This window comes from Pollicipes pollicipes, unplaced genomic scaffold (genome assembly GCF_011947565.3).
Source record: "Pollicipes pollicipes isolate AB1234 unplaced genomic scaffold, Ppol_2.1 Scaffold_2555;HRSCAF=2994_pilon_pilon_pilon, whole genome shotgun sequence".
Taxonomy (NCBI): domain Eukaryota; kingdom Metazoa; phylum Arthropoda; class Thecostraca; order Pollicipedomorpha; family Pollicipedidae; genus Pollicipes; species Pollicipes pollicipes.
The window spans coordinates 21397667-21538222 of NW_023596136.1; the positions used below are offsets into that span (position 1 = coordinate 21397667).

The following is a 140556-nucleotide window of genomic DNA, read 5'->3' on the forward strand; positions in this document are numbered from 1 at the left end:
AAAAACCACCGCCGCCCCGAAGAAGTCAATGCTGGTGACATGTTGTTGCTGCCAAAGCACGCAATCGATGTTCAATAGGCCACTGAAAATTTATGCGCGATGACATGCCGGAGAGGCATCCTCAGAAAACCTTATGGGGTGGGTTGCTCGGCCCCCCTTCATCGAGACGGGGATTAAAACAGTTGTCTCCTTTTTACTTCACATAAAGTCACAGGTTGAGCACTGATCTTAGGCATCATTCGTCTTTTGTCTGCTATTGTTCTTTTTAAATTTTTTTTGAATAGCTTGCACGGGGGTGTTTGGGCTTAGAGTATCCGTTAAGATTAGCTTGTGGCGTGTATCCTAAACCCATCACCTAAGTTATGCGATCCAGTTCAACGGATAACTTTGCCTTCGCCCTTTGGCCAGAGAAGACTGCAGAGGGTTTTACGTGCCACACAATGCCGCAGCGCCGCCGCCGCGGGCCTGGGCTGACACTTGTTGGCCAGTTGCCAGCTAATGTTTGCCTTTGGGTCGGACCAAACAATCTGCCCGCTCTGAGATTCATACCCAGTGCCGCTGAGTGACGAATCCAGCGCGCTTTTCCGAGATCACGGAAAATATGATCATTACACTACTGTTCAAACACAAGCGCGTAAAATCTTCCGACCCTGATTATGCCAAGGGTTACTGGTTAAACGACGTTATCAAGCAAACGGGTCATGCTGCAAAAAACTCGACGTTTCGAGAGAGGCCATTGTCACCCGTGATAGCTGGGGACGCCGATTTTTACAGCATAACCTACGTTACTTGAAAAAGGCCGTTTGTCCAGTACAGGGGCGCAGTTTCGCAAAATGAGCTGGGGATGAGGCTGAACAGCGAAAATATGACTCAACCTACCGCAAAATACCACAAGAAACCGGTTTCACCACGGATTTGGCCCATTTCCTTCTCAAAGTTGAGCCGGGCTGAAGTACCAGTTGACGGCTTGAAGGGCTTCAGCTCCTCTCCTCCCAGCTGGGGGAGGGGTGCTGTACGGTACCCCTTAACTGCACCCCTGAACCGGTACTCCTGGTATACTGGAGGGTGATTATTGTTAGTACAAAAATTTCATACCCATAATGCAGAAAACCAGGAGCTCCCTCTTGCCTTTATAAAGCAAATACTTGGGTGTACCTAAATTAATGTTTGCAGTTAAGAAAACCAGAGGTGGTTTTGCGTACCAGTTGTCCACCATTCTAGATGAATCAAAAGATAAAGTTGTGGTCTTAGAGCCTCAACCACCGTGTCAGAAAAATGCGGAGAACACCCTAATAACCAAACGTCTCCTTCGTTTTGAAGAGGACGTTGTAACGAGTCAAGTCATGCAACGTGCTTAATCTCTGGGCGTCACAGCTTTTGCACGGTTTGCTTATTCATGCACACAGCGTCGAAAGGGGTGGGACTCGGGACACTACCAGCAGTGCGCCATCGGGTGTGTACGCCGCCGAACACGACAAGCCCCGCCGCGTGGCTTCTCGGTGAGTGACTGCGCACCCCCACATAGGCGGGTCGTTTCGCTTCGTGTTCCAGCATGCTCATGGTTCTGACGCATCGTGAGGAGGCAGGCGTTACCATTGCCACAGCAGCAGAAGCGTGTTCGAAGCGACTAGCTTATTAAATGCAGTATTCAATTGGTTTATGATAGCATTTATGACCTTATATTAGCCATGGGTTAATAGATGCCACGGCCGCGGCCTCAGCGTTTTCGGACCATATCGGTCTTAGAGCGTGAATGTAGCCGTAGCCAATAACACACTTATCAAGGTGCCATTACATTCCAGTAACTTTCCGCCCACGCTGGCCGCGCAGCCCTCTGACCGTCCCAGCTCGTCCGCCACTCGCTCGCTCGGTGCCTCGATCTGACGGTGCCCGCGGGCAGGAGCCGACCGCGTGCCCCCGACACATAGGCAGCCCGCAAAGCATCGGGCTGTGGCCGCCCGCCCACGCTGCACAAATATTAGGCTAATCAATAAGACCATAGGCTGCGGTGTTAGGGAGTCGGGTTCAGAACAGTCCCCTGACTAATCCTGACTTATACTGACCGCCTGAAATCAGCTGTCTAGCCCCAACGCTCCCTTGGGCTATGACGTCAATGGGCCTGAAATGACGCAAACCCCACTCCAACCGGCGGACAATGTCCGCGATCCTTCAACGGATAGCATGGCCACCGATAACAGGGCTTCTGACCTCACGTTAAGTGTTGGCTTTCAATACGCGCGTTACCTCAACCGATCCTGGCGATCAGGCTGTGTACATCAGCGAGCGACTATCCGCAGGCCACCCGTACGAATTTTTGCGGATTTTTCTGTCATCTGTCAGCCAGTTTTCAGATTACACCGTGTGATCGCAGCTTGCCGCAGCAGAACTCTTGGCTGCGGACGCCACCACCCTGGTCAATATCATGCATTTGTTACGAATCGTTAAATGTCTGCGGCTTAATGTTGATTCAAGTTAGTGGGCCACATGTTGTACGATAAAATGAAGATGAGACAGTGATGAGAACACCGATGGCATAAGAAGAGCGCATATAATAAACACTATTATATTCCGTGTCACATTGGTCTAGTCCTGACATAACTAGTCATGAACACAACACAGCTTCCGTCGGTAAGTGGGTCTGGACGGAGATCACACAGTGCGACATTGTCCTGCGCGCTAATCCAACAGTCCTTCACACAGTCCTCCCCGGCTGCCTGTGTTGGAACGCGGACAGCCCCAAAGTGGCGGTCACCGTGGACCTTGTGACGCGCTTAGAGCGGTGTGAGAGGTGGGCAGCGACCGGACCGCCCCCGGGGTGGGGGTCATTTAGGGTCCTGGAGGCGCCAATGTGATCATGGTGTGTAGCATGGCCACTCAAGCCGCGCCAGCCCAACGACGCCCGATGAGATATGATGCCGGCCCTGTGCTCAAAACACGACCCAGGGCCGCGACCTTCACCTTTAGCACGCGGCTCAGATAGCGGGCATTCCCCCTCTCTCTGTTTGGGCAAGATGAAAAGGTAACATGGATTCCCATAAGAGGTTTGCGGGCGTGGAATGGTGCCAAATCTGACATCAATATAGACTCCCGGATGGAATTGCACTTTTCGACTCATTTACACGTGTTTCTCCCAGGGCAGAATAAGGTTAAAGGTAACTCGGAACATCTTCTCAGATGGGGAGGAGATGGAAAGCCTGAGTGGATGATTTTGTTTCTTTTTGGGGCAGGGGTGCCCGATCGACGGTTACCGGCTCGTTAGACCCGTTTCTCTTTCTAACTGTACACGTCGTGCAGAGCTTTTGCGCATCGTAAGGCCTCGTCCTGGAACTGTCCACCGCCAGCCATTATGGCTTCCCAAAGCTGTGCAATATTTATGTCGAGATTTTACCAGTGCTGCATCGATGGTAGTGTTTTGCCCCTGTGTGTTTTTCTTATATTCTTGTTGTTTTTTCCATCACGTCTGCATCGTTTTTTTTATCGCTTAACACGTACCCCGGATGGCCGGCTAAAAAGCTGGAGACACACAACTTACAGGATGTTGTTGACCTCTACGTGAACTCACTTAGGTCAAGGTTTGAGGTTCCTGGGTCATGACTCCGAATCAAATAAGGTCAAACGAGGCCAAAGCCCAGGCTGGTCTCCAAAGCGTCCCCAGAACCTAGATAACTGTTTCTGAGCAAAAAGTCATGCGCTCATTTAAGGTCAGTGACCTTGTTTGACCTTTTGAAAGTGATGGTGACCAAAACTATACAAGACTGCTCCGAGTTTTGCATTTGAAATAAGCGACATAGGTTACGCTAGGCGGTATGTTCAAAAAAACAACTGTTGACCGTGGGTCATTTTAGGTCAGTGACCTATTCTGACCTCTCATAGGATAATGAAAGACGCATAATGTGGTTCCTGCTATCAATGAATTGGAAGTGGGTACCAGAAACTATCCCACACAGCAAACCCTAGAGTAATAAAACAGGTCGGTTTTGACCTTTGTCTGACCTCCATACCTGACCTTAGGTTAATTTCATTTGCTCATTCAACATTTGTGCTGTCTAAGAGAGCATGTATGGCCTCGTCTAGTACTCTCCGTTGTTGCATCAGATTGAACGACTCCCTAGAAATTGACTTTATTGAAACCATGGCCTGACTTTGACCTGCCATAGATCAGCAACCTTACAAAGTACATCTAAAGGTTTTATAGCAAACGATCCGCTATTCGATTGTCCACAGCTACGCAAGATTTGGCGCGGCGTAGCTGCACCATTCGGAAACCACTCCGGAAAAAACCTTCTGGGGGTCAATTTGAACGCCACCCCGAGGGCGTGGTAACACGCGGTCCATTCTCATCCATTGCTCAAAATGGGTAACCCCGTTTTGAGAAACATCAAAAGCGTTTATTACTTCCCAAACAGAAAGTTCCACCAGAAGTGCTGACGATGCCAGGCGCTGCGTGCCATAACAACACCGCTCACAACGCGACGCAGGTCCACGTTGCTTTTCTCTGTGCATTGCCTGACTAAAATGGTGAAACAGTCCCTCCGTGTTCATCAAAGCCCACCCACGCGGAAGCGTATCATAAGCATACATGGTGTGAAATCCCTGTCGGGACACGTGCTCGAAAAGGATTTCCGCCATGTGACGCACACGCTGTCAGCCGCATCTGAATCCAAATAATCATCACTACACATTTTTATAATTGCTGGTATGAGTTGCATAAACTTGCAGTAGATGCAGTTGGCCTTTGAACCTTTGATTTTTCATAATCAGGTCAACTTGGGACTAGCAACAAAACGCGGGATGTCATTAGGACCAATCCACTGGTGTTTTTCGCGAGACTCTATCGTTCTTTGTTTGGAATCGGCAGGGTGTGGGGTTGTCACATCAACCTCCATAACAGTCCGCGTTGTCGAAAAAAGGTAATCAGAGGAAAGATTAGCACAGCTCACCTAGCAGCAATGGCTTTCCTTGGTGTTTGTACCAGAGAAAGTCATTGTTTTCCATGGATCAAAAGCATGTAGCCCATGCAAGCCTTCTTATGTAATCATGCTTTCTCTAGTTTCCCTTGAGGCATTCATGACATCTTACAGTGACTTTGCTCTTCAATCGAGATGGCTGCTGACAAGGCTGGTGCAGCCAGACAAAGAAGCAGCGATAAGAGTTGTTTAGAACGTTGTCAAAATACAATTTTGCACCAGCGTGCACCTTGACCATTTAAAAATGAACGAACTGAAAACTTTTCTGAGCATTTCATAGACGTGCATCGCTTGCTCGCCTCCGTATCGGTGTATGCAATATTGAAACAGGTAACGTTTTGGTAATCAGTGCAAATGTCAGTCCTGCGCCATTCTTGAACAAGACCAAAGACACGATTAATCTGGACTGCATCTCCATTTAAGGCGCTTTAGTCGTTTTATAGTCTAAAATTAAGCTCTAATATAAGGGGAAGATGTATTTCAAATCAATAAACGACTGAAGTGAATACTTTTGCGGCACTTTGGCTGTTACCGTTGATGACTAGACGGCTCAGAAACTGCGACAAATGATCTTAGTAAGTAATGCAATTTGGCAATATAAGCCAGGATTCCGCTACCGCCATCTAGCGAAAGATGAAATTCCAAAGGTATCTTTTGAGGTAGCTTCGTACTGTTTTTCAAGTCGCTAGTTCGCCAAAAAATGCACCATAGTTTTGATGTTACGTACGTTTCTGAGGTTCAGGCGATGTTCGTGTTGGCTGAATATCGCAGTAAGATATGCTGTTATAAACCACTTTGCTCTGGATTTTGTGAACTTTGGGTTATTAGCCTCCTGAGTTGTTTCTCAGTTTTTAATGCTGAATTGTAGACGGGGTTCTGGGAGCTTGGATGCCTTGTCTTTTTTAATTTTTTAGTGGTAATATCTACATAGAATGGGGACATTTTCTGGATCCATTAGTCATATATTTCAAGAGTTATGTTTTGCTGAGCCTCCCTGAATCCTTGCCCCTCTTCATGATGGGCGTTGTTCAAATATTCAGTGCTGTCAATGTAGTCGTTATTTAGCGCTTCAGCGCTGTTCAACCAGTACTTCCTGGCATATTCCAGGTCGTTTGCCCACAAAGGAAACGAAAGGAACCAAGAGGAACAGCCCAAGAGTAACAGACACCTCTGGGTCTGTTACTGCATCAACAGGCCAGGTCGGAGAGGTGCTCTGTTGCTGCAGCAACGAAGCCGGGACATTTCCAGCGACCAGCCACGTTCGATCGCCACTCGGTGCATGCAGGCGGGGGCTTCCCAGGGAAGTCCGGGCGGGAGCTCGGGTGCGCTGGCGCTCAATTTATATTCAGTATATATTTTTGTGTTTTATATGTATTTATATATTCTACATTTCCGGGTAAAGTTATGTGCGGCAATATCTCGAGAGTCGCAGGCTACGGTATTTTATTTGCGACATGATGGCGTGCACAAACCTGTCGCCGGCGCCTCCGCTCGAGTCTCATCACATCACGCCCGCCCACACCGTCTGCACCTGCGCCGTAATGCAGGCACACGTCGATTTCTTTTCATTTGTTTCTCGTAGATACGGAAGGTGAACCGGCGGAAAGAAAAACTCCACGTGAGGCTCACCTCCATTTAGCCAGTGAAACCTAGTCAACTGGCGGTCTCCTGAATGTGCAGAAGGTGCAGAGGGGTTTCCAGTTTAGGCTCGGAAGGCTCTTCACGCGATGTTAGCCGCTTTGACGGGCAATGTTGCGTCACATGATGTCTTTAGCGTGTCTGTTTTGAGCCCCTTCATACTCATTACATCATGGTCATAAAAAGAGTCGGTCTGTCATTTGTGCACGTATTTTTCAAGTAGCTTGAGTTGAGGGAATAATTTTCCAGGGGTCTTCTATGTAAAATGGGCCTCCTCGCATATGGAGAGGGGGGATCCTGACCGTGACTTTTAAAAGTGCCTCCTCAGTTTTGGCGGGAAGAAGGCAAAAGAGTCTCAACAGCAAGTCATCCATACTTCTCGTGACACTATCTAGCGTACTCCCCTAATCTGGCGAAATTAAAGCTAGAGCTAGGGACACAAATTTGCTGAGTGGATTGACCCGTATGTGAAATCACTCAGGTGAAATTTGAGCTTCCCAAGCCATAACCTTCGAGTCAAATAGGGTCAAACAAGGCCAAACTCTAAATTAGTGTTTGAAGTACTCCTGACTTCGTCAAGCGGCCGCCTTGACCCTAGATTCCTGCTCTAAGCAAAAGGTCACTGGTGTTTATTTCAGTTCAGGTATCTTGTTTGACCTTGAGAATGCTATGGTGGCCAAAGACCTAAGCGATTGCTCTGGCTTTTTACATTCGAATAAGCGTCAATGACTACGCTAGCAGTATGTTGCTAAAAAAATGGTTGACCTTGATCATTTGAGGTCAGTGACCCGCTCTGGCCCCTGAGAAGCCTATGGAAGATGCATGTTGCGGTCTCTGTTAGAGATAAATTCGAAATGAGCACCAGAAACTACCACACAGGAAACTCTGGAGTAAAAACGCAGATTAGTTTTGACCTCGGTCCGACCTTTATACACGACCCTAGGTGAATGGAATCTGTGTGAACCCTAAATTTCATTGTTTTATTGCTTAAGAAGCTATCTCAGATATGTGAGGCTTCGTCTAACACCCTGTTGGCGCATCAGATTAAACAATTCCCTTGAAATTGCCTTCGCTGACAGCCCCGGCCTTGCTTTGCCCGGCCATAGGACAACAGCCTTACAAGTTGCATCTGATTTTTAAGAAAAATATTCTCTACTCAATTGCTTACAGCTATGAAAAGTTTGGCGTATATGTGCCGCGCCGTTTGGAAATCATTATTTACAAACCTTCGGATGAGGCTTAACTTGGTTCTCCACTCGGGCGCATGTTAATGCAGTGAAGAGCATCATGAACATCATGAACATCATGAACATCATGAACATCATGAACATGAATTAAGGTCCTGCTACCTGAGCTATGGACTCTCATCGATCTGGTTTGTTTGATAACATGTATGTGTAACTACAAAACTTTTAGCTTTGGTAAAACGGGGCTCCAAGAAAGGACGCGGGAAAAACATATTCTTACTCCCTGTCTGCTGGCAGGGCTAGGGCCAGAAGCCAGGTCCATCCATGTCCTGGAAGCCCTGCGTCTATGGTTCACATCGCTTTGATTTGATAACAGAGGGCAGCATATTAAACATTCTTTCATAATGTTCAAACAGTTATCTGTACAATCAGCACGATGCAAGCTTTACGTTTCATTTATGCGATATCACATTTGGTTGTCATGACTCATAAGCGGTTCGGGTCGGGCAGCACCATAGCCCATAAGATGCTGTGAAATGCAACCAATACCGAGGCTTGCGTGCCTAGGAGCAGACAGAACATAGCTGTCATTACAGATAACATCTCCCCACGTACCAAGGGAGGAAAACAGCTCGACGACGGAGCACCTAACGGGCGCGATTTTGCAGCTTGGCCTTCGCAGCTCAGACTGTATGTAATAAATAGCCGCGCCTCCTGTCGAGCAGAAGCTTAGTCAGAAGCCCACGTAAGCTCTCGTCCCTTGCATGTTTTTACCTCGATGAAAGAAAATAGGCTATGATGTTGCTGCAGCTGCCAGAACGATTGGACGGCAAACGGTTCCCAGCCGGTCGCCGCTCACGGCCAACTGGCTGTTCTCAGGCGGGCGGTTTTCAAACCGTTATGTCGGCCAGCGATCGTGACTTGAGAGCCACTGGACTTCCCCGACACTTACCGGCCCTTGCCGCAGCTGAATGCGGCTCCTCAAATCAATGCAATCGTGCCCACTTTCATGTTCTTGACCGCTCACAGGGTCATGCAAAGAGCGGTGCTTGTGGTGCTTTGTGCTTGGTGATGCTCGTGGTCTTCACCACAAGTGCCGTGTACCCACTAACGAGAGAGAGAGAGAGAGGGGGGGGGGAGATATATTTATATATAAATATATACTTTAAGATTTATGCCATTTTCCGCAGGCGTGGCCGAGTGATCAAGGTGTCAGATTTCAATACGTGGCAGGATCGCCCCAAAAATATTAAATACCGAGTCATCTCGGAAATTCCGCAATTCATTTCCTCAACGTGAGCATTGGCGGCGCTCGATTTAAAAGCCACGCGCATAAGGCTTTGTGGACGATACCTTGATTATCATGGCAGTTGAAAACTCCCAAAATAACATAGCACAGCACTTTTCCTGATCACATCATGTATGACACGTTGAGGCAACAATCACGTCACTGCGTCATGTGAAAGAGGAACTCAAAGGTCTAGACGTAGTGTTTGGAAAACCATTCTTTTCAAATTAAGAATCTGCACGTCACCCATGAATGCCACCAGGAGTGCTGGCGTGTACGTGTTCAAACCTGCTGCGATTCAGTGAACTCTACAGTAATATGCATTTGATTCCTGTCAAAATGAGAAAATAGGTCGTAACACTCCCTGCTGGAACATGAGTAAAAGCTTAAAGATTACGTAATCCAGGCACGCAGGAAGGAACTATAAAGGAATTCTCTCCAATGCTAACCAGTGTGGAACTAGTGTCAACATGCATCAAAACTCGACCGCATTCAATGTTACATGTAAGGTGGGATGTCCGTCACACCCTCCTTTTCCCTTTTTCTGTTGGTCGTACGCGGTTCATTGGCAGTTTTCCACTCGTTCAAGTACAAGTATTCGACCCGTGGTGCCACCGGGGCGGTTAACACAGCTTGTGACCGGTACCGAGAGAAGCAACTAATGCTGGGTGCTTGTGCTAATGGGTAACTAAAGAGTTATCTCAGCTACTATTGAGATGACTGCATTCATAAGATGCGTGCATATCATGTCTGATGATGTATAAGATAGGAAGCCAGTTACTTATAGTTCTAGTGAGACTGAGTGGGTGATGACATGCGAGGATGATTCGGTATGATCCTAAGACCGCTGATTACCGTGCTCATGTACCTTGTTCAGTCCGGGCAGCATGTCTGGATGAAGTCTTTCGTGCAATGGCTGTAACCGCGAGGTAAATCCTCGCATTCTGCCGGTTTCTGACGCTGATGACCAGTGCCATGCATTTTGTTGAAAAGCCGCGGTTAGCCCCAGTGTGGAATACGGTGATCGCACCCTGACGTGTTTTGTGACATTTAAGGTCAAGTGCAGATAAATGTGAATGCAGCGACTCGCTCACCAGCCGGGTATTCCGGACGCGTGACACTCGAGGACTTATAACGAAGCACATCCCCAACAACAAAAAAAAACGCTGCAGTCGTGCATGCGGCCGGTGTTGCTTTCAAACTGTGTTGTCACCACCGAACTGTCCCACGACAGGGATGTTTCCTCCTCTGGTGCATGTTGCTTGCTTGCTTGCACATGATATCTGCTGAGCTGCAAGAGAAAGTCCCGTCAGCTTCAGAACGTGCGTCACTCGGCCCTTTCCGTCCGATATGTTGTGGCGCTCCTGTTGTTTACTGACCCGGAGGACTTCCTCGGCCATCTTCCGCCTGTCTCGTTAGAGGCGGCCTGGGGAACACAATCCTGCTGGTGCCGCCTAAATTGCTGACGAGGGACACGAAGGCAATGGTACTCAATTGGAAGTCGGAATCGGATATCATCGAACAGAACTCACCCCATTCTCCGTCCTTTGCGGGAGTCCCCACCCGTCCCCTGGCTCGCCATGGGTGCTGAGTCCACCCGGGTTCCGTGCAAACCCACACAATGCTCGAACCCCCCGACAGCCCGATGGGACCTCCCTCCACGCGACGAGCGACGCTGTGTGTAATCCGGCCATCCCCGGCCATCCCAGGCGCGCGCAGATTGCCGGCCGGCCGTCGCGCGGCGCCACCGTCGCCGGCCGGGATTCCCGGCACGGCGAGCCGGCTGGCGCGTCGTCGCGCCACAGTGCGGGCTCAGTAGAGCGGCGGGGAGGTCGGTGCAGCCGCGCGATCGACGCCGAACATGTCACACAACGGAGTGAACGGCGGCTGGAAACGGCGAGGGCACGACAGTCAGCGACTGCGCGGCGGCGCTGCCGACACGCGGCGCGGCCCCTCACCGGCTGCGGCTCGGCAAGCAGCGCGACCTGGCGCCACTCGACAGCGGCTTCGTGTCGGGCCTGCTGTCGCCGGCCGATGGCCTGTCGCCGGCGCCGGGCGCGCCGCCGCTGCGCTACCCGAAGGAAGCGGTCGCAGCGGCCGGGGCGAGGGCGCGGACGAGCGGCTCAGCGCCGGCCTGAGCGGCCCTCCAGCTGGACGAGTATGAGCTGAGCGGCGCCGAGCGCGGCGTCTGGGAACGCCGCTACCCTGCAGGTGCTGGGACGAGGCCTTCCGCGGCGACGAGGACGGAGACACGTGAGTGCAGCGGGTGGCGCGCTCTTCGGCTCTGCGTGGCGGAGCGCCGACGGATATCTACCAGCCGTGTTAGCCAGCATCGGGCTGGCGTGCTTTGCGTCAGGGTTTAAGGGGAAGCCACGTCACCATTCGAAACATGGCCGAAGGTGGGAACGCGTGATGTGTTGCAGCCACGGCAAGAAAGGCTTTATTCCAGTCATGTATTTCCGTGGATCCTTTGCGTTTAAATCCAGCGGCTAGGCACAAATCGCAATTGGAGTGTCACAACTCGAAGTTTTGCCTGAAATTCAAATTGAGTGCGTTGCGAACGTGCAAATTCTTTTCACGTCATAGAACAATATTGCGTGCTATTGATCTAATCATTTTTACGTGGCGGCCCCGAAGTTGGTGTTGACATTTAAATGCGCATCCAATCCAAATCCAAATTCACGCAAAAAATTTAAAAGAGTTGGCATGTGCTAACAGGGGTTAGTTACAATGCGCGTAAGTCCTGTTCGCATTGTAGGCGTTAACATAACTGGGGAACCAATGAATAATGGATACATAGCTCGAGTTTCATCACTACCACCCCTCCCCCTGCTGTTAGTGTTGGTGATGTGTTTGGCCTCGTTCCGATTTGACCCACATTCGCCTAGTTGTTGTCTTCGCATGCCTTTGTTCCTCCTCGCATGCCCTCCAGTGGACAAGGCTTGTCGAAATCCCCGCCGCGCGCCTCCACAAGCTCGAATGTCACAACCACAAAAACAACGCGGCGGACTTGCGAAACCGCTGGAAAGCTCCCACCAGCGCCCGCCTGACACCCATTGACGTCGCCTGCGTGCGCGCCGGGCGGGCGGCACTGCGCAGCGGTGCCACCACCGCCGGCCGCGCGCCCTCGCGCTCCGGCGACGGGCCTGCCGCCTGGGAATTCCGGGGGCGCTTGCCCGGCGCGAGCCAGCGACCCGCGCTGCCGGGCTTGTACGGCGGCACCGAGGCAGCGCAGGGCCTCGGCCGCCGAATGAGCGCGGAAATCCCAGTCGGCACAGGGCCGGGTCAAGGTCGGCGGCGGAGGCCGTCTGGAGCTGCCGTGATGGCCGGTCATCCCCAGAACGTTACGGTCCGTCCGGCCGGCTGTGCTAGGCTGGCGTCACCGGGATTACGACGGTGGCGCGCGGAGCGGCGTGGGAACCGCGTCATTCACAAAAAAGACGAGCACGGACCACGGACCGCAGGTCCGTGTTTATGGTGGCCAAAGTCCTGGGGAGAAAGACCACGAGCTGTAGACGGGTTCTTCCGGATGGATGATTAATGGCTGCAGCACACAGCACCTGCCGGCAGCGATGAACGGTCTTGCAGTGACCATTGTGGTGCGGCGTGCCCTGCGTGATGATCGTGACATGCTGCGGTTGCGGCCGTGTGACTCGTCGGGTCCCAGGGAAAGACTCCAGTGCCATTTTAACGTTCTCCTTTGCTAAATCATGGGCAGTTGGCGCCAGGGTATATTGCCGGGCCTCTTGATTTGAATTATGATCAGCCAGCCTTTGTCAGGAGAACGGGGACTTAACATGTCTTCAAATACAAAATCCGAGACTTAAAATCCATTTATCTCGGAGTGAGATCTGGCCGTGAATATTTGGCTACTCTCGTCCTCGCGAGCCGTTCCATCTGCATTCCACCGGGCAGGACCTCGCGCGTCCTCTTCCTGCCGCCCTGCTACTCGTATGTACTGCTGCGGGCCGGCTCGGCGCCCGTCTCTCTGGCCGTCCTCGCCCGAGGTCACGTCGGGGTCGCGGTGACGCCGGGTTGATGCGGTCTGTCGGCAGGCCGGCCGGCCCCACCGATAGCCAGCGGACTTTCCGCCCCCTGTGAAAACAGCGGTCGGACAGACGGCTGCCGGTGGAAATCCCGCGGTAGGCTCCGTTCTCACCGGCGACGTTCTCACCGGCGCCCACCGTTGCAGGCACCTTCACCTGGCCATCATCTACGAGTACGCCGGCGTCGCCGAGTGCCTCGTGCGGCTTGTGCCGCACCCGGACTTTCTCAACCTCCGCAACAGCTACATGCAGGTGAGCGGGGCGCCGCGGCTGCGGTGGCACCGAACCGGCAGAGGCCAGGGGACCGCCGGTCCCGATCTGCCGGCGCGGGGCCAGCTGCAGTTTCCTGTGTTCTCGCGGAGCGCCTTGTTGCTGTGGCTGGGTGCAGTTTTGTTGCCTCGTAGTTCAGAACAGGATTGGAAGCTTCCAACAAATTATGGATGTTAAGTAGATTTTTGGGTCCATAACTCCATCCATCCATGCAAATTCAAAGATCTCATGTTAAGTTTCTGAGATGTTGAGAATGCAGTTGCATCGCTGATAAGAGTAATGTCACGTTCCCAGTGTGCAGGAAGGTTACACACATGGTTCAGCGGCGTCTTATTTTTCGTTGACTTTTGGAGAACTCAGCTCGATTTGTCAGTCGGTTGAATTCCTTACAGTGAAAGTAATTTTTCAGAACTATATTTCGGAGAATTATTGAGCCGGCTTGTGGCCTAAGAAATAGTGGCTTGTGGCCTGGGAAACAGGATATGTCGTTCACCGCTCACACACCCACACCTGCCTTAATACCTGCCGTACTGTGGGCCTGCCTGCCGCTCTCAGTATCGGCCGGGCGGACAGCCTGCCATCTGGTGTCGTCCTACACTCACCGTGATCATCCTCGTATATTGTGTCGATATTCCAATGTGCCTGCATGAACGAGAAAAATCCCCGGTAAATAATATTGCCGAGTTGACTACTGACACACAGCTATGATTGTATAGACGGATCGAATGGTTGTAACAGAGAATGTGCCGACAATACCTGGGTGTTTCGCAGTTAATGACGCCACCGATACCTGGCATGCTCTTTCCGCCAGGGGATTCTTGGGCCGTGATGTGATTAGATTGTGTCAGTTCTAAAACTGTGTCCGTCACGGCGGCCCAGCCTGTCGACCACAATCTTAAACTGATTGTCAGATCGCTATCCCCAACCCGGCGCTGTGCTCGGCTCGCAGACCGGTCGTACGGACAGAAATCCCATCGCCGCTTCTTGCCTCATCGGCGGCGGTTTCAGTTGCCATTTACGGTCAGACGCCCAGCGGCGTGTCCGTTGCCCCAGCTGTCTCCTTACGCCGCCCCCGTCGGCAGACGCCGCTGCACCTTGCGGCGCTGACCGGCCAGGCGGCGCTGTGCCGCCACCTCGTGGTGGCCGGCGCCGACACGAACCACCGCGACAGGCACGGCAACACGCCGCTGCACCTGGCCTGTGAGCGGGCCGATCGGCGCTGCGTGCAGGCGCTGACGGCGCCCGTCAGCGCCTGCGAGACGCGGCTGGCGGCCCCACGCTACGCGCTGCCACCGGCCGCGCCGCCGCCGCCGCTCGACGAGTGGAACTACCAGGGTGAGTGAGCAGCGCCAGGTCCGATGTGCCACGCCTGTAGAGGGGGAGGAGCGAGGGGAGGCGAGTGAGCCATGGGTGTCCCTGACAGTCCAATAGGCCGATCAGGAGAAAAGTCCGGTGTCTTTTAATTGGACTGCACAGATTGCGATATCAATGGACGCAAAGGACCGTGGCGGGAAATGTGTCGAGAAATCGTGCGATAGGATTTCGGAGATTGATGAAAGCAAAACCAGCATTTCTTGAAATACACGGTTGGTCTTTTTGCACCTCAGCGCATAAACGACAGATCAGATTCAGATGTAGCTTCTGTCCTGTCTGATTATTATTATTACGAGAGAAAAAATCGTGCGAGAAAACAAACAACCGTACCATTCTGAGACCCAAGATCATTGCATTCAGGACGGCGACCTTGCCCCCCCCCCCCCCCTTCCGCCGCCGCCGCAGTTGACGCGTCTGTCGCCCGCGCTTTTGGTCGCGCTGAATGAACTTCCGGCGGCGCCTTCGCCCATTGTCGGGCGCTTTGTGGACTGCAAACCGCCGCTTTCCCGCCTGCGCCGGGGGGCGTCAGGTCGCGACGCTGAGTAACGCGGCTTTGCGTCACGCCCCCGGTCGCCACGAGCCTGGCTTCCCGGCGCGCGGCGGTACGCCGTACCCGGCACCCCTCCAGATCTACCCGGCCGGGATTACCAGCGCGTGTAAAAACCTCGGACGTGTCGCACGGCCGTCGGTCGGGCGGCGGAGCGTGACTTCGCAGCTTCGGGCCGTCTGCCGGCAGCGGCGTGTTTGTGTTTGCCATGACGGCATGGCTCCCGCCGGATGTCAGATTCGCTCGGCGCCGTCATCGGCGACGGCGGGTAGCATCAGGGCCCGGCGCGGGCAGCGCGACGGTGTTTATCAGCCGTAGTTAGAGCTCGGCGACCTTCATGTGTTACGGCTGGCTGCAGTGACCTCATTCGCCTTGTTCGAGCTGATATGACATGCGTCGGCATGAGCGGGCTCAAGCGCGAGTGTGCTGCGGCCAGTCATCGCATATATCGCCGCCCCACGCCTCGCCGAGTGCAGCTCGAGACAGCGGGGGCGGCCGCGTGGCTTCCCCGCGTTTCACTGGCGTGATTCAGGCCGAGGTGTTGTGTTGTCCGGATCACACACACACTTCAAATGAAGGACCCAGCTGGGAAGGCCTCGACGGAAACCACTCCACTGAAACTGCAGTCACTCCCCCCCCCCCCCGCCCCTCTCCTCGCGGTAATCCTGCCGCGGCAGTTCCAACAAGTAAACGCTGCTGTTTGAATGCATGCTGTCATCGGAGAGAGCATGGGTCAGCGCTTCAGGGCGCCGCATTCAGCGGTGTACAGTTCACGTAGCATTGGAAGCTTTCGCCTCCCCCCCCCCCCCTGCGGCGGCATCCGGGGGGACGCGAAGGACACAGCACAAGGGGTAGCCGGACCCCACAGACAGTTCACACTCTGCAGCGCCACAAAATCCCCTACAAACCATTCATATCCGTGTGACACACACATGATCTTTCATGCATTTCGCGGTTAGTGACTCATCCCTGCGCGCACTTTCAAGCAAAATAACGCAAACGATAGCCAACAGCCAGAGGCCGGTGGTGACATGTCGCGGGCCGGTGAAAAACCGCCCAGCGCTCTGACTGCCGACACTGCGTGCTCATCGAATGGCCGTCTCGTCTGGCCGCCGTCGGCGCCGTCATTGATCGTGACTCGGAGCCGTCTCTGTCCGTGTTTACCGGAACCCGAGGAATCCCCGCTCGCGCACCAACGCCGCCGAAGCGGCGGGATCCCACCGCGGCCTGACAGGAGTGTGACCGCCGCCGGCCGCCGCCAGCCGCCGCCGGCTTCCGCGGCGGGCGCGACTCACGGCGGCGGGATCCCACCGCGGCCTGACAGGAGTGTGACCGCCGCCGGCCGCCGGCTTCCGCGGCGGGATCCCACCGCGGCCTGACAGGAGTGTGACCGCCACCCGCCGCCGCCGGCTTCCGCGGCGGGCGCGACTCACGGCGGCGGGGTCCCATGCGGTCAGCGGGCGATGGGCGGCTGTCTCCGCTGACGCTGAGGACCGCTGGCCAGGGCCCTCGTTCAAAACGGCGACGACAGGGGTCAGCCGGTGGGCGGGGCGCCCCGCGGCGCGGTCGGCTGCCGCTCGGGGCCGTCAGCCGCCGGAAACCTCTCGGTAGGCTCGCGTCCCGTGCCTTATCTGTTCCGGCTCCTCGCCGGCTTGGTGCCAGCCGATCAATGATCAGCGATCAGTGGCGCCGTGCGACTGCGGCGGCACTGGACGGTCCTCGTGATGCCGCACGCGCCACGGCAGTTTTCGGCGTCGACGCGCCTCGCCAGCCGCTGGCATCCCCGGCATTTCCGTCGAACGCTTCCGGCGGGCGGTCCAGCGCGTCAGGGTGTGCGCGAATTGTGCGAACGGCCGCGGACTGGGCAGCGCGCGGCGCGGACGTGCGTCCGGTGCCGCCTGCGTCATTGGCAGGCCGCCCCCGGGCCGCCTCGCTGGCCGTTGATGCCACGAGCAACGTCACACATACGGGGGCGTGGAGCGTTGCCGTGATTCTTTCATCTGATCGTTCGTGGCGTGTCTGGCTATCGCACTGCATGCATCCCCAGGCAGTCGTGGTTGGCTCCAAATAACAGCAGTTTCCATACAATTCCTCAGCGGACACAAATCGGTGGCCCACGCAGTGGCGTCCAGTGACGTGCGCTGCGAATCTGGGATAGTATTGCCGCGCGTTCTTTTGGTGGTCGCTGCAACGCAGTTGGATTACACTCACTGCACATGTAAGAACGATATCAACGCGCGTCTCCCGTCGCGCCACTCGTCGTTGCCGTCCTGTTTGCACTACACTACCCAGGGCTGCGAACTGCATTACTCTCAGGTGCATTGGGAAATGTCGGGGGTCATGCAGGCCACGACGACCCCGTACCACATCAGTGGACCCTCGCGCCGAGGTACGGGAAGGCACAGCAGTCGCCACGACGCAGTGCAGCGGCCGTCGCCGGCGGAATTCCCCATAAGTCGTGGAGCCATGCGGCAGCGGTTTCAGCCTCTGTCTCTGCAGCCGTGGAGAGTGTTCTGCGGGTTTTCACGGCGCTTTCTCCGCGACCATGTCTCGGCTTGACCCGGCACCCGTTCCATGGCGGCGGCGCCGGTGTGGTAACGGTGACCTCTCTGGCCAGACCGCACTAGTCACCGGCGGCGGACAGTCCGGCCACCCGGCGACCGGTCCGCCGGTCCTGAGTCGGCCGCTGGACTCTCCGACCTCTTCGGACCGGTGCGGTGTCAGAGGTCTCAGTCCCCCCCCCCTCCCCTCCCTCGGCCGGGCCGGCGCCGCACGCTGATCCGTTCGTCGGAGCGTGCAGCGGCCGGCGCCACATCAGCTGATTTCCCGCCACTGCCGCCGTCGTCACCGAGCGTAGCGCAGTAGGCTTTTGGCCGCCCGCCACCACGCCGAACTTCCCGTTTTGGTCCGCGGCGGCGGTCGGCGGGCGCCGTATTTCGGGCACGGTTTTCCCGATCGTCTCCCGCCAGCGTGGCTAAACTGGGCCGGACGGCCCCAAAATACGACAGCACGCTGTCGCTGAATCAGAGATGGGGGCATCCGACGCTTTGTGACCGGCGTGGAAGCTCCGCGTCGTTTCCGACGACGGTGGGAGTGCGCTGAGTCATGAAACACCCCAGCGGGATAACCTCTGCTGGTGCTCCTCACGCATGGTCCCCCCCCCCCCCCCCTCCCTCCCCCTCCACACCCCTCGCCGCCTGTAGGGGTGAGATTTGCCCGTGATGCCGTCAGCGAAGACCACCACGACACTGACGGGATAGTGAATACGACTGACGTTCGGCAGAACTCCAGCGCAGCCTGCTACTGCAGGCCGCTGATCTGCCTTGCTCGTTCCGCTAGCCGTCTGCAATTTGCTGTCTCTTTCTTTACGCTGGGGTGATTCTTAACGAAAGGAATGAATCGTCAAACGACGACGAAATGGAGGCTTCGACGTTCGCTAGGGTCATATGATTTTGGCGAGGCGTGGGCTGCCATAAGTTGGAAGGGCGGTAACGCGCTCCAGATCCCGTTTCCAACGTTCCAGATCACCCTGTGATTATCCGGTCTGTTTATGTGCGGAGCCGGTCGGAGTTTCCGGGGAAGTTAGTCTGTGACTTCACGCTCCGTCAACGTCGACAGGGCCGCCAGCATTTCCTGCAGCTCCTCTCCGCGAACTGAGGCGGCGCGTGAAGGCGGCGTAACCGCTATCCGGCCACACCTCTCCGTGTTCCTGGAGCTCGCCTCTCTCGCTCTTACTGGCTCTTCTCACGGGCACCCAATTCGGGGCATCTGGTGCGCCTCGTCGGTCGCGGCGCGGCGGGCCTCGACTGCGGCGGGCGGGGAAACACGGCCGGATGGCTGGGGTGGCCCGTCGGCCTGGCTGGCGCGACCTGGGCCAGCCCGGGCATGATCACCGGCATGATCGGGACCGTCTCGGCGCGGCGGCTCGAGGGCGCTTCGTCACGGCCAGACGGGGCGCCGGGTGGGAGCCGATCTTTGCATGAGGTGGCGGCTCGCCTCATCGTCACGTCGCGGCAGTGCATCGGTGTAACGCCCCCTCCCTCCCCCCGCCCGCTCTCCTCGAAAAACGCGTGTTTGCGAACCGTGTGATTGGGGAGACACCGTCGCAGCATTTGGAGGCGCATTCTCCTGCTGAAGCCTTATTCTCTCACGTCGGTGGCTGCGACACGACGCCACTGCTGAGCCTGTGCTATAGCAGATAATCAAGATCCGCGCCAAGAATAGAGGGTGATCTACAGCAGGCCGCGGTCGCCCCCTCCTAAGGGGAATTCATGGGACAGTCTGACATTGCTACTATTGGACAGCGGCATGATGGCGGATCCGGCTTAACGAGCCGTCCTGCAGCAGCCAATGACAAATGCCCAGCACACGTCACGCTCCGTGTTGTCATGGCCACCGATCTGGGCCCAAACCTCTTGACATCTGCACATTGACATGTCGACTGTAGTCGTCGTGATGCCAGTGGGAGTTGGCAGGGCCGTGCCTGTTTAAAGCATCTTTTAAATAAACAAAGTTTGCGCACTTCTGCCCGGACGTAGTCATCAGGAGCGCGTTTTTCTGCTCGACGGAACCTCCCTGCCACTCCCATTCAGTTCAGCTGCCAGCGGTCTGGACACCACAGGTGGTCTGAGTGGCATTCTGTCCAGAGTGTCTCCGGACGCGCCTCCCGGCCGCCGGCTGCGGGAAGCCCACCACTCGCATCCTTCCGACGAGGGTTTCCCGGCCCGGGCAGCGGTCTCGGGCCGCCGCCGGGCCTGGCACCGCCCTGCCCTCGTCCGGGACGGCCCGGCTGAAACGGCCAGGAGGATCCTGGACGGACCGGTGCAACGAGATCCGAACAGGATCGGTACTCCCGGACCGGGTGGGGCACGTGACCTCGGCCTCGGCGTGCCCTGGCCCCGTTCGGCTCCTGTCACCTGTTCGACTCGATATCTTAATGAGGATGAGCACGGGCAGAAACGTTGCGTAATGTGACGTAGGCTGCTTGCGAGCCCACGGCTGGAAAGCCAGTCCCAAGCGTGCTTACTGTCGATCTCCGATGCCCATCTTCACACGTCATCAGTTTTTTTTTTTGCGAGCGGCCAAGTCTGCGTTGACGTCAGTTTACGGCCACGCTGGAAGCTGCACGCGCAGCTGCCTGCCCTGATCGACTGTCCATCCGACAACATGCGTGACTGGCTGACCGTTGACCCGACAGCGTACGTGACAGACCTCTGCGCCTCCGGCAGGTCTGAGCTGCCTTCATCTGGCCACGCTGGCCGGCGACCTGGAGCTGGTGGCGCACCTCGTCTCGCACGGCGCCGACGTGGCCGTGTTGGAGGGCAAGAGCGGCCGCACGCCGCTGCACCTGGCGGTGGAGACCGGCAACATCCCGATGCTGCGCCTGCTGACCGAGGCGTGCGGCGCTGACGTCACGGCCGCCACGTACGGCGGCCTCTCCTGCTACCAGCTGGCGCTGCTGAACGCGCGGCTGGACGTGGCCGAGCTGCTGGAGTCGCTGGGCGCCGCGCGCGAGCAGCTGCCCGACTCGGACCCCGAGCTCAGCGACTCGGAGACGGAGGTGAGTCTTGAGGGGCTGGTGGTGCGCGTTGCGCGGATGGAAGGATAAAGGAGCTGGGAAAGGACGCCACTTTTTTTCCAACTTATCGTTCCTAGACACGGTGGCGGTTATGAGCGGGCGCTTGCGTCACACTGGTGATGTGTGTGTGTGTTTGACTCTTGTCGATTAGTGCAAACACGGTGCGTACAAGTGGTGGGTAGTGTAGATCCGCCTATGCTGACTGGCCATGGAGGCGTTGTCTTTGTCGTGGAAGTTGTCGATTCGCTGCCCGATTCGTTACGACCTTTTGCAAGTGAAGCTGCTCTACATTGCACAGCAGACTGTGTGTTATGTAAGCTAAGCATCATGCGCGGCGCTCATTCATGCCTGACCTAACCGGTTTCTTTCCTTCCGGCTCAGCTGTTTCTGAAACCGGAGGATTTCTTCTCGGACATCCGGATAGGCGGCCAGCCGCTGCTCGCAAGGCCGTGAGCCGACCTCAGAGACAGACAGAACATAGCAGCGCCGGACAGCCCTGCCAGCGCAGAGGCTGCACGGCCCCACAGTTCAGGGCGTCAAGAACGCGCGCCAGGCGGAAGAAATCAGGTCGCCACTGGTGCTGAGCGGACGGAACTGTGATGCGGACCGCGCGGACGGAATCAGGTCGCCACTGGTGCTGAGCGGACGGACCTGTGATGCGGACCGCGCGGACGGAATCAGATGGGCTGGTATGCCCACCATGCGGACTGGTTCGGCCGGCCGTCAGCGGTAGCGGGAGCCGCGTGGGCGGACCGGGCAGGCGGCGCCGCCAGAGGTACTGGCGTGAAGAGGAGCGCTGTCTCTTGTGTGGCGTGGCGACCCAGCCGTTGTTGAGGAGTGAGATGGTGCCCCAGTATGCACCTACGGTGACCGGCCGTGCGGGAAGACGCAGGCCCCTTCACTGCTCAGAGAAGACACCTGCCTGGCCGTAGGGTCTGTGTCGAAAGACGCACGGGGCGGGGCAGTGTCGTTTGGCTGCTGGCTGTGTGGCCCAGCCTGCCGCATGCCCGACAGGTCATACAACACAGGCATGTGAGGGTCAGATCCCTTAAAGAAAGACGAGGCCAGTTGAGGACGGCGTGGCTCCGATAAGCCATAGTGAGATGTGTCTGTGTGCGTGTGGAAGAGGGTGAGGATGAGGCTGTTGGACGTTTCCTGCGATGTTGCGTGGTGGCCGATGTTCTGGGGTCACTGAGTCAGTTTGGAGGAGGTCACTGGTCTGTCACTGCAAGCCTGCCTCGACGAAGGGCCGCCCGGCCAGAGCCGATCTCACGGGAAGAACATTCTCGCTCGTCATCCTCTCACGTAGCATGCGTCATCTCTCACCGTGAATACTGTAGATATTCACTCGTGTTACCTGTATGTTGATTTTCTTAATCGTGGTGTAAAAATGGGGTCGTTGGGTATTTCGACGAATGGCAGTGCTATTTCATGATGACCTGTGATGTAATACATGTTCACGGCCACGCCGTGGGGCAACTGATGGTTCATATACGGAGGATCGTAGAGCATAATGAGCTGATGACGAGGCCGTCATGAAAAAATAGCAGGCAGGCTTCTTACTGGGATTTAAAGTGGGTGAGCCGCCGGAACGCACTATTTCGGCATCAGGCCTACATGAATCGTAGCACGAATTCGCAACACAGGCAAAAGCGGGCACATCGCTGACCTGTAGACTCATTAGAAACGGTGTATGTTCTCTCTTCGGAGGGTTTCTTCAACAACAAATCGACCATTTGCCCTCACACTGAAAGTCCAGATGAACCTGTCTCTTTACCAAGATCTTTGTGCTGTCGGCAATTGAAGGCCTACACATATAAGGTGACTTTCCCCGATGTGATCCCGATGTACCGACAACCGGCAGATAACCGTCATGGTAGTCACCTCATTCACGGTAGCTTCTCGCGGCAGTCTTTTTGCACGACAAAAATGCAGAGAAAAGAGAAAAGAACACTGCAAGCATGCTGAAATTGATGGTGCATGATCAACGAGTGTCCTCTCCACTGGCACTATTAAAGCCAGTAAGCTTTGAAACACTTTATTTTGGGCTCCTTTTTTCTTTTTTTTCAACAGCTAGAAAGCATATTTTAAAAGTTAAAAGTTAAAAGAAACACCACATCAGCTAAAGATTTGGAGCGGACAGGCACCGGCCCCCTGCCACAACTACGCCGTAATATCCCGTTAGTTTGGACCTTAGGTGCAGGAGCTATGACCCCCCTGCCACGCAGTTACGGACTATGCCATACTTACACATACATAATCGGGGAAAGGAGGGCAATGTGCTAAAAAAAACTTGCAGTGCCCAGATTGGGGCAGGTTTTTCCCAAGACTTCAGAATAGACTTGGATCATGGTGCAGAATGGCACACTTCAGGCTTCACAGCCCGAGCGGAACTGCGTACCGTCGCGTGATTTCTAAAAGCACTCAGAGCAACCTCCATGTAGCCATAATGGTCATTTATGGACGTTTTTGATTTTTATTCGAAACAGATCAAACTGTTGAGAATGGTGGGGACAGCTGACAGTCTACGTTGGAACGAAGAGGCACACACACATAAAGGCGACCAACCAACCAAGCAGCAACAGATCGGCAACCCAATTTGGCAGCTCAGTAACTACGACCAACCGGCTCATACCTACTACCCTCTGACCAACCAGCGCAGCGCCTCAAAGACAGCAGCGAACCGTCCGGCGCCAGCACGCCCGATCAAGCTGTCGCCAAGAAAGAGTCAAGCCCAGTAGCCGCGAAGCTCCTCGATGAAACTCTACTGAACAGGTGCATACTGACCGCCTACAGAATCCTTGGCATTACAGCGCCCATTGGCAGAGAAGGGCTCCTATGGAGCTAAAAGAGGCTGGCACCATCATCATAAAACGTCTGATTAGTCCAAGCCACTCCGAACAAGGCGAACGACACCACCAAAGCAAGCAACATCACGGACAGGTGCAAAACAAGTATTCTAACTTCGAAGGTTACAGCCATGGCGAACACATTATCGAGTTCATTCTTCCCAATGAAGTGGACGCAACTTTATCAAGCCCAGGGGCCTGACTAGCCAGCCATCACGTGCAGCCGAGCTGTACAGAACTGTTCAACCCAACGACGATAAGCCAGGGGTTCCCCTACAGTCACAGTGGGTCAAGTGGCCCTGCTTGTGGACCCTCCCCCCCCCCCCCCACGGCAGCCCACCGGAGGACATTATCAGACAGCTGTCACAGTTTGTGCTAGCCCATGTGAAGACCGCCGAAGAGGACTTGAACCGCTTCCACGACGAGGCAACCTCCTCCAAGAGTGACCAACGCCGGCGGCGTCGTCCCATTCAGCGTGAGCCCCGTTAATGTTCCCGGGAGCGTCCAGACCGTAGGTAACAGCAAGTCAGCGACCAACCTCCGCGGCCCAAATGCCGACAAAATCCGTGCACATGGTGTGAACAGCAGCAACGCTGAATGATATATCCGTCACTGACCGACCAATAAAAGCACGCGGTAGAGCTAGGAACACTTCTGACGGATATCCGGCATTGCCATACACAGGGATGTGTCTCGCCGTCCCTGGCTACCATATCCAAGGGGCTCTTCAAACGGGCTTCTCGCATTCTGCTTATGGCATGCTCTCCTTTTGGACTTGTCACAAAAACCTATTAAGCACATCTCTTCAGCGTTTCAACGATGGATATTCCGACATATGCTATACCGTAGAGGCCATGTTACATCCCGTTAGTGCACACCGAGGTTACCGTTCAGTCCGAAGGAAAGCACGGCACGGAGTTTTGTACTAAATCTACATCGCCAGACATAATCACATACCGCATGTCTCAAGGCAGGGAAAGCAAATGAGTGCAGTCATGCTTCCTTCCCATTCTAGCAGAGCCAGATGCAAATTTATGTGTGCCATGCGAATCTGAAGCCTTATCCCTGACTTTTTCAAAAGCAACGTTTACTCGATACATCTATTTCGCAATATGCATCCGCTGCTGCAAGACAAAGCCGTCGGCGTCGACATCGTTATCCACGGGCGATGTAAGCGCATCTGCCAGCCTGGTATTGATCAGCCTCGCCGGTTCTGGGCAGTGCAGGAGTGGCCTTAACAACCAGGCAGTCTGGATCAATCGACAGTCACGAATCCTGTCAGCCGTCAGCCAGCAGGGTGCCCGGGCGGATGCTGTGGCTGCAACGCCTGCCACTCTGGCTTGCAAGGCCGCCGTGGCAGCGCGGACGCCGTCCGCATGATGGCCGACAGCTCTGCGCTGTATGCTGCACTGCACTGCACTGCATACTGCACACTGTACATGATGACCGACGGCTCTGCACTGCAAACCGCACATGACGACCAATGACTCTGCACTGCACACTGCACGTGATGACCGACGGATCTGTACTGCACACTGCGTACTACACATGATGGCGGACAGCTCTGCACTGCACACTGCATACTGCACATGATGACAGATAGCGCTGCGCTGCACACCACAGCCGGCTCCGTAGTGGCCGCTGGGAGGATGGTCCGTCCACAGTTACTGGACACTCCTGCGACGCTGTGCACTGAATTGGCACGCCCTGGGGTGTGAGCCCTTCCAACATCAGCCGGGTCAGGCCTAGTCAGCCTGTATCAATGTCGAGCATACCAGCATACCAGGGACTTCAGGGATAGAATATCGGAGTCCATATGCAGTGGCTCACTTCGGTAATTGGTTTCCAGATAAGAAGTGTTTGGTTTCAAATGTCACGTGGTTTTCGAGGCACGTATGCATTTTTGAAAGAATTTCAAATGTCATCTAACTTTAAAATAAGTTGACTATCCAATCCATTTTATGTCCATGCTATCAATGAACAATCAACAATCCCGGATGGGACCCAGCTGGCGTAACATTGGGAAATATCTTTTTACAGCATTCAAGCCCTTCCGTACGTTTTGAAAATGCATATCGGCGCATGGTTTTATTTGGTGGGCTTTCCGAGAAATGAAGTCTGAACGGCAGTTTGTGCAACTGGTGCATCGTGACGTAATGATATCTCAATAAATGAGTCAGAAAGTTGTAATTTGCAACTAGTTCACTTAGGTGAAGTCCCCATTCCAGCTTTCGATCTTTCCATAATTTGTAAACCGAGGGACAATCATGCTGAAGGAAATGTATTTTCCTTCTCTTAAAGATCCACGTATATTTTAAGTGTAGCCTGAGAGGTCAGGTCAAACCAGGTTGTTTTGTTATACATGACCAAAACTTTGTTCTAGCAAGTAGCCAGTGTGTTGTTCATTCCATTTCTTACGTGAAGTGATAATGTAAATCGTCAACGTCACTTTTATGTCCATGCTATTGCCATAATAATTGCAACCTTGATGTTTCCATGGCACAATTGATAGCTTTATTATTTACAATGGCATGGCTATTATGGTAATCCGCATAATTTTGCCATTTCGAATATTTTAGTGCATTTATCTTTATAATTGGGCACATAAACATTGCCAACTAAGCTATTTTTGATCCGGCAAGTTCAGCTTACGTTATCACCGATACAGCTAGAGGAAACACAGCATGGCGTTGCACAAGGATACAACAGCATCGATGGTGGGTAGAAGATCATGTAATAAGCTGAGGCAGGAAGAACCATGTGAGTAATATAATGTCGAAAATATTGCATGAAAAATGGTCATGAGGCAAAGCATGACAAGATGCAATACCTTGTTATAATGTGATCTTCAAAAGATCGGAAGCAGGGCGTTGTACGCCAGGATCGTGCATAAACAACAATCCAAATAAAGGCGTAATGACAAAACTATCAAAAGACGATTTGAATGTCACACGGGTGCCGCAAATAACAACTATTGCTCCGAATTAAACACATCCGTGTTAAAGCTCCTGGGGCATAACGTCCAGCGTGTGTCGTGAAAGTCTTGTGCACGACATGAGATGAGTCTATTTCGAATACGAATAGACCGCAGGCATGCCTTCCGAGAACCTTTCGCTGATTGGCGGAGCTCTGGCATGATTCACAGGAGAGTCCGCTCCGACGACTCAGTTGGCTAGAGCGCCTGCCTTCCGATCCACCCATTCGTGCCGAGGTGGGTCCGAGTCGCTTTAGTTGCTCGCTATTCATCCTTGACAGATGCGGTCTGCGGTCGGTGGCATCGGCCACGCCAAAGGTCAAGCGACGTCAGAGAGCGGGACGGAACGTACCGACCATTGCGACACGGCACCTTCGCCTTGAAATTCTTCCGTTGACCTGGAATTGCACGATCGAATAGTAAGGGCCAGAGCTCACACAGGAAACACTGCGTAGCGCGAGCTCTAATCCAAGAAATCGAGTCATTCAAAAAGTTCGAGATAATTTAAAAAAAGAAAATATCAGAATAATCAGAGGTACGAAGCAATCTCGGTAAACCAAAGTGTCGCAAACACAGTATTTTGGTGAGCAGGCTAAGTTAACCAGAGCTTTTAAGATTCAAATATTCGTGGCAGGGCTGTAGTTTTTTATTCAGTTGGCAGGGGCAGCCCCCAATTTTGGCTTCCAGCATCCCCTCCCCCTACCGCCACCCCGCTTTGCAAAAAAATGGACCGAATTCGAGATGACGAACTCGTCTTTGGCATATTTTGAAGATAGGTTAAGTCATTTTTCACTGTTCAGGCCCTCAAACTCATTTTGCAAAACCACACTCCGGGCTTAGGCCCAGTGGCTCCAAATTCACGTACAAAAGCATGATGCAATATACAGACCCCTGAACACTTCCTGTGCCATCCAGGCATCCAAGAAACTAGAAAAATCTCCTGACGGTCCGTCTTTTGTTTGTTATTTTTGCATGGATGAATCGACGTTTTGCCTACAATTCTGCAGCCTGTATCATGTGACTCATTGGGCCCGATCTTTTAGACAAATCTTGTCTTACCTTATGCACCTTCCCTCCCTCTACCTTGTCTCATGTTTCCTTCAATGTAATTTACCAAGTTTCGCTCACCGTCAGTTTGCTCAGAGTTGCGCAATAAGATTTTTCACTGATCTACGATGATAAACTTCTATGCCCTCTGCTGTAACCAAACGTTTGCCCTCACCCTGATTAGCCGTTTTTCCTAACGAAGACTGATAGGGGGGGGGGGAATACGAACCAGGGCGTTTCCAAACTAATCAAGATGGAGCTTTACAGAAAAAGAACGGTGGATTGGTCTTGACGAAATCTCGTGAATGGTGCTAGTTTTCACATTGATATTCCAATAATTGTCCCCATCATTGCATCATGACCCCAATTTTTCAGAAAATCGCACTTATTCAGCTTTACGTCATGCCTGCGAGACCATGCCTTGTGGTGACGCGAAACTTAAACAGGCGCATTCAGTGTTCCATTTCAAGCACATTGGTGTGCATTTTCATGGATTTTAAGCATACTTTATGAGCGCCCTGGTGGCCGGTTGAATACCCTTTGCTCGTCTGCGGGGGGGGGGGGGGGCAATTCGATGCCCTAACCTAAAAATCAAGATAGCTAGATGCACCAAATTCACAGGGTGGGTTGGCCTGTATGTCAACACACTTGTGTCAAAATGTGAGGTATATAGGCCATGACCTTTGGGTCAAATGAAATTACACAAGGTCAAGCTCCAGATTGGTGTCCACAGTGCGCCCAGACCTCATGCCACCGACGTGAACCTTGAAACCTGTTCTCGGCTAAAGGCCAATTATGCATATTTAAGGTCATTGACCTTGTTTGAACTTACGAATGCAAGTGGCCGCATATTTACGAGATTGCTCCTATTTCGAGACTCAAATAAGCGCTAGGGATGACGCTTGGCGGTATGTTCCTGAAAACCAAATGTGGAACCGAACCATCTTAGATCAGCGACGTACTCTGACATTTAAAAAGTCCATAAAACATGTTTGCTGCAGTCTCTGTATTTAGTTAATTCAAAATGAGCGGCAGAAACTGCTCCATAGAGCAAACTCTCAAGTAAAAGGCCAGGTGAGTTTGAACCTGGGTCTGACCTTCAAACCTAACCCTAGGTCAATGGATTATGCTGTAATTCTTAACGAAATTGATTTATTGCCCAAGAAACCATATCAGAGATCAATGGCTCCGTCCAACACTTCGTTGTCGCATCAGATTAAAATTTGAAACGATTCCCTAGAAATGACCTTCGCCGACAGCCTTGGCCTGATTTTGGGCTGCCACAGATCAGCGACCTTACAAAGTACATCTGAAGTTTTATACCGCAGGATTTGTGATTCTATTACCTACATCTATGCAAAGTTTAGGACGGCCGCACAACGCCGCTTGGAGAAGAAAAAAAAATCCGGAAAATCTGCCGGGGGTCAGACTAGCCCCACTCACGGGCATGTCAGCCGGCCGTGCGCGTTCAGCGGCATTGTCGGTTGTCACCCGCCCGCTCTCTCAGGCCATACATTGTCGTGCAGTGTTCCTCAAGCACCGTCGCTGCTCTGAGACTAAAAAGCTAGGAACATGTTTTGTGTTATGTATATTAAAGGTCATTGACCTTGTTTGAACTTGCGAAGGTAAGTGACGGGCTGCTGAATGGCGCCATTGCACATGCCGAATATGTATCCACAAACAACCTTAGACGGGCGCAGCAAGCCTCCCCTCCCCTAGGATGATGGCTAGCATGAGCATTCACTCTAATGATCATTGCTGATTTCATTCAGTTTTCTGTTGTTTATTCAGTTTTTATTCATCGCGTTTATCGAAAGTATCTGAAATCATATCCTTCTTGATAGTCAGCTGAGCCAAAACTGCCATTTATGCGCAACAGTTTCGATAGCTGCGCTTGTTGTACGGCCTTGATGGCTGGTATTGTAGGGAAACAGTCTGTGTATTTGCAGATGCTGACTTGTTTATCTCTCATTATGTTTTCGTGGCGTGAATATTGGTGTTATGTTGCAACAAAAATGTTTGCCATGTATTGATCTGACTGAAATACCATTGCTGGTATTGCCTCGGTGAGTGATACGTTTTATCCAACGTCACGTCATCAACGTGAAGTTGAAGACCCCTTGCAGCAAACAGGAAATGTGCCCCTTCTTTGGTAGCTAAGTGCATATGCGTACCTTTATCAAAGTTTTCAGGATTCAAAGGTCACTTTCATGGGCTCTCTTTCCATGTAATGCTATAAGACTAATGCTGAATTTCTTGAGTATTTCTAGGGTCTTCATAACTTCTTGTAATAGTTCTTCATAAATTTGAGATCAAGTATTAGCTATCATTTTTTGTATGAAAATTTGGGACTTCTCAATTTACACCAAGTGTTCTGTGTTTTGCATACTAATATGTGATCAAAAGGCATTAGGTAGAGGCATAGTTTCCTATTCAACTGGCATAGGGCCTCATTCACCCCCTCCCAACTTGAACTTCACCCCCTATATTTTAAAAGCAAGTGCATATTATCTGGGGAAAAGTCTTTTGGCACATTTTAGGAGCAGGTTGAGTAACTACACTACTCAGTTCTCCCCCCAAACTCATTTTGTGAAGCTGCAACCTGCCAACAGGTGAACAGTTACAATATTATGGTCATATGGGATAACCTGGTTGATACCATCAGTGATATAGTTGCTCAAACCAGTTGAGGCCATCATGTTAGAAGCACCTTCATGACAAGGGTTTTGTGTTACAACCACTATGTAGCTTTAACCAGCTACGGTCATGATTTTTTCTGCTGGCTTTGGATTGTGGATGCCACATCGCTTCATTGTGTGTTGAATTGCTACTAATTGGGTTTTACTCATGCCCATACATTTCTTTGAATTAGTTTCTGCTTTGTGGTTAGGAAAAACTATGTATGCTGGAATGGGCACAGCATCGTTTAATCCCTCTTAGTAAATATACCCACTTTGTACATAACAAATATCTCAGATGTTGTGAAGAACTGAATGGAACAGAGGAGAAGGGCAAGAATTGACCTTTCATGGAGAAACTTTGCATTAACTCTAATATGGCACAGCACAGAACATACATTGCTTTCCCCACACTTGCTGCACACAATACCTCTATAACTATTTGTCATTATGAGCACGCATTGTTGCATGCTAGATGAAAATGTCATAATTGTTGTTCATTAGAAGTGTATGTATTTGTCATTGATGGCAGATATCCTAAGGAGATGTGAGAAACATGACTCCTGTATTATCTTTTTATTCAATGTCATAGGGCTGATTTTAAACTTTCCCTTCATGATCAACCCCAGCAGATAACATCAAGACCAGCAGTCTGGTTTGCTGGCTAGGCTTGCTGAATGACATGTGTTTTAGCCACAGCTTCCACCAACAAGGTTATTGCTCCAAAATTGTGCATGTAAAGTTATACATGTGAAACACATTTCTAAGGGTAGTGCAACAGATAAAGCGGAGACATTCATCATCTGCTGGTTATAGTTAACTGACAATTTTAAGATATTTTTATGCTGAGAGGTATTTTCAGAATACCATATAATTTAAATCTAACCCATGATGACCCAGTTGAAGGTCACTACTATTGGCAGTACACATGATAAATGTGCTCTATTAAATTGGTGCCACCAAAGGACAAAATATGGCAGACACAGAAACAAGAATGTGTTGCTGTGTATCTGTTTTGAGCATTTTCACCAACAATAATTTTGTAAAGGAGGTAATAATTCAGTGAAGTCAGTGATAGGAAGTTGGAACTTCACGTCAGGTGTAACAATGCTCAAAACTAAGGTGTATCATATGACATTACTCTATGCAATGCAATCTAAGAGATAATCCAAACACCTGGACATGGCTTTATCAACATGCTTTATCAACTTTATCAAGGTGATATCAGTCGCGGTCGCTGCGCATCTCCGGACCACTGTCCCGGCCAGAGTGGTGGGCCCGGGAGCCAAACCCCGCGTCACCGCCGACGCGTGCGTGTCGCCGGGCCAGGCCGACGCTGCGGTGACCTGACCTGACCTGACCTGATCCGGTGCTCCCGCCGCGGGCGTGGCGGCCGCCGAGGACGCGGTGCTACCGGCGCCGGAGGCCGAGATTGTGGAGGACGTGCCGGAGAAGGTTAAGGTCGGGTCACGTTATTATCAAGGCAAGCTGCTGAGACTATATAGTATCACCCGCCTCTCAAAATGGCAGAAAGGGTTGGCACTGTGAGGACTCATACCGCTGGTTTCCCAGGCGCGATAATTGCGGACAGACACGCAAACACAGACTGCTTTCCCAGACTGCATCGTCGACACGTTTAGGTAGAGTTGGGTGGTGGTCTTCAAGGTGACCTGGGTGGCGAGGGATCCGGTCTCAAACTCTAAAGTCAGCCGTGCGGACTGAGATCCAGGACTGCGACGTACGTCCCAAATTCCAAACAAAATGATGCTGTCTGGTAGGCATTCTTGCAGCATTTTAGTTGTCGCAGGGCCGCCACGGCCTGTCAGAAGCTTCCTGCGGTTAGAGAGTAGATGCTCCACGGTGTGGGTGTGCAGCCGGCGTATTTGGCGGGGGCGTTATCTCGCGATATCTCCGGCTGTCTGGACGTGCTATCAGTCGCGGTCGCTGCGCATCTCCGGACCACTGTCCCGGCCAGAGTGGTGGGCCCGGGAGCCAAACACCCCGCGTCACCGCCGACGCGTGCGTGTCGCCGGGCCAGGCCGACGCCGCGGTGACCTGACCTGACCTGACCTGATCTGATCCGGTGCTCCCGCTGCAGGCATGGCTGCCGCCGAGGACGCGGTGCTGCCGGCGCCGGAGGCCGAGGTCGTGGAGGACGAAGAGGAGGAGCCGACCGGCGACGACCAGAGGGCGCTGCTGCCGTCGTCGTCCCGCCCCGCCGCCCCGGCACGGTGAGTGACCGCTGCCGGCCAGGACACACCGCAGCTAGGGGCTTGGCTAGATGCTGGCCTGTTCTGTCCAGCCGGGTGTGCAGGGAGGTGACGCTCGCAGGCGGGGCTCCCGTGCTGCCTTGCTCAGGTGTGTACAATGAAGAGTTTTGGGTCTCTGGATGTATGCAGGCTTCGTTCAATGGGAAACCGAGTGGCTCAAGATACAGATATGGTTGTTAGGTACCTTAGGTTTCGTGGTGTCCACGTTAGTGCATGATAGCGCAGTCAAAACGCATACGAGAAAAGCAATCACGCTCATTCACACACTTTAAAAACAAAGTCGGCCCGTGGAACCAAGGCCTGGCTGGACTCAACTTGCCCCGACCCGAGCCGAACACACACGAACACGAACACGAACACAAACACGAACACGAACACGAACACGGACACGGACACGGACACGGACACGGACACGGACACGAACACGAACACAAACGAGAACAAGAACACGAACACGAACCAAAGCGATCTGACCTGACGCATTCGATTTGTGGATCTGTTTGATCCGTTCAATCAGTTCGATTCATTCGATCCGCTCGATTTGCTCGATCCCATCGCATCGCATCGCATCGCATCGCATTGCATCACATCACGTCCCATCCCATCCCATCCCATCCCATCCCATCCCATCCCACTCAATTTCACTCTGTGTCCCATCATTTACCGCCCTGTCCCGTGCCGTCCCGGCAACATCCGTTGCGACTGATCGGTATAACCTAGTTCGAGCCAATATTTTCACAACCTTGCATAAGTATTCGCATACAACGCCATATGGTACAGTCTCGTTGTGAGCAGGAACGAGGGAACCGAAGCCGGTTGTCTTGCACCAAGGTGTGAACTACGGCCGTTGGATGCTTGAGGTGCATCTGAGCTATTGTTGATTACTTTCTCGCAACGTCGCCATTGCGCCTTTGCGCAGTATGCGGTTTGGAATGGAAATTCCAACCTTTACCAGAGGTTCTGAGACCTGAAGACCCGGCCGGTTTCTTTGTGCAAGGTCGTCCTAACTTGCCGTAACCAGCCACATTCTTTTCCCCGGGTCCCACACGCGCATTCGGGTCTCACACAAACCATATTGCGGGAAAGTATAACGGCCACGCGCTCGACCACGGGCGACGGAGCGCCGCCTGTTGACGAGGTGGCGCTGCAGCCAGCCCTCCGGCGGACTGCCCCTCGCTCAGTGCATGGCGTGCGGGTGTACTGGCCGGTGGCGAGCGCACGGACCACAGCGCCGTGCCCTTGCCCGCTGGGACGGCCTCGGATACGGCCCACACCGCACTGCCGTCAGCGTGCCTCCACGAACCGTCGCACGCGGTAACCGGCGCGGTATTAGCAGGCACGCAAATAGCTGTGCGTCCTGGGAAGCAGAGCGCGACAGATTCTCAGAAAGAGGTGACGCGCGCGTGCTCCAGTGAAGCCACGCGTGCGGCTGCAGGATTCCTCTGCGATCGTTCAGTTTGCGAGCGGGTGTGCTGCGGACGAGCCATCGTCTCTATTCACACTGACAGGGGGACACGCGCTGCCCGCCGGCCAGCCGTAGTCCTGTGCTCCCGCGGCGGAGTGGGCCGCGGGGCGCCGGGCCGCAGTCTCCGGCTCCGTGGCGGCGGCGCGTCCGTGCCGGAGGCGGCCTTGACTGCTGGAGACGAACCGCACTCAGGTCCTGGACGCTGGAGGCCCGACCGCGCTCCGGTCCTAGCTGCTGAAGGCGGACCACGCCCCAGTCTTGGCCCCTGACTTGGCCGCACCCTGGCCGCCAGAGTCGCCTGGCGCTCCCCTTCTCCGCGAGGCCAAGCGTTCTTCAGCGCGGTGCGGCGCGGTGACCTGTGGCCGGAGGTTCCGGCCGGTATCGCCCGTCGGTCCAGGACGGGCGACCGCTGGCCGGACGCCCCGCCCAGCTCGTCGCTCCCAGCCAGACTATGCGGATGACCCGGCCGGTCGGCGCTGGCGTCCGCGGCATCAGGACGCCGCGCGGGGCGCCGTGGTGGACGTGTTGGCTGCGCCCAGCGGCTCCGCTGCGGGCTGACGTCGGCTGTCTCCCCGGCGGCGGCGACGGCGGCACGCGGCGCGCGGGTCGGCCGCACCGGCCACCGGGTGCCCCTCCCGCTTTCGGTTCAAGCTGCTGGAGCACGGGCTCCTGAGCGATGGTGCACCTGAGCGCGAACTCGGGTGGCTTGACACGAGGGGCGTGGCTTGGCGTCGTGCAGCTGGTGTGCTGGCCGACCGCGAGAGGAGCTGGTGGGCCCCGCGCCACCTCCGACGTTGCGTTCTGCTCTCTGCGGTTGATCTCGCTTTCGTCAGCCGCCGCCTGCTGTTGCTGATGGTGGACTTCTGGGAGGCCCGATAGCATGACGCAGCATTTCCTTGTTTGTTTGAGTATCTAGAACGAAGAGCAAGTTACCATGGCGTACGGTGAAGCGGATTCCATGCGCGTGTGGGCTTAAAACCCCGCACTTCCCATAACTGCTTAGGCCGCGTCCATGACCTCTGGAATAGATGTGTGTATGTCGGTGTGGGATAATTACCATTATAAATGTGACGGGTGATGAACAAATTATGGCACAAATATGATTATGATTAAACAAATATCTACGCCCAAAAGTTGTTGTATGAGGTAAGGAAATCACTTAGACACGGCCACGCCTTATTTGAAACAAAGTCAGAATGCCAGTGAAATTTTGATTATCGTTGCCAGCTTGAACAGGCTATTTTATGTAACTCCCCTGAGGCTTTTTCTCTGCCTCGGGTCATTTGGTGTGCTTTACGAGGATGGATTTCATTGGTTTCAGCAAGAAGATTATTTTGAGATATGACAAACTTGATAATTATTGCTCGGCTGTTTCTGAGCAGTGACTGTGACACATTGTGATAGCTAAGGAATAAATAAAGCGCTGATGTAATCGAATCTTTGCTGGTAAAGCCGGCCAGTTTGGTATGCGTTACAAGTAAGAATAATAACTATTTTTCAGGGTCGCAGAAAAATATCGTGTTGAGCCTTGCATTACGAAAGCCTGTAAAAGTCTACAGCGTTGCTAGTAAGGCTTTATATCTTTAGGAAACCCGACATACGTCATTGCGCCCCTTTTATGGATAGAGCGCCAGCGACTGCAGAGGCTGTGGCGTAACTAGGCTTCGAACCTGATGACCTCGGCTGGCCTGTCAGCCGGTGTGCAGAGCAGCTGACGGGAGCGGGCGGGGGGGGGGGGGGGGGGGGGGGTGGCGGTCGTGGCGCAGGCGCAGCACGCGCGCCGCATTCCCGAGACCGGTCCGTGTCGGCCGGCTTTGGCGGTGTGTTTTGGAGCTGGCGGGGGAGGGCTGGGGAAACCCGGTCCAGTACCGCTGCGCAGGCAACAACGGAATGGTCCGCGTCTTAGTCGCCTCGGGTAATGGCTCACCGTGACCTTCGACCCGTCCGGCATGCATGAGATCGGGGAGGTTTCTGCTTGGCCGGCGGTCGGTAATGTCATCCCACGGACGGGGCATTGACGGACATTGGACTCGTGTTCGGTATCGGGCTGAGGCCGCCAGTTCAGCAGGTCCTCTGACTGGCACATTTGCATGGCTGCTCTGGAGTGCTGGAGGGTGGGCGTGGTGCACGTTTGCGCGCCGACGATGTGAGCATGATGGCGTCGTTTTCTATAATACGAGCTGTAAACTGGCGTCACGAATTGGGCCGATCACAGCGAGCACGTCATTAGTTATCAAGTTATCATTATTGCTATCGTCACGATGTAATGCCATCATCGTTACTAGGCGAATTATGCATGTTTGCGTGGTGGAATAGGCCGTTAAGAGAGCATTGCCGTTGGTGCTGTGTGCAGGAAGTGTGGATGTACGGTTCTGCCTTTGGCCATTTCGGCAATGGTAAACCACGTACATGCATGCCCGTCAGTCAGATAAGTCCAGTTCGTCATATTAGTCCTTGCTGGCAATTTCGATTTAGACTGCTTCAGCGAACGGCTGTGGAAATGTTTACATTCAGACATAGGCACGTCTCGGTGCATGCGTCGTATTGATTCCGGCGGATGTAAAAACACCACTTCTGGCAAAAATGCGCTGCAAAGCTACCAAATTTGATAAGTTTTTTACCTTGCTCTCAGGCAACTACTTCTGTAAACATGAAATGGACAACCATGACAAATGCGTGTTTAACGCAAAAGTTGCACGTGTGAAGAAGTAGGTGCTGTCCACATGTAAGCGAAGCTGGAGGGGCCATGGGCCAGGGATCCGCAAAATAAGATAAGTTAACGGACACTCGAAACATGTTTATGATAACATACTGTGTTACATTTTCGGGCCTTCTTGGGCATGGACGTAATCAGACCATGAGATCGCGGGGACAATCGGAATTGAACGGGTGAAACTGAAATATAGAGATAACCTGAACTAACAAAGGTATTTCGAATAAGGGGATGTTAAAAATAACCATCCTACAGGCAAGATGGGGAGAATAGCACACGGACATAAAGCACACATAAAGAACGGGCAAAACCATGCTTTCCGTCCCCCAATTTCCATAGCGGTTCCACCGTCACTGGGCATGGCATGACATCCAGAAAGCAGGAGATGAAGGGTCGGTGGCAACAGGACAGAACAAGGCAGGTTAGCGTTCGGGGCAGGATGAGAGAGAACAAGGTAGAGAAGAATAGAGTAGAAAATAACAACACAAGGCTGGAGATTACCGCCTAAAACAGCAGCCGTCATTGGGACTTACGACGCACTCAGCTGCTGAGGCTATATGACGTCGTCTGCCGCTCACTCCGGCAGAAAGGGCGGGCGCCGCGGGGAATCGAACCCCATGCCTCTAGTTTCCCAGAAACGTAATGGTTAACGCAACCGCTTTAACCACTTCACTTTCGGCACCCTGGAGATGGAGCAGCAGACAAAGCAAATTGGAACAGGAATGGAGATCACAGCATGACAGTACAAGACAGAAAAGAAGAGTATAAACACGGTATAACACAGCACATAACAAGTATGGGCAAAAGGAAATTTATCAAAACAGATCGAGACGAGATGTTTATTTCATCCTTACCCCAATTAAAATATGGACCTCGGCTCTTGTCCCACCCTTGCCTCCTGTTTCCACCCGCCACTGGCCAGTGTCGCCGTCATCACTCCACATATAACGTCCCTCCGCTCCCCAGAATGTGGAACACTGCGCGGCGATCCATGGCTAGCGCGGGCGGCGAGTGACCATCGACGATTCCGCCGGCCGCACACGGCGGGTCTGCACTGCTGCATTGGCGGAACCATACGTAACGAATGTATGCTGCAGACACAAAACTAGACACCATTGTACTTAGAACTGCACAAGACGCCTGTTCGAGTTCCGTGCCGCTGCAGGGTCTAGTAGATATGAACGTGTAAAGCTGAATGAGTACGGTGGGCAGGAAAATTCGAACTTTGACCTTACATAATTGGGTCAAATATCGACCTAACGACAACCAGAAAAGATGTCGCAGTAAGAAGATGTTGTTGAGTCAAATATCGACCTAAAACAACAAGAAAAAATTAACCATCGCAAGGTATTGTTGAGACCAATCCACTGTTGTTTTCCGTTAGACTTTCTCTTTCTTAATATGAAAGTGGCAGAGGGGTGGGTGTTATCGCATCGACTCACGCTATCAGTCTGCTTTACAAAAACGGCAAATCAAGGCGAGGGTTATTGATAACTGGTGCTCTCGCTCTCTCAAGTCACTGGCCATGCTCATGTGCACTCCATACGCATGCAATAATCTAGCGACCTCAGGTTGCAGGCTGTAGTTTTCTTTTCAGTCGCAGTCCCAGCCCACACACTTAGACTCACGCGTGCCCAAGGTTGCAGGCCGTAGTTTTCTCTTCAGTCGTAGTCCCAGCCCACACACTTAGACTCACGCCTCCCCAAGGTTGCAGGCTGTAGTTTTCTTTTCAGCCGTAGTCCCAGCCCACACACTTAGACTCATGCCTCCCCAACTTTGAGAAGGAAGTGGGCAGATCCGCGAAAAGACTCGTTTGGTGACGTACTTTTGAGATGGGTCTCGTAAATTTGACTGCTCATTCCCCCATCAACTCATTTTGCGAAGAACACCCCTTTCACGTTATCTGCGTCGAGTGCCGTCACGAATATTTTGATGTCTTGTGACGGATACTAGACGCACCCAAATACAAACGCCAATGTCTCACGTATGGAGTTTACCCGCTCATCCCCCCCCCCCCACACCCGAGCTTTGAGAAGAGAACGAACTGAAAGAGAACTCTTCTCCACAGCCTAAATCCATGGTGAAACTTATTTGTCGTCATAATTTGGTAGGTAGTTGGGGTTATTTCTTGCGATTCAGCTCGCCTCCACCAACTCATTCTGTGAAACTACGACCACATAGTCCGTGTTTTTGATGAATCATTTGAGCCACCGAGCCATTTTGTCAACTCTCCTCACTGTTCCTTCCCATTGTTGACCGAAAGAGGCGAGAGCGCTTTTATGACAAACTCCAGTCACTTAGTTTGAAGGGATCGGGTGGCGGTAACCTGCCTAGAGCCGCGCACTTGAAACAACTTGAAGTATGACTATGTGCGATTCGCTCACCTCGCTCAGCATCGTTGCCTTCTGATTTTCGAGTTGACTTCAAGAATTCTTACGACCGCGCTGTGGCGCTGTGGCGACCGCCACGGGCCTTGTCTGCGCCAGGCCCGCTGCCACGGGCCTGGCGCAGACAAGGCCCGTGGCAGGGCCTTGTCTGCCACCCCGTTGCGCACCCGTAGCGGCGTATGATGTTGACGCATGGTATTTCGCGGACCTGGCAGCCCAGCAAGAAAACTTCTCTCATCTGGTAGCTTTGCTGCAGATTTCTCCACCAGTGGTGTTTGCGCATCTTCGCTCTGGTCTCCACCTCCTCGCCGGGAGGAGGTGCAGATCCAGTGCAGATCTAGGTCCAATGCAGGCCTTCCGCTCCCATGATCAAAGCACGGTTACGCGCACGACGTGCCGTCCTCAAATCATTCCACACCTACAGCTTGCAGTCCCTTGTGCAGCCAAAGAAAAGAAGCTTCTTCGTTTCTGCGGCGCGTGCCGACGCGTGTGGTTCAAGGACGGTCTGGGTTCGCCTCGTGAGCAGCCTTGGTGACGTCACGAGTGCGTCCTTACCGTGTTTAAACGGGTGGTAAACAGCACGAACGAACTCAGTCTCTCGCAGGCGCCGTCGGAGACGCCGCGATGCGCTCCGCCTCAGTGCTGGTGCTGGTGCTGCCGCTGGCGTTTGCCAGCAGCGATCGCTGTCAAGAACTAACCAGCGAGTTCTGCGCCACACAACCCTACAACAGGACGATAATGCCCAACATACTGAACCACACGACGTTGGATATGGCGGCGCTCGAGGCGCATCAGTTCGCGCCGCTGGTGAAGGTCGGTTGCAGCCCCAGCCTGGCGTCGTTCCTCTGCCTGCTGTACTTCCCTCCGTGCACAGTGCTGGACGTTGCGACGCCGCCGTGTCGCGAGCTGTGCCAAGCAGCCAGGGACGGCTGCGAGCCGCTGATGAACAAGTTTGGACTCCGTTGGCCGTTCTCCTGCGAGCAGTACCCGGCGGCCGGTGGGCTGTGTGCCGGGGCGCCGGTTAACGTCGCTACGTCGCCGCCGCCGCCGCCGCCAGCCAGGACCACCAGCGCCCCGCCGTCAATAGGGACGTCCGCCGAGCCCGTGCGGCCGACGCCGGCGGCCTGCGCGACGGCGCCGCCGCTGACCGACCTGGCCGCCATCGACCGCATGCTGACCCAGCTATTGCAGTACTCGGAGCGGCTGCAGGAGCTGCACGAACAGAACCTGCGGCTGGAGCAGCAGAAGCTCCAGCTGGAGATCGAGCTGCTGCAGCGTCAGCTCCGCTCCGGCTAGGCGCGGGCGGCGCCAGCGACCGTGGGCGGTGCAGTGTCAGATGATCGGCGGGCGGTGCGGTGTCGGGTCATGTAGGGCGGTACGACGTGGGCGGTGACCGTGGGCGGTGCAGTGTCAGACCATCGGCGGGCGGTGCAGTGTTAGGCCATCGGTGGCGGTGCGGTGTCGGGTCATCGGTGGCGGGCGGTGTCGGGTCATGTGGGGCGGTACGATGTGGGCGGTGACCGTGGGCGGTGCAGTGTCAGACCATCGGCGGGCGGTGCGGTGTCGGGTCATCGGCGGGCGGTGTGGTGTCGGGTCATGTGGGGCGGTACGATGTGGGCGGTGACCGGGACGTAGTGCCGGCGCGGGAAGACGGGTGGCGGTGGTTTGTCCCGGTGCTCTCCGGCTGAGGAAGAGAGAGAAAACAGGGGTGCGAGTAGCCTGCTTTGTGGGTTGACGTAAGCTGATCAATATTGATTTGGTCAGTCAGTTTTCAGCTGTGGCGAATCCGGGAGGCGGGGCGTGGGAGGGGACGAATCCATGACCCCAGATACCGTCAAACAAACCGTACTTTCCTCTCATTGTGCTTGGTTTATGGAGACCTGGTGACGTCCTTGGAACCTAGCCCCTCAACTATGTAGTGTTGGACGCGTCTGCTGTTGCTACTGGCCTGATGGGAGATGAATAAACTCTTCGCTTCTGCTTGGCTTATTCGCCGGGGCTGCTGTGTGCATCACGCAGATAGATGGAAATGATCGGGCAGATGGGCATCCGGCGTTCAATTTGGTCTGTAACCTGCCATAATTATCACTTGTAATGCCGTTGTAAGCTGAGCATTTCATTTCCGTCAACGCTGTCACGTGACGTCTTGCTGGACAGCTGAGGTCTGTCAGTAGCCAAGGTCTGTCACGTGACGTCGTGCCGAACAGCCGAGGTCCGTGACGTGACGCCTTGCCGGACAGCCGAGGTCTGTGACGTGACGTCGTGCGGGACAACCGAGGTGTGTCACGTGGCGTCTTGCCCGACAGCCGAGGTCTGTCACGTGGTATCTTGCCAGACAGTAGAGGTCTGTCACGTGGCGTCTTGCCGGACAGTCGAGGTCTGTCACGTGGCGTTTTGCCGGGCAGCCGAGATATATTTCATGGCGTCTTGCCGGACAGTCGAGGTCTGTCACATGACGTCTTGCCGGACAGCCGAGGTGCCCGTGCGTGATCGTGGAGTGGCTCGCTCCGCAGTGCTGCGTGACAAGAGGGTGCCTCGCCCGTCCGGCGCCGGCCGGCGCACGGCCGGCTCGTGCGTGACTCCCCTTCAGCGGAGCGACTCTGACTCTGACTCTGACTCATCGCGCATGGCTCAGAGTCCGTGACCTCGGGCAACGCAGGATTATCTGAGTTGACTCCGATTCCGACGCAAGGAGACGCGGCTCAAATCTGGAATCGTTCTCGATCGACTCGATGCCGCCGTGTCGTCTGTTGAGCTGACCCGTTTAATGACTTTATGCAAACGTTTGTGTTTAGGCATTGTGGTTATAGGGCAGCGATATGTCTGGTATGACACGGCAGAACAGTCCTGTTTGATGTGATTAGCAGCTACCTAGTCAACGCAGGGATTTGTTCTTAACAGTTGTCTCGGCGCAGACTCTAGTCGGATACAATTTCAAACTTATCGATGCCTCCTAGATCCAAGGAAAATTTGTCGGATTCCTGAGTCGACTCCGAGCCGACCCCGAGCGGGACAAAAGTCTGCTAACAGTGTTGGCAGCTGACCCGGTTCTGGTTGCCGATTTTCCTTGTTAAGTTCCGCCTGAGCTCCGCTCTGCTGCCATAACGCCGCGATACGATGAGACGACTGGCTTTTGGATCCTTGCTGTGACCAGAGAGACTTCCTGCAGCTCTCGCCTATGTCGGACGCCTTGAGCTTCGGCTGCACACGTCCAGCCGCCACATTCCATCACGGCGGTCCATGCCTGCCCAACGGTGAACACATGTCACGGCCATTGGGCACCGAAAGGGACCGTTCAAACAAGGAAAGGTCACGTGCAGTGCCGCTAAGTCCGCTTCTGGGAGGGATCAGCCGGCGCAGTGGGCGCAGGGCGCGCTGCTGGCCGGGCCGGCGGCGACCGGGCTTTCCACGCCGGCCGGCTAGCGGCCCGGCGGAATGTCGAGGACGGCCCGCAGCGTCGGCAGGACTCGGACGGGGAAGGGGGGAGGGGAGAGGGGGAGGACGTCCACCGGGCGGAGTCGGCGTAAACGTTCGCATGATGGCGGCCGCTGGAATGCGTGCGATGTGGGGCGAGCTCTTGCGTGGTATGTTGATGGGGTATGATTTAACTGGTAATAACCTCATGATTAGAGGGTCTTAATACCTTGTATGACGTCAAGTTGATTGCATCGCGATGCCCGAACTACCGGCTTGGCGGTGGCGGTGGGAAGACCAGTGGCGCAGAGGTTCGCAGACTTTGTTTAGATTTCCATTTTCCAGCAAAGCTGCACCGTAACATTTGTCCAGGACGTCGTGTCAGCGCGGAAAAAGGCAAAACGCGTTGAAAACGACACTCAACATGCGCCACGTGCGAATACGCAGCATACAATGGCACCCAGCCACGTCAATATACGCTGTAAGCCTAAAGAAACCGCCACGACCCGTTCAGAAGAAAGCAAGGTCACGTTCCCTACTTCGGGCAGATGGCTATAGAATTGTCAATGTTGTGCTGCACGTGCCGCCTGCCGACTTCGGTTCTCACTGGCGGTAGAGGCAGGTCACTGTCCTGCTGCCTTCGCGTGTCGCGAAGGCCGAGTTCGACGTTGGTCTGGGGTTGAGAGACGAGAGCTGCGGTTTGCCAAGCCCCGAGTATGGCCATTACCGTGAAAAGGTTTAGCGGATGCGGTTGGTGCAGCTGGATGGTGGTGGGCCACCCACGTGCAGGTTATGTGATGCCATGTGACCAAACCGACGCCTTCCAGAGATGACATGAAAGCCAAGATCTGTATCTTTTTAGAGGAGTTACGTAGGTCAGAGCCATAGTCAAATGCTCTGCACCTTTGCGAGACACTGGCAAGCAGTACCTGATTTGTTAGTGACCACAACACTAACAAGGACAGGGAAGAATGCAAGGGCAAAACGAAGCAGAAGATTACAGCACGGTGGGACGGCGCTCACAGAGCTGCCAGCAGCAGATGCCGCGTTCCGTTAGTGTCGGGCGGCCAGCGGGATCCGGGCTGGGTTTTCCCTGCCGCCGCTGCTGACCGCGCAGCCCTCGGCCTCCGCCGGCGGAGCGCCGTGGCCCGTGTGAGCCGCGGCCGCTCCTTGTCGGGGGATGGCACGGTGCAATACACGATGGGTCGGGGCAGGTGCCGCGGCGAAGCTCATGCATGGCATGACGATTGCTGGCGTGGCGGCCGTTGCTCTGTAGTCTGTTGCGGCTTTGTTCCGGTGCTCGGTTGGTGGGTGCCGTGGGTGAATGCGAGGGCAACTACCAACTGCTGGTTGGGGATTCGGTGGCACGTGGAAGACGATGTTTGGTGCGATTGTTGCTCGAGGTGTTGCGTTGCGGTGTTCAGGTGTGTGCACACCAGGGATGCTGTCGTGGACACACGGCGGCCCGTCGCTCCATTTGCCAGTTGTCGTCCGCGCATTTGAGTTGAGCTATGCCCCAATCAGCGGCAGTCCTTGCATTGTAAAGGCAAGGGGGCCCGCTCGTGAGCTCCGCCACATCGGAAGACGTTTCTCCTTGTTCTTGTTTTTGTGGAGTCTAACGTGTGGCGGCGCAGAACGCCTTTCCAATGTACATTCTCGGTTTCTCCTTAGCTGCTGGCCCGTGGTTCTGCCACTGCGACCGCTTATCGGATATGATCCCTTGAGATGAGGGTTACGGTGCACAGTTCACGCGCCAGGGGGGCTCTGCGTGAGGCAGGGGCCGTGGGTGCTCCTGCCCTCTGGTGCTGGTTTGGGTGAATGGTGAGGTGGGTTGCAACGACAGATGGCGGTAACGGGTACCGTGCGTGGGGACCTCTTCCCAAAACCTGCAGGCGATAGCGCAGACAGATGGGGGGGGGGGGGCACCTAACTCCGCCCCCTTGGCTTCCGAGGAGCCTCCGAGCCCCTCGGGAACTACGATGAAGTGCCCAATTTGAAGGCCAGAAGGTCCCGAGAGGCCGGCCGGAGGTCGTACTCAAGGGCCCTGGCCCGCAGGTCTCGGGGTCTTATGCCAGCCAGGTGGACCTGTGCGCTGATCAGGGCCCGCCTGAGTCGATAAGGTTATATATGCCGGTCAGACAACACCAGTAGCACGCAGTCGGCTTCGTGGTGGTATGGTCCAGAGGGCCTATTTTCAAAACCCCAAGCAGGTACAAAGCCGGAGCCAGCGACTTAATTTTTTCGCGACCCCACAACGCCTAACGGGAACCCTGTGCTGGGAAGGGCCCCGTAGTAGCCCAGAGATAGTGTTCGAGGAGGCCCAAAGAGCCTGGAGGGCCCACCGGATCCGACGATCAAGGGCTCGATTGGAGGGTCCAAAGGCGCGAAGACCTGGTCGGAGTCTTATTGAGGGGCCCCGGCCTGCGGGAACGGGCTCTTATATCACAGGCAGAGGGCTGTTTGCGCTGATCAGCGACACCCTGAGTCGGTATGGGCCCTGATATTTGTCAGGATGCCATCAATACCGCGCAGTCCACTCCCCATCGGTGTGGACCTGGGAGCGCACTTCCCAGCCAGCTGCAAAGCCGGGGCCAGTGGTTTACACTGGCTGGGGGCCCTTGCATCTGTCACAGGCCCACAGCGCCTAACAGAGGGTTTTGCGCTCGGAGGGGCCCCGAGGCGAAAAATGACAGGGTTCGATGAGGCTTAAAGAGGGGCTGAGGTGGTCCAACGGAACACGCTATCAAAGGCACGGTTGGAGGGCATAAGTGCCCACAGGATTGGCTGTAGATGACAGAAATAATTGAAATAGTTGAGAGATTTTCTTTGGAATGCATAATCATTTTCGTCCACCCATTGGACACAACGTAATTTTAAGCCCAGCACGGACTCGGCGGGGCTTATGGAGACTGCAACGCCTGGCATCGATGTTTTGTGTTGCTAAGATTTGCGAGCACACATGCTCAAAACTACGTCGCATGACTTATATCGCCTATCAATCCTGGCTAAATGTGGAACATTTTCACATAAACATGTCTTGGCTATGCCAATGCAATTTGTTGACCCATTTCGATCTATATGCGCGTGGTCCTTCATATATGCACAGCGCTGATAAAGATTCTGATGCCTGAGTTCTCTCTATTTAAAATGAGTCCACTGGACCATTGAAAATTGAACAGCGCCGGTGAGCTTTTTCATACAGTAGCTTAACGCATCATTTCTTCATTTGATTGACTACAAGATACCGTCAGTATTGATCTCGCGCTAGTTCCTGGCTTCTTTTCCGGGAACCAAAAGGAAAAATGCAAAATATAAAAGAAAAACATATCGTCATCAAGGAGCCCTTTGTCAACCCTTTGCCTCTCCCTTTCCAATGCCCTGGCTGCGTGCCTGGCTGCTGGCGTACAGCGTGTAAAATTGTTACTTGTACCAATGCGTGCAACTTGCACGCTGCACATCTTGTACGTTTTGATGCTTCCCGGCCAAGGCTACAGGCGAGGTCTACACAGAGATCTGCTTAAGATGTGACTCTCTCTCGAGACTGTCTCATGAAGTCGCTATCTGTCGAGTACAAGAGCAGCGTGCCGCTGACCGGTGGTCTGTGCCGGCTGCTGTTCGGCGGCGCCGTGCCCTTATCTGTAAGAGGTGGGCCAGCGCTGAGACGGACGCACTGCTGCGCCCCAGGTCACCGCCGCCGGGCCGCTCCTCCCTTTTCCCGGGACGGAACCGGAGCTCGGCGCTGGTACGAGCTCAGGCCGCCGTCGGCGTCTCGGGTGGTCACGGGACCCGCTGCGGCTGGTGTGGCCTTCTGGAAACGCCAGCGGCACCTGAGGGAAACGTGAGCGGGGCCAGCGGTCAGGGCGTGCGCCAACCAAGGTCGCCTGCACGCTCCCGAAGCCAGGCGGACGTGACCCGAGATCAGGCGTACACGACCGAGGTCAGGTGTACGTGACGCGAGGTCGGGCTGTGCGGGAGCTGAGGTCGGCGCCGACATGGAGGGCGCTGTCGGACTCGCCGGTGCCGGCCAGCTGGGGCCGAGCCAGCATCGTCTCGCTGCAACGTGACAAACAGAAGGAAGCGGAGACCGGCCAGCAGCAACAACCGTAAGCTGTGGGACGAGGGCTGGTCGTCCTCACTTTGTTGTCGATATGGGTCTGGCACACCACAGGTGCGAGATTATCCCGGCTCGGTGACACTTGGTAGAGAGCGGGGTTGCGAATGGCGGCACACGAGCCGCCTGGACGGGCTTGTTTGGGTTGATTCGTTTAATTGTTGTCAGAATGGAGTCGTTAAGTCGCGTAGCACTCTCCAATTCACCCCGACATACCTGGATTCCATCCTCTGTGTGAGACTTGGAGGAGCTGACTGTCAAGCATGAGGCTCTAAACGTAAGGAGGAAGACTGCATCCAAGTGGATGTAGAACGAATGATCTGATGCACCTAAAGAGCAAGACGAGGCGAGCCTTAGTTCTCCTGGTACTAACTCACTACCAAATGTTAATTATACGTTTCGCTATGTATACACACACACACATATATATATATATATATACACATATATATATATATACATATATATATATATATATACACATATATATATTCAGTCGCCAGTTATCACGACAGAAGCTTTGTACCTCACTTGTGGCTCCCGCTCCCTTTGCTGTTCCCTCCCCGCACACACTTGTAGTCCAAAGCTCTCCAAAAATTGCTCAAAACGCTTAACAGGACAAAACGACTTTTTCTGGAGAGATAGGCATCTGTCCCACCCCGCCCCTTCATTGTGAAACTCCGTTCTTGCGAGAACTTATTCAGTATGGGTGTCGTGTTCAAATGAAATTCTGTGAGCTGGATATAATTATCAGCATTTATGTTGGCTATCTCTTAGGGAAAGTCATTGTGGCATTATTTAGAATTTCCAATGAAAGTAACAACATTTTGCTATCCGGCATGTTAAATGCAAGTGATTTAGATCGCGCATGAGTATACCATACACTTTGATCATGAATGAAATCCTTACCGTCGCGTTCAGTCTCCGAGCAAGAGTCGTGTCAGAATCCTGTAAGATAAACTTTTATGCACCAGATTTGATCGGTTTATCTACAATGGCACCGAGTCCAGCCAAACTAGAAAAGTTTAGACCAGGTCAGCCTGGAGACAGAGACCGAGACTAATCTGCGTAACACCAGATGGACCAGATGGGACCAGCTTAGACGAAACGAGATCACGCAGTCTGGTCCCAATGGTGACAATTTTTTTACACGCATGGACATACAATGCTGACTAATTAATGCAAATCAGTACATAAACAGGGTAAATCGATTGCAAATATGCAAACATTCAAATATGGTAAATCGGTGATATGAACATTGGTACATACATTTACATTTTACGTGACAATGATGTCAAACGAAGCTGACCAGGCAGGGTGGTACCCGATCATATAGAATTTCGTGATAGCAGGTTAGGTCAAACCTCACTCATGACCTCGCCTTCGATGTGCATGTTCACCCCGGCTTAAGATCACATTTCAGTTCGCAACCGGTCATGTATGCGTCGTCGGAACATATTTTTACCGCCGTTTTTACTTTATGACGTGGCCTAGTCATTGGCTAAATCCATCCTATTTCAGGTCCACTATTGTCTACTGCATATTCTACCTGCTTGGAATGGGCACTCTTCTGCCATGGAACTTCTTTATCACAGCTGATTCGGTGAGTCAATACCCTGATTTTGTTTGGTACGTATCCTTAGGTCAAGGCCCTATGCCGACCTTATTTTGTATATGTGCATATATATATATATATATATATATATATATATATATATATATATATATATATATGATACTCATGCGCGGTGTAAAACACGATCTAAAGTATATATATTAAATTATATATATATATATATATATATATATATATATATATATATATATATATATATATATATATGTATGATACTCATGCGCGGTGTAAAACACGATCTAAAGTATATATATTAAATATATATATATATATATATATATATATATATATATATATACATATATATTTACTTGCGAGATGCGGTCTAAAAGTTCAGAGACTATCTTGATTCAAAGCAGGAGACGTGCCCGATTTACATTTGACCGCCATTTCCTTCGACACGCTGCGCCGTACTACGCCGTCCACAGCGCTTCTGCCAAGCCCGGGACTGTACCGGAAAGTCCCGCTCTCCCCAAGGGTGTCAAACACCGCATGCGATTCGCGCTAGATCTCCACGGTGTAAAAACGGCGGTCCTTCAGCTTGAACTTTATCTTGAGGAAAGGAGGAAGTCGCAGTGAGCCAGATCTGGGGACGGGACGCGTCGGGAGCGAAGAGGGTGTCTGCGCTGAGAGTCCGACAACTTAACGTGTGCCCCAAATGTGTGCGGGTACCAATGGATTTCGACCATTTTGTTTCGGCGACCGATAAATTTGGTTTTGAATTGGTGTGCCATTTTTCATTTAGTCCTTTATTTGAGGTCATATTAGTCATTGTCATCACACATTATCCATAGAAGGCAGGCCTGTATAAACCTAACCTCTTCCTCAAGTTTTGTAATATGCGGGCAAAGAAGTGCTGTGGCCCAAACAAACATTTGAACGACCAGAGCCCTTACGAATGAATAAAAATCAACTCACAGGCACATCATGTATCACAATGATAGCTCCCATATCCTTTGCTTCTTACCGGTTAGGATAGTCAAAATTAACTATTTTCAGCATTGCAACTCATAATGCCGGGAACCAAGAGCTTGAGAACTTGCTCGTGTTCAAGATGTTGATAGGTCAGACCTTACTCTTTTGTATGTGCCCATGTCCGTCGTTTTGGATGGGACGTAGCGCCACTGACCTGCCTGCCGGTGTCTCTGGCAGTACTGGAACTACAAGTTTCGAAACACCACCAACTCTTCGGCGGATGCGCAGACTGACCTGCAAGACAACTTCTTCGGCTACCTGAGCGTGGCGTCCATGGTACCCAACACGCTGATGCTGACGCTCAACGCCGCCTTCGGCCACAAGTACGTCTGCCTGACTGGGGTCGGGGGGAGGGGGGGGGGGTGAGGTCATCGCCGACGGGTTACCAGGTCCGTGGTCCGATGCCCGGTTCCCTACGCCCGTCGGCCTGCCGTCCCGCTCTCCCGACATCCCGCTCCCCCGACATCCCGACGTCCCGACGCCCCGAAGTCCCGACGTCCCGACGTCCTGACGCCCCGAAGTCCCGACGTCCCGACGTCTCGACGTCTCAACGTCCCGACGTCCCGACGCCCCGAAGTCCCGACGTCCCGACGTCCTGACGCCCCGAAGTCCCGACGTCCCGACGTCTCAACGTCCCGACGTCCCGACGCCCCGAAGTCCCGACGCCCGGACACCCCGACGCCCCGACACCCCGCCTGCTCGCCTGCTCGCCTGCCCATCGGCCCGCCGGCCCGCCCGGCCCTGGCCCGCCGGCCCCCCGGCCCGCCCAGCCCGTCGGCCCGCCCGGCCCCTGGCCCGCCCAGCCCGCAGGCCCTCCCGGCCCCTGGCCCGCCCAGCCCGCAGGCCCTCCCGGCCCCTGGCCCGCCCAGCCCGCAGGCCCGCCCGGCCCCTGGTCCGCCTAGCCCGCAGGCCCTCCCGGCCCCTGGCCCGCCCAGCCCGCAGGCCCGCCCGGCCCCTGGCCCGCCCAGCCCGCAGGCCCGCCCGGCCCGCCCGGCCCCTGGCCCGCCCAGCCCGCCGGCCCGCCCGGCTCGCCGGTCTACTCGTACGGTATGGTCCGTTGAAGTGCTCGTCGTGGTTGCTTGCGCTCCCTTTGCGATGTCATGCACAGCGGTAGAACGAACCTTGCGGCCCTTATGACTATCGTCTCAGGTGAGTCCACCTGTTCTTTGCCGCCCCAGCTTCTTTTGAGTGGCGTGATTTTTTTCGCACCTTATTTGTTGTGTCACCTTTTTCCAGAATACGCCAGCAGTTGAAGCTAGTCCTGTCCCTGGTCGTCGTCATCGTCTTCTTCATCTTGACCACGGTGTTGGTGCCCATCAACTCAGACGACTGGCAAATCACCTTCTTTTCTATCACTATGGTGATGGTTGTGATCTTGAACGGTGGGTCAGACATCACCTTTATTTCATATCCAGGATTTGATGTGAATTTCACTGGTGGGGATGATTCCGTATGCATTCGCGAAACATGTAAATTTGAGTAGGGCTGCGACACGAGCAGGGGCAACGCTGCTGCCTGACGATCTGCTTGTGACGTTCCGCACTGTATCCGAGAAGCTGCTCGATGATATGCGCAGAGCGATGACCATCCGACCGCGCTGGATGAGGATCCCCCCCCCTCTGTCGATGTCGTCGTCCGCGCTGTGGTGATGCCGGCCGTTGCACCTCGGACCTGCGTCTCGTGCGTGTCACTGGCGCCCGGACCTGACTTGTGCGTGCGGCCGGCGCCGGTCGTAGTGGGGTCGGCCGTGTTCCAGGGCGGCTTGTTCGGCGTGGCTGCTCAGTTCCCAGCCAGGTACCTGTCGGCCGTCATCTCCGGTCAGGCGCTCGGCGCTGTGTTCGCCTGCGTGGCCAGGTCAGTGGGAGCAGCGATCGGGCAGCAAAGGTGGTGCGGAGGCCGCTCGGCGATGTGTTCGCCTGTGTGGCCAGGTCAGTGGAGGCAGCACTCGGGCGGCAAGGGTGGTGCGGAGGCCGCTCGGGCGCTGTGTTCGCCTGCGTGGCCAGGTCAGTGGGAGCAGCGATCGGGCGGCAAGGGTGGTGCGGAGGCCGCTCGGCGATGTGTTCGCCTGCGTGGCCAGGTCAGTGGGAGCAGCGATCGGGCAGCAGAGGTGGTGCGGAGGCCGCTCGGCGATGTGTTCGCCTGCGTGGCCAGGTCAGTGGGAGCAGCACTCGGGCGGCAAGGGTGGTGCGGAGGCCGCTCGGGGCGCTGTTGTTCGCCTGCGTGGCCAGGTCAGTGGGAGCAGCACTCGGGCGGCAAGGGTGGTGGCGGAGGCCGCTCGGCGATGTGTTCGCCTGCGTGGCCAGGTCAGTGGGAGCAGCACTCGGGCGGCAAGGGTGGTGCGGAGGCCGCTCGGGCGCTGTGTTCGCCTGCGTGGCCAGGTCAGTGGGAGCAAGCACTCGGGCGGCAAGGGTGGTGCGGAGGCCGCTCGGGCGCTGTGTTCGCCTGCGTGGCCAGGTCAGTGGGAGCAGCGATCGGGCGCAAGGGTGGTGCGGAGGCCGCTCGGCGATGTGTTCGCCTGCGTGGCCAGGTCAGTGGGAGCAGCGATCGGGCAGCAGAGGTGGTGCGGAGGCCGCTCGGCGATGTGTTCGCCTGCGTGGCCAGGTCAGTGGGAGCAGCACTCGGGCGGCAAGGGTGGTGCGGAGGCCGCTCGGCGATGTGTTCGCCTGCGTGGCCAGGTCAGTGGGAGCAGCGATCGGGCGGCAAGGGTGGTGCGGAGGCCGCTCGGCGCTGGTTCGCCTGCGTGGCCAGGTCAGTGGGGAGCAGCGATCGGGCGGCAAGGGTGGTACGGAGGCCGCTCGGCGCTGTGTTCGCCTGCGTGGCCAGGTCAAGTGGGAGCAGCGATCGGGCGGCAAGGGTGGTGCGGAGGCCGCTCGGCGCTGTGTTCGCCTGCGTGGCCAGGTCAGTGGGAGCAGCACTCGGGCGGCAAGGGTGGTGCGGAGGCCGCTCGGCGCTGTGGTTCGCCTGCGTGGCCAGGTCAGTGGGAGCAGCACTCGGGCGGCAAGGGGTGGTGCGGAGGCCGCTCGGGGGGGGGGGGGGGGGGAGGTGCATCGGTCTTTCGAAGACGAAAGACGATGCCGAAGCTGGCTTCGTCCCTACGTCCACTAGCACCCAGGATAGCACTTAGGATAACCCAGTCGAGGTTGTCACCTTACATGAACTCGCCTTAACACACAATCTACAGCAACTGCTTTAGATTGTGCGTTAAGATTATTTTCATTGCTGGTCGATATGGAAGTGCTTTTTGGTTGTACGCCATGTTTGGGTTCCATACTGGGGTTACGTCTCCCTGTTTGGTTAGTCCAGATCTGCCTGGTTTTTATGGGTGCTCATCTATTCAGTCCAGTTTCCAGAGGGCCTATTTTCGCGTGTGTATCAGGACCGGTTTCAAAACGGGATGCCGCGTGTGCCGATATGTTGGGACGCCTCCCAGCACGCTCCGCTGCGAGTGGCCTGCGAGCCGAGAGCGCCGCGCCAGCCCTCTGCCCATCGCTGGCGGCTCCTTTCGCCGCCGGTCAGCCCTCTCCTCTTCCGCCTCAGGATAGTCTCTATAGCCGTGTCGGGGCAGGACCAGGACGCGGCGGCTGTCAACTCAGCGCTGGTCTACTTCATCCTGGCCGACGTCACCCTCGTCATCTCCATCGCCTCCTACATCTGGATGTCGCGCATGGTGAGCCCGTCCGACGCGGCCACGGCTGCCGCCGCCCGGACCGCCGTGCGCAGGCGCGCGGGTCGTTGGACCTGTCTGCATGGCGGACATCCTTGCTGTGATCTGATGGCGAGGACGCTTCGGTCTCGCTGTCCCCGAATTGCGCTGCTCTCCCGGCTGCACCGTCTGCCGGCTGTCGTCCCGTGCCGCGGTTTGGTATCGCGGTGAGCGCCGCCAGACGCTGCGCTGGTGAGAGGTGGCAGCGTGTCGTCCGGTCGGTGCTCGTGCTCGCTTGGCGCGTTCATGAGCTGCGATATGCGTGCCAGCGCGGGCCCCCGTAACCTTCGGCCCGTTGATCGCTCGTGGACCGGTATCAGCCTCTCGAGTCTAATGATTTGATCCGGGCAACGGCCACACTTGAGGTGCTATCAGTGGGGTGTTGCATGGGATGAGACCTGGGTGCGCGCCTCTGTGTCGTCAGGTGTGCTGATCCGCGGCTGATGCCATCGGAGTGGGGGGGGGGGGGGGGGCGGACTTGAGCTTTTTTGCGTCCTTAGGGAGGTTCCCAAATCGCCTTCGTTTGAACGGCTTCGTGGACTATTACCATGACTGTGGTGACCTCTGCGTGGAGTAGAAAATACTCATAAGAGCATCATTATGGGACATATTTGGAACGCATCGGGTACTATTTTGTCATCTTTTGCCTCTGTCTTCATTTTTATTGTAAAAGTTTGACATGTTAGTCACACTTTGTTTGTCAGATTGCAGTGTTCATGCTATGGATAATGCAGTTAGATAAGAGGCCACTTGTGAGGCAGATATGATGAGCCGCGGCGACCCAATCGACCCCTTCACCCGTCGTATCTGCACAGTTCGCCCGAGCTATCGGGACACTGAACTATACGAATGGGACATGCGCTGCCAAGCATGGAACGCGTGCATACCGACTGAATGCTTGGCAACTGTTCGATGTCCGTCGGTGCCTGTTTCCCCCTTTTAACCTGTCTAGCCGGCGGGCCTCGCCCACCTGGTTCCTTCCCCATCCGCGTGTGTCACGCTGTCGGCATCTGTCGGCGCTGGTGGGTCGTGTCACGCGCCGTGTCTGCTCTGGCGGACCGTGTCACGCACCGTGTCTGCTCTGGCCGATCGTGTCACGCACCGTGTCTGCTCTGGCGAATCGTGTCACGCACCGTGTCTGCTCTGGCGGGCCGTGTCACGCGCCGTGTGGACTCTGGCGGGCCGTGTCACGCGCCGTGTGGACTCTGGCGGGCCGTGTCATGCGCCGTGTTGGCTCTGGCGGGCCGTGTCACGTGCCTTGTGAACTCTGGCAGGCCGTGTCATGCGCCGTGTTGGCTCTGGCGGGCCGTGTCACGTGCCTTGTGGACTCTGGCAGGCCGTGTCATGCGCCGTGTGGACTCTGGCGGGCCGTGTCACGTGCCTTGTGAACTCTGGCAGGCCGTGTCATGCGCCGTGTTGGCTCTGGCGGGCCGTGTCACGTGCCTTGTGAACTCTGGCAGGCCGTGTCATGCGCCGTGTTGGCTCTGGCGGGCCGTGTCACGTGCCTTGTGGACTCTGGCGGGCCGTGTCACGCGCCGTGTGGACTCTGGCGGGCCGTGTCACGTGCCTTGTGAACTCTGGCAGGCCGTGTCATGCGCCGTGTTGGCTCTGGCGGGCCGTGTCACGCGCCGTGTGGACTCTGGCGAGCCGTGTCACGCGCCGTGTTGGCTTTGGCGGGCCGTGTCACGCGCCGTCTCCGCCGACTGACACCGTCGACGTCTCGTTGCAGTCGTTTTATGAGTACTACACACCGCCCTGTCGACGGCGCCGTCGACGACCGAGGACGCACTCGCTCCATCCCCGGTCGACAAGGCGCCGCAGATCTCCGCCTGGGCCATCCTGCTCAAGGTGAGCCGGCCGCGGCGCCGTGCGCTGCGGGGCGGGCACGTCTCCGATCGACGGGGGTGATCCGGGCAACTGGCCCCCGCTGGGGTCACTTGTCACTGCTGGGGTATGGTAAAACAGCTATACCAAACATTTGTACCACGCGCCATTTGCACCATTTGACGTTTGCACCTGGTGGTCTAAATGGCACACTCCGAGTGGCCATGGCGGTGATCACGAGCTTAGCCTGCTCCGCCGCAGCCGCTGCTTCCCTTAAGCACAAAGGTCGACGGTGGTCGACGTACAATCCATGCGCGTTGTCTGCTATGTCTTTTTGCGCTTTAAAGGCACTGCCGATGAGAGTGCCAGCTGGCTGGTGTGCGCTAGCGGGGAGTACTTGTAGGAGTGCTGGGTACGTGCTGGCCGAGGAAACGCTGGAATGTGCCGGAGAGGACTTTGAGGAATGCTAGTGACGTGCCGGAAAAGACGTGGAAGAATGCTGTGTACGTGCCGGCGGGGAGGACTTGGAGGAAGGCAGGGTATGTTCCGATAGACAGTCTACTGTCTAACATGTCCTGGTGCTTGTGGATCCTGACCCGACCCTGCGTGGTCATGGTGGCGCACCCGTGCCTGGGGCTTTGTTTGAAGCCACCATCACTACCGCCATCTAACGACCTGCGCAGACGTTTGTGTTGAGAGCATCTTCTGCGATTTCTCAGAGGCGAACGCTCCCAGAGTTGACTCACTCTCGATGGGTTTTCAGTGATCGATCGTTACCAGCTCAGCTGCCAAAGCGTAGGTGCTCGTCCAGCTGTACTTATCATGCGAGGTCGAAATGCAGCTGTCGGATTTTTTCAGGCGCTTCGAGTGTGGGTCAACGTCTGGCTCATTGCACGGGATGCGCACCCGTCGTTCGTTTCCACTCACGGCTTCCCCTGTACCCTGCCGACATTCCATCTCACCTGAGGCGGGCGGCGACCGTCCGGCATGAGTCGGCCTCTCGAGCGGCCCGGCGGGAGTGCCGTCCGAGCGCCGCCACAGCCTCGGAGACGTGTCCCAGTGCGGGGTGGATTCGGTAGCGGAGACGGCCGGCATGCTATCCCGCCAATCACCCCTCCCTCAGCCATAGCTGCGAGACGGACTTTGCTGGCCAGAGGAGCTCTCGCCAAACCAAGCCAGAGAAGTCGAACGCTCATCCCTTGTGCCGGCTGGCCATCCCCAGTCCCTAGTCTCGGGTCCCTCCGGATGTCCCTCACTTCGGAGGTGTGACTGCTGGCCCGCCTGCCGCAGATCAAGTGGTACGCGCTCTCCGTGTTCCTGGTGTACAGCGTCACGCTGGCGCTGTTCCCGGCTGTCACGGCCAAGATCAAGTGGATCGGCTCCGGCCCAGCGGACCAGCATTCGGTTTGGGCCAGTGCGTGCTGCTGCAATGTATGAACTGGACGCGCTCTGCACTGCTGTTCAAATAATTCTTAAGCGTCAAGTATACTCAGTGTAGCTGCCGCGGAGTCCAAGGAAAAGCTTTATTGGTGATGTGCGCCTACGTAAGGCTCATTTTTGTTAGACCGAATGAGGCTGGTGTGTTTTGTCACTGACGTAGTGTATGACAAAACTACAATATTATGTTATGATATTGTTTTGCTTCTTGCTCAAAGTTGTTTTTCGCTATTTACATCACGCATGCGGTTCGATTTACTCCCATACCATTTTATGCCAGTGTGATCATTTCGTTGAATTTGTGTATCGAAGAGCATCAAACATTGTGGCGCTGCTGTGTTTTTTAGCGAACTACTTTGTACCGGTGTGCTGTTTTCTCCTTTACAACGGATGCGACTACCTCGGTCGCATTGCTGGAGGATTCACTGTTTGGGTAAGGTGTTGTCCGGCGTCGCGCCATACTTCTGCGTTGGCTGCGGATGACTTTTAAATTTCATGTCGTCCTCCCTTTGAACTGGAGTTCTCCACACTTACGCCAGGTGGCTTTTGCTGCCTCGATTGCGGATAAATGTTCATGCTGTGTCACTTGCGCACCAGTTTTCTGTTTGATTCTCACACGTTCCTGTATCCGATTTCCCAGTTCCCCTGTACTGTTGTCTCGGTTTGACTGACGACTTGCCGCTGTGACCCTGACCATTGTTCTCTTCTGTTTTCTACAAGGCACGTAGCCAAGTTTTGACGTATAGGGCGAACGAATGCCGCACTTTCTCTCCCAAATTCTGCGGCTTTCGACGAAATTTCTGCTGAATCGCCCAGTCGTGCGTAAACTTCTGACACAGGGGAGGGGGTGGGGTAGAGCTCCCTCGGCGACGTCCCCCGTTATATGCGAGCAGTCTAACCTGAGTTCTGCCCATGCCATCCCGCATGCACTAAGCCTGCGTGATGTCTATCCCATCCCAAGCCTTAACCGCCGCCTATGCCGTCTCAGCCGAGGAAGCACCAGTGGTACCTGGTGCTGGCGATGGCGGTGGTGCGGCTGGCCTTCTTCCCACTGCTGATGTACTGCAACGTGGACCACAAGCACCTGGACACCGTCTTTAACAGCGACATCTATTACATCGCCTTCATGACGCTGTTCGGCCTCAGCAACGGCTACCTGTCCACACTGTGCATGATCTACGGGCCTGGGTGAGACTTCCTCCGCATGACCGAAGCACACTCTTTGTAGAAAAGGCTCGTTGGTTGGCACCGGCAATAGGCAGCAGGGAACACAGTCGTGTATGGCCGGCGGACGTCGAAGGACGTTGGCAGCGCGATTGCCCGACGGCCTACTTTTCCTGTCAGCCCACAGGGTTAACGTGTTAAATGAAGGCCGGATTTTCGCCGAGCTGTGAACCGAATTCTATTGATGAACGCGGTACCGAAAGAAAGATTATTTGATTGTATTGCGCCGGTCCTTTAATCTGTTTTGGCCCAGAGAAGAGAAGCCAAACTTTCATGGTGTGCCGGGTCAAAGTTCTAATGTACGGTGCGCCATGAATTTCCCGTGTTTCTAGGACGTGCCTCATGGTCTCAGTGACTCAGTAGGGAACTTGCCGAATCTGTAACTAAAAGTAAAAAGTGCGTTTGAGGCCAGGACGGGCGAGAACGTTTCTACCAGATCACTGTTAAATGTGCTGAATTGTTTGCTCACGGCCCATATATGCTATCAGTGTAATGCAGTGTACAATTTCTTGAGTTTCCTGCGAAAATTGTGGTCACAAAATTATTCGAATTTGTGGTACATTCGCTGTTGGAGCATTTGCACCACATTGGCTTCAGTTACAGGCCGCAAAATATTGAATACAATTAAAAGTCATAACCTGCACTGCACACCTATTAGGTTTTTCCAGTATTTTACTGCATTCATGTACTGAACTCAGCTCCACCCGGTAGTGAGTGGTGTCCCTAATGAGTGATGTCCAGGAAGTTGATCACGAGCCATGTCAAGATTCAGGTGTCCAAAATCACAACGCGCACACGTGGACTGGTTGCAGTTCTGGGCCATTGGGGGGGTGCACATCACCTTAAGCGCGTCTTTAGTGTGACCTTGTTCTAACCTCTGCCCAGTGCGGGGCCTGGGAATGCTCCTTGTTCTGAACTCGTTTTGACTTTTGTCACAGTCAACTAGGGCGAGGGGTGATCTCTTAGTCAGATGTCACCAAGCCCAGGGCGATTCGGGTTGAACCAGGGACAACTTCTAACATGACCTCGCACGGACCTCTACCCCAGTTTGGTGGAGCGGGAGGAGCAGAACACAGCCAGCTCCATGATGGCTGCCTTCCTGGGTGCCGGCCTCTGCATAGGCGCCTTCGTCAGCAACGCCTCCATCCAGATCATCTGATTGGTGGACGGACCGCCGGCTGGAGCAGAGCGCGTCACGTGACCGCATTCCAGCGAGACCGACCGGCTGGTCTCGTCCCTGCCTCCTCCCCTCGGCCGACAGTGCCACTTGGAGTGTGGAGCGCCCGTGGAATAGTTTTGTACATCGCGTCGTATATGTCGGGACGCAGGGATCGCAGTTTTAAGGCAGCCACTGCGATATGTAATTGTGTCGTTGCTGTCGTTCCTGTCCTTTGTGCATGGCAGGAGCTGCCGTTTCGCTGGCCTGGAGGTTTGATCAGGTGGACTTCAAATGATCATGTGCATATTGCGACAATGCACGTGGCATAGCCATGGAGAAGCCGTACACTGGCTCCAATGTCATAGGTTTTGACCAGGTATTTACGGGATCGTTTGATTTCCATGTGGTTGGCTTGTGCATGTATCAGTCGCCTGGCAGTCCAGACTGTATTTCACGCGCGATGCATGACTCGCAGTCCACCGAAGAGGCGAGGCAGACAGCTTTAAGAGGCGGGGCAGACAGCTGTCTGGATGTGCTGTGACCGTCTTGCCTGTCTTCAATTTCGTACTGTAGCGATTGAGAGACTAGTGTCAGCAGACAACGCGGCGAAGGCGATGATAATGTTCGCACTGACGTGGAGAATGACTTCGAGACGCCTCACAAATCACAAAATCACGTGCTTTCTGTGAATTGGTCTTTCCTTGCAGAGCGGCGTCGGTTGGTCGGGAATGAAAGCAGGCGTCAGGCCAAAGCCTGCTAAGGCCTAAGGCATAATATGAGCTTGCTTTAAAAAATGACTTGCTGACGGGGCTTCGCTGAATTGTATACAGCTGGCCGTGTATTTCCCGTCGGTGCACCGGCTACTGCATCGTTTGTCGATGACCTGTAAGGCCGTCAGGAATGCGAAACAGCTGCGACTTACTGTACCCACCATACTCAGGTACGCTCCATTCCTGTTGTGTAGTAATCTGACGAACAATCTTTCAGAATAAACGTGCGTCGTCGCAGGCGCCCGTGTTCGGGCAGGCAGACGCCCTGTTCTAGGCAGGCCTGAACTGAGGCAGGCGTCTGCTTCTGCGTCAGCTTTGCATGGTGCGGCAGCGTTTAGTGAGCTCTGCCTTGATGTGTCGGCATCATTGTCACAGGGGGCGTGCTAGGCCTCGGAGACAGCGGCTGTAAGCCCGCCGCTGCGACCAGCCGGTTCCTCCGGCGCGCCGTGTGCCTCAGTGGATGGGACGCGGTGTCACCATGGCGAAGCCGAGTGGCATGCGTCTGTCACACACTGGCTTGCAAAGGGGTCGGGCGTGCGCTTTGCGGTTTCATCGTGAGCGAAAACGCGGCGCGAGATTCGGTAGTGAGAAACGGGACTGGATAGATGCGGGAAGCACCCTTTCCCGCTACCGGTTCATACTCGTGTGCGGTGCAGTGCGTCATAAACCACTTGTACCTTATGGAGCCTGTCTCCACAGGTTTTCGATGCGTTATAATATACCAGGGGCGAGCCCGCACGCATTGCGGTGTTCCGAAATGTACATACAGGTGGCCACCGGCTGCAAGTGCTCTCCAAAACAACAATCGCTTATTGCATGCGATACGACCTCGCTGGATGCGCGGAATCTGCACGCGCGTTGTCCGACTGGCCCCGAAACCTACACGAGCACGCGGCCCCGTTGGCGGCCGGTGGCGCAGCTCTGGACAGTCGGACGGAGGTGACCAAGGCCCGGCCAGAGGCGGCGAGCGGCAGCAGCGCGCGCCGCCGGCCGGGCAGCGTAGACCAGAGCAGTCGTTGGCTGTGGTATATTGCACAGGGTACGGGCATGGTACACAACACATCTCGTTGGCTGTGGTGTATTGCACAGTACACAACGCATCTCCCATTGACGGCTTGTAAATATCGGACCTCGCAACAATCACAACTGGGTGCCTAAGGCCATTGTAAAATATGCGCCAGGAAGAGGGCCCCACGCGACACAGTCTCACCAGCGCACGTGGCGAGTCGGGACCGTAGCCATCTCTAAGCAGAGATGTCCACCGAATCGCGGTACTTCGTAAGCACCTGGCGCATAGATCCGAGACACCATATCACGTCATCACTTCAATTTGCCATGAAGTTGCTGAACACAGCACGTACCTATGTCAAGTTTAAAATGTTATAGGTGCCGCAATGTGCGGCAACAATGTTTCAAGATTGGTGGCGGCGGGGCAGACGTCCCGCGTGTATGCAGCGGCTCTACGCAAATGACGCACCCGTAGACGAAACATTACTGAACGGCTGCAACGTCAAAAACCGAATCGATGACTTCCACCGTATGCACAGTACGCCGGCGTGTAAAACACCGGCCATTCCCGCACTGGCAGTCGCTACGCTACGCATGTGACCGACTCACGGACACAACATTGTCGAAAGACCGCATATGCAAAAACTGGTTCGATGGTATTCGCCGTAACACAAGTCGATCAATAAGCACGGTAAACACCGGCTGTTCCACGTCGAGCTAATGCCATTTTTACAGAATCTACCAGCCTCTTTACGGAAGGGAATAAAACAAACATTCTCAACCCCGTCGCTGTGCAAGAATGTGCAGGACGGCAGCGCTTTTCAGTATGCAAACCTCGCGCTGGTAAATTGTCACATCATCGACAATTTTTCCATCACTACCCTTTGGACGCCGGCCGCAACAACAGTCATCGCCACGCACAAGTCTGTCACCCAAACCGCCCACCCGTAACGTAACGTCACCGGCTATCCAGCTCGCTCGCTGGCAACAGTATACCACGCTCTCAAGACAAGCTCGCCCCGCTCACAACGGCTACCGGCTAAAGCGCGCTCCGTCGCGTGATCAGCTGGGCGGGCGCCGGCCGGGCTCGGTCCAGCCGGGCCCGGCCGGCACCGCCAGCAGCCGGCGCAGCTCACGGATCTTGGCGTCCTGCTCCTCCACCGTGAAGCGCAGGTCGTCCAGCCGGCTGTCCAGCTCCAGCAGACGCTGCTGCTGGTCCGCCTCGCGCGCCTCCTCCTTGGCCGCCGACCGGTTGTACTCGTACACGAGGATGGTGGCCGCGATCCCGAACACGATGCCTGCGGGGCGCGCGACAGCCGAGCGCCGAACGTCCGGCCCGGGTCAGCAGCGGGTTCGGTGGGATCACGGAAGAAGCTGGGAAACTAAATCAATGACTGGACATGAAAATGCTGAGGCCACAAAAGCAAGAACGACACAAAATGGACGACTGTGCCCTAAAGTGGAATGTGCTCATTTGTGGCTACTTCAGGACTGGGATCAGTCTGACTCAAAGAGAGAAATGGTGCAAACAATGTCAGTGTGGGGGGGGGGGGGGGGGAAGGAAGCAAGGTATGTCCCTAATGGTGCTTGACTTTCCCCCTCATGAAAGCACAGGTTCCAGTTTCCACAATTTGGAATCACACATCTAACGCCCTCCCCCAGATCACGAGATCAGGGCCTTTGAACAGGGCAGGGAACATTTGACAGACACAAACAGAGTATTTCATGAGAACACCATGCACTGAGCATGGTGTAGTTGAGACATGCAAAAGGCAAAGTTCTGCTGAGAAAATAATCTCTGCACTACTTAACATTAGCTTTAAAAACATGCCAAAGGTGATGCATGAAGACCAGCATTAATCATTATCCATTCAGTTTATGACCATATTATGATTTATGGCACTTATGATCATACTATGACACTGCATTGTATGAGCAAGTATGCTCAGATTGATTGTTGCCACTCACTTGGCCAGCCTACAACTGTTTGCCAACATGAAATTCTACCAAAATAAAGCCTGTAGCATTCCTAAAAAATGACTCCTACCAGGGCATAAATGACTTTAAGCATTATCTGGGCATCAAGGATGAGAACAATTTTTACAATAAACACTTCACAAATAACTGATGAAGCTGGTTGCAACAACCCAAGGATAACAGTGCAGCCAGAGTGGTGGTGTGCTTAAAATGTTGCAAAGCCAAATGCTTACCTTCACCAATCATGTTGCCACCCAGTTCTATGGCCATTGTTTCATTTAACTTAGGTACTGCACCAGACCTTTCCATTCCCATGATCCACATCCTGGTTCTCACCTCACACCAATGGTACACTGAAATGCACCAACCAGAAAAGAACATGTTGGTACACACCAGGGTATAGTAAGTACAGTGCATTATCAGCATGATGCCTGACTTTGAATGCAACACACCATGACATTATACTAGTCAAGGGAATACAAATTGACATCTATGAATTCTGACTGAAATAAATTTGGAAAATTTTCATAACATTTTTGAACACATGTAGCATGACTAACACTCAATGATGTCTAAAAACACATTAGGTATATACTGTCCTCACAAGGAAGCAAGCCCAACTGCAAATACCTAGCATTCTGTGATCAAACATCTGTGCATGCTGGAATGCAGAAATTTAGACCAGCACATGTAGGTGCTGACATAAGATGAGGTCTAGAAAACTAAATGTCTATCCAACATCACTTACATTGAGCAGGTGGCATGCAAACATATGTGCGGAAAAAGTAACTCTTTTTTGCTCTTTCCTTCATTGAGTTTGCTATTGGTCTACTAATTTGCCTGATGATAAGCATTCCCAGTTTGGACAGAGGAAATGGCCCAACCATGATCGCCAATGAAATCTGAAACAAAGTACAAAAGTGGATTTTGGACAAGCATAGTAAAATACAGTATCAAATGCAATTTCAAATAACACAAACATGAACCCCAAAATTTTAACTCTACACTTTTGAGATAAAAGTAAAGGAAAATAAACAACTTCATACCACACTACATATGCAGCAAGGATGGAAAATATCGGTGCAATTGATACTGAATCAGGCAATAATTACTGACATCCACAGCAGTGTACAAAACCTTTCACTACAATGGGAAGCAGCAAAATCTGAGCAACCAACAGTCTCACACAAGTCAACGCCTAAACACAAGCTTTTTAAGACTGGTGGAGACTGCAAGAAGCTCTCAGGTTAAAAATCTGGTGGTCAATGGTTCGTCGGTCAAATAAAGCGGAAAATGATGAGCTTGCACATTTTGACATCGATGGGTTAATACTCTAAACAAATTTCATCTGATTGTGGAAATATATATAAAGAGGCTTGATATCACGTAGACACTTGCTGAATTCTGGCAGCAAAGAAACCAGGTTTAAATATAGTTGGACTTGGAGCAGGCGTGTGACAAAATACATCCGACATTACGATAAACGGCCTATTTTTATCAACGCCAGCAAAAACTCTTATTTTGTCGCTACTGCGCCATTATCTGATTTAGAATATGCTACCAAATTTAGGATTAGTAAAGGAAGTCCACTGTGCTTGGGCGGCCAAGAAAAGAACATGGGCGGACCCAATTTTTGGTGCGATCATTTTAACCCAATAAACCACCCCTTAGTTCAGTGTTCTATTCCACCTCCTAGCTGGCGTTTCCACTACCTTGGGCCACTTGAAGTTTTTTCAAAGATTTTATCTGAACCTTTTGAATGGATGGATTTCTGGGATCAGGGCTCGCACTGAGCAATGCTTGTTGTGTGAGCACTGACCACTACCATCCGATCCCGCGATCCCAGGCAATGACATAATTTTGTGTCGAAAGCTTAACGCGCCGCAATGTTTGGTGCGGTCCGTCCTACCTTCTGACGCCCACTGACCTTTAGCGCGACCGTTGCAACCGACCGCAGGCCATACATGTCAAGGGCAAATAGCGAGTGCCTGAAGCTACTTGGACGGGAAAAGTTTCGCGAGCATCGGAACCGTTCGGCGCCAGCCCATGGACAGAGCACAACTTGTTGCGAGGGACTTGGTCTTTTGGGACGGGGTCAGCGTGAGGTCAAGCTAGGATCAAATAATTATGGAACGAAGTAAACATTAATTTTTCCTGTTTTGCCCGCCATGGGTTCAGTTGCACGAAAAATCGTTGCCGATACCCAACACAGCAATAACATGACGTTTGACCCTGGCCATGATAGGCGCAGATTATGGCATGTGTTTTGATACCAAAACGTGTTCCTAGATTTTCTGACTTCGGAGCAGCGGCAGTTTGTGATGGGCACTCGACGGCGATCTATGGCTGGCTCAGCGGCGGGCGGCAAGAGAACAGAGCTACAGAACGTGCTCAGAATTGAACAAGACACACGCCAATTTAAGGTTCGTGTCACTGCAAGGCTTGCTCTCGTCAACATAAAATAAAGCTACAAAGTGCGTTGTTCTGTAAAATTCGACCTTTGACATAAATGTGATGTAAACAACATAAAAACTAGTACCAATCGTGAGATCGTGTACGGAACAATACACTGCTGTTCTCGGCAAGCTCTATCTTTATAAGCTTGGAAACGCCGGGGGAGGGTCGTATCAAGCCCCCTCTCCCCCATCGGTCCGAGTTATGCAAAACGGCGAATCATGGCGATGGCTAAGACATTCAGCGAGCATAGGTGCTCAAACATACATACAACGCACATGCAGAAGGGATATTACCATCAGCCACATATTTCCTGAGCGCAACATTACGTGAATCCACACTTTTGCTCTCCGATCTGTGGGTGCCAAAGCTCTCCCGTTATGTCACTCTGGTCATCATAATTCAGCCAGCTATTCCGGAGGCTAGACAATATTTACAAGAAACAGAAAATTGCACGATGTGGTGTCATTTTCACCGAAAGAGTCATCGAAATAACTTGACACCGTCAATCAGGAAAATACATATGATGCATGTGAGCATCTGGAGTGGCAGCGTTTTTGAGACATAAGTATATTTTAAGGTGTATTCGCAGTGCCCTGCCATGAGACTATCGCCAGTGAACAAGGACACACACTGAAGCTAATTTTCGATAACAAATCCGATCGACTTAACCTACAATGGTCCTTTGTCTTGGCCGATTCTGGATCACTACCTGGCGCGAAATCTGATGCATGACTTAACCTTATGTCCCGACTGAGCGGCCAGATGAAGTCTACAACTTAACCAGCGAGGGATTCTTGGACTGCTAGACGCTGCTACGGTATTGTCAGAATTTTTATTAGGCAATATTTTTGTTCTTCTCATTCAGTATGGTCATTTATGAGACTTCAAGGTTCCGAAAAGGGCTCTTCCCAGGGGGTTCCTGGACCCCTCGACCTTCTCCCTCCACCCCCCCCCCGCCCCCTCCCTTCAACAGCCAGACCCCAAAAGAGTTTTCAGCCAAGACTTGAGACCCCGATTAGGGCTGAAGGACCTTTCCGTCCCCTTTCAGATTGTCAATCGGTTACTGTCTACATATTGTGCACTAGTCCCCTCTCTCACGCCGCAAACCCTCTGATCGGGATGGTTGGGCCTGGACCAACGCCGGGCCACTCACCGTTTCAAAAAGGTCCCAAGAGCAGCGGGTTTAATAAATAGCACAGGGTTAACAGTCCGACGCATTTGGGCCCTAGAGAAAACGGGCAGAGGGACCCTGTCCGGTGCTGGTTCCTGACTGACATGAGGCTCTTCCATTACGGCGCCCGTCAAGAAGGAGGGGGGGGGGGGGGGAACGGCACCGGTACAGCGCGAGCGAGATCCCGAGATGTCCGACACGTCCGGATGTCCGGTCCGCCGGGATGTGTACCGCGACGAACCGAGTGAAACCGAGTCAGGGTCCTCGGGCTCTGACGCAAAGATGGCGGCTTGCCCGACTGAGCTGGCAGCGTTTCGAACGCGGACGGGCAGCCCCACGAACAGGCCTCGCGCGCGGTGTGGCAGGGTTTGGTTCTTGGGCGAAGGACGGCGCGCGCGTGAATGCGTCCTTTTTTTGGCGGCCGGGCTGCCTCGTCCGCCGGCCCGCCGCGAGCGTGGCTGCCGGCCGGACCGTCGAGCTGGGCAGCCTCTGGGCAGGCCTGTATGTCCGAGCTCCGCGTCCAACCGATTACACATTATCATTCCCACATATATACAGTGATTGAGAGGAAGCATTATCTGCAAATTTGACGGGCGGCGGCTGGTTTGTCGGGGCGGCATGCAATACTAATTGGGGCTTGACGTCTCACCGGCTGCTATGGCTATTTCGAGGTGGTACGCCTCTTTTACGCATTTATCAGGCATTGGGTACGTGGGATGCTGTAGTGGTGTGGCTAGGACTCCATCCCAGGATAGAAAAGTCAAGAGATGAGCGCCCTAACCACTAACCACCATGCCACCATCGCCCCCCTGCGGGTGAACTGCGCCCGTCTCGATAAACTCCAGACTGGTGTTGCTGAACCCGAAATTCTATACTTGGAGGTTCTGAAGCGTAAAAGGAAGAAAGCGTGTCAAAATTAATGAAGTGGATGGCGCATACAAGCTCATGATTCTCCCAATTCATTCAGCTTATCTATCGCAAACCAGCTCAGTGATATACACTCGGCTCCGCCGTACAGATGGTGAATCAACAGCGCCTTTGAGCGCGGTTGAGCCAAATTCGGAGAGAAACCAATTCATTGGTATATTATCACGGTACTCTTCGTTGTGTTTTCATCGCCCAGCCAACCACCTTATTTTCGTAAACCACGCCCGTTTAAAACGTGCTTAATCGAAGAAACGAGTAAGCTGGGCCATTGAACGTGTCTCACCAGGGAGTAGTATCCGGGTTCAGCTGAGGAGACACCCCCACCCCATCTCTTTGAGAGTAAATACATGTATAATTAGGAATAAGTCCCGTTTGCAGGAGCGTGTGAAATAATGTGTAATTGGAGGAGGGAGGGAAATCAGGCAAATAAAATCACTAACAATATATGCCAGGAGCAGGGGATCTATACGCGCGCCTACCTGGAGCACATATCAAATCAGTCAGCCTTACATATGAGTCTTCAATTCCTTCAAAAAATGAGAAACATCACCAACACATGCAGTAAATAACGGAACCAAATACCGCGGATAATCTTATCCATAGCCCATAATACCAAACAGCAGGCAATCCGACAAGTGCTTTCCACGATTACCGTGCAGCCGCTGCCGAATAGCCAGCTATTTCCGATGGCACGAGCCAGGGATCAAAGTTTTGAATTATTTAATGCGCCTGCCGCCAAGGGCGTGCTGACGCGGCAAAGTTTGTGCGTTCAAACAAAACGTTGTCCATATCCATGCACAGTGGTTTAACTGAGTAGCACTGCACCGCATGACTTCACTCGTCGGCTGAGGCGGGCGAAGTCGGTTCCGGTAGCCCTCTATCGGGCAATATCCGAACCATTAGGTGAAGGGTTGCGGGAAGGTGGGATAGCTCCCAACCCGCGGATCTCGCGCACGGTGGACTTTATGAACACTGGACTTTATTATTCTCCTCTGTCCAGGGTTTTGGACGTTACCGGACCTTATGAACGCTGGATGCTGTGATTCTGGGCTTTTTGAGCACTGGACTTTGTGAACTCCGGACATTTCAATACGCATCCAACCCACCACGCCACGGGTGGGTGGGTCGCTCTAACGTAACAAGCCACCGGTACGGACATTAGGGGGCCTCTAGGCTATCAGGGACCTGGCAGGATTTCAGAGTAAGGAAGTTGGCTCGTTACGACGCCAGGAAAACATGGAAAGTATTGAAGGTGCGGGAAACGGTACATGTTCGATTTTGGTGTAAGTAGCGATGTAGTTTCCTGTTAAGTTGGGAAAGGGGAAGGAAGCTTCCGCGCCCCTCCAAGAACATGGTCCCAGCCAAAAAAAAAATTGAGAAAACGGAGTCAAATCCCGTAGGCGAATCTTCGGGGTAGTACTTTCGCCGCTTCTAGGTCATGCAATCTAATTTCCCAGATCATTAATTCTTTCATGGCATTGTTGTATACCCTGTCAATGACGACAGAAAAGAGCATTCTTAAGAATATAAACATTTGCCGCATTCATGATTTGTATTTCGGAATCGATGTTGACATTGTGATTCAATGTCATGTCAAAGCTGGACGGTCCTTGGCTGGATGGTCCACAAAACTTACGGGAAATTGTAAGGCATCTGCGAGCCAGCTTACGGCAGTCACACATTATGTTCAGATAAAGCCATAATCCGAGCCACACAGCTTGCCATCCGGGCTACCGGTGGCAACATTATCAAGACCAAACATCTAATCTGTACTGTCCGTCCTTCTGCATTTGCTGCACCAGCTTCTTTGCCTCAGATACAGGAACCTCCTTAGCTTTCGCCACGGTCTGTACCACCTCGTCCAGCACCGCCACTGCCATGCCCTTGGCGTCGCCACACACGTACATGACGGCGCCCTCGTCAACCAGCCAGCGGGCCAGGCGCGCCTGCTCCTCCGCCAGCACGTGCTGCACGTAGCGCTGTCGGTCGCCGGTGCGCGAGAAGACAGTGTCCAGTCGCGAGAGGAAGCCATCGCGAAGCGCCGCCTCCAGCTCGTCGCGCAGCAGGAAGTCGAGCTCCGGGTGCCGGCAGCCGAACACCAGCCAGGCGGGCGCGCGCTGCCCGCGGGCGCGCCGCTCCTCCAGGAAGCCGGCCAGCGGCGCCAGCCCAGTGCCCGCGGCCACCATCACCAGCGGCGCGTCGTCGCGCTCCGGCAGGCGGAAGCCGCCCGGCTGGCGGCGGTAGAGCCGCAGCGGCGGGGGCGGCGCGTCGGCGCGCAGCAGCGCGTCCAGCCAGCCGGTGCAGAGACCACGCCGCGGCGCCGCCACCACCGAAAACACCAGGCGCAGCCGTCCGGGCCGCAGCAGCGCCGAACTGGCCGCCGAGTAGGGTCGCGGCGCCAGCGGCGGCACCTGCTCCAGCAGCAGCTCCGGCGGTGGCCGGCACGACGGGAACGCCTGCAGCAGCTGCAGGGCGCCCAGGCCGGCGCCACGTACTAGCTCTAGGTACTCACCGCCGCCCTGGCGGCTACTTAGCTCGCGCAGCCGGCGCCGCTCGCGCTGGTCGGCCGCGTGACCGACCAGCGCCTGCAGCAGAGGCTTCTTGGGCACGGCGCGCAGGTCCACGCAGTGCGTCAGCAGGTGGCGAAGCGAGGCGTGCTCCGGCAGGTGGGGCGGTACGCGCGCCGCTTTCTTCGTGGTGCCAGGCAGCAGTGAGAGGCGGCAGGGCCGGTCGGCGCGGCTCTCCGCGCCCAACAGGTCGAGCGCGGCGGCCACCTCGTCGGCCGCGTTCGGACAGAGCAGGCCGACCGTGTCGCCGGCGGCCGGCACCGCGTCGAGCCCGCTGACGTCCAGCGTCACCGACCAGACGTCCTTGAGCGCGCCGGCGGCAGTGAGGAGTCGCGCCTCCAGCACCGGCGCGCGGCACACGGGCCCGGCGGCCAGCGGCAGCGCGCCGCCGCCCGAATTCGGGCCGCCAGTCGCGTCCCCGGCAGCGGCGGCCGCCTCCTCAGGCGCGTCCTCGAGGAACTCGAGGCGCAGGAAGCGGGCAGGGGCGGCCGGCACGGTCAGCTCAACATTGGCCAGTGCCTCAGACAGCTCCGCCAGCGCCGAGGTCATGTCGACAGCGTCTGCGAAGCCTCAGCTGAACGCGGTGACCATCTGCCGGGGCAGCGGATGCTCAGCCATCTGGCGACGAGACAACCCCGGAAGCGGGAGACATACTGGGAGACCATCCGGCTACAGACCGTTCACTGTCCCCGCGTCTATCTCACGAACAGAGGAAAGAGGGTGGGAGTGTTATCAGACATCGTCCGCGTGTCATTTCAGCACCATCCGTGTTTGTCTCAGTGAACCAACGCGCCACACTGAACGAGGGAGGTGGGTTGGTTCGTGCCACGCGACCTGTCTTGCCATCCAAAGTGGTGGCACAATATCCCTTTTGTTTCATTTTTGTTTTTGTTTTTAATGCCTTCCCGCGACCGTCCGGTCTGCATCATGATTTCCTTCACGGTGGCATAAACATAATTCGGGCAGCCCACCCGAAAGAAACATGCCACCCAAACTGTTGCTGATATCCACGATACCGGACAGGATACTAGCATGAGCATATCTTGAGAGGAACCTATATGGGTAGGTGGTCCAGTATGACCGAAAAACAGCGCCACCGGGCGACAAGCACACCACATTTGCACCAATGGTCTGTTTATGCAAGTACCTCAGACACACACGCAGAAGACATATCGTCAACATCGGCAATCCAGCGGCCTCGGGCGCATCGCCACAGCCGCTTTCACATCGGGCCTGATTTCCGACTAGTACTCGTGCCTCGTGGCCAGGCTCAAGCCAGGCTAACCGCTACGACACACAAATATATTTTCGGCGTTCCGAACTGAGACTTGGCGTCGCAAAATGCGGTCCTATTGCTGCTCAACCATGCCAAAATAAACATTTATAGACGGTTTTAAGCACGTTGACCAAACGCAGTTCACAAAACGTTCGTTATCTGCGACTGCCATCGTTTCGACGCACGAAGCACTAAACTAAACTGGATATGCATGATACATTTGATCACACTCATAAACACCAGCTTCAGCCCAACTCAAGGCGTTCCATATCCTTTCCGCGGACCCCTGTCACTCTTCCAGCTCGCTCCTGACGTCACGAACAAAGCTGTCAGCTGATCACGGTCTCGCGCGCGCGGCCGTGTCACACGGGCGGCAAGCGCCGACACACACGTGAGCCGCACTGTCCGAGAAAGTGCGACCCGCGCATCCGACCCCAAACAACACACGAGACTACCTACAGATTTCCGTGGCAACCCCTGCCCGCCACGGCTCGCGGTGGAACAGGACTCGTCCCCGTCCACACAGCGCCGCCGCCGGGCGGGCTCAAGTCATCACGCGCTCCGCCCGGCCGTGCCCCCCCCCCCCCCCTCACGTGGGGTTGAACTTGACCGAGTACCCGCCCGCCTCGTTCTCCTCCATTTGGAAGTTATTCGTGGAGAGGTTGAACGGCCGAAGCAGCATGTTGCCCAGATCCTTGAGCTTGCCGAGCATCTCGTCCTTGAGCCGTTCGTTGCGCTCTGCGATTTGCGCCGGCAGGCGAGCGGTGGCACGACGCGCCTCGGCATGGCCAGGCTGCAGCGTCAGCAGCCGCTTCCAGTCCTCCAGCGCCTCATCCAGCTTCTCGGAGCGCTCGCGCAGCTCGGCGCGGCGCTGCAGCGGCCGCGCGTACTCGGCGTCCAACTCCAGCGCGCGGCTGCAGTCGGCGATCGCGCCGGCCTCGTCGGCGGCGCGCGCCCTGCACGCGGCGCGGTTGGAGAAGAGCACGGCCCGCTCGCGGCAGGCCGCCAGCGGGCACAGCCGCAGCGCTGCCGTGTACCGCTCACGTGCCGCGTCGTACCCCTCAGCCGCGTACAGCCGGTTGCCCTCGGCCTTGAGGTCGGCGGCTCGCGCGCGGCGCGCCTCGCGCTCGGCCGCCGGCTGCGACTCGTCCAGCAGTCGTAGCGCCTCCTCGTCTACAGCGTCCGGATCCGGTAGAAGCTCGGCCTCGTCGTCGCCGTCGCTCTCTCGCGTGACGTCACCGTCCGCCGCCCGCTTTTGTGCACTGCCGCTGCACACGCTCAGGTCCGCCGCGCTGTCCGCGGTCCGTGGCGACCGCGCGTCACCGGCCGGCGGCGAAGCGGCGCCCGCGCCGGGCGCCAGCACGTGCCAGTCCCCGGCCGCCAGACGGCTGGCCGAGTCGGACTCTGAGGCGTCGCCTTCGTCGGACGAGGCGGCGTCACCAGGAGGCGTGGTGTTCTTCAGAACGTGCCAGTCGCCGTGCGCCGACCGGTCGCCGGCGTCGCGCTCTCCCTCCGACGCCGACGAGTCGCGCACCTCGTCGACGCTCGCACCGTCCGCGGTGACGAGCACCGCCGCCTCTTCGGCGGCCCCGCCGGGGGACGTCACTCGTTTGTCCAGAGGTGCGGACACTCCGCTGTCCACAGGCGCGGACACGCGGCTGCCCACAGGCGCAGCCGCGGGCCGGCTGGCGCAGCGCTCGGCCGCAAAGTCCGCGCCGCTCGGACAGTCTTCGTACAGCTCGTCGGCTGAGCTGCAACAGTCCTCGAACACCTCCTCCGACGCCATGACGTCACACCGTCACTGCCGGAGCAGACAGAGGTGACGTCACACCTCTGCTGCCTGAGCCCTTTCTCCGCCGGTGCCTCCCGTTTCTGGAGTCACCGAGGTTACTACATCGCATGCTAGCACACCTACGGCGAGACCACACCTCGCCAGCACATTTGTTTGTGTGTGTTCTTTTTTGCTGCGGCAGATTTTTTGCCAGACCGCCAGTCGCGCTTCTGTCATAGAGGATATCAATATCGCGCTAATGGTAAAAAGGCATCTCAACCACGTTGCTCAAAAAAAGGATCAGAACTTTTCAACTTCCTTCACCAAACAAAGCAAAGGATGCACATTATCCAGGCATATCAGGTGAGCCACATAACAAAACAAATGGCACCAACACATGCCAGGAACGGGCATTCCTTCTTTAAGTCAAAGTAGAGCCCCTTCCTGGGAGCACCACAGTGATGTCGAGTTTCCCGTCCTGGGTACACAGGTATGGTCGCACAGCCTGACCAAATGACAAGCGAGCAGATGTGATGCAGCCAACCCTGACTGCCACACAAGCAGATGCGATTTGACCCCGCCACAGCCTGGGACACATGCAGGCCATGTCATGCTTCATCTGCCAAATTGCAGAATTGTGACCAGATGAGCAGAAGCACAGGTGCCTGTAAGGCAGTGCGATGGAGTGTGGCAGTCTGATCCAAAAGAGGTTCTGGGTGAAACTGCTGTACATCTACTGCTGGGTCAAATTCAAATGATCTCATAGTGGTCCAACACTTGATCATGCATCTTGGCCATGCATCTTGTTGATAACATGACAATATACTGATATCAAACTGTGAAACTTGGTAAGAAACATGAAGTTCATTTTGTTTATGTCCAACAGCCAGCAAAAACAAGTTGATGGTGCTTCCTCCAAGAACAAGGAAACCATGTCAACTGAATTTAAAATGAGATACCTTAGTTAAAAATTGCACAAGTCATTCCACAGGTCCCCGAAAGTTAGCGGGTGCATGCCTCACCAACAATGGATGGCGATATTTGAGCTGGTTTGTTTCCATTTGCTGCCTCATAGCTAGGTAATAGTAATGACACTGGGCAGTCCCATATTTTGTAATGCAAAGGCACCAGGGTCAGCTCCTTTGGTGGTCATGTGAACTTTGACCAATTCACTTTGTGTGCAAGTTCATCATAAATGCTATGAAGATGTGTCAAAATCATCATCCCATGGAAAGCTTTGGCCTGCTTGCTTTTTGGGACCTTACAATAATCTCTAGAAATGCACTGGACCTACAATATCAAAACACATAGAGTTATAGAAACACAAGGTCACAACAGATAATTTGATTAAAAAAAGTCACACCAATATATGCAGCCAACAACATCACATTTTCAGGGGCTAGCTATTTTCACCATGATGAGCAAAAGTGATAGAATGTTGTTCCATTGGCCATTGAGGCCAACACGTTAGCCATCCCAAACGTCTCGTACAGGGACACAAATATACATAATAACATACAGATGGAAATCACGAATATGAATTACTTAAACATGCACTTGGATGGATGGGGGCTAATTATCTGTTCCAACAGCTCTCCCAGAATAACTTCTGACTGGGGCAGCAAAGCCATGGTAAGCATTGCAAAGTTGTAGGTGATTGAATGGCAGATCTTTTAGCACAAAAGTTAGGTGTACCTTATACAGGCAATGATCCATGGCAGGTCAGTCAGGCCATAATTGTTAGCAAAGGCAATTCCTTGGGAACCACTCAATCTGAGGGGACAACAGAGTGCCTGATGAGCCCATGTATCTCTGAGATAGTTTCTTAGACAATAAACTGATTAAACTAGAGGTTAAATAATTTTGTTGACCTTGGGTCAGGTATAAAGGTCAGACCTAGGTCAAAACTAAATTGCTTTGACACTGAAGAACTTGTTGCATGAGCTGGTACTGTATGCTCATTTATAATTTCTTCATCACAGGAGCATCAACACATTTTCTTTGGGCTTATTAAAGGTCAGAAAGGGTCATTGACCTAGACCAACCCTGACCCTGATGTTTTGTTTTTAGGCACATCCCACCTAACCCAACCCTTCTTGCTGATCTCAATTCAGAAATTAAAACAATCTCCCACATTCTTGGCTGCTGTGACCATATAAAGATCAAATAAGGTCACTGACCCAAAATGAACACTAGTAAATGTTGACTTAGAACAGGTATCTTGAATACAGATGGTTGCATGAGGGGTTCTGGAAGAACTTCAGATACTAATCTGGAGTCTGGTCTTATTGGAGATGAAGGACACAGCCTAGGAATCTCAAAATTTGGCAAAAAGGGTCGGCATACATGGTTGCATACATTGTGAATTTGGTGTTTCTAGTCCTTTTGGTTTTAAAATCTTGTGAACAGGGGCAAGTTAATCCCTCCAGCCAGTTGACCTTGTTGGCCAGTGGGCATGTCACCTTTCAACTGGCTACTTGTGCTTATGTTAACAAGCTGCGATTAGATAAGGGAACATAGTATTGCTAAAACTGGGTAAAGTTGGCAAACAATTAGGAGAGATGAGAAAAAAATTATGATGCAAGTATTACACTTGTTTGTAAGATACACTACCCAGACAGGTAATTAACAACTCATGATATAAAATGCACATTTCCTGAAGAGTTCCAGCAGCTTGAAACGAGGACCCAAAAAGACACAACCCAAAAACTTTTCTTAGCATTCTCCTATCTATAGCCTACATGGGGAGGTGTTCCATCAAAGAGCTTCAGTGTCCCATGAACCATCAGGTGGCAATTAATGACAGGTCTGTATGACAGTGTAGACAATGCCTGGATCTGAAGCTTTCTCTTGCTTGAGTGCCAGGTGATGATCATGTCTTCTGTTATTATCTATCTGGTGGGGATTTGATAATGGGTTGTCCTAGGTTTTGATGATGGGTTGTTGTCAAGTGCTGCAAGGTGGCTCCATCCTGTACATGCTGGTTGTCTATCTGCCAAACATTGTTGTAGCGTGGCCGATGTAGGTAGAGCTCGAATGGTACACACAATCACCAGCAGTCTAATTCAACTCATACCCTACATTAGTTGACTTGAGTAAGTAAGTTTGAGACTCAATATTGTTCTCACCAGATGACTGATGAGTGGGCACTCATGGCATATATAATATAGGCAGTCAGTGGGACCAGCAGAGTAAAATTATCTGTAATGACCTTGTGCAGAACAAATTTAGCTTTCTCAACAGCTGATGACATAGAGTTCTGGTAAACACCTGTAACCGTCCTGACTGACATTGTCCTATTGGCTGAATATGCCCCATTGATGGTGCTTGCTAATGACCTGTTTGATTTTGCCTTCCACAAGGTCTAACTTGTAGTAGTTATCACAGAGCAGCTGAAAAATTGAACTGAACTCTTGAAAGATCAAGGCCCACAATAAGTTTCAAGTTTTTTGTAAAACCAAGTTTCAATCCCTGATGAATGGTGGATGCAGACAGGCACTTAGAGCATTCTGGAACTCCTATGCTCACAAGGAGTGCAATTTATGTGTTCACCAGATTTACCAATACATTGTCCCTTATATCAGTGCTGCTAGTTAAAACAATTAACACAACATATCTATGTGACATATCAGGTCTATATAATATATAGGCATGAAATGACTTTAAAAAGTGGTTTACAGTCTGCAAAAAATACAAGTTCCACTAAAAATGTTGACAATAGATTATGTCTTGTCTGGTGCAGAGTCAGTCTGCACACATCCATTCAATGTACTAAACATCTATGCAATATCTGTGAGCTGAACTTGGAGCTCTCACATGCTGAACTTAGGTCAGGTGACCTTGTGCCTAATTTTCAAATTTGCTGCACATTCTGAAAGTGTTTTTAGGGTATTTTGCCTAAAATTATATTAGAAACATGACAATTCCTTGATACATTAGCTCCCTATGCACTGAAGCTGATGGCAACCATGTGCACAAACTCAGAGCACTCAAAAACTGGTGCATAATGGTGTGTGCACATGAGGAATGGTGTGCACACAATTTTTTTGCTGCACTGATACCTATGACAAATTCCCACTATATGTCAAGTGTGTTTGGCAAAGCAGGTATGTTTTGGAATCTGCATGTAGAGGGTGATGCTATGTCAACAATTTGAGCAACTTTGGTACATATATACCACATACCTGAGTACTCTGAAATGGCCCCATGGCCATCTGACACACATGTAATTGTCCTAGTATGCTATCTACATGCTATGTGCTGTTGTGCTAGTATGTGCTAGTATGTTAAGAGTGAAATCTGTCACCCTCTGCCTGCCCACCATAAGGTTACCAACATACTGGTCTCACACATTAGCTTTGCTGACCATGACAACAGTCTTCTTCAATTGGCAATGTCTGCATTGGAGTCATTGGTTGATATGCTGGTAACATCATCTGCTCATGCTATTTGCAATTTCATTTGTGTCGATATATGTGATCATGTTACATCATTTTCAGGCTTCTGAACTGATATGGACTTTCATGAATATGGGTTCTTGGCCTAACATATATTCTGGCCCTTGTGCCCAAAGTACCAGGATCTATCATACGTCAGCTGGAAGTACCCTTTCCATCGTCAAAAAACAATCTTAGAGCCATGGTACACATGTTCGTGGCATAAAATGCCAAGGCTTCACGGACGACTGCAAGTACAAGTCATGACATACAGCAAGGCATCTAGTAGATTGCGCGATCAGCAACCACAAATGCGATCTGACTGCCCGCAAACCCACCTACACAGTCCTCCAAGCGGCTGCAACCAGCACTCCACGTCCACAAAGGTGCTTCGTCGCCAACTGCGCCACTGTTGCGCAGGTCGGTGAGCGAGATTTGTGTGCTTTGTTGTCCACGTTATCACACCAAGGCATGGGCGCTTGCATCAAAATGCGCACATATTGTATCACATGCTCCGTTTTTGTAGATTAGATATGGTAGCGAGCTGAAGGAAAAGTATTCCTGTGCTGCCTTAAAATACTTCCCCGATAAGTCCTTATTTTATTTTGGCAAAAATTATTGTTTACGAAAATATGTATCAATCAATATTGTATTCATTGTATTTCTGCCGAAATTTTAAATTTTTATATAAAATATTTTTGAAAGATAGAAATACGCGAAGATACTTACGATCAGAATCTAGCCCTATAGCATAGAATGTTTTTTGGGGCCAGTGATTCAGAATGACATCATCGTGGTATCGACCTCCTATGACGTCATTACTCACCACCAATCAGGACCCAGAGATCTTGTTTTCACAGAAGCACATGTCGTCATAGCGCCAAAAATATCAAGGTCGAGTTTGCCCGCCGGCGCTCGCAGGCATCAGTTTCAGAGCTACGCTGTGGGGTTGTGGGCGCGCGGCGTTGCTCCGTTTTTCCTGGGAGTTGTAAACTTGCTGGGTTTTGAAGGGAAGGGTGAAGACGAGACAAAACGGTGTTCATTGGCGTCAGGGTACAGACGTCCCTCAAAAACGTAGGTCCACGTCGACTCGTTCTTAGTCCTGTGCATTGGGCACGATCATAATAATCGGAAGTGATGTCAACAAGAAGCATGCATCATCTTATTTGAAGCATTACCCATCTAAGGACCTTCGCTCGTTGTACTATTCTTCTGAAGCAGGTTTGTAGGCGAGCTGTGGCATAACTCTCAATCACTGAGGTGGAAATGATGTACCTGCTAGGTAGGATGTATATTGAAATGCAGTAAACCGTGATTGTTTTTTGATAACTCAGGTATGTGAAATGAATAAAAATACTCAGGACAACAAAGGAAAATTGTTTTGTTTGGAGATGGGTTGTCGACTCAGCCACATTGCCACATGATGGGTGTGTGGGCATGTTGGGATGTGGGCTAGTGTCTTGGAATCAGACAAATTCTGTGTCCTGTGTGGATGACTGAATGTGGGCTCTTCGTTTCTCGGGTTTTAAAATTGCATGCAGGTCCAGTGTGAGCTTTGCAATGTTACTTTCATCTGGAGTTTGGTCATTTCATTATGTAAAGCAAAGTAGTCTGTACCTATGTTTGTTGCTGGGACATTGTATGGATCTGAAATGCTGAAAATGGCTGGATTTTGATAGGATTTGGACTTTATGTATGTATTTGCCTGCTTGTGCCCTATCTGTAATAAGTATACAGATTTCTAGGTGAAGGCAGGTGTAAGATATTGTTGCTGGTTAGGATGGCTATTACTGATACAGAATATTGGGTTTATTTGTATTGGCCACCATGGATAAAAACTGGCACCCATGGAACTTCCTTAGCCTAAGCAGCTGAGTGCATCTGATGGTTTCAATCTCACACATACATGTATTCTGTATGAACCCAATCTGCATATGACTAGACCAAATTTATCAAAACAGAAATGAGTTACTCTCCTTAAAAGCAAGCACAAAATTATGGTCACAGCAACATTTTCTGACCCAGCAAACCCTGAGTGCCCAGGATTCAGCCACTTCTGTATATTGTTTTTGGTGATGGCTCAGAACTAAAATAATGCAAGGAAAGCACTTTTTAAAGATAACCCTTTCTCCTGTCAGCAGTGCTTTAGTTAAGTGAAAACTTCACAGAAATATGGCAGTCAGAAAAAAGTTGTCAGAAAATTTAAATATAAGACTCAATTTGCCATGCAAGTGGCTATTAAAATAATGTTTTCACTGTGGTGGTGTACCCAAAGGAGAGCAGCAGCTGTAGGGTTATGTTGTGTGGAGGATGACACTTCCTAAGTCATGCTTATTGTGCATGCATCCAGATGCCAGTCTATGGCTAATACTGTCATTGTCACCATATCAGTTAGAACACCAACCTGGGTGGCGACTGTACCTGAATTTCAAATATGCTATGGATTTTTAAAATCATAATATGCTCTGAATTTGAAAAATGCTAGTGTGATTTACAACCATGTCAACCCACTGACACCAGTAGCTGGTGAGATATATTGCCAATCATGAAGGGATGTGCCATACCATTCAGCCCAGTTTATTCACTGCATACACAGAACACCAAACACCAGGCACATTATTGTGACTCACTTGACAGATAGGTCTGGCATCAGGCAAATCTTAGTTGCCTTCAATCAGTGCACCAGCATGGTGCGGTTGGTAGATGGCAGCGCACACACTAAACACCTCAGACCATGCGACTGGGCGGCCATTTCGGACCGCGCTGCGCTCGGTACACGTGTCTGTCGTCAGCAGCCAACAGCGGCTGGGCTTGCCGGCTGTGGTGCTGGCCGCGGTCCAGCGCTCGCCGGGCGCCGAGGCGTGACGCGGTGCGTCGCGGGCTTTCCGTCCCGTCCTGCCGGGTCAGTAGTGGGTCCCGCCGGACTGCCGGGTGTCAGTGTGACGGCCTGCTTGTCACGTGGTGCGGTGCTGAGCCGGCGCAGGATAAACCGGGCTCGGCTCCGGCTTCAGCTTCGGCCTCGGCTTTGCAAACCTCAGTTTTGCCATTGGCTTCGGGTTCGGGCTCGGCTTTGAGTCAGCGTGCCGCACACGCTGGAGTCGCACGACGGCTCATGCATCGGGTGCGCGTCACTTTTTAAAAGGAATGTTTCACATTTGAAGATATTGAAGCGAGCATCATATTTGATGAAACAAGCTCACTTATAACTATTGGTATGTTTTAAGTGGGAAACACTGCTGTAGACAGCACAATCCTCATTGATTGTGATTGAGAGCCAATTGACGGCTGTAATATCTGTAAATCGTGCTCACGAACGCCAGATATGAACTCCCCGACAAGTATATTTTTATTGGCCTTGATCGCCGCATGGGAATGGAGTGACAATATTTCGGTGACGTTAGTATAACGTCACGAATGTCAAGGTGGCTGAAATAATCTTCCCGAAATACTCTCCTCATTTTCGCGGGCGTGTGGTGTAGAAACTAAACGGGACGGCAGGATTGTGAACAGCACCGAAAGGTCTTCAAGATGACTATTTCAGTTCAAAACCTCACATGAATGTAGAACGCTCCCTTTAACAGCTGGATTCGTTGGGCTGTTTTAATTAAAGGACCGACGATGGGTACATAATGGATCATTTTCTAATCCACCCATCCCCTGTTTGCCTGGTTACGCACTGGCCGCGCTGGGCGAGACCCCCTCCCACCTGGTTACGCTGCGTTAAACGCAACGTCCCAGAAAGGTAACGGCCGTTTGGCCTTAAATTGAGCTAGAGGTGCGGAGCAAAGATCGGCGTGTCGCTCGCCATGCAACAAAACCAGTGGTATCCGGCCTTACGGTAAAACATCTAAAGACATTTTTTTGGGAGGACGAGCATGCTCTGCAACCTCACCTGAGCGTAGCGTTGCGCTGCCCCCACCCCCCTTGTTACTCTTTGGCTACGTCCCATAAAAACCCAATCCATGCGTGGCATAATACGTCGACGACCCCTAAAGCCATGGTTTTGGCTTAATGCGCTCTTCAACCGCTGGCGTTGGCTTTTTCATGACGATTTGTTCGCTGCAGCCGCAGCTGTGCTTCACGAAAATAGCACTGCCCGTTGTCATCAAATAGACGTCTATTTTCGGGGCTGCGACGTGCATATGGTTGAAAGCCAAAACAGTATATAATTCTGGTCACTAATTAACATCTGCCGACGGCCGGAGAACGAACTGTCCAAAACGTTAGGTCTATACTTACACACAAGACGGCGAACGACAGTTCGAAAAGTCTTGTATAATCCCGAAACAGTCTCAGTCGTTCCAAAAAGCCGTGGTGATATTTTTCGACTCCATACAGTTAAAACAGGCGCTAAAATGGGTTTGGTCTCGCAAAACAATGAAAGCTACTAGATTCCACTTTGGTGGCGGCCTTGGGATTCTAAACTAGTGCGTTCGGCTTTAGCTCCTCGGTTTAAGTTGAAAACCACTTAACTGGGCTTCACCTTCGCATGCACGAGGTTGGAAACCACTGGCTCCAGCTTCGGCTTCGCATTTAAAAGTACGAGTTAACTGGCTACAGTCTAGGTCTCGTAGTTCCAACCTTCAAAGTCATCGGCTTCCACTTCAGCTGCATGTCTTTGCCTTAGCTCGGACTCGGCTTCAAAGCCAGAGGTCTGGCTTGGTCTCCATGTCTGGTAATTTGGCTGTTTGTCGGCCGACTCCCGACTGGTTTTACGCACCGGCGGGTCAAGTTGGCTGGATCTCTGCTGCTAATTTTCATGCGGCGGTGAGGGGCTTGTGATACTTGTGGAATTATCATTTTTACCCAGTTCATAACTGACATCACACTAGTGGCATCTACCCCCGTTTTTCCTCTTTCCTAGATGAGACAGGGGCGCCACACGGTTGGTTCCCCCCCCCCTCCCAATAGGTCACTGATCCCAGCACACAGTGAACAGCTCGAGTGGCCTGCGGAGTGTTGGCTGGTCGTTAGGGTGTAGTCGTAACTGCTCATCACTGGCGCGGTCATTGCTGGAGCTCCGTAGCATTAGCACGCCCACACGAGGTGGGCGCCGCCGCCTCCTCCCTCCGCTGAGCCTCTTTGTCTGCGCCCGAGCGGTCCCGGCTTGGCGTGGGTCTCGCGCCGCTGCCAAGGGGCGACAGGGCATGCGGGCGGCACGTGACCAGCTTGTCGCTCGCGCCGAGAGTCGGCACGCCTCCGTCATCCCCTCCCCCTCCGATGGAGTGCCCCCCCCCCCCTCGCATCCGCCCGCCTGCTCGGCCGAGAGTGGTGAGGCCGTCGCCGGCCGCTGTGCGTCCCAGGGTTGTATTTAGCGCTCTTATATTAGTGTTCTAGCGCCATGCCAGTTGCGTTGAACGTGGTCCAGTTGACGCGTGCCCTCACGGATTTGGAACGGGGAAGACGTCATTCCGAAGCGTTTGTTTACTGTTGCTCTGCTGACTAGTGTCCCTGGCATACGACACAGGCAATCAGAAAATTGTCAAGCAGCTGATGACGTCAGGTCATGCGGGTACGGGAATTCACACTGCTTTCATGTGTGTGTGTGTGGGGGGGGGAGGGTATTACGATGCTGGATTGTAAGCTCTCGGGCGATCAGCTTATTGTGCGGCGCTAGCGCGGAAGCGGGCGTCGCCAAAAGCCCCGTGCAGCGCCGGCCGCCGGGTGGCCCGCCGTAGGCTGTGTCGGCCAGCGCCTCAGCGCCGCCAGCGTCTGACCGGAGCGTGCTTCCAGAGCCGGTGCTGCAGCGCACCCAGAGCGGCATGGAGCCGGCGGCGACGGCAGAGAGCCAGCGCAATGGCAACCTCAATATCAGCGACGTGTGTGAGTACACTGACCCGGGCGGCGGGCGCGGCGGCGGCACCCTGCTGCGTGGTTCGTGCATGAAGCGTCGGTGTGAGGTTGGGAGGGTTGGAGGTGGCCCGGCAACTCCTTTTGATGGGGCGATGCATGTTCGGGGCTGGTTGTTTGCGGCGGCTTGTGCGTCCACACAGCGACACAGCGTCAGGCCTGGTCTGGCGTGCATTTGGTGTGACCGTTCTGCATTGTCATGGTGGGATTTTCCGTTCGGACGGCGGTTTGCCGGACGGTCGTGGCACTTCCTATGGACGGTCGGCAAACGATACTTCGCTTGTCTCGGTGAATGGTAGACACGGCTCGTTTAAACAAACAAATAACTTGACAAAACGCTCAGCATAGGTAGCTTTACGACTGAAGCTACCTGCGGAGCAAAGCTCGCCCTGAAGACTGACTTCACCATCCCGGTAAAGCCGTGCCAGTCTGATGGACAACCCGTGGCATGTTACATAACGCAGCGCAGTGGGCTCGAAGCTTCGCCGCGTGTGGCCACGCGTCCATCGCTTTCCTGCCCAGCTAAGCCGCGGTGCGATACCTCCCTCCGGCCGCGCGGGTGTCGCGCTGACACGTGTATGCGTGCCGGCGGGGGGTGGCCGCTCGGCGTGCAGGGCGGCCGGCTCCCCGTGTGTGTGTGTGTGTGTGTGGCCTCAGCTCCGGGGTCTGCACCACGTCAGCCGACGCCGGCCTCGGGAAGGAAGCACGTCGGACGTGTCACGCGACGCTCCTTCCCTCGCGCGGCGTGACGTATAAAGCCTCGCACCCGCACATTTGGCTCTGTCCACAGTGCCAGCGGCGTCATAGCTGCGGGCAGAAATCGCGCCGCCCTTCCCCCCCCCCCCCCCCGATATTTCATTCGCTCTTCACGCACCCATACGTCCGTTTTATTCAACTGGCTCTGTGTGTGGTCGGGAATAAAGCTGGTTGTTTGGTCGTATAGGGGACATACCTGCGGCACATAGATGGACAACGGCACAGCACCTTAACCACAGTTTGATTTACGGAGGCCTCCAGCCACAGCCGATTCGGGAGCTTCCTTTCGTCGTTCCCGAGGCCGCCCATGGCTACCACCGAGGCGTGGTGTTTGCACATTTGTTTGCGCTGAGCAAGTGCACATGCCCCTGCACCACGCTCTCGCTGGCGCTCTGCTGCCGTTCTGCGGCGAGATGCAGGCGTCGTGTCACCAGATCGTCAGTTCGGGGCTCGGCGCTGATGGCTTTCCGATTTCCGCGACACAACCAGCGCCGGAGATTTCTAGAATGGAGCGATCAGCGGACGTCCTGGCTGGCGGCTCAGAGACGTCATTAGGACGCGGTGACGTCACTCAGCTCGGCTATTCAGTGCTGCCAAATAACCACCGAGCACAGTCGTTACGGGCGGGGTTGTGAGTGTCTCGTGGGCGACGCGATCGCCCGTGCTAAGATGCCATCGGACGGCAGCCTGTCAGCCGATGCTGTAAGGTTGGGTGATATCAGGTCCAAGTTATTACTATTTTAGCTGGTATGACCGCACTTGTCTCGAAGGACACGCCGTACGGTAATCCGAAGTCCTCACTAGAGCACTCAGCACCCGCTGTCCTGGAGTGCTCACCGGACGTTCTCCTTACCGACGCGACGGCGTGAGGCACGCCTTGGGTGGCGTCCGGTAGCCAGTGGCAGTCCCGTCCGAATGCACCCCCTAGTGGCGACCCATCCGACTGAACCCGCGAGAAGTCCCAACCTGCGTACTGCACGGCCACACGCGCCGTCGCGATGCATCCTCCGTGAAGATCGACATTTCGCTGGACTTTCCGACTCCCGAGCTGCCGCGGTGTGCCGTCACATAACCGTGACCAATCCCGGTCGAAGCTGCTGTGTGCCGGCGTGCCCGACGGTCGGCGGGCGGGCCGGCCCGCGCTGCCGCCCGCCGGCGCCGCGGCTCGGCGCTGGCTGCCGGCCAGCGCCGTCGGAGCCGGCGGTCTGGCGCGCCGCCAGCTTCCGGCCGCGTCGGCGCCGACGCGGCCGGTCAGCGGCGCCGGTCGGGCGCCTCACCTGCCGCCGTGAGGTCATCGCCGGGGGTGTCACGCCGGACGCGGCAGGACGGGACTGCGAACACGGCAGGACGGGACTGCGGACACGGCAGGACGGGACTGCGGACACGGCAGGACGGGACTGCGGACACGGCAGGACGGGACTGCGGACACGGCAGGACGGGACTGCGAACACGGCAGGACGGGACTGCGGACGCGGCAGGACGGGACTGCGAACACGGCAGGACGGGACATAGAGCACGGCGGGATTGGACTGCGAACACGGCAGGACGGGGCGTAGAACACGGCACGACCGGACTGCGGGCATAACAGGTCAGGTGACGACGAAAAGAGGCGCCGGACATAGCAGGGCGACACCGCAAAGACATACCAGCACATTTGCGGGTCTCAAATGGTCCTTCGCACCCGCCAAGATTAGCCCCAGGTCTCGTTAGGGCGGCGGGTGGTCCTACATATCCCCTCCCCCCCCCCTCACTCACCGTCGGGCGGTGACCGCCTGATCACGTCAGGGACGTCGCCACGATCTGCGGCCAGCTGGTGACCCCCTCCCGGGGCCGGCTCCGAGCACCAGCGGGGCGGGGTCGTGTTTGTTTGGACTCGACGACACCGCTCGGTCTGCGACGGAGCCCCGTTTGCCAGGCTGTAAATCCGTTTCACGCTGTATTTCACTGTTTAATAGCCCATTTTGCTCGGCTTGACAGCCTCCCACGCTGTGGGAAGCGATGACGGGTGAACGCACGACGGCAATACGATCCCGCTAATGACGACACCTGAAGACCAGCACGTCATCGTCGCTGGTTACCTATCCTTGAGCTGTGCCCCTTCCCTCCAAGTACCCGTCGATCGGCATTGTAGCAGACCATCGCGATCGTGTTCAGTTGCCGGCAGGCGGGCACGGTCAGCCGTGGGCTGCCGGGCGCATGCTGCACTAACGGCGCTGTTGGCCAGCGCTGGACGAGCGATCGCACCTCGTCGTCCTCGCCACCATTCGAGCCTTACGACGCTCTCAGCTGCTGGGGTGATACGGCGTCGCCAGCCTCCTGTTTGGGAAGGAAGGATGGCACCGCGGGGAATCGAACCCGTACTTCTGTTTTGACTTTCCCTCCGACGCCGATGCGGCCCTGTGGCCGGTGACCCGGAACGCCCTGCGGCGCTGCCGGCGGTCGGTGGACCGGCGGGGTTCCCCAGTGGTGCGCGGAGCTCGCGCGCGCATAGGTGGTCGGGTTTCCCGCGAGCGAGCTGCCGTTGCACGGCCGCCACTGCGGGAGCGGGAGGGGGAGGGGGAGGGGCTGTGACCGGAGTGAGCTGAGGCCGCGGTCGGCGACGGCAGGGTTTTCCAGGACGGACCGGTATACCTGGCCACGGGCCGCATCGAAAGTTAAGGTGACGGTGATGATTTGAGTGGGCCGATTTGCGGTTTGACACAATTTCACAGCGTAAATTTGCAATCCGATTGTTGCTGCCACTTAACTTTTTATGCAGTAAAGGGTAGCCGGTGACCACGCAAAGTATCCAATAAAACCATTTTTCGTGACCGGCGATATCTGACATGATCAGCCCGTGAGGAAATGCTCCAGCTGTACCACAAACACATCCAGAGCACTTCCCCGCGGATTTTCGGCCACATCGGGATTGCAGGCACTGAATGAGCGGACGGCGCAGCGAGAACAACCGCGTGCCGAGACGACTCCCTCCCAATCAATCTACGGGCTGGCGACCTGAAGTCGGTAGTTGTGAAGTACGTGCGTGATGCGTAGCAGAAGGACTAAGCGAAATTGTTCTCCCAATCAGCGCCATTTGTTGGCGATTGGGAATCGTCCCGTGGATTGTTAGGCTCGAGGTTTCTTTGCCGACAACGGCTGGGTCTTGCGCACGGCGCACATGCCTGTTATCTGTATCGGGCCAGGACCTGACCCACCGCTGAGGATGTGGCGAGCGCTTGGCTGTTGAGCAAGTTCTCATCTCGTACCGTCGCTGATCGTCGAGCTGTCGCCCTGACATTTCCTCCAGAAGACTTTGTGGCGTTAACTGCTGCGTCTCATCTCGTACCGTCGCTGATCGTCGAGCTGTCGCCCTGACATTTCCTCCAGAAGACTTTGTGGCGTTAACTGCTGCGTCTCACCTCGTACCGTCGCTGATCGTCGAGCTGTCGCCCTGACAGTTCCCTCAGAAGACTTTGTGGCGTTAACTGCTGCGTCTCATCTCGTACCGTCGCTGATCGTCGAGCTGTCGCCCTGACAGTTCCTCCAGAAGACTTTGTGGCGTTAACTGCTGCGTCTCATCTCGTACCGTCGCTGATCGTCGAGCTGTCGCCCTGACAGTTCCTCCAGAAGACTTTGTGGCGTTAACTGCTGCGTCTCATCTCGTACCGTCGCTGATCGTCGAGCTGTCGCCCTGACAGTTCCTCCAGAAGACTTTGTGGCGTTAACTGCTGCGTCTCATCTCGTACCGTCGCTGATCGTCGAGCTGTCGCCCTGACATTTCCCTCAGAAGACTTTGTGGCGTTAACTGCTGCGTCTCATCTCGTACCGTCGCTGATCGTCGAGCTGTCGCCCTGACATTTCCTCCAGAAGACTTTGTGGCGTTAACTGCTGCGTCTCATCTCGTACCGTTGCTGTTCGTCGAGCTGTCGCCCTGACATTTCCCTCAGAAGACTTTGTGGCGTTAACTGCTGTGTCTCATCTCGTACCGTCGCTGATCGTCGAGCTGTCGCCCTGACAGTTCCTCCAGAAGACTTTGTGGCGTTAACTGCTGCGTCTCATCTCGTACCGTCGCTGATCGTCGAGCTGTCGCCCTAACATTTCCCTCAGAAGACTTTGTGGCGTTAACTGCTGCGAGCTTTCTAGGAAACGTGCTCAATGTTAACGGGAGAGCCGAGTGAGCTTGGTTGCTGTGCACCACGGATTGGCAACTCAACTTCACTCCATTGTTTCTTGCTCAGCCTTTGGATTGTGACTCATGTTTCAACACTGTAATTGTTCGCTCTCGCAACGCATATCGAATTTAATTTTATGGCTGTCCGACAGTACAAGCATGAGTGTATGTATTTATATGTTTTTTGATCGGTCGCACTGTTGAGCGAGTAGAATGGGGTTTACATTTTCGATACGGCTCAAAATGGCCACGCCGGCGTGCGCTTCCAAACTTCGAGTAGTATCGTCATCATTTAACCTTTTTTTGGAAGCGGAAGTGTAACTGTATCCCACCCGGCTACACAGCAGAAGGATCGTATGCACCTCAGTCCCACAGCGACCGACAGCGACCGCTAGGACTTGTCGCCTCGTGGGACAAGACTCGAGTGGCCGGATCCCGGTGGATGGCGCCGCCGTCGTGTGCGCTGGCGTGTGCGGATTTCCCTGCACTGCCTCGTGTCGCCACCAAGATTGCCGGCGTCCGGCAGCGCCTCAAGTAGGCGGGTTTCCCAGGGGCAGCGGCGCGTCTGGCGGCGACGTGCGCCGGCCGTGCCGACGCGGACCCGCCGCCGCCGCCGCGCCTTCCGACCAGCCCGCAGCCGGGGCTAGGTCAATACACATTCGGATGGGGCTCGCTTGCGTGCTATGTAATAGCTCGCCGCCACAGCTGGAGGATTATCCGGTTCGGGCCGTGCCGGCCTTGGCTTGCTATGTCCGGGCTGGTGGTGGCACGTACTGCGTGGTGGCGCGTCCGTGTGTCGCGCCGCTGGCCGGCAGTGTGGCGCCGGTGGTGACGTCTCTCCGGCCTCTGGTGGCCCTGGTGGCGTGCAGCAGGCTTCCCGGTTGGCCTGTGACGGGCCGCTCGTGGCCCTGGCCGCGGCCACAAAGCTCCCCGTCGGTTCGTGACGGGCCTCTCTTCTTCCTGGTGTCGTTCATAGAGCCCCTGTCGACCTGTGACGGAGCCTCTCGTGTTCCTGGTGTCGTCCAGAGCCCCCGTCGACCTGTGACGGGTCTCTCTCGTTCCTGGTGTCGTCCACAGGTCTTCCCATCGTCCTGTGACGAGGTCCACCGCGTTCCTGGCGTCGTTCACAGATCTTCCCGTCGACCTGTGACGGGTTCTACCGCGTTCCTGGCGTCGTTCACAGATCTTCCCTGTGGGCCTGTAATGGCACCCGTCGCGGCCGTCACCCGCCGGGCCTCTCAACCCCAGTGATCCCCAGCAGCCCGGCTGTGGCAGCCACCCGCAGGCTGCTGCTAAACATGTGGTGAAGTCGGTTTGGGCAGCTTCGTGATAAGGCTTGGGGTCTGGCTGTCAGTCAGCGGTGACTTCCCTGCACTTTATACGGGCTATGTAGGGAAAGGTTTATGTGTCAAGGCTGGACATGTGGTCCTAGTTTCCGTGTCGTGACGTGCTTGAAATTTGACAGTTTCCGTGCCATATCACGGCTAAGCAGCGTTGGTGCATGTCCTGTCTGTTGAGAGCTTCTTTGTCTTCTGTGTTCCTGATTGTGTATCTGAAGTCCGGTTTGATCCTGATGCGCGCGTCCGAGGGCAACTGCTGATTGGACAATACAATACTCCGAAAATGATTGGGGAGCCTCAACAGTAATTTTGAGTTTCAAAATTGTTTCTCCGTACATCGCCACGTGTGTAATATTAACATTTCAAATCATTTGGATGAATTGGACACCCCCATTAGCAGGAGCATCCATCGATTTGTGTACATGGTTAGGGGGGGGGGGGGGACGAGCGCAAGGATCGACAACCTAACCTCTTCCAATTGCGTGTTTTTCAACGGATTTGGCCCTCTTTATTCTGAATTTGGCCCAAATATTTCGTCTTATGAATTTGCATATGATATATCACAAAGTCCGTTATTTCAGCGACGTAGTAGCGATGGTCATCAAATCATGTTCAAATAGCGTGCCGCTTGTGTGATTCTTGCCCTTTGTTCAACTGCGTAATCTATCTGTGCAAATCTTGTGTGGGCCCAAACAAACAGAGGAGGGGGGAATCAGCATTGGGGAGCTGGGGAAAAGGAATACAAATCGATGATCTTACTCAATATTATGCCTGCTAAGTGAAATATTTGGGACGGTCCACGTGGCTCGTTATGTAATTACTATACTGCATTAGCTTTTGCACAGAATGTTTTAGTGGCATGGCGTATTTTGCATAATAATAGCAGCTGGTGCTACTTAATGTTGTTTTTTTAATGTTTATTGGCATGTAACAGAACGCACCCAAAGCGTGATTTAACGTTGCAGTATTTTTCATTAAAACTTTATTTGACTACGGGCGTATCGTGGAATCAGCTGGGCTTTGTGTGGTTGTTGCCTCCGTCATTGTTGTTCATAGTTTAAGTACGTTTTATGCCAGCAGAAAAGCACATGAAACGTGCATTGGGTGCTGGGACGTGAAAATCCGAATTTCCGTGTTCATGAGGTTTGGGTTAAATATTTGGGCTAGCCAGACTAAGCAGTGATGTCAGGTGAGCACGGTCAAGCTTCTGGTAATACACATTGTATAGCAATCATATTCAGACCGAGTAAAGCGTGCCTTGATGGATTATTTTTTTGGAATAAGCGAGATGCCCATAATCCAGTGAGGACACCAGGACTGGGTGCTCAAGCCCAACCACATGAGAAGCCGGCGTTGTAGTCGTTCGAACCGGGCGAGACGGGAAATAGCAGCACCGCTCCAAATAATTCTACTGTACACCAGATGGGAAGCCGGTGTTGTAGTCGTGCGAACCGGGCGATATGTGAAACGACAGCACCGCTCCAAATAACGCTTCCGTACTCTAGGGAAACGGCAGCACCGCTCCAAATAACGCTACCGTACTCTGCCAATAATCTTACTTGAAAGTTCAAGGCACGCAACAGTCATGATTGAACCGCGTTTAACGAGGGCACGACGACGCTTGCACGCTTCTCGTGAGAAGACCTGGCATCCTGTTCACTTTTGAGACAGTCGAATTCGTGTGATTGGCAAAGGTGAGTTTGTTATCCAGGAGGACGCCAAGATCGCGAATCTGCTGGCAGCAATCCAAGCGGTAACCGTCTTTCTATGAAGTGAAAGCGGTATGCTCGTCTCCTCGATGTAGACTCTACGGCGCCGGTGCACGTCCTGCGATGTAATCGCGTGCCACTGACACAGCTCCACCTCTCCCCCAACTAATATCCATCCGTCAGTCGTTGACACTCGGCCCCCATGACGCTGAAATCTGTCGGCCGGCCTCCGCATCCTCGCACCGTCCCGCTGCTGACCTTGCACGGCGGTCCGTTCGTCTTTGTTCGAGCACTGCCGCATGCGCCGGCGTTGCGGGACACCTTGACCGGCCGCCCGCAGCCGCGGCGGCGCCGAGCTGCGCCATTTCGGCTGCGTCGCGGTCAGCTGCGCACCCTGCCCCGTGCTGCTCCAAATGGGACGAGGTCGGCAAGCGCACGACGCCAAGCGCCTGTCAATGCGGAGGCATTGCAGCCACGGTGCGCCCCGTGCCGCCCGGACAGGGCGTCAGCCGCGTCCGGAGGAATGGCGCGGGCAGACGACCCCCATCGGACTGAGGAGAACCACGTGAGGAGCGGGCTGCGTGTGGCCTTCTGCATCACACCCGCGCGCGACGTGGCGACGCCCGTCATGCTGCTTGGTGGCGCGCGCGGCAGCCGGTGTCGTGGGCATCGTCTTCTCTGAGAGCGGACGGGGGCTTCTGAGAGCTTCCGACAGCTTCCTCCCGCGGCGGCGATCGTGGGAAACTTCCTCCCCGCGGCTGGGGTTGGGCCCCAGAGGCGCCAGCAGCGCGCAGGCCGCCGCACGGACTCGCCGCGGTAGCACGGCTGGTTACCGGGGCCTGACCGGGGAATCCCACCGCGACCCGGCCGCGGCTGCCCTGGGGGCACGGTGACGTCACAGCCGGCGGAGAGGCGGCCCGCGGCCCGTCCAGCCGCCAGGGGCCTACGTCGGGGAGCCAAACTGCTGCTTACACACAGCTCTATGTCGCGGGGGATTGTAAATAATTAAATGCAGGGACGGATGGGGAAGCTAAGTACTTTCCGACATGTACGCACGCACGGCGCGGTATCGAACTAGTCAACGCCGCGATATCACGTGATCGATCATTTTTTGCCTACATGCGGAAGCAGCCACGTAAAAATCTTGATGTTCATCTCACGTTATGAAGCTCATCATAGGTCCGGTGTTACTCTGGCTCCCCGTTTTAAGTTGGTACCAGGGGCGCGTCGGCTGCGTGGTCGTGCAGTGCCACTTATCCAGTCTGTGGCAATGCCTTTTAAGCCATTTCTGGAAAACTGTTTCATTTCGCAGCTTCGCATTGCCAAGAAGAGCCATCAGCACCCACCCGAACCTGGGGCCACTGAACACGCTGTCTTTTTTGTTTACGTGTATTGGGTGTTGGATACAGTGGAGAGGCCAATTTGGTGGGAAATAGGTCCGTGGAAAGGGCGTGGTCAAAACCTCGTTAATGAAACATCGAGCACGATTTAAAGCAGTTATCATACGGCTTTGTGGCCATAACCATCTTTAGAGGACAGATGATCTCGAAAAGAAAATATAGATCTTCGAAATTAAAAGAAAACCTGAAAAGAATGAGGCTCCATAATACCTCGCTTCGCTTGTACCCCTTAGTCACCGTTGAATTATTCGCTAAGGACGAACGATACGAACGGAATCTCTCTGCGAGCATCTCTACAGTCCGCTGCAGGATAGGTTCATGGAGCGCGAAGTTCTGCGACGGTCGCGTCTGCCGGCCTGTCACAGCCGGGTCAGCCGCGTGTTCGGCGTTCGGCCGCGTTCCCCGCGGCACTCGGCGGCCATCGCCCCGCCCTGCGCCCGGCCAGGCGCCGCGGCGCGCCGGAGGCGAGCTCGTGCCGGTCGACGTCGCCCGCCGCCCGCCGCCCGCCGCCCGCCGCCCCCGCTTACGTAACGCAGCGGTGCGGCGCCGCCGCTCCAGGGGCTGGCTCGCCGTCCCCGGGGCGCCGGGTGACACTGACCCGTCAGGGGTCGTCCCAGGGGCGCCGGGGGACGCGGACCCGTCGGGGATCGCCCCGGGGCGTCGCGGGGGGGGGGGGGGGAGGGGCGCACCCGTCGGGGCCGTCCCGGGGGCGCCGGGGAACGCGGACCCGTCGCGGGGATCGCCCTGGGGCGCCGCGGAGGGGGGGGGGGGGGGCGCACCCGTCGGGGCCGTCGCGGGGGCGCCGGGGGAAGTGAGCCCGTTGGCGGTCGGTGGCCTCGGACGACGCGTCTTGCGGCTCAGACGCGTGACTTGCCGTGTGTTTTGCTGACGCCAGCTAGGAATAGATGAACACTTTGCGAAACAAACTGTTGGCGGCGTTAAAATGTGTCGGAAGCTGTGCACGTCATCAAATGGCTGACATGTGCGTATGGTCTGAGGCATCAAGCGAGGAAAATTTTCCATGTGTCAGTGGTCCTCTTTTTAATTCAATGACATTTACAACCTGTTCCGAATGAGAGCCTTATTGCTCGAGAGCGGAATTCCTCTTCGAGGTGTAAAGCAAGTAAGCCACCTGGCTTTTCCTCCTTGGCAAGTGACCACACCCTTCATTGACACCTCGCTTACGGAATTAGCAAAAAAGACGTCACACCACACCTGAGATCCAGGGCACTTGAGCTTCTGGCGTGTCATGAAAGATGCACCCTAATTGCGATCACCAAGGTGATATGTTTCATAGAAGTGGGTGAAGAATCTTCACACGCGATTTTTACAGATTCACTGAGCAGTCTCTGCACTGAAGTCTTTTTATCCACCATGTCTCCTTATACAGGACATTTTATCACCCCTGACACAGTTGGATCGAGTTGGAAAGGGAGTTGCCCTGTGCTGGATCCCCAGTCACGCCGGTATCGTGGGCAACGAGTTGGCCGATGCCGCTGCTAAGCGAGCAGCGGTGGCACCATATACCCGGTTTTTGCCTATCCCTGTCAGATATTTCTACCCGGCAGTCAAGACCTTCCTGAGAAGCAAATTGCAGCATTGTTGGTACCAGGTGGGCGGCAATAAGCTCATGGCGATAAAAACCGAGTTGGGCTTGTGGTCGTCATGCTCTCGCAGTGTGCGGTGGGAAGAAGTGGCTCTATGCAGGTTGCGTATTGGGCATACGTATGCCACCCATGGCCATCTGTTGCATGGAGCCGACAGACCCCTATGCCAGCGATGTGGTGCCGTTCTCACTGTCCACCATGTCATTGTATCATGTCCGTGCCTCATCGAAGAACGACGTCACTTTGGTCCGCAGGCTTCGCCCCTGACGATTAGCGATGTGCTGGGGGACAGTTCCTCCTTTCTTGATTCCAAATGGTTCTTTTCGTTCTTAAAAGATGTTGATTTTCAAGTCATTTTCACACCATACTAATTAAGTAAAAACATCGTTATAGGCGCAAAATGACCATTGGAGTAGACGCGCCCGAAAACACTAATGAACAACAAAAACAACATTTACAACGTGCATTTTTTAATCAATTTCCCATTTCCGCCCCTGTTAATAGAGGCTAAATTTGACCATATCTCCTTCCCCATGGATGTGCATGCGATTGCTGGCCGCGGCTGATCTGTGCCAAATCGACCCTTGCCCCCCTTGACCCGGCCGACCGCACCTGACCTGTCTTTTGCCTGCCGTAGCGCAGTTGGTGGAGGAGTGCAGCGGCGCGCCAAAACATGACATCGGTGAGTGTTAGCAAGGCGCTGCTAGGGTATTCCTCGGTCACAGCTTCCAAGTATTATTTTTGTGCGCCGGTGGAAAAGCGATGCCATGAAACGCCACAAGCAGAGCATGTTTACCGTCAGGAGCTATACGGCGAACGGGGATGACGCAATGCTACCGGGGGCGGCCTTCGCTGCGGCTGGGAGCGGGGACTTCACCCGACCCGCATCTGCATGGAATGGCCTTGGGGTGTCCGTATCTGCAGGCGTTGGATGATAATCGCTACAGAGATCTGGTGGCCCCTTCGACCTTGCCTCCGATAGGTCAGGGTCTGATGTCACGTAGTCGGGAAACGCAAACGCGAATGGAAGTGCCGTCCCTGCCGAAGGTGTCCACGAAGCCCCGGCGTCCGCCCGCGCCCTGCCCGCGGCGTCCATGGCGTCCGCCGGCGCCGCGCCCGGCCGGGGAGGCGCGGTCCGGACCGGCGGAGCGGTGCGTGGCTCGCCGAGCGGGCCGCGCCGCGCCGGGAAAACCCCGGCGGCGGCGGCGCACTGGCTCCCGGACACGGCGGCGGCGCGTGTCCGGTTGGTCGCCGCCGGCGGGGTGAAGTCCCGCACCGAAGGGCGGCCGGCGCGCTGAGCGAGCGCGCGTCGACCACGCCCCTCCTGGCGGCGCGCGGTCGCACTCGGAAAGACGGCTCGCACTGTCGCGTCCCGTCTGGTCGCGTCGCGCACCGCTGGGAGGGGCGCATCGCGCTCCGCTGGGGGGGACGTCTCGCGCTCCGCTGGGAGGGGCGTCTCGCGCTCCGCTGGGAGGGCCGTCTCGCGCACTGCTGGGAGGGGCGTTTTGCGTTCCGCTGGGAACAGCATCTCGCGCTCCGCTGGGAGGAGCGTTTCGCGTTCCGCTGGGAGGGCCGTCTCGCGCACCGCTGGGAGGGCCGTCTCGCGCACCGCTGGGAGGGCCGTCTCGCGTTCCGCTGGGAGGGCCGTCTCGCGCACCGCTGGGAGGGCCGTCTCGCGCTCCGCTGGGAGGGGCGTCTCGCGTCTCGCGTTCCGCTGGTAGGGGAGTCGTGCGCACCGCCTCTCTCCCCGCCGCCCGCACGTCCCGTGTCGGTCTGACGCGGCCGCGGCATGACGTGATCAGGTCGGGGCTCCGTGGAAGCGATAGCTTGGTGGCGACGGGTAGGTAGCTGATTCATTCCGCGTGCCACACGCCGGCTTGCTATGAACTCACTGTAAAATGTACTGTTATCTGTTATCACGTGATAACGGTGTGTTTTGTAGGGGGGGGGGGGGGGCGTAAGGGAGGGCGCCCGCTGCTGTCGGATTTCCGTCGAATTTTTGCGTTTCTGTTACCGTCCGGAACCTGGCGGTGTTGGACACGTATTTGCGCGTCACTGCGTTGCGTCATCATTTACACCACCGCCACTGTTGTTTTTGCGGATGACTAGAGGTGAACTTCCTGCATCGAGCCCTGGTATCGATCGTTCCATCGTGGGCCGGTCGCGAGGAAGCTGCATCGCGGCTCGTTCAGCCTTGAAGCCGCGCGGAATTCCGGGTATCTCCGCAGGCAGATGGCGATTCGGCGAGCACGGACCGTGTAGCGATCGGCCCATCCATCCGCCGCAGCCGGGTACACCAGCGGCGACTGGTCGGCAGCCGGGACCGGCGGCGGCGGCGGCTGCCCGGCCCTCACGTGCTGTTGTCTGCCCTCGCCCTCGCCGGCACAGGAGCCCGGACGGACGAGTGCGGCCTGCCGCTGACGGGGACGCTCCCTGAGCGCTCCCGCCCTCTGGCGGCGCGGCTCGGTGCCGCGAGCGGGAGCGCCGGCTGGTCCGACTTCGACCAGTGGCGGCGGCGAGCGCCCTGCTCCCCGGTGTGGGGCCGCGGTGCGCCGGTCACGCTCGGCGCACGGGGCGGTGCCGGCCGGACGGGGTCCCGCGCTGGGCTCAGCGCCATGGGAGCAGCTCCCTCCCGCTGACTGGCCTGTCAGGCCGGCTTGGGGACCAGGACCGGGCCGTGCGGTCGGCCTGTGTGGGCCGGCTGGTGCACCGGGACTGGGCCGCGCGGTCGGTCTGTGTGGGCCGGCTGGTGCACCGGGACTGGGCCGTGCGACCGGCCTGTGTGGGCCGGCTGGTGCACCGGGACTGGGCCGTGCGATCGGCCTGTGTGGGCCGGCTGGTGCACCGGGACTGGGCCGTGCGGTCGGTCTGTGTGGGCCGGCTGGCGCACCGGGACTGGGCCGTGCGGTCGGCCTGTGTGGGCCGGCTGGGGCGCCGGGACCGGCCTTGCTCCTGGCCCGCTTCCGTCAGCCACGCCAGCTGATGATTCAGCCCCGAGCCGTTGTATATAATTCTAGGCTAGAATGCCGGCACCGTGTGCTGGAACGGATGCCACCTCCAGGCGGATGCGACCCGCCGCCGGGGGGCCCGACGAGCCGGTCGGCAGGCGAGAGGACCGCCGGGATTGTCTCTGCTCTGGGGTGGTGGGCGCCACGTCGTGCCGGTTGCCTTTGTCCTTACCTGGACCACCCCTGAGTCTGCTCGCAGTCGTCGAATCTGGAAAGCTGGAAGTGGGCATTCGCAGAGGCCGGCGAGGAGCGTGTGTTTATTGAAATGAGGTATGAATGGGTTTCCACGGAAATGAAGATGTACGGTTGGACTGCACTTAACTGCTAGGAGCCGTACCGTGCTGAAGGTGACATTCCGTATTTATACGTTATCACGGCCTTTGATGAGTTGGTCCGGGTTGGTAACGTGGTGACCTAGGCGGCGTTGAACTCGGTCAGAGATGACCTTGTCCCAGCACCAGGCCCACCTGCACGTGCTGGATTTCCCGCCGTGCCCGTCGGGCCAGATCCGGCCGGGTTTTCTGCAACTCTCATTACCTGTTTTGCCCGGTCTCCTCGTGGGCCCGGTCATAAAGCATTACGAACGTTGCACCGGCCACCGTGCAGATATAGCGTGTCCAATTGTAGATGAGGAAGACTAGGCGCCTTTGTGAAATCCACGAAGCGGCAGACACGCAGCGTATCGTCGGCCACGCGTCGCGTAGTTTTCGGCCGTCAAAGCTGCATGAGCGGGCCGCGCGGTGCGTGCCGTTGACGCGGATGCAGGCGGCAGCGGGCGCTCCCGGGTCGTTTGTGGGCCTTCACGGCGATCCCACGCTGGCCGGGCAGCCGCCGGAAGCCAGCAGCGCACCGGGCCGCCCCGGCAGATCCGGAAACGGGACCGGACCGGCGCCGCCCGCCGATCTGCACTGCGAGCGCGGCGTGGCGCGGCGCGGCGGCCAATGTCAGGGGCGCCAGGGTCACGGGTGCAGGGATGTGGGACCTGCGGAGGCCGATAGTGTGGGCCTTGACCCGTCCCGCCGCTGGGCTCGCAAGCCGCGTGGAGAGACTCACTCGCGTCTCAGGACGGGATTCGGGATTCTCACGCGTCATCCGCTGTCGATTTGAGAACCCCGCGCGGCGTTGATCGCGGCCGTCGCGCTTTGCCCGGTTACCGCTGCAGCGCCGTCGGTTTGAGACCCGCCGGGACGTGACGTCACCCGGGTTTACCCAGCTCGGGGCTGCGAGTGACGTCACCCGCGGCCTATCGGCGGCCGGCGGCTGCCGGGCGCCCGGCCAGTCATCAGTCCATCCGCGGCAGGACGGTGGTGCGGGGCGGGTCAGGCCGGCGCGCGGTGCCCAGCTGACGCGTACCGGCCGATCGCAGGCTAGGAGACCAGGAACGGACCAGGAGGTAGCGTGACGTCACGTGTGCCGAAGAGACCGACCTGCCGATCGCAGGCTAGGAGACCAGGAACGGACCAGGAGGTAGTGTGACGTCACGTGTGCCGAAGAGACCCACCTGCTGAAGAGGCGTGTCGGCGAGTGCTCGTGTTGCCGCGAGGAAGCGTGGAGAGTTTCTGCTCCACTGGCGAGAGGGCAGCTCAGATTTTGACGCCTGCTGGGGCCTGCGTGCGTGGATCTTTCGTGCTCGCAGGAGAAACACGTCCGAGAGACGCTCCCTGCTACAGGAAGAGGTGCCGCCGACCAACTCTGACAGCGTGCAGGTGGGCCAAGGGCGATCGCGTTAGCGATAGGGCAGGTGTTGGTTACGGGAAGCTGCACTCCCATACAGTAATTGGCTGATGCGGTGGGGCTTTGGCCGGAGCGAGACGTTGAGTCGTATGGTTGCGACACGGCAGACAGCGGGTCACGCCTATGTTCCATTTCCTCTCCCGTTTCACCCAGCCATCTGAGTTGCCGCGCCACCTGGAGCCGTCTCGCGCTCACGCCGCCTGGAGCCGTGTCGTGCTCACGCCACCCAGAGCTGTCTCGTGCTCACGCCACCCCTGGCACCTCGCGCTCACGCCGCCTGGAGCCGTCTAGCATTCACGCCGCCCGGAGCCGTCTCATGCTCACGCCACCGGGAGCCGTGTCGTGCTCACGCCACCCTTGGCGCCTCGCCGGCGGCTCGTCCGCGTTCTCGCTTTGCTGTTACTCGCGGTGCTCGTGGTCCGGCGCACCGCACTCCCGGGATCACACCTGGAAGGCCTGGCCCTGCTCCGTCAGACTGTCAGATAGTGTGGCGTCCGTGACGGGTTAAGCCCCACTGTGGTGGTGGGCAGTGGATTATGGGTTTATCTCCGGTCGTCGGTGGCATTTAGATCCCGATAAGTCCGCCCTGTCTCACGGTGTGACGACACTCCCCAGATGGCAGATGGTGTGGCGATGTTCTTCCCAATCATCAGACGGTGTGGCACGTGTCTGTTTCCACTGTCGAACGGTGTGGCACGTGTCTGTTCCCACTGTCTGGCGGTGTGGCTGTTTCCTCTATCCCCTGTCGGCTAGCGTGGCACGACTGTGTCATCTCTGTTGGCTGCCGTGGCACGGCTGTGTGCCCGCCTGCCTCCCGCCCTGTCTGGCCCGGGAGGAGAAGGGTTCAGCACATCGGCGTCGTATCGCCGAACTATGCGCCTCGCTGGAACCATGGTCCCGCTGTCAGCGTCATGCCATGTAATCTTAGTAGTGTCAGACAGGTTGAGTGCCACGCTTTTGGCGTCGCTCGTTTTAATGATTCGGAGGACTGGCTCGTAGCTTCGGCTGGCGTGGCACGGCTGTGCCATCGTCGACCGATGCGGTTCCGTCCCCGTCGCCGAACGGCGCGGACCGCCGGGGGCCGTCATCGGATGGCACGACGGCCGGTGTTCCGCACTGTGCCGCGGGACCCGTTAGGGTGGACCGTGACCCTGACTGCGGACCCAGCAGTGACGCCCGCCCATCCCCGCCGTGACGTCACTGGTCCTGTCCCGCCCCTCGGCCGCTCTCCACGCCACTGCCGTCCGGACGGGAGCGGGTGGGTCAGGTCAGCGGAGACGGCCGCCTGGGAGGCCGGAGCCGGATCGACTGACCCGGCCAGGCGGTCCAGGGCGGGGGAGGGCCTCGAGCTGCCCCCGGACACCGGCCGGGACGCGCCCTAGCATCGCGCGGCCGAGCTCAAGCCCGGCGCGTGCTGTGGGCCCGCAGCCCGCCGCGTCGCAGGCAGAAGACGCCGGCCGGGCGGCGGGCGGCGGGCGGCGGGCGGCGGGCGGCGGGCGGCGCCGCGGCCCTGCCCGGTGTGCCCCTGCGCCGGTCGGGTGGCGCCCGTGATGTCCGGTGATCCCCGGTAGAGCCGTATCGGGCTGGCGGCGTGTGCCGAGCTGATAGCGGCTGGTGAGGGAGCGGCCGGCGTGCTGCCGGACGCCCGTATCAGGCCGGGCTGCCACCCGGCTGGACTCTGCACCCGGAATCAGGTGTGGGCCGTGGACGGCAGCGCAACGGGACAACCTCGACGGCGGTCTGTGTGTAGTGAGGCGGTGAGGTGAGGGGTAATCCTCCACAGAATAAGCAGAGAGTAGGTGCAGTTGAGTTGCTAAGCATACCGCATGTGAGGCTGTCCATGACAGCTATGTCAGGATTAAGATATTTCGGTGAACTGGTCTTCGTTTAGCTTGATGGAAATCCATCCGATCCGCGGCTCTTATTTTGTACGGCCCGTGCTGATCAGAGTTGGTAATCGGAGCTGGTAAATACATTTCGGTTCAGTGGTCCTCGTTTTCCTTGATGGGAATCCATCGGGGCCATTGTTGTTATTTTGTATGGCCCGCGCTGATCAGAGTTGGTGATCATAGCGCGCCATGTGAGTCCAAATAAGCCATCTTGCTGGCAATACACACACACGGCGTGACGTCACCAGTTGCCCTGTCTGGCCGTCATGACATGCCTATGCCCTATACGGGTGGCGCATGTACGGCATCGGGACCAGCTGATTCCATAGGCTGGGCGTAGTGATGGTCCGATCAGGATCGTTGATAACTCCTTGATAACGTTGTTGTTTCACACATAGTTTGAACCGTGATCCCGCGCACTTCGCGCAATGCAAGCATGCCACCCATGCGTTATATCACATGCTCATGTTGCTGAGGGGAGTGTACAGGTTTTCAGCAAGGCTGGAAATGTGGTTTTTGCAGTTTGTAAGCTGAAAATGGTTCACAGCGACATCAAAGCTACTTACTCGGTATTCAATTACTGTTTTCATGGAAAGTTAGCATAGAAACTTTATCGGTTTTCCTCATTTTGGAAGACAAATATTTGGTTAAGGATGCCGCATCGTTTTGCACGGCCGTCTCACGCAATAGGAAGTTCGCCTCACGCTCAAAGAATAAGGAAAGTCGGACTTAGGAGTAGGCGGCATTTAACGGATGAAACGTTATTGGGGATCACGGCAAGCCATTTTCACAACAGTTGTGTTTGTGTCCGGGGTGTTCCACCGTTTCGTTGCATCAACGTGAAGTCAGACATTCTCGTGGGAAGGCCTGGACGCTTCCGTAAGCGTTGCGCGTTGGCACGTCCGCTATGTGTTGTATGTGTATTGTTTGTGTGTGTGTGTGTGTGGAATGTCATATAGAGGACTCACCATCCGGCACGCCGGTGTAAAGTCACCTCTTGTGTACGTAGTTACGTGTCCTTGATTCGTCGGGCTTTGCAGGGCGAATACGAGCACTGGCTGTTCGGGTCGGCTGAGCGACAACGAAACACATTGAAGCCATTGAGTTTAAGCCGCGCTCAGTGGGTTGTTTCACTTACTCTGACCGAGCATTGTTCTAGTGCATGGGTCTGTATGCATTCAGGCTTCTGCACGGCCATTGAACACATGCCTACCAAGCCTCGGACCGTGTAAGTAAGTCCACTCTCGCACACTCCTAGCGCGGCCAAGGAGTGCAGAATATTTGTCCTGGAGAACGTCGTCCAGACTGGTTTTGGTGTTGCGAGGTGGCGATGCTAACTGCGCTGTGTTTCAGTGGACGTCATCCAGACGGACCTGGAGTACGCCGACACCAGCATGGCCGGCTACGCGCCCTCGGACGCCGGCAGCGCCGCCATCTACTCAGGCGTCGTGCCCCGGCCCGATGACTTCGACCCCGTGATACGGGCGAGGTCAGTAACCGGGCGACCCGCCGGACGACCACTGCTACCTGGGGTCAGGGTGTCTGCTGGGAGTCGGGCCCTGGAGGACGCGGTCGGAGGCGCGGCGATGACCCAGTCGGGCGGGCAGAAAATGCGTCGGCTCGTATTTATCAGGCATGGTGGTCAGTAGTCGCGGTGGCTATGAATTAGGTATAAGAGTGGAGAGGTTTCGGAGAGAAATTTTCTTTGGCGACGGTCTATATTTCATAGCAACGCTTATGCACGACGGTTATAAGTGGACACGCATTGTGACTGTGCCCTGCTCGTAATCAGATGTGTCAAGGAACCTGTTTGTGATTGGATATTTCATTTGAAAGTTGGGGTGTTAAGTTGTAACAGGGTGCCAAAATTGTGGCTTCCACTGCACCTCTGCGCCAACCTGTCACTTAAGTCAGATTTTTCGTACAAGTATAAACCAGTTATATGTCTACTACGTACGCCGCTAGACCGAAGCCCTCCCTGTCCGTGATGTTAAAGCAAAGTTCGTCGCTTCAGGAACTCGTGGGCTCACACATAAATCCAGATTTATGCAGCAGGGCAGGTCGTCCGTCCCCCATGATTCAAACAAGGGAACCACAACACGCCAGCTGAAGTGACGCCTGTTACCAGAAGTGTGACATGCAAGGCCGATAGAAAATACATCACTTTGAATTGTAGTCGCCGGCCCGGCGCCTTAGTCCCACACGCAGAATATCCTTACGAAACATCGCTACAGCGCGCAAGTGTAGCGCATTGGCTTGCCCATAATTTGTTTCAACGTATTGACGGTGCCTTAATTATTGTATTTATGTGGCTTGTTAACAGCTTCAAGACGTCTGGTTGCCGTTGGGCTGGAATAAGTAGATATAATGCGTTTTGGGCTATAATTGGGAACTAATTAGATCAGGAAAAAGGTAACTTGTGTAGCATCGTATTTCTGTTATTATGACATAATCTTACATAATCGTACTTAGTGAAATATGGATCATTGTATTTGTGTAAACAAGATATCAATGTGCACTATTTGTCGTAAATAAGATATCAGTGTGCACTACTTGTCACAAGTTAGAGTTGTCAACAGGTTGTAAATTTTTGATTAATGATGATGCAAATGTACCGACTAAAGTTAAAACCGGTGTCGATTCTCAGGTTTGCCAACCTTTTATACTCAGTTCTGAAGTTTACCTCAGACTGATTATAAAATAAGGCCAGCTGCGGTTTGCGCGATTGCCATAATTAAGCGATTGTCGATTGCCATTGCTGAAATCGCCTAAAAGGTACTAAACCAGCTTGGTATAGGCTCAAAGATGGCTGGACACCAGCGCATCCCACATGCTTCTTGTTTGCTTCATGTGGTTTGGCAGCGTCAAATTGCCCCAAAAACTGCGACCGGAAAACCTGAATCATTGGGGTGAGTGAAAGCGAACCAAACACACCAATATTCAAAGTGTGTCATGCTTTTTACCGCAGCAGGCAGCGGTGTAGTTTCGCAAAGTGAGTGGGAGTCTGAACCATAAAAGGTGATGAAACGTTCTCTCGAAATTCGTCAACAGATGGATTTCTTCCAGGATTTGGCCCACTTTTCTCCGAAACTTGAGCGGTAGCCGCCCCCCCCCCCCCCCAACTTAAAGGGAAACTACACCCATGGCAGCGAGTCTAGAATGCCACTCCAAGCGTTTTTTTGCTCATTCCCTGTCTTTGTAGACTTTTCCTGTGTTGTTTTTAGGATGGACTTTCATCAGCTAACAGCACAGTCAGAAATGTGCGCTTTTGCGCGTTGTTTGTCATTCATATATGTATTCACATTCGCTCTTTCTTCTGAGAAATGTTGTACAGCGTGCTTGTATGACATGCCAAGGAATAATAAAGATGAAACAAATCAGTACAATACAAAATATCATAAAGCATCAGGTACATAGCCTTGCTGCCTCCACACACAGCTGTGTTGAACTGCCCAATGAGGAGTCAAAATATTGCAGTAGCACCCGCTTTGTAGTATGTGTGGCTCAAAATTTGTTAATTTGGATTAAGCTCTTCATTAATGCTCGTTACATATGTAATCCCACCTTGTCATGGAAGTCATACCATGTGTCATGAGAGTCATGTCATGTATCATTGGAGTCACGGAATCATGAGATAGGATCCTAGGGTACTGAAACCCGGCTCTCGCAGACACATATTTTTGAGATCAGATATCCTCCTTGCAATTTTGTTATGGGACTTACCGTTTTTCTTCTGGAATTTGTGGCTACATTTTCCAAATTAATGATTTTTTGCACAGTTTTTGTAAGGAACTTCCTGCGGGATCCAGGATCTAATTTCGTCGAAGCATCCTCCAAAACTGTGCAAAGAGCCTGAGCCCAACTTAGCGATTAAGTTTGGCGTAAGCGCACGTTTGCTTTGATAGCCAGCCGTGGAGAATGCATCACTAGAATATATAATATGAAAATACGTATTTCAAGCCACGTTTTCGCATCTTTGCTTTAATCCTTAAGGTAAGCCGCTATCAAGAAGTTAATCCAAAAAAACAACTGTGTGTTGAGGAATTTGTGACGCAGTTTCGGCACCAGAAAATTAAACAACATTGTGATCAGATGCCTCCCAAATGTGGTTAGGGACTGCCGTAACCGCCTGAGTAACAGCGCCGCTTCCGAGCATATAATCGCGCTGTACGACGCCGCACCACTTTGCTGATTAACTCCGACGTACCACAGGAGTACGCGTGCGAGTACTTTGGGTTTGTCGATTGTCAAGGAGTGGGTACCGAGCGGTTGGTGTGTGTGACAGCAGGTAGTCAGCTGATGGTGTTTCGTCACATCCCACGTGACGCACTGGTCACAGGCGCGCCAAAGATGACGGGATTACGTTCGAGCGCAATCCAAACCGGAAATGTAAAGAGTCGGCTGCTTTGTTGTACGCGGCGTATATTCAGGGTTAATAGTCGTGCCTTTGTTTCGGCGTTGCAGCATGCGTAGAGGTTGTGGAACCCGGCGTGTAGCGCCATATTGTCGCTGGCGAGGTGTACGACGCAGAAATTATCAGTGCCGTCATTCTTATTTCATCGCCATGTATCACGGCTGATGCTGCTGTTGCTGCGGGGCAACATGTCGGCCGTTGTTCTGGTCAGTCTGTACGAATAACGGGGCTGACTAAGCGCGCTATAGTTGTCTGAAATCATACGTGTGCAAGCGCACACTCCGCTGTCATTGATTTGCGGTCAGATTTGAATGTGATTTGACGCGAATTGTTGGAAATCCATGTCGTAAGCTCTGGCTAAACCGCAGGGGCTGCAGAGTGCACCTGTACTCGCATCTATACTAATCTCCTCGCACCCCACCCTAAATCCTACGTGTTTCTCACGGAAGTGATTAATGAAGCCCCCCTTTGCTAAGCGCATTCACGGCGATCTCCAAGCAGGTCAAGGCGAGTCCCCCTCCTTTTCTTTGTGGCGACGGTGTCCGGGCGCCCTCCACGCGTCGCGAGCGCGGCTTCCGCCGCCCTGCGCCGACCGGATCGTGCAGATCGCGTGCGCCGCAGTCCGCCGGGGCGGTGCGGGGCCGGGCGGCGCCTGCCTGGTGGCGCGTCGCGTAGCACGCCGCCGCGTCTGCACGTCGCTGCGCGCGTGCACGCGCCGCCAGCCGGCCGCGCCGCGCCGGCCGCTGCGCCACCGGCGGCGGTCGCGGCGCACGTCGCGCGTGGCGGCCCGCGACGGAACGGCGGGGCTGCGGTCGGCGCGGAGAATATGCCACGGTGATGTATGCCACCGGCGGCGCCGGTCTGCACGCGCGGGCGGAGCCGGGGAGTCGCGTGTCGACGGCGTCCCTCGCTTCCGCGGCGTGTGATCTGCGGGCCGGCGCTGAAGGCCGTCCGACTGTGCTGACCCCGTTGTCCGGCGCACGCCGCGCCCGGTTCGCGGTAGCGCGATGACGGTTTGCGTGCGATGGACCCGGGGGCCGCCCGCGCTCCGCTAGCCGGCCCGACCCTGGCGCACGCGGCCCGGTCTGCCGGGGCGCCGATGGCTCTGATATCGAGCCATGACTCGAACCGACCTCGAGTAGCCCTGCCCGCTGTAACGTCACCGTCACGCTGGATACCCCGAACCGGGCCCATTGTGAACGGGCTGAATCCGTTCCGTCTGGCTGATCCAAATCGAAGGCGCTGTTCTAACCTACCGGGTCGTGGCTAGCATGGGCTGACCGTTGTTAACACGGCGGAAATCTGAGCAGTACATGCCCTTCCTTTCCTCGACTTGTGTGCTCCGAGTACGTTCCTTCCGTCGTGGCCAGCAGGGTCCCTCTGACCTGTATGACCTCGAGCCGACCTTTGTAGCCCGGAGCGGACCCGTGTGACCCCGAGCTGACCTATATGACCTAGGGCTGACCTATGTGACGCCGAGTTGGCCTGCGTGACCACGACTTGACCTGGGTGACTTCGAGTTGACCCCGCTTGATCCCGCTTCCAGACGGCAGGCTGAGGTGGAGATCACGGAGCAGCCGGCGTCCAAGGCGCTCCGGTTCCGGTACGAGTGCGAGGGCCGCTCGGCCGGCAGCATCCCCGGCGCCAACTCCACCTCCGACAACAAGACCTTCCCCAGCGTCAAGGTGGTCAACTACCAGGGCCCGGCCGTCGTGGTGGTCTCGTGCGTCACCAAGGACCCGCCGTACCGGCCGCACCCTCACAACCTGGTCGGCAAGGACGGCTGCAAAAAGGGCGTGTGCACCGTCAACCTGAACGTGGAGACGATGTCGGTGACGTTCCAGAACCTGGGCATCCAGTGCGTGAAGAAGAAGGACGTGGAGGAGTCACTCCGCCTGCGCGAGTCCATCCGCGTGGATCCCTTCCAGAGTGAGTCGCCGCCGCCTGCCTCTGGCGGACCTCCGGGGAACGCGGGCGTGTTGGGTGGCCTGTTCACTATCGGTTACGTTTTATCGTTCAGTATCGGTTACTGTCTTTCAGTTTTGTGCAAGGGCAGTGTCTGTGGCAATCACTATATCTCCTGTGTTGAAGGGTGCTCGGATAAGTGCGGGATCCCCTACAATTCGTGGTTGAATGAAGGGTGGTCGTACCCCTTTCCCCTTGAGGGAAGGATTGGTCGCATTGGCCGCCACGGTTGTGGATCTCTTGCATGCAAATGTCGCGGGGCCTTCATGCTTTGGTTTCAAAGCTGTCCAGGAGCACGATTTCGCAGTGGTCGTTGAAGCTGGTGGATGCCTTCCGTTCCCCTGCGGTTGACCAGCTGAAAAGCGAGTGAGCTGCGCTTGACCTGCCCTGTTTTGGTCTGCTAATGTCACGTGCTCTGTCGGGCTGTGCCCCTCACTGCTCGGTCAGTGGTCAGTAGAGTCCCCCTGACCGCCGGGTCGACACCGCGGGCGCTTCTCGTCCTGGCGCGATTCCCGACTGGCTACCGGTCCGCGGCCAGCCTCGGCCGAAGGGTCGGTCGGGGAGAGGCAACGGCAGGACACGGCTGTATCGATCTATAGCAAATCAGGCACATCCTGCACGTGCAGGAATGGTCGAAAGAGATTAAGGCTAGAGACGCCATTTTTCCCAAGGTCAACTCGCAGCCCGCCCCGCCCCAGCCAGCTTGGGATTTAGCCCGCAAAAGTGCGGCTTGCTGCCATCTTGACCCACTTTAGCTCTGGGTTGTTGATGCAGATACAGCGTGCATTTAGTAATATGTTTAACTTAATGCTGTTTGCCAAATGCGCGTCCTGGTTGCAATCTTTTCATGTACTGCTCACAATTAGTTACCCAATATCAGCTGAGGCATTCATACATTGGCAAGCAATGGTTGAACTATGAAATCATGTATAATGACTCACTTAATATTTAACGCGATGTCATGCTTAGAATAGAGCTGAGAAGGACAAGGTTGGAAGTGCCGTTGGACCGTCCCCAAGTGGTATCAAAACTCCCGACACCTATTCTTTAGATTAGCGAGCAAAACGCTAGATTTTCTTGAACTAGATATACCTATCTACTGATAGCCCTTCATAGAGGAAGTCAAGATATTCTAGAAGTTTGCAGCATGTGGTCATTGGTGGCATTTTACATGGGTGTACACTTGTGCAAGAAAATGGTCGGTTTCAGCAAGTTGGGAGTGTGTTTTTTTTTAGATGCCATTATATATAGTCAGAATTTGGCATTGTGAGTGTACAACTCAGGAAAGACAGATGCGCCGGAATAACCGCGAGGTCGTATGCCCGCCTCAGGACAGGAAGTCAGCCTTTGTGGTGGTTACGGTTCAATATTGGCCATGTGATAACAGCAACACGCGCATGAAATGCTGCGTTAGGGCTTTTCTGTGATAGGCATTTCTTTTCTGGAAGTATGAAGTTTGTTACCAGCTCGGCTGTCATGCCGCGCCACTTGTGGTGTCCAAAAACAGAAGGTACCAATGACACTATTTGGAGAAATGCTGCCAGTTCCACTCATGTGACGACTTAGGGCTCTAAAACGACTCATCGGCCCCCTCCCTCCCCTCCCCCCTCCCAAGGAAACCCTGGTGCATGCATGGTCGGTTGTTGACGATAGCAGGTGTCTTAAAACTGATGAATTTTAATCTTCAACATAAGAATTCTTAACGCGGAAAAGCGAGGAGGCTGATCATTCTAGTTGTTCATGTTGCTGTTACCTGTTGCTCATGTCTTGCTTATGCCCAAAACAAGTCCCAGATATATTGTGCCAATCAGAGGTAATTCGTCTCAATGACCATTGCTCACGTATCCTTGTTCTGAAAATGGTTTGTGCATAAAGATCAAAGTTAAAGTGAACCTTAATGTCGTAACAACAGCCAAGATCATTAGGAATAATCGTTCGGACCATCACCCCTGTGTGGTCGTCCACGGGAGTCGCATGACTCGTGGTGGCCATACTAGCACGCCACACAAGGATGACAGTCTGAACAGTCCTGTTGCAGTCTGAACAGTCTGAACAGTTAGTCCCTGCGTTACACTAACACCTGGTCTCAGTCATTCCGCAAAGTTAGGCGAGCGCGGTTGCCGCCCTGTTTTCTTCAGATGCCCAGACAACTGTTCCACGCTCAGATCAGGCAACTGCTGCACAGCCAGATCAGGCACCTGCTGTGCAGTCAGACGAGACTGCTGCTGCACGGTCAGATCGGGCAACTGCTGTACAGTCAGATCAGGAAACTTTTGCATAGTCAGATCAGGCAACTGCTGCACACTTAGATCAGGCAACTTCTGCGCAGTCGGATCAGACGACTTCTGCACAGTCAGATCAGGCAACTGCTACACAGTCAGATCGGACAATTGCTGCACAGTCAGATCAGGCAACTGCTGCACAATCAGATCAGACAACTACTGCACAGTCGGATCAGGCGCAGACAGTCATTGCTGCACAGTCAGATCAGGCTGGGCTTGTACAATTTAGACACAATTTTTACTGAGCTTCCATGCAGCCATGGACTGTATATCCGTAATTGTCCCTCCTAGGAAAATTCAAAATGGGTTTTGCCAACATTTCATCGTGCGTAGCTGTTTTCGGTCATCAGTCAGGTTTCGAAATTGAAGCATGAATCAAGAAACGCAACTTTGTACTTCGAAATTTTTGCAAATTTTTAACCCGGAAAGGTCCGCCGAGTCTGACCTCAATCCGGTAAAAGGCGCGCGGGCTTAAGCGGATCAGATATGACACGCTGGCGGATCAGGGAGCTGCGTCCCTCTCTGAATTAAGCTTACCAAAAATGTCCTGGTCCTCCGAGGACGAGCATAACACTGTTATTCCAAAGCCAGATTCTCAAATATCGGGCAGCTTGAATATATGCTGTGTTTTAGAATACTGCCGTGATGGAAACATCACCAGCGTGCACTGTTCAGCCGTAGGGCCGCCGTTCAAGCTAAAACGTTGGTAACTAATAAAACCTTATCGGAAAAGAGTCGCTTGGAAGAAAAGAACTATACGTTAATAATTCAGCGGAGCATGCCACTTTTTTGCATATTCACTCGGAAGCGATTTTGGGTAGGCCCAATCCATTTAATATGTTGTGCGAGGCTGTGCATTTTTGTTAAGATACTGGACGGAGTCTAAGCAGTCTAGTATGGCAACGTTCAAGCTGGTATGAATAGGGCTTTCGCTGTTTGTAGGGTGAGGGACTAGCTGTCGAGTATGGTGCCGAATATCTAGGGAGTTGTAAGCCTGCGGTAATCACCTGGAGGTGGAAGACAAGGCGGGGTTGCCCATTACCGCAAAGGCTTTGCCGCCCCAGATCGTGGGCTGCTGTGGCTCTAGGGGACTCTTCGGTGCCTATCTGCTTCTGTAACTGGTTTGCGTGAGTGGCTTTTCGCGTGGATCAGGTGAGGGACGTGAGAATCAGATAGCGGGCTGTTTTCGCTGGCAGCGTACGGACCCCGGATGCTGGGGAGCCTGGTCACCGCAAAGTTACTATGGTGAATACACCGGCTGAGATCGAGGGCATCTGATAGCGCCCGCAGAAGGCCGTGAGGAAAGATCCGTTCGTGGCGGTGGGAAGCGGCAACGAGAGGGGATGTTTGCGGCGTGGGTCCCTTCCACTACCCCGCTGCCGCGTCCGATGGCCGTGATAAGAATCTCCTTATATGGACTGGATGCCGAAGTGATTGGTGCCCAAGGAAGTGCACGCATTGGGCCACCTCCTCTAGCAAATGAGGCGATATGACTTTGGCATTGTGTGTGCGTCCAACAATATTTGAATGATGCATCGAAAATCAAACATAAGTGTCTAGTAATTGTTGTTCAATTGGATTTAGTGTAATGGTCCGAAAAACATGCCGTTGAAGGAATATTTTTGTCAGCAAAGATCAGGGGCATCGAAATATTGGCATTGTAAAAAAATTCAAAACTGTCACGTGGTTATAAGGGACGGAGGTACATGCAGCTGATTGTCAGCCTGGTCTCGGCGCGAGTGTGTCAGCCTGGCCTCCGCGCGAGTGTGTCGGCCTGGTCTCGGCGCGAGTGAATCAGCCTGGTCTCGGCGCGAGTATGTCAGCCTGGTTTCCGCGCGAGTGTGTCGGCCTGGTCTCCGCGCGAGTGTGTCGGCCTGGTCTCGGCGCGAGTGTGTCAGCCTGGTCTCGGCGCGAGTGTGTCAGCCTGGTCTCGGCGCGAGTGTGACAGCCTGGTCTCCGCGCGAGTGTGTCGGTCTGGTCCCCGCGGAAGTGTGCCGGCCTGGCCTCCGCGTGAGTGTGTCGGCCTGGTCTCCGCGCGAGTGTGTCGGCCTGGCCTCCGCGCGAGTGTGTCGGCCTGGTCTCCGCGCGAGTGTGTCGGCCTGGTCTCCGCGCGAGTGTGTCGGCCCGGTTTCCACGGGGGTCGGTCGGCTCGAGCTCATGTCATCGCCCAGCTGACTCGCTCCCCGCCCCGCCGCTGAGCATCAGCTGAGCCGCTCAGCCACGCCAACGATACAGTTGGTTCGGCGAAGGACTTAATCACTATTGCTGTGTTACGTAACTCATCTCGCGTACGGGCTTTGGCGCCGTATCTCCGTGTCTGTAACACGTGGGGCGGTGGCGGTGAGGCCGTGAGTCGAGAGCCTACAGTGGACAGGTGCGACAAGGCCGGCTAACGGGAGCAGCGCGCCGTAGTCTGGGGGCATCTGACCTTGATCGTCCCGCCGCCGGGCCGCCTAGCGCCACGGTGTGCCGGCGAGGGTACTGGGCCGTCCGTGCTCCTCCCCTCCCCTCCGCTCTCGTGCGGGACGGTCTGAGCCGCCGCCGCCGCCCGACGCTGGTGTTGCTGTTGACCCACCGACAGCAGACCGTCGCCTCGTGTCTGGAGCGGCCGGCCGTCGCCGGGCGTCGCTGGGGCGCTCTCGGCCTCACGGGGCTGGGCTCCCTGTGCGCGCGCGGACGACCCGCCCCCGCGCGCTGCGGCTTGGCGGGCGCGGATGAGCCCTCTGCCGGCGTCCGGATCATGACGGATCGTCGACCACTGACGCGGACTGTGACGTCTTGCAGGACATGTTTGGAGTAACTATCCTCCTACCCGCAGCTTTGAGGCCATGAGCAGACGTCACAGCCGCAGTCGTGACGTGCGGGGCGGGCACGAATGGTCGCCGCGACTCAACGCGCGCTTAGGGAGAGGCAGGCCTGTTGGCGAGATCCGAGATGAGACGAGATTAAATGCCCTTGGCGTGTTTTGGTCTTGGCAATTCAGCGGTCAAAGTGCGCCCACTTCGCATCCAGACTTCTGGTTGCACCTGCAGAAATGGGTCATGACGCGGATATTCGCTGTCAGTCATAAACGATGACATTTTGGAAGGTCATTGGTGACTCCAGTCAGCTTGTGCATGGTCGAATCCCGGAGGCACCTTGCCACCTGAATGTCCCGGCGGGCGGGATCACAGTCACTACATGCTCCTTGTGCAGTGGAGGAACCCCGACGGCCCCCTCTCGGTCGCGCCCCCGGCCGGCGCAGACGCATGCAGTATAAGTTTGGATCTAGCCCGTCCTCGTTTGCGGACAGCCGTGACCGAGCTCCGGCACACTGGTGGATCGTCGGTCCGCCAGTGGTCGTCAGCAGGGACCCGTCGCGCGCTCCGTTCGGAGGTGGCATCGCGCCGGTGAACTCGGACTGGCCACCGCGATGTTTACGCCTGCGTCCGTCCGCCGACGTCATCCCCGAGCTATGACGTCATTGGTTTGCCTCGAGCCGGGAGCGGCTGCGCCGGCCGGCGAGCGGCTCGCGTCTGGGACAGGCCGATAGGACCTGGCGCGGCAGCACCCGCCCGTCTACGCAGACACCGTGATTATGTCGCGCGGTGCTCGGCGTGTTGTGCCGTTCGCCGGTCGCGTGTGCACGCGCGTCGGGCTATGGCCGGCACCGCCAAACGCCGCTAGTCGCCGGGCGTTTGCCGCTGTTTCCCTCGCAGCGGTGCCGAGCTGCGCCCGTCCTCGGACCGGCGCCCGGCAGCGGTCGCGCGAGCGGGGTCCGGTGGCAGCTGACCCCGGGTCACCGACCGGCGGCAGGCCGATGGATGTACCGCGCACGGCGCGAGCGAACGTGCTCCCAGCTGTGATGCCCGGCTGCTCTGACTCAGTCGGGTCGGCGTGAATTGTGAACCAGATCTCTTCCGGTTTGCGTACTACGCTCTCCCGTGGCGCTGCGTGTGAGATGTTCGCACTAGTTGCATCAATTGGTGCGACTCGCCGAGGGAAGCAGCATGCCTCCGTCTGCAACCAGGCGGCGAGGTTCGGACGGGGGACGCACCATGGGCTCCATGCAGCAATGCAGCGTCGTCCCACCGCCTGAGTGGAACGAGCCCTCTGCGCCCGCCCTCGGCGCGCTGGCGGCGGCGCCTCTGACACGCCCGTCTGCCTCGTTACAGCCGGCTTCGACCACCGGCTCCAGCCGACCACGATCGACCTGAACACGGTGCGCCTCTGCTTCCAAGTGTTCGTCGAGGGCCGCGAGCGCGGCAAGTACGTGGTGCCGCTCAAGCCAGTCGTCTCCGACGCCATCTACGACAAGAGTGAGTACACGGCCGGCCAGCGCGCGGCAGGCAGCCGAGCTCACCGTCAGCTGGCGCGGCTGTCGGAGACGCGTCCTGGACCAGCCCCGAAACAAGTGTGGGGACGTTACCATTCATTGGCCGTCGGCCTGAGTCACCGACGCCTGAATGGTCGCCGCAGCGTCGGGCGTGAGAACGGCTCGAGATTGCGGTGACTCAGGCGCGCGCGCCGTGCGGCGATCGCCTGGTGGTAAAACTTGACCTTTCGGGCCGCGTGTCGCTCAATCGCCGCGGGCCGTGTCATAACGACCGTGACTCAGGCGTACACGTGGGAGGGCCGCGCATGTGGGGCTCGCACCTTCGCGCGGCGTTCTCGTTGGGCGTCGCCTCGTTGGGCCGCGGAGGCCGCTGCTAACCTCACGTTGCCGGTGTTTTGCGTTAAAAAGCGGGACGGGAAACTGGACATGTGTTATTTCGCGTGATCGGATGGCGGAATGCATGGCAAGCGCGCGCGCGTCGTACAGTTCATGCGGATGATTCAGTGGGTGGGCTGGATCAATAGCGAAGCTATTTATATCGATGACGTCGTGGTATTTTATACACACTGCAACGCCGCCGGCCAGTGCCGTGAAAGCCCCAACAGCTCGTCTGGGGAGACCTCACCCAGTTAATGATTGACGCAGGCCAGGCTGTGTGTCACCAGCGTGAGCAATTCTTTCCAGAATCCATGTGCGACTTGATAATATACAAGATGTCCGACTGTTCGGCGTCCGTGGCCGGCGGGAAGGACATCATTCTGCTCTGTGACAAGGTTACAAAAGGTGAGAGAAACGCCGACCGACGCCCGACGGGGCGGGCGAAGGACAAACGTCGGCTCACTGGCACCCGGCTGGTCTGTGACACAATGCTCAGAGTATCATCGCCGACGTTGCGTGCTCCTCGACGCTTGTGGACGGCGGCGTTTTGTACCGGTTTAAGCATGCATACATTGCATTGTAAGGCATCACGTGATGGAATCCGCTGATGTGTCATTCAATGTGACATAGCGTATTTGCGTCCAAACCCAAGGTCACACCCGCATCCAACTGCGTAACCAACTGGGATGGCGTAAGCTTTGGAGAGCCTAGTTGGTGAGGGGTGTGATTTTCCCTTACCCGCCGCCACCAGCAAACAAGTTAGGGGTTCTGTTGCGAATGTGACACGCCAGCTTTGAAGTACGCTGGGGTGGCCATGTGTTCGAGATGGATGTACACTTGGACTGGGGATGCAGATGGACTGCAGTTTCCAGGAACAACTGCGGGGTGTCGGGACGTTTCCCATCGTGTGTCGACCTATCTGGGCATGGCATCAAGCCGGAGCGTTTTAGCCACGCGCAAGTCCTTGGCGTCTTTGGGGGTACGTGAGCTTTTAGCAATCTCGTCTTCACTCCAACGCTTTTACCGCGGTCGTGACGATACGCACCGTCAGGATGAGCCTGTGGTTTCATCTGCCCCCCCCCCCCCCCCCGGCAGACGATATCGAGGTGAGATTCTTCGAGGTGCGGGACAACCGGCTGCACTGGGAGGCGTTCGGCGAGTTTTTGCCGGCCGACGTTCACAAGCAGGTCGCCATCAGCTTCAAGACGCCGCGCTACGCCACTCTGGAGGTGGGTGCGCCGCTGCTGACATGTGGTGCCAGTGGCGGCACTTCTGTATAACGTGGTCGCAGTGGGATGGCGTGGCAGTGGTGTGCCTGTGTGGCGACACTGAGTCGTGTTTTTATGCCACTTAAGCCGTTGCAGTTTTTGGATTGGTCCGAATTGACGTGATTTTGCAGCGCTGTAAGTAAAGTGTAGGATTATTGGTCTCTCAGTATTGTTGCATCCCTCAAATGTGTCTCCCTTGCTTCGTTCATTAGAGTGATTGCGCTGCTCTGCTCGGGCGTACGAACACTGCCGCGTATGACGCGCCGCTCTGTCGGCAGCTGGAGGCGCCGGTGCGGGCGCAGATCCAGCTGCGCCGCCCCTCCGACCGGCAGTACAGCGAGGCTCGCCCCTTCACCTTCACGCCATTGGATTCAGGTAGGCCGTTCTGGTCGTTCAAGCGCGCCAAGACGCACATCTCGCTCTTCCACCGGCTGATGAGCTGGGAGAGCGGCGACGAGCCGAGCGCGAAGCGCTGCTCGTCACCGGACGGCCGTCGCTCGGCCGAGCTCACCTCTTCCGTGTTCGACGCGCTCGGCGTACCGGCGCGGCCGCGCGACGGCGCCGCCTCGGCCGCCGACTCGCTCTCCGTCAACGAGCTGCTCTCGGAGGCGGGCGGCGCGCGCGACTCGATGGTCTCGACGCTCGCGCGCGCCTCGCCGGCGCCGGCGCCGGCCGGCGCGCCGCAGCCGCCGCTGCCACCCAAGCGCCAGCACCGGACCAAGCGCGAGCCGGACGCCAGCGACTACGCGCTCCCGATGCCGGCGGTCGCCCAGCTGGAGACGCCGAGCAAGGCCGAGATCCTGCTGCGGCGCTACGCCGCGCCGCCCCGCGGCAGCCCTCTTTCGGCCGACTACAGCAACGGGAACTACGACCGCGTCGAGCAGATGGCGCTGTACGCGGGCGTGGCGCCGCTGGCCTCCGCCTCCGAGTTCGATGAGACGAGTCTCTCCTACTTCGACGTGGAGAACAACCTGAGCGCGCCGCCGCCCAAGCCGGACCACGGCGACGAGGAGATCTACTCGGCCTGGATCAGCCGCTGGGGCAGCGTGACCTCGATCCCCACGACGGTGCTCGACCTATACGTGTAGGGCGCCGCGGCGCGCCGGTCCCGTTGCGGCGCGCCTGGATCCGTGGCGCGAGACCTCGGCTGGCCACGCCACCGTCACTCTCTGCCTCGCCGGAGGCCGGCGCGCTCTGATGAGGGCTGCCCTGCCGGAGGCCGGCCGCGAGCGGTGGTCCGGCGGCGGATGGCGCAGGCGACTCGAGCGGGCGCTGTGCCCACCGCCGGGTGTTGAGAGCAGCTCTGGCCGGGCTGGCCTCTCAGCGCTCGGGGCGCGAGCTCTCGTCGCCCTCAAGGACGTTGGTGTTATTTTTGCGCGGGTTTTTGACGATACAGCTCATTTTCAGGCAGTGTTTTATAGCGGTGTACCCTGTAGTGCGCGCAGCTTCTTCCCCCGGCGGCGACAACACGGATGCAATCCAGTCTAGTCGTAAGCGAGTCGCTCAGTGCATTAACAGATCTAGTCTTGTGTTGTTGATCGGCGTCTGTTTGGGAGTGTGTGCGTGTGCGCGCGCGCGTGACGTTTCGATGTCAGATCCAAGTGGAGCTGTGCCATCGCTTGCCGCCGACCGTCGGCCGGTTCGCTGTAGTGGTCTGCCTGCCCACCGATCTTGACGCTCACCGTCCGGTGTTAACCGCAGCGTGTATGTGTCTGCCCCGCCAGACGGCATCGAGGAGAAGAAGCGCAAGATGGCGCGCAACTCGGGCCGCCTGCAGCGCTATTTGACCGATAACCTGGCCACTGACGGCCCCAGTGAGTTGACCTTTCAGCGGCGGCGGCGGCCGCCGGCCCGGTGGCGGGCCTGATCTCGTGCGTCGGACGCTTGGCTTGGGCTCTGGGGCCGACCGCTCGTGCGTCTGACCTGCGACCCGGGACGGCACCTGACCTGACCTGACCGCACCGGGCCTGACCGCGCCTGACGTGTCCTGAACGCACCTGACCTGACCTGATCGCACTTGACCTGACGTGACTGCACCTGACTTGACCGCACCTGACACGACCGCGCCTGATCTGAACCGATGACACCTGGCCTGACCGCGCCTGACCTGACCTGACCTGACCGCACCTGACCTGACCGCACCTGACCTGACCGCATCTGACCCGGCCGCACGTGACCTGACCTGACCTGACTCACGACCTGTGTTCCGGTATGTGACTTAGGCCTGAGACCTAACAGGCCGCTGGAATGCCGGGTCTCTTACGTGTGACCTATCCCGTGAACTCCGCTTAACCATGTCTGGTGCCCTGACCGACCATCCTTGTGCCGGCCTGTGAGCCCCGGGCCGACTTGTGACCTATCCTGAACTGCCTCATCATTTGACCTGGTTTGTGACCCCTGTCCGCGGTCTGCTCTGTCCGCGCTGAGGACGCTCTGGACGTCCGGCATTGTTTGGGCCCGGCTTGCTGCTTGGGTTGCCACAGGAGGTGGTGGGTTGTCTTCTGGTGTCGGTGACAGGTTTTCAGTCGACTGGGAAGCCGTGCCCGTATTTCAAGGTCTCGTGGCGCCCATGGTTCCCAACATTGACTTGTTGGACAGTAGCCCCCCTGTGCGCCATTGTTTTGTACATTCAGGGGTAGTTTGTTTGTTTCGGGAGTGGGACGCTGTCCAGTTTGGAGACGCGTCTGGTCGGAGGCTATGCTGGAAGGTTCGGCTAGCACCTGGTCTTTATACTATTTGTTACAGTGTGCAGCCCTGTGCGATAGGTGGGGGTGTTTTGCAGTTTTAAGGTCGCCGAGCTGCCGCGCGAACTATTAAGTTGTTGGATGGTAATCTTTTATGGCACCGAAAGTTTCTGATTCTGATTTGAACAGTGATAAAAGTGTTCCGTCAAGCTACTGGGCCACGTGTCGTGTAAGCTGAAATCGGAAGTCATTAGATAGGTATATTGTCCCCATCCTTCTTCAACTCGTCTTCCCAGAAGTTCAACATTGAAATAGAACGTTCGGCTGATCGTAGTGAGACAGGTTGTGCTTGGGTGCCAATGAGATAGCTGGGATGTGGTGCTATTTTGTAGCGTCAGATTGGTGTGTTGTCGGGATACAGTTTGTGGATGGACGCCCCCAATTTTCTCTCGAACCGGTGTCATGTGCTTGTTGCAAATTCAAATTAACGCATTTTCAATAAAAATCGTTGTATTCAAATGGCACGTATCTTTTGTTTAACTCGATGTCGGCCAAAAGTGATGTCATGATAAGCAGTAATTTTACGCGACGAAAGGAGAGACGCACTTTGAAAGGAAAACAGTAAGTTTGTGTGACGGCATGCTGCGTGCAGTTTTCATCAATTTTCGTGACGATGGATGTTTGAGCGTAGTCGAGCCATAACAGGCCTCTGCCCTATTTGTCGTCCTTCACACATATTCTACATTTTCCGACCCGACTGCGCTGTTTGCCGCATGTGCTTCGAAGCTGCATGGTTGCGGGACATCACAAGCTTTTGCAACGCTTCCTCGGTTTGTTGCCTCGGTCGATCGGGGACAGTGCATGCGTGCTTGTCTGCTATTAGCCATTAACTTGAATGCTTTCCTTTTTAGCGTACACTGGTTTGTGTGTTGTTGCTAGGAGACAACTGTCGTCTTATTGTGTTAGATTCATTAAGTGCTAGATTGCATGGCACCGTTGCTCCGCTTACGAAGTGGGTGCCCCAGCCAGCTTATTTTGCAACGTCGCCTGCTCCTGTCGTGTTGGAGCTGTTCCAAACTCGCCCCAAAACTTCGGTTAATCTCCAGCGAGACCTGTCGTTATGGCTAGTGCCCGTGCCGCCACTATCCGTGTGCGTCACCACTGCGTGTCTTCAGTCGTGTGACCCGGCCTCGAGTCACGACCCCGTCCCTGACCCCGACCGGCGCGCGCAGGTGGCGGGGCCGCGGCCGCCGCCCAGTCGTTTGACCCGGCCGGAGCGCGGCCCAAGATCAAAGCGGCCACGAAGCGGATGAAGCAGATCAAACACGAGCCGATGGGTGCGTGCCAGGTCGCTGTCGACCGGGAACTTGGGTCAGGTCGGCTGTGCGCTGACCAGCGGCAGGTTCAGGCGGGCGCCGACGAACTGTTGTTCTCAGTCGCACCAGTGCGCATGCCTTGTGACCTGTCTATTTTGTTCGACACAGAGTTACCATGTGTCCCTCCACTGTCACATCGGGAAAGGCATGTCAGTTGGTTGCTCGCTGCCACCAGTCCAGCGTTCGCGCTTCGGACGTGCGAAACGCTGACGGCTGTCTGACGTCACTTGATTACGCTGGCGCGACGCGCTCTCTGTCTTCGTCATCTTCCGTCTGACGTCACGCGCTGTTTGTGTGACGTCACACGCTGTTTGTCCGCGTCACACGCTGTCCGTCTGACGTTACGTGTTGCCCGTCTGACGCGAGTCCTCCGTCGCCACAGACGCGCCGGGTGGCGAGCCGCAGTACCCGCCGACCAACGGGACAGCGGCGGCGGCGCTGGGCGGCGGCGGCGGCCTCGTCTCGCCCACCAGCATGTCTGGCGGCGGCATCGTCAGTCAGCCGGCGCCGTACGGGGTCCAGCAGACGCAGTACATCAAGCTGGGCGCGTCGCCGACGGCCGGCGGCGACTTCATCAAGGCCGAGTACCTGTATCCGGCGACGACGAGTCCGGCCGGCGCGCAGTACCAGGGCTACCGGTCGCCGCAGCACCCGGCGGCCACGCCGCCGCCGCCGCCGCCGGGCGCCGTCTCGCCGGCACCGACGCAGCACCAGCTGCTCGACATGGACACGCAGCGGCCGGTCAGCTCGGCGGCCAACATCCAGCTGGATCTGGCGCAGCTCAACTCTGCCGACCTCAACCTGCTCAACTTCCCCTCCGATCTGGATGCCAACGTGCAGGCGATCGAGGGACATCTCTCCAGCAACCTGTCGCAGAACCTGAGCTTCCTGGAGGAGGCGGAGCCGCCGCCGCCGCCGCCGCCCGCCGCCGTGCCCGTGTCAATGCCTGACGACGAGGCGCAAGACGCGCAGATGGACAGCTTCACCCGCAACACCATCAACGAGCTCGAGTTCCTCAATCAGCTTAGCAAACGGTGAGGACGCGGCGGCGGCGGCGGTGGCGCGCGCGCCGACACGTGTGATCTCTCAGGCGGGATGGCATCCGGGCGAGTGCGAAGGGGCGGAACGACGGGTGCGGGCAAGGCTTGTGAAGGCGGCGGTGCGTATCGCGTTTCCTCCGTGCAGCGCTGTATCTGTATGTGTGTGTGTGTGTGTGTGTGTGTGGAGGGAGGCTCGCAGACCATCCACTCTAGACGGCTGTTGGTTGTTGGGATGTGCGTGCTTTTCTGATCGTGTCGTCCGGTACATGGTATGACTGCGCAGATCCATCACCGAGACTCGGTCGCTGGTGGGTGTCGTTGGTTTTTGCCGCGGCGTTGCTATTCCCCTGTATTACGGCTTTCTCTCATGATTGTGAGAGGCGCGTGACTCACGCTTGTCAAATGCGCGCCGGAAGTTCATCTGGTGTCGGTTTTCCGGCCCACATTTCTGGGTTGCGGGGAGAGCGGCAGGAACTAAATTCGTGTTACTCATTCATCCATGCCGTTTTTACGCATACTCTGGAGTCATTTTGCATCGGTGCGATGGCCCCGCTAGTTGTGTCGGATCGCTGTGTCGATGCGCTATGGCGCATCGCGTTTTAGCGCGATCATGGACCATTTCATAGCGGAGTGAAGCGGTGCCGGTTCTGCGTTGGTCAATTGCCCGTTTTTGGCACGTGGGTGGCTGTCATCGTGCTCCCTGCCGCCATGTCGGTGCTCGCAATATACATGTGTACGCGCATCGCCGGCGCTAATTTCGTAGAATCTTTTGTGCGAACTGTTGGAAACTGTTTTTTTTTCTTAGACCACTGTCATCTGGGTGCCTGCGAGGCCCCTGCATAGTTATGTCACGGGCCTGGCCGTTCAGACCTGTGTTCATCTTCATCGCGATTATCGGTGCTGTACTGGTCAAGACGACGCGTCCGGGTCACTGTGACCTGACCTGGCGCGTACCGAACACTTGACTTGTTCGGAGGGCGTGTTCCAAATACATTTTCTCGCAGCGCCGCGGTCCCCTGCCCGTCTCGTCGCGGACGTGCTGCTGCTGCGCACACGCCGGAGCCGCTGAGCCAGCGGGTCGCGCGTCACTGCCCCGCAGACTGGGGAGCACCGGAGAGCACCTCCGTGTGCACCAGAGAGCACCTCCGTGCGCACCAGAGAGCGCCTCTGTGCGTACCGGAGCGCTTCTCTGCGCACCAGGGAGCGCTTCTCTGCGCACTAGGGAGCGCCTCTCTGCTCTCTCTGCGCAGGCTAAGTACGACTTGGAGCCATCGTCTGGATGGGCATACAGATGCCCAGAGTATGGCCACCACGCCTGCAAAACGTATCCGCTTAATTTTATCAAAAGTGCTGAATATTGAACCACGATTCAGAAGCTGTGGTAACGTTATATAGCATTTTGACAGTGGCAAACTTTATACTTAGCAAACAGTCTTGTCTTATGCGCGGCGTTACTTCTGCAAAAACTCGTGCAAGACAGGAGCGCTAAACTACAAAGCACTGCAAATCCTCGCATTCGTCATTTATCTGCTCGCGTATAAGCGAAGGGTTAGTCTTTACTTCTATGCGGCATTATTTCTGCTGTAAAAGCTCATACATGGCATGAGTACCCCGCAGAGGCGCCGGCTTCGGCCGAAGAAGGGACTAGCGCCCCCTCGGGTCCCAGCTCCGGTAACAGGTGGACAACGCAAGCTGTTCCACTCAGGACGTAACGACCCTGCCGGCACGTGAGCTCCCGCTCCTTGTCCCGCCCGCTCCCGCTCCCGCTACCCGATTTCCCGCATCCAGCCTACTCATCACTCCTACTCCTCGTTTTATCGGCGTCGCCGTGCCCCCTCGCCCTGCGTCTCCGGGTTGATCGGATCCTGGTGGCGGAGGGGCGCGTCGTGCGGGTCAGTCGCGGCGCGTCCCAACACTCCACTTCGGTCAGGATGTCCGGGGGCACGGGGGGCCCGTGGGGCCCCACACGGGTCTGGCGGCTTGTCGCTTGCACTGCGGCTGGATGCTCCGTGCGGGTCTCTGCTTTGGGCGCCTGGCCGTGCGCAGCAGCTTGAGGGGTCAATGGGCGGCAACGCTGAACTGCGATCAGGACGGGGAGGGGTCTCCCGGTTACACCTGGCCGTGTGGGAGGCGTCGTTCACCCCGTATAGCACCGGGGTAGCCCTGGCGGCGACCACCTCCCGAGGGAGGGTTGGACCGTCCCCCAGTTGGGCTCTGTGGTGGGTGGGGAGCCCCGGCGCCGAAACTTCACTGAAACCTGCATGACATCTTATAATATAAAAACCACCTGACCCTCAAAGCGAGAAGGACCGTGTTGAGAACAGAAAGCAGCGGGGAATCTTCGCCATCTCCATGAATTTTGGTTTTCCAAAGTGATGATGAGGCATGAGGCAGATGAGGCTCTGGTCTCTCTCGCCGTTTCAACGGAAGAACGGCTGTGATTGATATGGGAAATGTGGTTCGGTGCGACAAATTGCGTGATGGAGGGCTAGAGGTAGGGTTTGTTAACGTGGCAGATGCTGATCGTGCGAGGGCTGCGGCCGAATTCACGTACTGCGTTCGGGACAAGGATGGCAAACGAGACGTTTCTGTGCCTATCCGAGTAATACCACACCTGACAACAAAATAAAATGCATCGAGGGAAATAATCAGCTACTTCGACTTGCGTGACGTTAGTGAAGAAGAGATCGCTGACGAGTTGTCTGTGTTCGGCGCGACTGCTGCACGTAAGATCTTTATTAGAAAAGGAAGTGAAAAACTACCGACAAACAACATCATCTTGACTTTCAATCGGCCAGATCTGCCTTCTGAAAAACGCGTTGGATGCACACGTGTCAAGGTGTGCCTTTCCGTCCCGAACCCCACGCGATGCTTCCACTGCCAGCAATTTGGCCATACCAAACAGTACTGCCCCAACATGTCTGCTTGTGGGAAATGCGCTTCTTCCGAGCACACAACGGAATTTTGCGATTCAGGGAGAGCGTATTGCATGAACTGTAACAAAGACTAGGCCCCGCACACGACTTACGACCGCACGTGCTCAGCGTAAGTGAAGGAAAAATAAATTATCTCGATTAAGACCACTCGCAACATTTTTGTTCGCGAGGCCAAAATACTGTACGAGGAGAGTCATACTCGAACATCATACGCCGAAAAAGCTAAGATCTCCACCGCACGTCCGACCTCCACTGATCAAATGACCGCTGCTCAGTTTGTGGCGTTCTTGAAGTCCTTTGGTCTCTCAGTTGTATCGACGAACCAGGCGCTCCAGGCGACTCCAATCTGGCAGCCCTGGCTCCCCCTTCCTCGCTGGAACGGTCGAAGGAGACCGTGCTGCCAATCTCCTCGCCCCCCGTGGGGGTTTCGCCGTCGGTGGCAGGGGACGGTGGTTGGACTGTAGTTCGGCGTGACCGGGGTAACGCGGCCAGGCGCTGTCGGCTGCCCCCTTGTCTGCCAGCCCGACGACTAAAGCAACCGTGGCGAGCGTGCGCTCGCGGACGGCAGAGACGCTTGAGCGTCACGAGGTAGACAGGCGCGTCCGTGAGGCGAAGCGGGCACGCCTGACGGACCAGGAGCACGCCAGGGCAGCCAACCGGCTGTCTGGAGCGGACCAGGTGACCGCTCCAATGGGGGAGGCCCTCCCGCCGCCCCGAAAACGTGTGGAAGCTCCCGCAGTCCCCCCTCTCCCCCAACCCGCGGAGAGACCCGCCTATGTGTCCTCCTCCACCACCGCCACCTATGATCACGATGTCGCCGGCGCCGGCCCCATTTAGGACGGGGCGCCCGGAAAAAATTGGTCCGCCGGGGTAGATTTCGCCAACAGATGGCGGTAGTCCCCGGATCCGCCTCAGGATCCGCCCGGTTTCTTTGAGAACGGGTTCTGAAGACAGGAGCATCAGCCATGGGCCGGGCTCTAGCGCTACTGAGTTCTTTTAATACATTACAGTGCTTTTAAAGCCCCTCATTCAGTCGATCTTACAGTGGAACTGTAGAGGTATAAGGTCAAGCACCCAGGGCTTGCAGGCAGTTTTGAGCGCGCACTGCCCGGTAGCCGTGTGTCTCCAGGAGACTAAGTTGACGCCTGATGCGGCCCTCAGCCTGAAAGGGTACACTACCTACCGCACTGGCATACCAACAGACACCGTTGCTTACGGTGGCGTTCTGCTGACTGTACACTAAAGCGTACCTACACGGCGTCTGGTGTTGAGAACAGACTTGCAAGCTGTTGCAGCAACGGTGAATTTCAACCGCCGTACCATATCTGCTCTCTCTACTTACCACCTGGGGTTTCATTTCCATCTGGAGAACTACGAGAGTTAGTCTCTCCATTTCCTCCCCCTCTGCTCGTTTTAGGCGATTTTAATGCACATTATACTGTGTGGGGGTGTGCTTCCACAAACACTCGCGGTAGGCTATGTGAGGCTTTCGTGCGTGACGAAGGTTTGTGTTTTAAATACAGAAGTAAGAACGCATCTTACATTGCCATCAGGACGATCGTCAGTGCTAGACCTGAGCCTTTGTAGTCCGCAGTTGGTACCACACCTCACGTGGGATGCTTCAGAGGACCCCTCGGAAGTGACCATTTTCCGGTCTGGGTTCGGTACCGTGATGCTACTGTTCTTGGTATGCGATCTCAGCGTTGGAACTTCAAAAAGGTGGACTGGAGCGGATTTGAATAAGGCGTAGCCACGCCAAATTTTGCATAGCTGTAGACAGTTTGCATAGCTGACGTAGACAGTTTGCAGACAGTAGACAGTTTGCATAGCTGTAGACAGACAAGCGGGTCGTTTAGTATCAAAAATTAAGATGTACCTGGCGAGGTCGCCGTCAAAGTCATGCCATGGTTTCAACGAAGGCAATTTCAAGAGAATTGTTCAACCTGATCCAACGACGGAATGTTGGATAAAGCCGTGTATCTCTAAGATAATTTCTTAGGCAACACAGCAATTGAATGAACAAATTGCACTAACCCAAGGTGGGTTTGAAGGTCAGACCAAGGTAAAAATCAATCTATTTTGATACTCTATTGCTTGCTGTATTGTTTAGTTTCTGGTGTTCATTTTGAATTTATTGATCACAGGAAGCACATTATACACCTTCCATAGTCATCTTAAAGGTCAGAATAGGTCACTGATCTAGAATGACCCAGGTCAACATTTTGTTTGTAGGAACATGCTGCCTAGCGTAATCGTCGCTTATCCAAATACAAAACTCAAAAGCGGTCTTGTATTATTTTGGTTACCATGACCTTCAAAGGGCCAACCGAGGTCACTGACCTTAGATGAGCATGTGACCTTGTGCCTAGAACAGTTATGTAGGTTCCAGGGGTCCTTTGGAGACCAACCTTAATTTTGACCTTTTTAACCTTATTTGACCCGAAGGTCATGACCTAAGAACCCAAACTTTCATCTAAGTGAGTTTACGGTCAGGTCAACATACAATGTACAACATACAACATACAACAACAACAAAATACAGGTCAACATACAGTGCAAATTTGGTGTCTTTAGCTCTCTTAGTTCCTGAGATCTTGGTGGGGGGGGGGGGGTCAAATTGACCTCCACCCGAGCGAAGGGTGGGGCAACCCTGGCGCGTGTTAAAGCAATTGACTAAAACTAAATGGTTGACACATAAGACTAGCAATTGCTAAAAAGTCATTCCTTTAAAAAAGAGCTGTCATTGATTCGCGATAACATGGAACACTCCGAATGCATTCATGGCGTATATTATCTGTTCTTAAATGTTTGAAAGCACGCTGGGTGCCAAGCACACATACAGTATTGCCTGATCAGCAAGTGGTTTATCTGGATTCGAAGCTACCTGCACTGATTCTAAGACCATAGTGCCGTAACAATTAACGTTCTATTTACTTTACCGGCATGCTGTTGTTAACAGCAAAATAAGTAGGCATGAACTTATCCTGTCCAAACGAAACTCAGAAATCGCTGCACCGTCACGTACCCGGCCTGCAATCGATGCACCTCAGCGGTAATGGCGGCTGCACGAGTATGATAAATGATATGACGCCAAAAATACTCGGCGCGTGACCATCGCCATCACACAGCCGCCGGGCGACCACGCGTCCAAGTGCCAGCTGATAACTGGTGAATCGGAGAGCGCGTGCACTTCACGGCGAGCCATCGGCACGTGTGTCAGCTGATCGCGTGTTGTGGAAGTGTGGTCCTCCCCGAACGAAATTTGTCGAAGTTTGACATTGATGACATCAATCGATTGTTGATGGCTTGCTACAGTGGGGTGCTTAGTCAGATTTTGTGAGTGGGTCTGCACGCCTTGTTTTACGCCTACAAGCAAACGGCATTTGATCTTCAGTGTAGCTTGTATGTGAAACAGTCAAAACTGAACGAACCGTGGTGCTGGCGTCGGTCATCATACGGTACTTGCGTGTTCTGTGGTTTGAATGGATTGCCCCGTGTTCAAAAGTTGTCCGTAAAGTCGGAAGTCGACTCTCATGTCTTCCGCAAAGTCCCGGCTCTATCTGTGAAAGTCTGCACCACGATGCATACAACTGCTGAACCTCTCCCAGCGGTGAAATTTGCATTTCACAAGACCGATAATTTATTGTTCTTGGCGCGGTCAGGCAGGGGTAGTAAAGCTCGCCGACTTGGTGGCTAAGGTCGGCGACAGAAGTGTCTGATTTCACGCAACGCTTGGTGCCAAAAATGCTTCAAACCGAAAGAACTGGTGACGGCCACAACAAAATATTACGGCGCGCTTTCCACAAACTGACATGGGGCTTTCATGGTAATGCATTTAATCCCGCAACACCGGCAAGCCTTTTCGTAAAGACCCTTTACCATACCCTACGGCACCTTGGCATATTTTTTGGACTCCATACCAACCCAGCGACAAAAATGTGCTGTGATTTTTAGTCGACCGCTCACTCCAGTGACAACTCGGCAGCAAACCAGTGTATTTCTGGTTCCTGCTCTGCCGGTTAGCCGATTCGCTGTCTTTAACACACAACCTCCAGTGTCCCAAACTAGACAGTAGAAAATACTGAAAAATATCTAGATATGACGATTCATTCAGACAGAAGGGGATATTTCAATCGTTGCGATGTTACTGAGATAGGTGAGGTTGGCGGTGACTTTCAATGTCGTGTGACTTTGCAAGCGGCATTCGCATCGCAGTTTGATGAGTACCCATCTAGATTCAGTTTTTGGGGCTTGTTGACTTGGATGATTGACAGTTCAGGGAAAGTCAGCAAGATAATTATATCAAGGTAAAATTGACCTGTGATCACTTATACTGCCCTTTCGAGACACAGGAGAGCAACAGAATCGGCTGTTGCCTCACCGCAGTCGTTGCAGGCACCCAAGGCCCTAGAACTAAGCAAGCACCGAGCATTTCTCCTTTTGAAGAGCCGTGGGTTCAGTGCTGTATGCTGACGACACTCCGCAGAGAAGTGAATTACAGGAGGTAAGAATGCTTCTGGAAAGCCAATTAATGTCATTGCTATTTGGATCCTGATTAATCACGTCTACCAGTCAAATAGATCTGCTCTCAAATAGATCTCCCCCCCCAATCTGTGAAAATGTGGGCTAAATCTGGGCAGACAGATATATTTTTGGAGGCGACTGTCTCTTTTTGTTTGCATTAAAATGACAATTATTCTCAGTTCAGCCCGTTCCCATTATTAATCTTGGCTGCTGGAAACTGATATGATATCCATTGGTTTAGGCAATGAGGAGGCAGTGAGGAGTGAGGAGCAATGTGGTGTAGGCAAAGTAGGCGATGACGGTAATGGGGGGGGGGGGGAGGATAAAGGCTGCATTGCCATCTCCCCCCTAACCAAGAGGTTTACTTCAGCCAAGAGATGGTTTTATGGGATTTCTGCCACGTACGCAGCTGCACTGGCTCTCGAGGTGCAGATTTTGCCCGGTTTCTTTTCGCGGTCGGAGATAGCAAGGCTTGCCGTAGATCAGTTTTAAAGGGAATATTTTACATTTAAAAGCATTTAAACAAGCATGAGATATGATGAAATAAACTCACTTATAGCCATTGGCATAATTTTTCAGTGGGAGAGACCGCACTAGACAGCACAATTCTCTGTATAGGACATATACTCCTCAATGAGTCATGATTTGAGTACGTTATCGCCCCCTGCACGTCAATGACTGAGAGCCAGTTGACGGCCGTTTTATCAGGAAGTTGCGCTCACGTCGGCATGCCGTCATGAATGCCAATGTGACCTTGAAATACTCTCCCCGACATGCCCTTTTTTCTGTTTTCGCGGGCGCATACATTAGAAACTAGAGGGGATTAAGGTCTTAAGAAGGGCACGATGGCGAACAGCACTAAAAGGTCTTCACGATAGCTATTTCAGTTCATAACCTATAAATGTGGAGCAACCCTTTTAACACGCGCTCGGGTGGTCGGCTGGGTACGCTTTGTTCGGGTGAGGGATCACTTTGACCCCCTTGAGATCTCTGGAACTGAGAGAGCTAGAGACACCAAATTTACAGGATATATTGACTGGTTCGTAACCTCACTTAGGTCAAAGTTTCAGGTTCCTGGGTCATGACCTTCGTGTCAAATAAGGTCAAACAAGGTAAAATTCCAGGTTGGTCTCCAAAGTGCCCCCAGAACCTAGATAACCGTTTCTAAGCAAAAGGTCACATGCTCAGTTAGGGTTAGTGACCTTCTTTGGCCCTTTGAAGGCTATGGTGACCGAAATCATACAAGACTGCTCTGAGTTTTGTATTCAGCTAAGCGACAAAGATGACGCCAGGCAGTATGTTCCTAAAAACAAAATGTTTACCTGGGTCATTTTAAGTCAACGGCCTATCCTGACCTCTGAGAAGTCCATGGAATATGTATAATGCGGTTCCTGCTCTCAATGAATTCGAGATGAGCACCAGAAACTACCCCATTCAGCAAACTCAACAAACCAAACAAACAGTAATAAAGGAGGTTCGTTTTGACCTCCTTCTGATCTTCATACCAGACCTTAGGTCAATTTAATTTGCTCATTTAATTATTGTGTTGCCTAAGAAAGCATCTCAGAGATGTTTGGCTTCATCTAACACTCCGTTGTCGCATCAGATTGAATGATTCCCCAGAAATTTACTGCGCTGAAACCATGGCCTGACTTTTACCTGCCATAGCTCAGCAATCTTACAAAGTACATTTAAATTGTTGATGCCAAACGATCCGCTTTTCAATTGTCTACAGCTACGCAAAATATGATGCGGCTGCGCCGCGTCGTTCGGAAACCATTCTGGAAAAACCTTCGGGGGTCAATTTGACCCCAACCCCACCCGAGCGCGTGTAAAGTGTGAGGCCGCGGCAAGTTCCGACGGTGGAAAAAGATTGTGTTTGTAACTTGTTCGGTGCATTAGCGAGGAACATCGTTCACATAGACAAGACAGTAGTATTAGCCTTATTCCCCGGATAAAACCATGAGAATGGAGATATAGTTGGGTTGATATTTCGGCAACATGCCTTTATCGAAACTATAGCAAAAGTGCATACTTCTGCTGTTGTTTTGATAAAGGCATTTTTTCCGAAATATCAATCCAACTATGTTTCCATTCTCCTGTTTTTCTCCGAGAAATAAGGTTCAGACCACTGTCCTATCTGATTTCTTTTTGTAACTAGACTATCCCGCTGCTTAGGGCCGGCGCGGTTGCACTCTTCACAGCAGCAGTTATCCTGGGGTTAGTTGAATAGCATTGCGTGAACGAACGTTTCAGTTGTGTGCATGCTATTGCGAGTTGCGGTGTGAAAGAGGCATTCGGTGATACGTCGATTCCTGATGACGTTACTGGGCATGGACATCATTGCCATTTCATGTCATATGGTATCGCGTGACGCTGCTGGCGGCAATTTTGTATAAAGAAATTCGGTCGGCGACAATAACTGCACTTTTGCCACCCGCGCGGTGAAGTCATATGGAGCGCCGGCACACAAGCAAGCACATGAACTGTGCACACCAGACACCTTCAATGCCACTGGTCATAATGCCCTAACAGGCGTGAGCCCGTTTCGTGCTGAATGCAGTGATGCAGCTGCACTTGAGTGTAAGGTGCCCCTGTTCAAATCAATGAACACGGCGCTGCCATGCTGAACTGCTGTCCAGTTTCATAGGAACCGACCAAACAGCAGTGAGCTTGGCGGGGCAGCGTGAGGACCCACACACGTAACAAGTGTGGTCAATGCCAGAGGAGCTGCGGCGACCTCCCAGAGTGAAGGGTAAGGCTGACCATGGGTGGATCTTGAAGAATTGCGTAACCTGCTCCTGATTCTTAGCAGATGTTTTATCAGCTGTTTCAAGGTACTTGGTACTATCCTGGTACAAAGGTACTATTAAGGTACTTGCTGTTTCCTTCGCAATTCATATGCCCATTTTTAGCTTCAGCACTGAGCCATTCTAGGTGAGGTCGACCCACTCATGGCCAAATTGTGCAATCTAAATCACGACATTTGCTCAAAATCGCCGTATAGGGTTATCTATATGCAGAAGTTGGATCTGAGGATTCCAATTCGATCAGGTCGCAGACTCAAAAGTTATGTCCTGAAGTATCTGGAGCTCGACTGCGACGTGGGTTGTTTCAAGACCTTTTGCCCTGCCACCAAAATCAGTAAGCCCACCAAATTATGTATGCTCTGACTCTCCATAATCCAACAAATGCGAATCCGGAAATGCTCTAACCTTGGGCTGCGATTGCACAGAATGACCGCGTGACCTTATGTCAAGGTTCCGCAATGACTCCTAACTTCTCTGAAAGTAAGTACTTGCATTTATTCAAGATACGCTTCACTGGATCTTTTTAACATACGCTCGGGTGAGGGTTAGTTTTACATTCGCAAAAGGCTTTTTTCGGAATGATTCCCAAACGGCGTAGTGTAGCCGCACTAAATTTTTATTAGCTGTAGACATTCGAATACTGAATCTTGTGATGTCAAAAATAGCTGGGCTTAGTAAGTTCACTGAGCTGGCGAATCAAAGTCAGGACATGGATTAAGCAAAGGCAATTTCTAGAGAATCGTTCAATCTGAAGCAACAGCGGAGTGCTAAACGAGGCTGTACATCTCTCCGATAGTTTCTTAGGCAACACAACAACTCAAGCAATGACTTCCATTGATCAAAGGTCAGGTATGGAGGTCACACCAAGGTCAAAAACCAACCTATGTTTTTACTCGAGAGCCTGCTGTATGGGGTAGTTTTTAAGCTTATTTTAAAGCCAAAAAAACAGGGACCACATCAAACATCTTCCATGAATTTCTTAAAAGACAGAATAGGCCACTGACCAAAAACCACCCAGTTTAACGTTTTGTTTTTTAGGAACATACTGTCTAGCGGAATCCTTGACGCTTACTTGAATGCAAAGATCAAAGCGGTTTTGCATGATTTTGGTCACCATGACGTTCTTAAGGTCAAATAAAGTTACTGACCTTATATGAGCACCAGCGGCCTTTTGCTTATAATAGGAATCTAGGCTCACGGGGGTTGCATAAGAAGGTCTGGGGGCACTTTGGCACTAATCTGGAGTTTGACCCTGTTTGACCTTAGTTAGCCCAAAGATCATGACATAGGGGCATCAAAATTCGACATAGGCGAGTTTACATACAAGTCAACCTACCCTGTGAACTTGGTGTCTCTAGCTCTCTGAATTTTGAAATCTCAAGAGTCACTTGGACCCCCAGCCGGGCAAAGGGTGTTGAACCGGACACCCGGGCGCTTGTTAACAATACATCCAGGTAAACAGTATGTTTTTATTTCATTGAGCCTGAAATCAATCACGGTAGAAGGCCATATATACGCTAAAATAGGCCCGTCGTTGCCTTTGACCGTGGTTAGGTATAGCGGTAACCTACACCGAAAACCTATACGAAACCGTGCCTTCGAGTCTCGCTTAGCATCAAGCATTCATCTGCGGTCGGCTGGCTCCTTCTGCCTCGTGGCCCGGCCCGGGCCGTACTGCTCGGGCGCGCTTATCACCCTTCGCGGCAATTATCGTTTCCGTGCGACTCGTCCATCGTAAGAGAGTAAGCCGGATGCGAGTCGACAAAGGGATATGTCGGTCTGGTGGAGACTTCCCGAGGTGGATCAGGCAACAACTGAAGGAAAGGAAAACGAAACGTAGTCGTAAGCAAAACCCGCGAAAGTGCGCTGGACGGGGTTCAGTTGAGAGTTCTACGAGTTGAGTTCGAGTTGAGAGAAAAGAGGATTATGCCCTACTTACGGTTGGTGTGGTATCCTGACGTTGTTACACTTTAACGGTGTAGCCCTCCTTGTAACCCTTGACGGGCATTCTTCCTCAGATCACTCAAGCGAGAGCTATACCAAGAATGTTGCTTCTACTCGTTGTGGTAGCACGCGGCGTCATGGCGGCCTCGCAGACGTTCCACATGACGTCACTGGATCGCCAGTTCACGGGGAGTGAGCTGAGCACGACACCAGATCCGAGACCGATCCAGTGTGCGCTACGCTGTGGGCGCAACTCGGGGTGCGTGGCTCTGGAGACCACGGCCAGCAGCTGCCGGCTGCTGCCTGCTGTGCCGAACGGTCAGCAGCTGACTGCTGCGCCAGGCGCGCGAGTTTTCGTCGACTCCAGTCAGTTGGCCTCGGAGACCACAACCACGGCTGCTCCCACCACAACCGATCCTCCCACCACCACCACAACCGATCCTCCCACCACCACAACCACGACCACCACGGCGGCGCCCTCGGCGTCTGGATGTCCGTACGGCGACCGTAACCCCACCAGGATTGGTGACGTGTGCTACTATGCGACGAACCACTCTCCGACTATCGCCCGCACCTGGCTGCAGGAACAATCCCGATGTCAAGAGGAATTGGGGAGCGCCGCTACCATTGCAGCGTTTGGTAACCAAGAGGAGTACGACCACGTCTCAGGTGCGAACGATGGCAATGGTTTTTGGGTTGGTGTGCGCAGGCTGAACGACGTGTTTCAAATGGTCAACAGACCGGATGACACATTTTGGAAAACAAAGTACTGCGGCGGTAGCGGCTCTTCCCCCGAAGCAATGTACGGCTTTATGATTATTTCGAATTGCGTCTACACATATGATTCGACAACACAACCAATGCTTTCTGCTAGCATTTGTGAATTGGCAGTTTAGGGCTTTGGACGGTTACGCATTTCAAAGCGACATCTCAATCTGCACGTCACGGCTTCGCACACAAAACGCATCGATGATGGACCCGGCACATTCCCAATTGAGGCATTGAGGCAGGCGGGCATATTACGGAAAGCAAAGAATTCATGATGTACCGTGCTCGAATATTCGGACCCGGTGCGCCATGACAATTTGGCCTCTGCAGACAAAAAAGGGTTAGGTAAGGCTCTAAAAAATCAAAACAGTCGTTTGTTTTATGCCGGATTAATAGAGATGGATCCGATAGACTTCGTTTTACAGCTCTGTGAAAAGGAAACGTTCAACGCACGCCTGGGAGGACGGTTGCACACCTTTCGCTTGGGTGCGGGGGTCAATTTGACCCCCTGATACATAAAAAACTATTATAGCTGGAGACATCAATTTCTCAGCGTGGGTTGATCTGCATGTGACCTTTGTTGTTCAAATTTGGGGTCTGTAGATCATTACCTTGGGTTTAATCAAGACCAATTTAGGTCAAACTCTAGATTAGTGTCTCCAGGGCTCTCCAGCGTCCTTATGCGACTGCCGTGAACCCACATACCTGTTCTAGGCAACAGTTCAATGGTGTCCAAATAAAGTTAGTGACTTTTATAAGGTCAAGGCTGCCATGTACCTGCGGAATTGCCCTCATTTTGCAATTTGGATAAGAGCAATGAATTGCAGCAAGCGGCATGTTTCTGAAACAAGACGTTGGCCCGGGTAATTTTTGGTCAGTAACCTAATCTGGCCTTCACAAAGTTTGTGGAATGGAATGTCTCTTGCGGTCTCAGTCCTTAATAAGTTCGAAATGAGCACTAGAAAGTACCTCTTAGGCCAAACTCTCAAGTAAAAGCGGGCTTTTTTCTTGGTCTGACATTCATACTTGACCCTATGCCAATGAAATCGAATGAACACTAAATATGTTTGTTTTATTACCTAAGATAATATTTCAGATCTGCACGGGCTCCCTTAACATTTCGTTGCTGCATCACATTGAACAATACTTTAGAATTGCCCCCGCCGACAGCCGTGGCCCGAACTTGACCTGCCATAGGTCGGCGACCATGCACGGTCTATCTAATCCTTTATACGAAAACGTCCGTTCTTCACTTATCTACAGCTATGCAAAGTTTGGCGCGGCTTCGCCGCGCCGTTCGGAAATCTGGAAAATTCTCGAAAAACCTTCAGGGAGGGGGGGGGGGCTTAACTTGACTTCCCACCCGGGCGCATGTTAGCATGTGAACCCTATAAGCCAGCAGGAAAAGTATGTCGTAGGGCAGCTATGCTACCAGCGTACTTCGGTGGAGGTGGGGGTGGGCTGTTTGGAGGTGTTACATGAGGTGTGTCATGGTATCGATCCACCAATGTGCAATGTGCATTCTTGACCATGGGCGCCCCACAGCATTGGGTGACGACGTGTGTGTGTGTCCACCAGTTCATGTCGGCCATGTTCGCCAGTTCATGTCGGCCATGTTCGCCAGTTCATGTCCGCTTGATTTCGCGAATTGCTCACCACACTGCTTTATTGTTGCATGTGAACAGAGACATATTGGAAAACGTACACCGATGCACCCTGACCGGGATAGCGGTACGTGACTGACGATGGGCGCGGATTGGAATAATGAGATGGCCAGTGGCCTGACGTGGGTAATGATAGCCAAACCTGTTTTTGACTCGAGCTGAGTCATGAATCGGTTCATGACTTAACTGTTTTGGGTTGAGTTGTGAATTGAGTCGGCTCACGAGGAAAATGTCGCTTTGAGTCATGAGCTGAATCACATTCTTCGTATATGTCATCAGCTAAATCCTGAGCCGCTGGTTTCTAACATTGCTATCGGTGGGTCAGTGCAGGGAACTAATCTGCATTGAGTCGAATAAACCAACGTGGAACGGCTACAAGTCCTCTGCTGAATCGGATCCCAAAATCTGTGAGCCAGTCGTGGGCCGACTCATAAACATTGAGCCAAACACCAGTCTGATGTTCGCTGATTGTTAGCCGTTGTGAGTCGCCGCCGACTCGTTAGCCGCCGTGAGTCGCCGCCGACTCGTTAGCCGCCGTGAGTCGCCGCCGACTCGTTAGCCGCCGTGAGTCGCCGCCGACCCATTAGCCGAGTGTTGACTGACGTGATCAGTGAGCATCGCTGTGCCGCTGTTCGATATAGCTGTGTTGTGTGCTGTTTGTATGTCCGACTGTATCACTGGGCTACTAAGCCTCGATTTCCGCTTTGAATTTCATCAATAGACGTGCCTCATGACAAGCGCCCAAGTAACGGTCAAGTAAAAGGGTACGCAAGATGCGTGGTGTGTCATGTAGAGCTGAACAACGCTTCGCTGCTATAAAGCGTCCAACGCATTTGATGCAGAGAAAATAGGTACGGACCGCTTCCATTTTATCTGTCTCCAATTTCGGTGGGTGAAATAAGAATCATATGCTGTCCACATCAGTTTGTTAGCGATCTTTGAACAAGGTACGAGGATTTTTGTCAATATGTGGCGCTTCGCAATACCTTGCCTGCATTTGCCCAGAATGTTTCATGCTGCTGTCGTCTCATTGGTGGCCATGCATCATCCATTTCGTTTACAGTTGTGTTGTGTTTGTGGCGAATACCGGGCGTGTGGGCTTCATTAGGCTTGTTGTGCAAATGACAACCATTTCATAATCTACCCAACGAGGAAATACATTTTTGAGTCTTGGAGGAAGTCTGACTTGAAAAGGAATTCTACATTTTAATCGCGCGTAGCGAAATGTACCCAACATTCAGAGTTCGTGTTTCCGGGTCCCGTACCTGAATGTTGTGAGAGCCGGCGACGTGTGGCTTCAGCGCTTCGTGCTTCAGCAGCTACCGTGTTTTTCAGTCCATGTAGAGGCTGATCTACAAGTAAGTGCAATTTCTATGAACGAAGCACCGCTGTAACGGGAAAGGTCAAGTCAGCACCCAGGAAACCTCCAGGCTTGATGCTCTATAAAGCAGTATTTGGTGGATGACTTACGTGCGGGTTGAACGTTATGCACTGAGAAAAACTCCTCCAAAACCCTTATGCAGAGTCGGCCAAATTGCATCCCTGCACGGTATTGTTTTAGCGAGTAGTGTAACCACTTTTTAAGGGGTAATCTAGGAGTTTAAGGCACCGAAGGAAGTACGCCCCTAAAATACTCCGTGCACGGCCGGCCAAACCGTATGGTCGCACGTTGTCGTTTTAGGGAGTGGTGTCATAGCCATTTACAGCAGCCTTTTGATATCATAGTGGATATCCGTTTGACTTGCTGATGGTACCCTGAGATTAGCATGCGCCCGAGTGGCCGGCTGGATAACCTTTACTCCGGTGAGGGGTCAATTTGACTCCCCTGCGATCTCGGTAACTAAGAAAACTAGAAACACCAAATTTACAGGGTGTGTTGACCTGTACGTGAACTCACTTAGGTCAAAATTTCAGGTTCCTAGATTATGCCCTTTGGGCCAAAAAGGTCAAACAAGGTCAAGTTCCAGGTTGGTCTCCAAAGGGCCCCAGAACTTAGATAACCGTTTCTAAGCAAAAGGTCACATGTTCATTCAAGGCCAGTAACCTTGTTCAACCTTTTAAAGGTCAAGTTGACCAAAATCATGCAAGATTGCTTTGAGTTTTGCACTTGACTTAGCGACGGAGATTACGCTAGGCAATATGTTCCTAAAACAAGACGTTGATCCGGGTCATTTTAGGTCAATGACCTATTCTGACCTCTAAGATGTCCATGGAGGATATATAATGCGGTTCCCACCATAAATAATTTCAAAATGAGCAACAGAAACTATCGCATACAGCAAGCCCTAGAGTAACAAAACAGGTTGGTTTTGACCTTGGTGTGACCTTAATACCTGACCTTAGGTCAATGTAATTTGCTAATTCAACTGTTGTGCTGCCTAAGACAGCATCTCAGAGATGTATGGCCTCATCCAACAATCCGTTGTTAGATCAGATTAAAGGATTCCCAAGAAACTGCCCCCGCTGAAACCATGGCCTGACTTTGACCTGTCATAGGCATGTCAGCGACCTTACAAGGTACACCTAAATTTGTGATGCCAAACGATCCGCAGTTGTCTACGGCTATGCAAAATTTGGCGTGGCTTCTCCACGCCGTTCGGAAACCATTCTGGAAAACCTTCGGGGGGGGGGCAATTTGACCCTCCTATTTTTTATGCTATCCTCCTATATATATATATATATATATATATATATATATATATATATATATATATATATACATATATGTGTATATATATACATATATATATACATATATATATATATATATATATATATATATATATATATATCTAATGTTTATATATTCTATTTTAATACATTACATATATTATTATAATTTGACCTTTGACCGAGCACGTGCTTAAGCACTGTCAATGGGGTCGCGTTTGTACGTCTCTCATTCCTTAGATACATGTGGCCAACCGCCCGTCACACCCATGCAGCTTGCACTCCTTTTGATCAGACATGCACACAAGGTGGACGGATCAGGGTGTATTTTGACATTTAAAACGGTCAAACCATGAAAGATCAGTCATAGGTTGACTCACCTGTCCCGCATCAGTTAACAAAATACATGGACCAGGGAGTTAAACTACCAATCAGGGCAGGTTCGACACTTCAAGTTATGGCTACGCACACCACGCATATGGCCACGCTGGCCGGACCAAATTGCCCGGAATCAGCAAACCGACCGCGTCGACCACAGGATCACAGTCTTTACCACAGATGAAAACTTGGTAAAATTCGCCAAACTGAAGAGACAAAAAAAAAGAACAACAACAAAAAGAAAAACTGAGCCTCAACAAAAATGGGCTATAGCGACCTGGTAACAGGACCATCCGAACTGCGAGATCACCCGGCAATTAAGAAACCGGTCGACATCACCAACCTTGCACAGGCCACATTATATTTTGAACGCTTTAATTGAAAACGGAACAACTTACCCGGGCCGCCCAGTTACCACCCAATAAAAATACAAATGGTCGTTCCGGGGTCCGACAAAGCGTCAGTCCAGATCTATTTTCCGCACTTTTCGCGCGGTCAAATCCACCTGGTACATCAGTTGCTTCGTTCACTAAACGAGCCTTTTCAACAGCTCCTGAGCTCTCTCCGGGATTCTTGTAGTCTGCCGGATCCCACATACAGTTCACTGAATACCATCACTGTGTTTTTGCTGAGCTTTTCAGGGCGAAGAGACACTGGGTGAGAGCGAACAGGAGTAACGCCTTATCCCCGTCTCGTATAGCGCACACGTCAGTGCCCTTCACAACTAGACCATGCTGCGGGTCGTCCAAGCAGAGGCACGGCATGGATGCATCTCCGTCCTCCAGCACGACGTCGCTCCATGTGCCGTCCAGGCACCGTCGGGAACGCTTCCAGTGATTTCCCTGAAACACATCATACTTCTAGGGTACCCGCGGGTTCCCTAGATAGTTATTGTGTAGTTCCCTAGATAGCATCTAGATAGATATCGTGTAGTTCGGCCCCCACGACACTTCCCACAGATTTGATTCTTAAATGGCTGTTAAAGGAAATGTTCCACCTTTGAAGGTATTGAAGCAATCACCAGACATGATTTTCTCTGGTAGTCAACATGCTCCTCAATACATTATTGTCTAATTATCTCATCACATCTGACAAACACATTAACTGATGGCCAATTGGCAGCCGCTACACCTGGAATTCATGCTCATGTACGTCAGAAATAAACGACCTGACAATTGTATTTTTATTGACCTTAATCGCCGCACAGCTAATGGAATGACAGGATTTGAAGAACTTGATTGTTGCACCATGGGTACCTGGGTGATTTTGAAATAGTCTGCACTTCTTCGTGGGCGTGTATTTGATAAAATATGGGGGCTTAGGCCTTAAGGACAGGCTGTGAGCTGCATCGAATGATCTTCAAGAAGGCTATTTCCATTCAAATCTCCATAGAAGTGTGGAACATTCCCTTTAAGGGAAGCGTTCCAGAAATGTGAAAAAAGAATAAAATATTCCGGAAATGCAAACACTTCCTTTACAGCAGGTGTTTCACATTTGTTTGGGGATGCAACCTGAAATAGCCATCTAAAAGGTCATTCGATGCGGTTCATAACCCTGCCAACGCGCCCGGGTAGCCGGCTAAATACCATTCGCTCGGGTGGGTGGCGGTCGATTTGACCGCCTGAGATATAGAAAACTTATTTAGCCAGGGACACCAAATTTATAGGGTAGATTAACCTGCACATGGACTCACTTGTGCCGAAATTTGAAGTTCCTAGGTTGTGAACTTAGGGTCAGATAAGGTCAAACAAGGTTAAACTCCAGGTTAGTGTCTCAAGTGCCCCCGACCTCCTTATGCCACCGCTGTGAAGCTAGATATCTGTTCCGGGCGAAATGTCAGTTAGGTCAGCGACCTTGTTTGACCTCTAAAAGGCCAAGGTGTCTAAATATCTACGAGATTACTCTTATTTTGCCATGCGAATAAGCGTCAGGGGTTACGCCAGGCGAGCAAGTTTTTGAGCAAAAAGCAGGTTAGTTTTGATCTCGTTCTCACCGTCATACCTGACCCTAGGTCAATGGAAGTGGTTGCAATCCTAAGTTTAATTATTTTATTGCCCAAGAGGCTATCCCAGATATGTATGGCTTCGTCTAACATTCCGTTATTGCATCGAATTGAATGATTTTCTTGAAGTGCCCCTTGCTGACAGCCATGGCCTGACGTGGGCCTGCCGCAAGCCAGCGACCTTACAAGGTACATCTAGTTTTCTTACATTAAAATATCTGCTATTCAATTCTCTTCAGCCACGCAAAGTTTTACGCGGCTATGTCTAGCCGTTCGGAAATCCTTCTGGAAAAAACCTTCGGAGATGGCCAAGTTGACGACAGCCCACGCCAGCGCGTGTTAAAACCTAAACCACTCTAGTTTCTGAGCTACATGCCAACTATTTCAAGTCCACTCCAGAATCCATGACGCCATAATAACGTCATTTAAATTCTGCCGTCCCGTTGGCCACGCGGTGATCAGCCTAAAACAACATAAATGTCGATTCGCTCATATCTGACGTTCATTAACACGATTTCCATATATATATATATATATATATATATATATATATATATATATATAAGATTTCAAC

At 54.4% G+C, this 140556-nt stretch overlaps 7 protein-coding genes across 13 annotated transcripts; 4 read left to right on the forward strand and 3 right to left on the reverse strand.

Annotated features, from left to right (window-relative positions):
* The first annotated feature begins 10941 nt into the window (after window positions 1–10941).
* LOC119099097 (NF-kappa-B inhibitor cactus) lies at window positions 10942–22662 on the forward strand. Its single transcript, XM_037222168.1, has 6 exons — window positions 10942–10976; window positions 11292–11333; window positions 13273–13378; window positions 14479–14731; window positions 20546–20877; window positions 21277–22662. The coding sequence occupies exons 1-6, from the start codon at window positions 10942–10944 to the stop codon at window positions 21346–21348; spliced, it is 840 nt and encodes a 279-aa protein (XP_037078063.1). The 3' UTR covers window positions 21349–22662.
* A 7021-nt stretch (window positions 22663–29683) lies between these two features.
* LOC119099101 (equilibrative nucleoside transporter 3) lies at window positions 29684–53550 on the forward strand. Its single transcript, XM_037222181.1, has 8 exons — window positions 29684–29831; window positions 32542–32674; window positions 48325–48406; window positions 49592–49737; window positions 50651–50796; window positions 51151–51268; window positions 52952–53081; window positions 53542–53550. Exons 2-8 carry the CDS (start codon window positions 32544–32546, stop codon window positions 53548–53550), a joined length of 762 nt encoding a protein of 253 aa, XP_037078076.1. The 5' UTR covers window positions 29684–29831; window positions 32542–32543.
* Window positions 53551–53880: 330 nt separating this feature from the next.
* Window positions 53881–60188, forward strand: LOC119099110 (equilibrative nucleoside transporter 1). Its single transcript, XM_037222193.1, has 6 exons — window positions 53881–53920; window positions 54859–54965; window positions 56232–56355; window positions 56726–56811; window positions 57367–57566; window positions 58650–60188. Exons 1-6 carry the CDS (start codon window positions 53881–53883, stop codon window positions 58759–58761), a joined length of 669 nt encoding a protein of 222 aa, XP_037078088.1. The 3' UTR covers window positions 58762–60188.
* A 361-nt stretch (window positions 60189–60549) lies between these two features.
* LOC119112369 (putative OPA3-like protein CG13603) lies at window positions 60550–64799 on the reverse strand. 5 transcript variants are annotated; one of them, XM_037236531.1, is made up of 4 exons: window positions 63915–63987; window positions 63265–63418; window positions 62750–62869; window positions 60550–61837 (listed from the first exon to the last, which is right to left on the reverse strand). In XM_037236531.1, the coding sequence occupies exons 2-4, from the start codon at window positions 63401–63403 to the stop codon at window positions 61602–61604; spliced, it is 495 nt and encodes a 164-aa protein (XP_037092426.1). In that variant the 5' UTR covers window positions 63404–63418; window positions 63915–63987; the 3' UTR covers window positions 60550–61601. The 5 variants fall into 5 exon arrangements, with proteins under 5 accessions (XP_037092426.1, XP_037092441.1, XP_037092459.1 ...); XM_037236546.1 differs by having other exon boundaries at window positions 63958–63974; XM_037236564.1 differs by lacking the exons at window positions 63265–63418; window positions 63915–63987 and adding an exon at window positions 64790–64799.
* Window positions 64800–68616: 3817 nt separating this feature from the next.
* LOC119099118 (methionine synthase reductase) lies at window positions 68617–70187 on the reverse strand. The gene is made up of 3 exons (XM_037222203.1): window positions 70062–70187; window positions 69651–69941; window positions 68617–69278 (listed from the first exon to the last, which is right to left on the reverse strand). Exons 1-3 carry the CDS (start codon window positions 70185–70187, stop codon window positions 68820–68822), a joined length of 876 nt encoding a protein of 291 aa, XP_037078098.1. The 3' UTR covers window positions 68617–68819.
* A 1309-nt stretch (window positions 70188–71496) lies between these two features.
* LOC119099127 (tetratricopeptide repeat protein 1) lies at window positions 71497–72700 on the reverse strand. Its single transcript, XM_037222217.1, has 4 exons — window positions 72651–72700; window positions 72301–72548; window positions 71877–72018; window positions 71497–71828 (listed from the first exon to the last, which is right to left on the reverse strand). The coding sequence occupies exons 1-4, from the start codon at window positions 72698–72700 to the stop codon at window positions 71504–71506; spliced, it is 765 nt and encodes a 254-aa protein (XP_037078112.1). The 3' UTR covers window positions 71497–71503.
* A 5353-nt stretch (window positions 72701–78053) lies between these two features.
* On the forward strand, window positions 78054–121294 carry LOC119103903 (proto-oncogene c-Rel). Of its 3 annotated transcripts, none has more exons than XM_037227597.1 (11): window positions 78054–78342; window positions 82855–82944; window positions 101918–102053; window positions 106525–106907; window positions 113380–113523; window positions 114225–114323; window positions 115014–115147; window positions 115465–115561; window positions 116911–117000; window positions 119103–119207; window positions 119629–121294. In XM_037227597.1, the coding sequence occupies exons 2-11, from the start codon at window positions 82884–82886 to the stop codon at window positions 120282–120284; spliced, it is 1905 nt and encodes a 634-aa protein (XP_037083492.1). In that variant the 5' UTR covers window positions 78054–78342; window positions 82855–82883; the 3' UTR covers window positions 120285–121294. The 3 variants fall into 3 exon arrangements, with proteins under 3 accessions (XP_037083492.1, XP_037083500.1, XP_037083508.1); XM_037227605.1 differs by having other exon boundaries at window positions 78054–78195; XM_037227613.1 differs by lacking the exons at window positions 78054–78342; window positions 82855–82944 and adding an exon at window positions 98241–98647.
* Window positions 121295–140556: the final 19262 nt, after the last annotated feature.

Bases quoted from the DNA above. Each gene is read 5' to 3' on its own strand.
- LOC119099118 (XM_037222203.1), bottom strand. From the start codon at position 70,187: ATGACCTCGGCGCTGGCGGAGCTGTCTGAGGCACTGGCCAATGTTGAG. The intron at 69,942-70,061 runs GCCGGGGACGCG...GGCGCGCTCAAG, and splicing joins CTGAGGAGGCGGCCGCCGCT to GACGTCTGGTCGGTGACGCT. The intron at 69,279-69,650 runs GTCGGTCACGCG...CGCCTGCCGGAG, and splicing joins AGCCTCTGCTGCAGGCGCTG to CGCGACGACGCGCCGCTGGT.
- LOC119099097 (XM_037222168.1), top strand. From the start codon at position 10,942: ATGTCACACAACGGAGTGAACGGCGGCTGGAAACG. The intron at 11,334-13,272 runs GTGAGTGCAGCG...CCACCGTTGCAG, and splicing joins GGCGACGAGGACGGAGACAC to GCACCTTCACCTGGCCATCA. The intron at 20,878-21,276 runs GTGAGTCTTGAG...CTTCCGGCTCAG, and splicing joins TCAGCGACTCGGAGACGGAG to CTGTTTCTGAAACCGGAGGA.
- LOC119103903 (XM_037227597.1), top strand. From the start codon at position 82,884: ATGGAGCCGGCGGCGACGGCAGAGAGCCAGCGCAATGGCAACCTCAAT. The intron at 115,148-115,464 runs GTGGGTGCGCCG...CTCTGTCGGCAG, and splicing joins CGCGCTACGCCACTCTGGAG to CTGGAGGCGCCGGTGCGGGC. The intron at 119,208-119,628 runs GTGCGTGCCAGG...CCGTCGCCACAG, and splicing joins GATCAAACACGAGCCGATGG to ACGCGCCGGGTGGCGAGCCG.
- LOC119099101 (XM_037222181.1), top strand. From the start codon at position 32,544: ATGGCTGCCGCCGAGGACGCGGTGCTGCCGGCGCCGGAGGCCGAGGTC. The intron at 32,675-48,324 runs GTGAGTGACCGC...ATCCTATTTCAG, and splicing joins CGCCCCGCCGCCCCGGCACG to GTCCACTATTGTCTACTGCA. The intron at 49,738-50,650 runs GTACGTCTGCCT...ACCTTTTTCCAG, and splicing joins AACGCCGCCTTCGGCCACAA to AATACGCCAGCAGTTGAAGC.
- LOC119099110 (XM_037222193.1), top strand. From the start codon at position 53,881: ATGATGAGCCGCGGCGACCCAATCGACCCCTTCACCCGTC. The intron at 54,966-56,231 runs GTGAGCCGGCCG...CGCCTGCCGCAG, and splicing joins CCTGGGCCATCCTGCTCAAG to ATCAAGTGGTACGCGCTCTC. The intron at 56,812-57,366 runs GTAAGGTGTTGT...ATGCCGTCTCAG, and splicing joins CTGGAGGATTCACTGTTTGG to CCGAGGAAGCACCAGTGGTA.
- LOC119112369 (XM_037236531.1), bottom strand. From the start codon at position 63,403: ATGGTTGGGCCATTTCCTCTGTCCAAACTGGGAATGCTTATCATCAGG. The intron at 62,870-63,264 runs GTAAGTGATGTT...GGTGCATTTCAG, and splicing joins TTGCATGCCACCTGCTCAAT to TGTACCATTGGTGTGAGGTG. The intron at 61,838-62,749 runs GTAAGCATTTGG...CGCGCCCCGCAG, and splicing joins TGGCAACATGATTGGTGAAG to GCATCGTGTTCGGGATCGCG.
- LOC119099127 (XM_037222217.1), bottom strand. From the start codon at position 72,700: ATGGCGTCGGAGGAGGTGTTCGAGGACTGTTGCAGCTCAGCCGACGAG. The intron at 72,549-72,650 runs GTACGAAGACTG...GCCTGTGGACAG, and splicing joins TGCAGCTCAGCCGACGAGCT to CGGAGTGTCCGCACCTCTGG. The intron at 71,829-71,876 runs GTGCAGGGCGCG...CGCCGACTGCAG, and splicing joins CTCTTCTCCAACCGCGCCGC to CCGCGCGCTGGAGTTGGACG.